This window comes from Panthera leo, chromosome B4 (genome assembly GCF_018350215.1).
Source record: "Panthera leo isolate Ple1 chromosome B4, P.leo_Ple1_pat1.1, whole genome shotgun sequence".
In the NCBI taxonomy this organism is placed as follows: Eukaryota; Metazoa; Chordata; class Mammalia; order Carnivora; family Felidae; genus Panthera; species Panthera leo.
The window spans coordinates 85040863-85185041 of NC_056685.1; the positions used below are offsets into that span (position 1 = coordinate 85040863).

At 36.1% G+C, this 144179-nt stretch overlaps 1 non-coding gene across 1 annotated transcript; it reads right to left on the minus strand.

Annotated features, from left to right (window-relative positions):
* Positions 1-99763: 99763 nt before the first annotated feature.
* LOC122225692 lies at positions 99764-99868 on the minus strand. Its single transcript, XR_006205306.1, has one exon. It is a non-coding gene; the product is annotated as a U6 spliceosomal RNA (small nuclear RNA).
* Positions 99869-144179: the final 44311 nt, after the last annotated feature.

Here is a 144179-nt window from a genome sequence, read left to right on the forward strand (position 1 = left end):
TTAGTCAATTGGGTTTTGTTTTTTTTTTTAATGTTTATTTACTTACTCTGAGAGAGAGAGGAAAAAAAAGCCTGAGTGGGGGAGGGGCAGAGAGAGGGGAAGAGAGAATCCCAAGCAGGCTTTGCATTGACAGCACAGAGCCCAATGTGGGGCTCCATTTCACAAACCCTGAGATTATGACCTGAGTCAAAGCAAAGACTCTGATACTTAACAGACTGAGCCACCCAGGCACCCCATAGTCAATTGGATTTAAACTCATATCCACATACCCATGGGAGTTCAAAGTCATGAAAAATTCTTGCCAACCAAAATAGTTAATCCTAATTATAAAATTTCCAATAAATAACACAAAGGAGACATTTAAAATAACTACCTGTGTCTCATTCCTTAAAACAAAGCAGGAAGGGCAAAAGAAATAAACAACGAAAAAAACAAAAACAAAACCAAAAATTCTTCAAAGGAGATTTTAGAATATTTATAGAATTTAAAAGGGAGGTTTTAATAGGGCATTTATTGCATTATATTCTCTCATATTACTAAAGATTATGACGTTATCTAAAATCATTAACAAAATTTTTTATATCTATTGATATATAATTGACATATAATAAACTGTACATATTTAAAGGATGCTATTTGATAAATTTGGACACTAACACAATGAAGATAATAAATACATCTATTAACTCCCCAAATTTCTTTACATTCATTGGAAATCCCTTTTTCTTGTCCCTCCTCAGCATCACCCCTAGTCAATCACTGATTTGCTTTCATTCACTATAATTTAGTTTCTTTTTTCTAGAATTTTATATAAAAGTATTTTTAGAACAGACCCTCTTTTGTCTGACTTCCTTTATATGGAATAACCTTTTAGGAATGATCAATGATGTTTCAGTTATAACAAAAGTTCATTCTTTATTGTTGAGTAATATTTCATTGCCCAATTATATACCATTTTTTTACACCCACCTGTTGTTGGACGTTTGTGTTGTTTACAGCTTTTGACTACTGTGAGTAATTGTTTTCATTTCTTTGGGTTAAATCCCTTGAGTGATATGGCTGGGTCAGAGAGTAGGTGTATGCTTAACTATTTAAGAAACTACTGGACTATTATTTTTCCAAAGTGGCATACCATTTTTTATGTTTGCCAGCAGTGTATGAGAGTTTCCAATTGCTACGAATTTTCACTAGCTCTTGATATGGTCAGTATTTAATCTTAGCCATTCTATAGATTCTGTAGTATCTCTTTGTGATTTTGAAGTTCATTTCCCTAATAATCATTGATGTTGAACTCTTTGTGCTTGTTTAGCAAATATATATCTTCTCTGGTGGCAGGTGTATTTAAATATCTTACCCCATTTCTAAAGTTAGTTATTCATCTTTTTATTACTGGATGTTAAGAGTTATTTGTATATTCTATGTACACATCCTTCATCAGATATATCTTTCACAAATATTTTCTCCCAATTGTTGACTTGACTTTTTCCTTTTTGTTATTGTGTCTTTTCAGCAGTTTTAAATTTTGACTAAGTCTAATTATTTATTTTTAATATAGTTTTTGCTTTTCCTCTCATATTTTTAAAAATATTTGCTTTATCAAAGGCCAATGATTTTCTCCTATTTTTTTCAAGGTTTTAGGGTTTTAGCTCTTATATTTACATCTATAATACATTATGAGTTACATTTTTGTATATGGTATGAAATTAAGGCTGAGATTTATTTGTTTTTACAAATGACTATCCATATATCCTAGAATCATTTGTTAAAAGTTTACATTTCCTCCACTGAATTGCCTTGTAACTTTTGTCAAAAAATAAAATAATCACATATTTTTAGTTTATTTCTTGATTCTTTATTTAGTTCCATTGATCTTTTAGTCTATCTTTACATCACTATCAAAATATCTTATTTACTGAAGCTTTATAATTCTTGAAACCAGGTAGTATATCTCCCCCAATCTTTAATGTTTTCAAAGTTGTTTGCACTATTCTATTTCCTTTGTATTTTGTATTCTAGTTCCTTTGTATAAATTTTAGAATGAGCTTGTCAATTATTAAAAAAAATAGTCTGCTCAGATTCTGGTTAAGATTATATTGGAGCTATAGATTAATTTAGGGAGTATTGGTAAAGATGTGGAGGAACTAGAATGTTCAAATATTCTAGTGAAAATACAAAATGGGACAGCCACTTTGGAAACAAGTTAGCTGTATTTTATAAAGTTAAACACACTTACTGTATGACTTGGCAATCCAACACTGAGTGTCTATCCAAGAGAAATGGAAGCATATGCACAAACAAATACTTGTACTTGGATGTTCATATCAGCTTTATTCACAAGAGCCATAAAACGGAAACAAGTCCAAACTGCTATCAGCTAGTGAATGCATGTACAAATAATGATATATTCATATAATGAAATACTACCTAGCCACCAAGAACGAACTATTAATATATGCAACAGTATGGATGAATCTCAAAAGGAATATACCAAGTGAAAGAAACCAACATAAAAGACTATGTTTTGTATATTTTTAATTCTGTTCATACAAAATTCTAAACAAGGCAAAACTATACGAAGATAGCTTAGTGGTTGTCACAGGCTGGAATGGCAGTGCGAAAATTTGTTGCAAATGCACATTAAGGAGCTTTTTAGGGTGATAAAAGTATTCCATAACATGATTGTGATGATGGTTACATGACTGTATATATTTGTCAAAATTCCTATAATTGTACACTTATATTTACTAGATTTTGTTATGTATACATTATAACCTAAAATAGCGGACAAAAAAATGCACAGGACTGTAATCATGTTGGAGATCTCTGGATATAATCCAAGTTGAGAAAATTTCATATGATTGTGTTGTTACAGTCTAAGGCGAATTACTTTCTTATGATATGCTTCCTATGTATAGCATATTAGTATTTAACCGAGTCCAGGCACTAAAGAAGAAAATTCACTTACCAGTTAAAATTGCAGGAGATATTTAAGTAGGAAGCAATGGTGCAATCTATGATCTGATACAAATACAATTTTGGAGAATCAGTCCTTTCTGTCACAACCAAATTTTTTTCATTGAAAGCTTATAATTAAAAGATACTCATATTATTATTCCTAAAATAATCGTTATCCCATGACCTTGAGGCTTAAAGACATGACATCTTCAGCTAAAAGTGATCACACCTGATTTGAGTTGATGCGTGTGAAGTCTAACGCCTAAGTATGTTTTCTTTCTACAACTCTGTTCTTCCCTGTTATTATGAAAATGCTCCTCAATTTAAGAATGCTTAACATTTGGAGTGTTGTCATATAGTCTTTATTATGTAGCATCAACATTTGGTAATGATTCCAAAAATACTTTTGAAATGTTTACTTTGAGTTTTGTATTAAATGTTGTGCATCAAGAGACCATATGGTCAGGCATTTTATAACTTTTTTCAACTGGTATTATGGCAAAACCACTACACTGAATGTAACTGAGAATATATTAAGCCTTACTAAAATTTAAATGTTCAAACAAGAGACACATTGAGTAAGTGATGATGCCAGAATACAATAAAAGCCCTTTAATTTACAAGCTACCAGAGGCAAACACACTTTAAAGTTGGTGTAAATCAAGAAAAAAAAATTTGCTTTTTGTGCAAGAGAGATACAATCAAAGGAAACAGAAGTTTTCTTGTTAACTCAAAAGCAAAATTAACATTTAGATTCCCAGTATCCTCTGTAGGTCATAGATGAGAACACTATTTTTTTCCTTTTACTCTCAGTTAATTTCACTTTGCTAAAGATAAGTAGGCAGAGCCTAATTCTAAAGCTGTCTGTGTTCTAGAATCTATTGACATGGCCTAATTCCAATGTGTACCTTTGGGGCCAATGACAACAATTAGTTTCAAGGGACATTGCTAATGAAACACTAATCTAGAGCTGAAACAGCATGGTAACATGGAGAAAATCATATGAAGAAAATGGCAAAAAATAAAAGCAAATCTTTAATCTTATCCTTCTAGTGACAAGAATACAAATGAATAGAGAAAACATTAAACATGAACAGAAGGAGGAAGTATGGAAAATACTATTGCTGTTTCACATCCAGTATCCAAGGAAATTTTGAAAAATTCAGTCTAATACTCATATATTTTCTGAAATCCAAATATGATATATGTAATCTATATAATATCAAATATTATATATGTAAACATTGTGACACACCGATATCAAATACATTTGTCTATATACTTAACAATTATTTCTTGAATCTTTGTAACATACACTGCTTAGTAGAGAGAGATGTATAAGAAGATGTGTTTGGTCCTTAGGAAGTTAAGACAGGGAAGAAATCATGACATCAGATGCAATGGGAGGACAGAAAATGGAGTTCCCAAACTGCCCTGAGTAACCACTTGGATGGCTTGGAAAGCAAAGGTAGACAAAATCAGAAAGGGGATTCTTACTATTTGGCAATGAGGAAGAATGAAATCTGGCCATTTGCAGCAACGTGGATGGAACTGGAGGGTATTATGCTAAGTGAAATACATCAGAGAAAGACAGATACCGTACGTTTTCACTCATAGGTGGATCTTGAGAAACTTAACAGAAGACCATGGGGGAGGAGAAAGGGTAAAAAAAAGTTACAGAGAGGGAGGGAGGCAAATCATAGGAGACTCTTGGATACTGAGAACAAACTGAGGGTTGATGGGGGGTGGGAGAGAGGGGAAAGTAGGTGATGGGCATTGAGGAGGGCACTTGTTGGGATGAGCACTGGGTGTTGTATGGAAACCAATTTGACAATAAATTATAAAAATAGTTACAAAACCTCAAAAAAAGGGGGGGGGGATTGTTGGCACAGGAAACATAAAATTATGAGAGTATAGTCATTGGGTAAAGAGTTTTATAAGACCAAAAACTTTCATATATGGAAGGGTGGTGCAGTGCAAGAAACTGTCATAAGCAAGGCTGGTAAACTAATACAAGTTTGGCGGCTAAGGGCCCATTATGCAAGCCAGGGGGTTTATTAATGGAAAAAAAGAAAGCCATTGCTGAATTTTATAAGAGATCCACCATGATCAGATGTGCATTCATGAAAGATTACTACCTCTCTGACTTACATTGTTTTAGACCTCTTTAAAAGACCGTGGCCATCCCTTTATGAGCTAACCCATCTATCTGGAGACACAGTTAATATTTAGTAGATGCTTATTATGGATAATTTTTTTCTTCCCTGAACTCTGCAGATGGAAGTATTTTTATTGTTTGAATTAAATAGTATAATAATCATTTTCACATATAAAATATTGGAAAGTGGAGGTCATTTTGTATGTCCTCATATCTACAGTAGTAGTTCTCCAATAAATAGTTGACTATCTAAGTTTAACTGAACCAAAGAGTAATGGAGAGCGTGAAGACAGACTTGATACATGAGTTCAGTTCAGGAAACAGAAACAGTGAAACAGAGGGTAGGTGTTGATAAATGACTGTTATTTTGATGAAAAATTTTGATGACAGGTAGGAGTTTTGGCATCTTAAAATTATATCTGCTTTTTGTGCTACATATTGTTATGTTAGATAGCTTAGTTTATGAGAAATGTAATTAATGCTTATACCTACAAAATCCCGTTTCAAAGAATGTCATAATCGTTTTTACATTAACTAAAAGACTCAAGCAAAACCAAAATATTAACTGCTAAGCAGGTTGTTGGATATGCAAAATTCTTTAAGAATTTTAATAGGAAAATATTTTTTTAACCAGGAAAAAATGAATTATGCATCTTATTGAATACTTCCACAAAAATAAAGTACTGTTAACTATTAAATGAAAAAATAATCCATTGAGATGATCAAACAACCAATGAAAAATGAATCATGTTGACAAACTTGTAAGATTAGGTGATAGGTTAAAATAAACCATTGCTTTGTTTTTCCATAGTAAGATTGTAAGAAGAGCTTAACCAAGAATATAGCTATTTGGTAATTCCAAAATTACTATGTGTGTTTTTATTCTAAAAAGTAGATTATTGTAACCTGTTTGTTAAAAGGCTTAATGTAAGAATACTGTTATTCTTCATTTCCGTAATATCTCAGAAAACTTTCTTGAGCAATTACGAGGTGCCGAGGATTTTTTTTTAATTTCAGTATAATTAACACTTGGTTTTATGTTAATTTCAAGTGTACAATATAGTGATCCAACAATTCTATGCACTACTCAGTACTCATCATGATAAGTATGCTTTTATTCTCTTTTGCCTACCTCACCCATCTTCGCACCCACCTCCCCTCTGGTAATCATCAGTTTGTTCTTTGTAGTTAAGAGTCTGTTTCTTGGTTTCTCTCTCTCTCTCCCTCTCTCTCTTCCTTTGCTTACTTATTTTGTTTCTTAAATTCCACACATGAGTAAAATCATATGGTATTTGTCTTTCTCTGACGTACTTTGCTTATAAAGCATTGTACTTTCTAGCTCCATCCACATCATTGCAAATGGCAAGGTTTCACTCTTCTTTATGGCTGAATAATGTTCCATTATTCATCATATATATATATTATATTTATGTTATATACGTATATATGTATATATGTGTGTGTGTATATATATATATACATATATATATATATAATATATATATAATATACACACACACACACACATACATGACACCTCTTCTTTCTCCATTCATCTATTGATGGACACTTGGTGTGCTGAGATTTCTTTAAAAAAGAGCTTTAAAAATGCTTTTCTGGAGTATTCAAAGACTAATGAAAAAAATAACATATTAGCAAAAAATTATATTGTAGAAAATGATATAATACAAGTACAGTATTATAAAGTACTATGAACATAAATGAAAAAAACATTTTTTTTCTGACTAGGTAAAGAAGAATACAAATTGAAGTAGCTCATGAGTCGCACATTGTTGTAGGAAAAGAAAAAATGAATAATAGTTTATTTTTACTATATAGTTAATAGTCTATTTTTGAAAGTTCTTTCATTAGAGTAGAAGCTATCCATTAAATCAAAAATACAGGAAGAGAGATGCTGGCAGTGAAAACTAATTACAACATACTATGAGGCATAAAGTTCAGAGTATAATCAGAGCCTCTCTTCATTTGTACTTACTACTTATTTTCGGAAAATCTACCACTTTCAGAAACTAACAATTCAATAAGCAAGCGCTGAGCTCATCACACTCCAGGCATACCTCCTAGACACTAGGCACCCTTTTCAGAGCTAGTCTAGAAGCTCACAGGTAAGAAGAGTCTTTGCTATTAGGGAGCTGGTGTTTTGGTGAAGGAGACAAACAATACGTGAGATTAAATATTGCCCAGACAAGTGATTGAAAAGGAGGAGTCTGCTGTATGACCACTAGAGCACCTGGACTTGTCCACTAGAGTTTCTTGGATTTAAAAAAAAAAAAAAAAGAGATCTTAAGGGTTTTAAGATATCTTGATAGGTGTAAAAGAAAGGCCATATATTTTTCTGGATATAGGAACTTTCCAGTCACTTTTCAAGAAAACTATACTCTTGTTTTAGGGAAATATACCTTTTATTTATATAACACTTCCCATGTTTCTAGAAAACAAAACAATACTGGAATATAAGTGTTTATCTTAAGAACAACACTATTTTTGCAGGTAAAGTACAATGCTCTGTGTATTTTTCAGCTAAAGCCATGTCTGCAAACCTGTTGCCCTTTTGGAAGTAACGTTTCTTGGTTTTGTAAGAATTTAGAGTTCACTGAACTGTAAACTGATCTTATACTTGTAGCTTTCTGTGTACTGGCTTTCAAATATTTGCGGACAAAGCTGATGAGGGAGAGCAAACACACCACCCCAGAATGTGCCATTTTGGCATGAGGGTTATTTCTAGCCGGAGACAATTGGGGCCCAGCAGATTCATGAAGCATTTTTTCCTCCCCCTTAACAGCCTGGAAGAATTCAGACAGGAGACCTCTACCCAGAAGGCAGCTATTACCAGAGATAATTTATTATATCAGGCTTGTCTGCATGGCATGGAACACATTTGTTTTCTAAACATTTGCTCATCGTACCTTTCTGTGAATTGTTTTCTGCCCCTTTGAAGCTTCAGACCCCTCCTCCACGCTTAGCTCGGGTGTTATATAAGCCTCAATTACCTGACTGTCAGAAAGTCTCCTAGTTTTATGGGCTCTTACACATACAAAATTTGTTTTGCTCTTGCTAATCTGTCTTATATCAATTAATAATTAGACCAGCCAAAAAACCTAGAAGGGAGAAAGGAGTTTTCTGCCCCTACAGTGATACTACAAGAAAAAGCTATAGGTATGTGCTTTATGCCACACAACTCGGACTGTGAATCAGAATTTGACAAGGTTTTTCTAATAACTTATATATGTTCGTATTCAGATGAAGGACTTAGATATGCCATTCTTGGATTATTATTTTCTGAGTGATAAGGCTGTGGTGACCAGCAGACAGTTTCAAATCCTTTGGGAAAGAATATAGGATTTTTTTTTCCAAATGGTGTGGCATTTAGAAACATCCCAAGAAGAGCTTAGTTGGAAACAAAGAGTAAAATATGAGCTATGAGGGGACCCTCTGCTCAACCTGGGACGCTCTGCTCCTCAAGTCAATTTAACTTTTAATTTGAGATCATAGATATGCATGGAGTGCTCTTAGTAGTTTCTCAAAAATTCGTGTGCGTGTGTGTTCATATTTTGAGCAGGAGCTGACATCTTCCCACAAACTAGACGGGGAAATAAGGGATGCTGAGGATAGTCCTGGACCTGTGGACCCTGAGAACAGGCATATTTAGGAGGTGGTTTTACATTACTGTTGGTGCTGTATTTCTGTGTTTTTGTCCTCACACCATCACTGAAATATTAGTAAAATGGTAGCATCATCAGAGTTGTGCTGTGGTGAATTATGAATCAGACCTGCTCCATGCTAAGGATGTGGTGACATTGCCTAAGTTGGTACGGCCATCCTTCCAAGGGCTGAAACAAGTGGCAATCACCAACAGGGGCTGAATGCGCCCTGCACAGTGGTCTCTATATGAGCTATTGTTGCCGACATGAATGCTAATGAATTAATGAATACGCTGAAGTGTAAACTTTGAGGAACCCATTCCTGAGCATGCATAAGACAGCTCCTTGGGGGTACCTGGGGTCTCAGTCAGGTAAGGGTCTGACTTCGGCTCAGGTCACGATCTCATGGTTCACGGGTTTCAGATCCACGTTGGGGTCTGTGCTGACAGCTCAGAGCCTGGAGCCTGCTTCAGATCTTGTGTTTCCCTCTCTCTCTGCCCCTTCCCTGCTTGCTCTCTCTCTCTCTCTCTCTCTCTCAAAAATAAACATTAAAAAAAAGACAGCTCCTTGGGGTACTTTCAGAAATAACTGGAGGACCTTGTGTAAGGGGATTAGATGTCGAATTTAACTGGGATGCTTAATGAGGATACAAATTCATTTTCCCCACTGTCATATGAGGCCAGGATGTATTGGTAACTTGGAAGATAAAGAGTTGGAAGAATTGGGTCAATATTGGGAGAAGTCTAAGAGTCCATATCACCCTGGGTATTGATGCTGAACTTCTCAGTGGCTCTAAAACAAAGCCACAAAAACTATAGAACTGGAGTGAGGGGGCAAATTCCATCTTCTGAAGCTATAGAAAAGGTGACATATTGGGGCACCTGGGTGACTCAGTCAGTTAAGCATCCAACTTCAACTTTGGCTCAGGCAGTGATCTTGCAGCTTGTGGTTTTGAGCCCCACATTGGGCTCTGTGCTGACAGCTCAGAGCCTGGAGCCTGCTTCGGATTCTGTGTCTCCCTCTCTCTCTGCCTCTCCCCTGCTTGTGCTCTCTCTCCCTCTCTCTCTCTTTCTCAAAAGAGAGCTCATGCTCTGCCTCTCTGTCTCTTTCTGTCTCTCTTTGAAAAATAAATAAACATTAAAAAATTTTAAAAAAAGGTGACATATTGCTTATAGGAAGCTACTTTATTCTAATCAAAGTGTGACAAACTATTAAAACTTAAAGGAATAGTTTGTCTTATATTATTCCTGTATTTCCAATGCCTAGCAAAGCATTATATATTGCAGGAATTTGGAAAAAGTTGATAAATAATTTTTCTCAATAGATAACATCTAAATTATTAATTTTAAATGTTTATTGCTAGAGGAATAAATCACAAACTCCAGAATAGAGCCTGGCTCCAATCTACTTAAACAATCTCATCTCCCAATTCTTCTCTACATGCAATCATCATATTAACCCTCAGCCTTTCACCAATGACAACTCACCTAATCCTGTGATCCTCCTTTTTCTCAGCTTGTCCCTTAACTGGGGATGCATTTCTCCCAGTCCCAATGTTCATCTGTATATTTCTGTTTGACCTCAAAGACTACTAACTGCTCATTCTTTTAGTGTGTTAAGTCCCCACAGGCTGAATTAATCATGCCTTCCTTTTCACTCCTATAACACCTTGCATTTTGAGGGAGGTGATAAGTTTTGATAGCTCCTTTGCTATTTCCACTAATTCCCTACAGTTTTTTTTTTCTTAGCATTAGCCAGAGAGAAAGAGAGGTTCCTGAATTTGATGTTTATTTAACGTAAATTAGGTCATATCACGCCATTGCTCAAAATCTTCCCATGGTTTGCCATTACACTTAAAAATCATGTCTTCAACATAGCTTTCTAGGTCCAAACTTCTCTGGCATATGGTTGCCTCTCCAAAGTCATCAGCTTCTCACTCACTCACTTCCTGCCATATTGTTTATTGCTGTTCCTTGAGCATGCCAAATCCATTGTAGCTCAGGGCTTTTTCATTTGCTTTCTCCTCTGCCAGGAAATATCCTTTCCCAACTGTTTTTATGGCTCACTTCTTTATTTTGATCCTGTTTCTACTTAAATGTTGCCTTCTGAGAGTAATGTTTTCTGATTTACCTAATCTAAAATAGCCCCAACTAAATTCTTTATCCCTCCCATCATCTACCCATTAATTAACAAAGATTAATTATTTTATAATGGATACTGTAAATTTCAAAAGTTTCAGCCAAAAGCTGGTATAATTCTATAAAAAAACCAAAAACCCTAAAATGGATTAGAAATAACTTGCTTAGTAATAAAAACATTGAGAGTCATTTGACTCTCTAACCTGTGTGCTGCTATTTTGCTCAACAAAATGTACCTATCTATGATAAAACCTAAATAACATCTTACCTCTTAGAAAAGAGTGGAATGTGTTTCTGTTAGATTAGTAAACACTCATAATTATTGATCTTGAATATTGCAGGACAATTAGTTCAAATCCAGTCTCTCTTCAGTAAAGCAAAGCAGTATGGGATAAAGGTAGACCTAGACATATATATGATTTGATATATGCTATTGGTCTGGATGAGGTTGATTCACTAAGCAGAAATTTTGTTTTGACCAACTAAAACCTGTTTTTCTTTTTACCCTTAAACTGTGTAAGCCATAGCCTTCTAACTTGGGTTTAACTTTGGTTAAAACCTTAGACAGTCTCTGTCCATGACTTTTTTCTTTTTTTCTTAAAAATTTTTTAACGTTTATTTATTTTTGAGACAGAGAGAGACAGAGCATGAATGGGGGGAGGGCCAGAGAGAGAGGGAGACACAGAATCTGAAGCAGTCTCCAGGCTTTGAGCTGTCAGCACAGAGCCCTACATGGGGCTCGAACTCACAGAGTGCGAGATCATGACCTGAGCCGAAGTCAGACATTTAACCGACCGAGACACCCAGGTGCCCTTGTCCATGACTTTTCAACCATGAAATTCCTTTCTGAGCATAATGCTAATTTCAATTTCTTCAGTGCCTCCAGTTAGTCCAAAGTAGCTGGTAGAAGCATATGGTTAGTTTTAGTTGGAACCACAAATTCTTAACTCCCTGACTATGTGAGTTACACATAGATAGGCTTCAAGGAGTTCACCCAGTTCTCATCCCTCCCAAAAGATAATTTTTTTTTATTTTTTTAAGTTTATTTATTTATTTTGAGAGAAACAGAGAGAGTGAACAGGGGAGGGGCAGAGAGAGGAAGAGAGAGAATCCCAAACAGGCTCTGCACTATCTGTGCTGAGCCCAATATGGAGCTTGAACTCACGAACCATGACATCATGACCTGAGCCAAAACCAAGAGTCGGACGCTTAACTGACTGGACCACGCAGGGGCCCTGCAAAAGATAAATTTAAAACTCTATACTACTTTGTAAATTACTTTGTAGTGCAAAATTATGCAAAATTTACAGTGTGAAGTCACTCAAAAACAAGCATGGGGTAGCAAACTATTGTTTACCACAATTATTATTACTGCCATATCATTTAAAATAGACTGCCACTGGGACACCTGGGTGGCTCAGTTGGTTAGGTGTCCAACTCTTGATCTCGACTCAGATCTTGGTCTCAGGGTTATGAGTTCAAACGCAGTGTTGGGCTCTGTGTGGCGCATGATGTCTTAAAAAAAAAAAAAAAAGACTGCCATTCTTCCATTACACATTGGGACAGATGCTTCTGGCTTAATAGATAAAATGTTTTTAATCTTTAGACTAAATTTCAGGCACAGGGTTAAGTCTTACTGAGAAAAAAGAAAAGGAAAATTTAAGTGCAATTTAATGAAGAGAAGTCCATTCACGACTTGCCATTCTTGCAGAATAGTTTTATACTTAGGAAATGTCTAAAATTTGGGGGGCTCCAGGGAGGCAAACTAGGTTAAGCATTCAGCGCAGGTCATGATTTCATGGTTTGTGAGTTTAAGCTCTGCATTGGTCTCCTTGCGGTCAGCACAGAGACTGCTTTAGATCCTCTGTCTCTGTCTCTGTCTCTCTTTGCCTCTCCTCCATCTCAAAAATAAACATTAAAAAAATGGAAAAAAAAGAGTATGTCTAATATTTTTGATTCATTGTAATATCACCTCTCTGCAAGCAATGTTGCCTTTGGACAAAGTTTTCATGCTAGGTAAAGATACTAGAACCAGATATGCACATACATTTCTTAATAAAAGAAAGTGTTTTTTTGTAAACCACAGTTTAATGTTTTTATTTCACAGACAGCATATTATTTACCTTTTCAACTTTAAGTTGATTTTTATTTATATGTTGAAATACAGGAATTAAATGTATGGTTTGGTGAACTTTGACAAATGCATGAGACCATGTAACTACTTCTAAAAGTAAAGAAAATTACCGTATGCACTCTTATAGTCCAGCTGTCTACAACACAAACTTTCTGATTTCTTTCACCAAAGATTATTTTTTTCTTTTCTCGAATTTCATATAAATGGAATCATATACCATGTACTCTTTTGTGCCTGGCTTTCTTTTACTCAGGTATAATGTTTTTTTCATATCCATTCAAGCTATGTGTGACAGTGTTTATTCCTTTGTATTGATAAGTAGTGTAAGAATTCTGCACCACCCCATGTAAATCTATATATTCCCTGTTCCTCTCTTCTAGTCTTTGGCCTAATGTAATTGTACATTTCACTCTTACATATGTTATAAACACAAAATATCTTTCCATTTTTTCCATTAGACATTCGGCTATCTTTTGGACTTATTAAGAATTGCAAAATATCAATTTTTTAAAAATTTATCATTTTTGCCATTTCTAATGTTCATTTTCTGTATAATGTTCAGTTTCTGTTTGATATCATACAACTCCAACCTGAAAAACGTTCATTTTCTTTTTGTTCGTGTATGTTGGCAATGGATTCCCTCAGTTTTTGTTCTTCCTAAAAAGTCTTTACTTATCGCTCATTTTTTAAAAAATATTTTTGCTGAGTAGAGAATTTTTGATTTTGTTTTTCTTTCACCACTTCAAAGATGCCACTACATTGTCTTTTGGCTTGCATAATTTCTTATGAGAAGTCTTTTGTAATTCTTATCTTTGTCCATTGGGTGCAAATTGTCTTTTTTTCTCTCGCTGCTTTCAGGGTTTACTTTTCACCTCTGATTTCCAACAGTTTCAAGATGATGTGTTTAGGTGTGGGGTTTTTTGTTTGTTTGTTTTGTTTTTAGGATTTACCATTCTTAGGTCTCTCTGAGATTTTTGCATATATGATTTTTATTACTTCTGGAAAATTTTCAGCCATTATCTCTTCAAATATTCCACCTTCTCCATCCTGTCTCTAATTGCACGTATGTTATATTGTTTAATAGTGTCTTAACAGAATGTTCTGGTCTCTCTTTTTTCCTGCTAATTTGTTCTTTTTGTATTGCATTGTACATAATTCCTATTGACCATATCAGCATCACTGATTCCTTTCTTAGCTCTGCCATGTCTACTGCTAAGCGCATTAAAGCCGTTCTTCAACTAAGTCAGCATTTTTTCCTTAGCATTTCCAAGTCTTTCATGTCTTTGCTAAAATTTCCCATCTGTTCATGCATGTTGTCTACCTTTTCTACTAGAGCCTTTAACTTTTTCATCATAGTCCTTTTAAATTTCCTGTCTGAGTCTGATTCTGTTGATTATTTGGCCTTTAATAGTAGGCTGTATTTCTCTTTATTGTCCTTTGATTGTCACTTGTTTCTTGCTTTTTGTGTGTGTATGTGTGTTTCATAATTTTTAGAAGAGACTAAGGTAAATAATATTTTTGCCATAAATTGGCAGCCTTGTCTTTCTGTTCTGCCTTCAGTGTGCTGAGTTGAGTTAATCTAGTTAGGAGTTTGGTTGGGCTTGGGTTTTACTGTTTACTTTTGTTTGATGTTTGTCATCACTACAAGCTTCAAATTTTTCTAGTGTTACCTTATATTTAGTGTAGGGCTAGATTGCCAGGGTGTTTTTCTCAATGTTCTGTTCTACCCTCAGCTTTAGGTGCTTCCTCTAAACCTATATGTCAGAGAGAGATTTTCTCCATGCTCTTGTCCATTCTCCAGTGATAAACCACTATTACTTGTTACTCAATGCTTATTTGTCCAGTATGGAGTGGAGTGTAGTCTCTGTTGTCACAACTCAGCCTATTTTAGGTAAGCCTTATATTCCTGGGTATTGGGACAGGACTTTTTCAGTGATTGTACCTCTTGTGCAGTAGTAGAACACCTTGGCTGGTGTTTAGTCTAGGATTGTTTCATTTTGAAGCCCAGAAGTAGAGGGCTTTTTTTTTTCTCTTCCCCCAGCCAAAAAGAATTTTTACTGAATGCTTGGGTAAGAGTTTGCTTCCCTTAAGACTTTTATCTACTAGGACTTTGTGCTTTTCCTATTACCCTCCCTCAGGTCCATACCTAAGGGTGGTTTTCCCCATTCTCCTACTCTGCTCTCCATCTTTTCCATAAGAATTTGGTGAGATCCATTGATAAAAGCTTTCAAATAACTCCGAATTCTCATGCTAAACCATATTTAGCCTTTGACAACTGATTAAACATTTTAGCTAAACATTTCTTACCAGAATACTAGAAGCCCATTTTACTCCTGTTGTCTGCCTTAGGTAAGCCAGTAGTTGCATTTCATTTGTCTTTGGAGGTATCTGTCTGTCTTTACATGTCAGGCTAGTTGGTGACCCTATCTTTTGCTCTCCAATGGGTTTTATAGAGTTATTATTTGTATAAATCGTCTGGTTTTTTTTTTTTTTTTTATGTTATTGGATTAGGAGTAAACTCTCTCCAGCTTAATATACCCTAAACAGAGACTGGAAGACCACCTTCATTTTGAAAGATTTTTTTTTCTGGATAAATAATTCTGAGGTGATAGCTTTTATCTTAAAATTTTTTGTTACTATGTCTTCTATCTTGTATAATTTCTTATGATGAGTCTATGATTATTTTCTGTTGACTTATTTGGAATATATATTTCTTGGTCTCATTGTTTAAAAATTTTTCTCCTTGATGGTTCTTAGTAATTTAATTACAGTATGCTTTCTATGTTTTTCTTTGTTTTTGTGTATTCATCTTCCTGGGTCTGTGGCTTTCATTTTCATAAAATTTGGAAAATTTTTAGCAATTATAATTTCATATTGTTTTTCTGATTTCTCCCTTTTTGATGCTCCAATTACAATGATATTAAGCAGTTTGAGTTTGTCCAGTAAATACCTTAGATTTTATATATTTGTTTAGTTTTTATTTCTCTGTGCTTTGCTTTTTATAATTTCTTTTGCAGTGCCATAATTCTCACTGATTTTTTTCCTTCTATATTGTACAACCTGCTGTTAATCTCATCCAGTGAATTTTAAAATATAGATATGTGCTTTTCATCTCTAGAAATTTGTGCCTTCCATTTCTTTTCTCAATGTTTTCATGTTTTTGTTTGTTACATTCTAGAGAATAATTATCATGTGTGTTCTGAACTCCTTATATTTACTTCTTCATCCATCATTTCTGTGTCTGTTTCTATGGATTGATTTCTCTCCTAGTAAATGCATCAATTTTTCTACTTTGTATATATCTATTATTTTTGGAATGGATGCTGGATATTTTTGATGAAGTACTTAATTTTGGTTTCTTCCTCTTAAAATTATTGTAGTTTTTGCTGGAAAACAATTAAATTATTTGGAGATCAGCTTGATATCTTTTCAAGGCTTATAAATCATCTAAGCATTGTTAAGATAGTTATAGGGTAGCATTAATTCTACATCTAGCTTAGCCCTGCTGTGAAGGCACTATCCTTCTGGAAGTGTCTCCTGAATGCCCTGTTTAACAATGGTTTCTCAACTTTTTATGGCCAGTATTCAAACATTCTCAGACCTATCTTAGCTCCCAGGAGCATTCTTAAAATTTCCTGCCATGTACTGCACAGATATTTGACATATTATTTAGCCACAGACTTAGGAAGTTCCTACACAAATATCTGAAAGTTTTATCACTCCCTCCTCCCACCAGGGGAGTCTCCAAGTTCTGTCTTTTCTTTTGGGGTCTTCTTCCCTATACCACCATTTGAAAAGTTCCTTTAAGCAGGAAACTGTGCCAATTATTAGGTTTATTTCATTTGTTTATCTTCCTTATGGACAACTCCCAACTGTTCAGAGTCTGACAATCATCTTTTCATCTGTTTTGCTGGCTTCTAGTTTTTAAAGATGGAAAAGCAGTGCAGTCTTAGTTAATTATGGCTGCAACAAGTTTTTGAGCAATTTGTTTATGAATTTGGAGCTTTTCTGGGTTTCAGTTAATTTCATTAGCCCATCCTGTAATCTAAGACCTGGGTGATTTACCTTTGTTCCTAAAAGGTCTTTCTATATTTGTGAGATACAACTCCATGCAGATAAAGTGTTCACCCTCATGTATCAAAGCTACTGACAGGCTCTCTGCTCTTTTATGAGAGATCACTTATCTTTGAGAATTTAGTTTATCAAAGTTTCTTTGAATTCACCACTTTTTACTATCCCCGTGGAACAGTATGATTTTTATTTTGACATAATATTTTCTTTTGTTGCCAGGCAGTGAACATCTTTCACATTTATATATGTCCTGACCTGGAGTGGGAATTGTGTACTTTTGATGATATATTTTAGTAAATCTTACTAATACCACTCCTTTTTGACATGCTGTAATAAATTAATTAGTCTCTTTTAAAAATCAGTGAGGCAAGCATTCTGATTTCTTGAAACATAAATCAACCTACAGGCTTTTTATTCAAACAAAATTCTCTATGACATAGGATGAACAGGCTCTCTTTTTGCTCAGTTTTGTGGAACTGCAGCCTTTGGTAAAGGGGCACTTTACAAAGTGAGTACATTTGGGGTTTCCAAATGGCCATAAGGACATGAATTCCATCTCTTTCCTTTATTCTAACATGCCATCCTCTCCTTGGATTTCAGCACAGAGAAAGAAAGTTCCATATATATTGCACATATCCTCTACCTCCCTTGAAACAGGATTTTCCTGTCTCTTCTCTGGTATAGAATTAATGTCTGTTCTTTCTAAATCCATCCCCAAGCTACAGCCTTAACATTTGGGGTGAATGCGACGAAACCGGCTTATTCTAGGAGCCCCTGGGTGGCTCAGTAGACTAAGCATCTGACTTTGCTCAGGTTGTGATCTCACGGTCCACAAGTTCGGGCCCTCCATCAGGCTCTGTGCTGACAGCTCAGGGCCTGGAGCCTGCTTAGGATTTTCTCTCTCTCTCTCTCTGCCCATCCCCCAATCGCACTCTGTCTCTGTCTCTCTCTCAAAAATAAAGAACATTTAAAAAAAAGAAAGAAATTGGCTTATTCTAGGAAACAAATCTATAAAGCTTTCAAAAATACTACCCTGGAAGTGGGAATACCTATGAAAAGCCTTGTTTCGAAAGTAAACTGATGTTTCAGAAGTCAGGATTGTAGATTATAGAACTAAAGTTTTGACAAAATCACAAAGAATGCAGACTTCTTCTATATCATCTAACAATGTGTTTTTCTTTTTCTTCCTCATTCTGAAACTGATCTCTTGCCACTGTCAATCCTTAGTGCTCTTCTATATCATATCACTTGATACAAAGAGGATGATTAATATCGTTGTCCTGTTTTTATTCTCCAGAGTAATATTTATAGAGGTAGTGCCTCTGATGTTCAGAAATGCTCTTCGCTAAATACGTTCCTTAAAAATGGAGGGGAGGCATAGATGAAAGTGAAAAATTGATTTTTCATGGGTCAGCTTCTTAGGAAATCCTTATTTCTCTTGAAGGCATGTAAAAGGTTGAAACAATTTATATAGCCAACAAATAGACTTATTAAAGAGTACTGATAATAGGGGTACAGATGTATAGGAATTATGGACATGATCTTTTTGCTAATTATTAACTACTCCATTAAGCAAATAGTTTTGAAAGCCAATTCTAGAATGCCCAATAGTGTAGCCACTAAACACATGCTGTTATTTAAATCTATATTAATCATAATTAATTAACAATTAAAATTCAGCTCTTTGGTGGCACTAACTGCGTTGGAAGAGGTAGGTATATATGTCTAGTGGCTATCCTACTGGACTGTAAATATAGACTGGCTATCCTATCTAGTGGCTATCCTACTGGACTGTAAATATACAGTATATTTATATATACTGACATATATATGTCAGTAGGTATATATGTCTAGTGGCTATCCTACTGGACTGTAAATATAGAAAGAACATTTCCATCATTGCAGAAAATCCTATTGGATACTGCTGGCCTAAAATGTACTATATTCTGTCCTTGGCAATTGGTTGTATAAATATACAGAATCTCTGCCTTCATGAAGCTAATTTATGTTGCTATTTTCAGACAATAAGCATGCAGATTAACAATATGAACTCATGTAAAGAATAAAATAAAAATCAATGATAAGAATCAAAAATAAACTTCTGTTTCAGGATGGAGCTGACTGTTTTTAGCCAGGATGATTTTGGAAGATTTCTTATAGGATGTGGCATAGACATCAACACCTAAGATAAGAGCATTTGAATCAAAAATAACAGAAAGATACAAGCGTCCTGGGTTTTGTAAGGTTATCTGAGACAGGGGGAAAAATCAAGGACAGTGTGAATGAAGCATGGTGGTCATTTGAGGAAAGTGTTAAGAAATATGGTCAGAGGAGTGGGAAGTACCCAGATCAAATGAAGTCACTATGGTAATAAATATAAGTTGGCTTACTCAGCATCTATTACAACTCACTCTATTTTCATTTCCTATATTATAAAGCTAGTGATAACAGGTTTTTCAGATACCTTCCCTACTAGGTTGCCATAGGTGACCTAAGTTCTCCTAATTAGGTGTGATCTGAAATGAGCAACTGAAGGTGATGGCTACACACTGGAAGACTTTATCTCCAGGCAAGGACAAAAGTAGAAGGCATTTGTTTGCTTGTGTCCACTATTGTAGTACCTAGGACACTCATTCTCTGCTGTCATAGGTATCTGCAGGTCCTGTAACATAGGCAGTCATTTTCCTTGGCTTTTTTTTGGTCCTGGCTGTGCAATATCCCAGACTCGTTCTATGACCTTCCTGGATAATATATTTCAATAATTTTTTACTCAACCATTTGAAATAGATTATGTTGTCTGAAAATAAGGACCAAATATATGTTGTGGCTTTTGAGTTGTAGAGGGAGGATCTTAACAAACCCTCCCCTCAAAAATCAATGATAAAAAGGACAAAAGGTAAAAATTACCAAATCAGAACAAAGGAACATTGCTACTGACCCTACAGAAATGAAAATACTTATAAGGAAATACCATAACACAATATATGCCAATAGGCAATCACGGTGAAATGAGCAAATTCCTAGAAAAATGAAATTATACGTATTGAATCATGAAGAGAGAAAATGTGAATATGTCTGTGACAAAGATATTTATTAGTAAGTAAAAATTTTACTAGGTACAAAAACCTAGGCCTAGGTAGCTCCATTAATGAATTCTATCCAATTTTTAAAGAAGAAACTATCAAGCCTTCATAAACTCTTCCAGAAAATAGTGGAAAAAGGAGCTTTTTCCAGCTTATTTGATGAGGGCAGTCTTTACCAATGAGTTGTGAAGAGCAAAGAAATATGAGAAAGGGACTGATTCAAATAGTTGCCCTCTCAGTGTGATCTCAAGGGTCCCTGGAGTGGTGGTAATGTGTATGTTAGAGTTGGAGTATTATAGTGGCCACACTTATCTCAGGGGTCAGCTGCTTTTCACCCAAGCTTGGATTCTTTTGGACACACATGTGCATCAGTAGATATTCGCATCACAGAAACCAGTGTTATGATGGCTGTTGTTTTGTTTTGTTTTGTTTTGTTTTGTTTTGTTTCCAAACTGCATTAAGGGCCTGAGCACACAAAGATGGGGAAGAGCACCTGTTTCTCTTTCCCAGTTCATTCCTAAGTTAGAGGAATCTGCAACATGTCAAAGTCCTCTAGAGGGTGGTGTTGCTTTAATTCCAAAAACCAAGTCTTGGCAGTCTGGGGTCTGAAATTCCAGTCTTGGGTCTGAAAAACACTGGTGCACCAATTGTCAAGATGAAATTTTCCCAGAAGTTTCCTTGGAAATGGAAATAATTCAACACAATTTTTGAACGTTGTTCTTGGGAAAATTTCTGTAAAAAGAGAATTTCTTTTAAACATGTGAAAAGCTAAATGAAACACATAAGGTTCAAGTGTTCTTTCTTGCCAGTTTGGTTACATCATCTGTCATCCTCACAAAATCAAACTCTCTCCCAGTGATTCCCACCAGATCTTGTTCATTTTCTCCTCTGTCCAGGTAGCAGTTATTCATCCTTCATTTTTCATCTTCATCTTTCATAAATCTATAGGAGATCCTTCTTGACCTTTTCTTCCCTGACCACACCTCCCTTAAACCCCAGTGAATGATGAACACATTCTCATGGAAAACAGAGGGCAGGGCGATGAAAGAAGTATTCCTGGGAAAGACATAAAGTGAAAGAAGAAAACATTTTTGTACATTTTTGATGATTCTCTTATACATTCCAGGAAACAAATTGGAAATGCCTGATACTAATGCTTGAGAGTAAAGTTAAAAATAAGTGATTTTTTTGTGTCCTTCTGGGGTCAAAAGAACAAATATTGCTAGTGTTTTTTTATTTTTCAATATTACATATTATGGTGGTGCTATGTGAGACAATGAAATCATATTTCAGTTCTAGAATCTACCATAATGAATTATACATTTTTTTGGTACATATCATTCCTTTTAATACATATATGCTCAATTGAGTTGACCTAACTTTGAGAGAGTAGAGAAATGACTACCACCTCAGGACATTTTAAAAATTAAAAAAAAAAAAAGTTGAGTTTGAGATAAAACTTACAAGATAGGTAAGATAATTTTAGGTAACAATGAAAGAAGAGTGTCTTGGTTGGAGCAAATAGAGAAAGTGGAAATGTCACATAATAATGATACCTACCATTTATTCAGTGTTTACAATATGTCAGGTAATTTATATACATCATCTCATGCAATTCTCACAATGACCTTAAATCCCCATTCTGTAAATGGGGAAAGTCAGTTTCAGAGATATTCAATAACTTGCTGAAGGTCACACAGTTCCTAGGTAACAGAGGCTGAATTCATTCCTCAGAGCTCTCTGACTCTTAATCACCATATGCAAAACTTACCCACATAGATCTCTTGTTACTGAATCGGAATTTATACTGGAAAGAATTAGATTTGAAGACTAGAAAACTACTCTCGGGAAGCCTATAGGTGAACAACTACATCTGTCAGTAGCTAAGCAGTGTCTTGTTTCAATGACAGACATGATATTTACAGTGAAACTGACCTTTTTTATATGTAAGAGATTCAACACAGTATTCCATTTACTATGATGGGATATGAAATTGACTCATGAGATTTGACCTTCCTAGTACTTCCAAACGAATACTTTTAAAGACCCTGAAATTGACAACAGGCATTTAACAACTTGTGACTTAATGGGATACTGGGAGAAGCATATTTGGAACACAAAAGTTTAGGTAACTTTTTATTATGCTGGATTGTCTCCTGCCTTAGTTCAAGGTTCAGGTACTAGATTTCATTGGGGGAAAAGTGAATTGAGATTACATCAAGATAAAAGTAGCATATAATGAAAATTATGCATGGAATATCTCTATGAAATCAGATTTTCCCCATCACTTAAACTAGAGTTGTATTGGAGGTACAAAGGCTTCTTCTCATAAAATACATAAATTGCAGTCTAGCTAACATAGGCTTGATTATATTTGTGTCAGCTTTGGGTTAATCTGGAAGGCAAAATGTAGGTATGCTCTGTGTAATACTCTGGATTTAATACTGTGATGATTATGGTAGCCTTAAAGTACAGAGACCTCTAACTTAGAAAATGGCAGTTGTGACTCACATTTTCTACACTGGAGACTTCCATTCATCTCATGTACACACATACACACACACACACACTTCTGAATGACCTTTATATTCTGCTATATGCCTGTTGGAATTACTTACTTTTGTCAGCCAAAAGGCAGCACAAACCAACATTCTCAAATTATGCCTTTCTATCACACACAAAGGACCTACAATTTGTATTGTGATCTTTTTGTCTCTTTATAGACACTATGATGAAATTCCATCTATGGTGATGGAATTCATTGTAATATTAGGAAAGGATATTTTCTCTTTTGGAGACAAGTTATAAGTTGACATTTTTGCATTTGACTGGATTTACACATCCAGCTAGGAGGAAAAAAAAGATAGTTATAAATGAAAAGTGGAATATAAGAAGTTCAGAAAAGCTATCCTTGAGTTGACTGTTTCCTAAGAAAGTTAATTTTCTTAGTTTGTTTTTTTTCAATTTAATGGGAAATCTTTCAGTAGCACTCAAACTTTGATAAAGTGGTCATATACATATAAAAAAACTAACGTGCAATATCCAAGGGCTAATTTTTAAACTTATCTGGGCAAAATTTTCTTGAATCAAAGAAAATGATATCATTAAATATAATTTTAAAACTCCTTTATCATGAAAATCAAAACATTGTACCAATTGTAGTTATAATGGTTTCTAGAACAGGAAGATATTTTTCTTGGATATGCACATATTGTATATTGACTGAACCAAAAATGACATTTGTACTTGTGAGCCTATCATTGTATGCAGGTGTTTCTTTTAGAGTAATGGCTTCCTGGTTTAATTCAGTTCATTGCCATTTAAACAGCACAACTTTGGAGAATAAACCAGGTGGTTTGGAGTGATCAAAGAATAGGTACTGTTTGTGATTTCAGGGGATACCCAATCTCTTGTTTCACAATCAAATTCAGTAATTTTTCAGCTTTTGGTATCAGACGCATGTATATGCCAGTCTGGGATTTGATTTTACCTTTTTTATAAGCTATTAATTTAGCCGGTTACTTTTTCATGGAGGCTGGTAGAAGACACAAGACTCCAAGGTCAAAGACAAAAGATTTCATTACTCACAATACTGCAAGCAGCATGTGAGCATCAATAGATGCTTATCAGTTGCCAGGGCTGATGTGGAGTGCTAGGTGTCTGAACTAGAATTATGTTTGAACCTCCTAGCTTCTCTTTTGCTTAGGCTGCCTCCCAGAGAGAATACCAGTCAGGTCCATCAGAGGTTATTAGTAGGAGAAAGATAAACATCATGCCTTGGAATGATCAAGGAATAATTCTGAATTTTCAAGATAGTTGTATATATTTTTTAATTTTTTTAAGTTTATTTATTCTGAGAGACAGAGAGAGTGGAGGAGGGGCAGAGAGAGGGACAGAGAGAATCTCAGGCAGGCTCTGTGCTGTCAGCGCAGAGCCTGATGTGGGACTCGAACTCACGAACCGTGAGATCATGACCTGAGCTGAAACCTAGAGTCAAACGCTTAACCGACTGAGCAACCCAGGCCTCCCTAGATAGTTTTATACATTTATCCTCCCTTTTCCTCTGATCATTACCCAGGAAGGGAGCCAAGAGAAGATCAACTTATCCTGGGATGGTCACATTCAGTGACTAAATTATCTTACTAACAGGTATAGACCCAGAAGAGATAAAGTACATAGAATCAGAAATAGTTTTTAGATGATTTCCAAGAAATCCATTCACCTCTCAGTGATGCCAGCAGCCTAAAAATTATAAGGGGCATGAATTTCCCTCAAATACCATAATACATATGCCTGTTTTTCAGTGGCTTTTAAGGGGCAAACCACTGTCAGACTGTAGATGGTTTGGAAAGCAGAACAGAGAGCACAGTCTAGATTTAAGAATCATATTTGGGTAGCCAGAGTTAACTGATTAGACTGGAACAGCAGCACTATGGCTGGAAAAGGTGTTGATAGTCATGAAGTACCACAGATAGCCTAAAGAGAGGAATCAGAAATCTCATGTAGTCAGTTTGCCAGAAGAAGCCAGGGGCTATTACTCTTGTAGTGTGACCTCCCACTGTGAACCAAAGGCATCAAGTTTTAGCAAGAGTCATGTTTGGCATGAAGTGGTTTCTACACCAGAAACATACAGTTCTTTACTTTATACTCTGTCTACACAAGTAGGTGTGTTGCCATGTTTAGTACGGTGATGAATTTAGGAAGTGATGGTGGCCATCTGAGCAGGCTTGATCAGCAACCTGATTTTAGGTGGTTTTATTGGAGAATGGGCCTTTACAGTAAACATCGACATGAATGATGAAGTCTGTCTGAGTGCCAGCTGAGATTTGTTTCCCTAGTTCATGGCTCCAAAAAGGGGTGTATCTCATCAGCTACTCTGTGGTCTTCCAAGTGGTAGACAAGACACCTGGGATATTGGCAGCACCTTAAGTGTGGATAAAAATGTAAAAAGATTCATGAAGGGTGGTATTGGCCAGGTCTGTGAAGACTGCCTTGAGTTCTGCCCACTGACTGGAGTTAGCCCATCCATTTTTGTTTACAAATAGCTGGCACCGAGATTGAACATCAGTAGTGGTTCAGTGGGCACCACTAAGTTCTAATTTAGCTGATCCATCTGTAAATCTGGCCTTGAAATTTAGGAGAACACCTGTGAATCAAAGACCCCATTGAGCCAGCAGTGATGCTTCATGAAGGCAGTGAACTTAATGGTTCCTTTAAAGGTATAGCTGCCTCCTTTTGATATAAAGGCAACATGATGTTCTGGCCAGTCCAGCTGTGTTCTTGAGTATACCATTTCCATTTGACTAGTGAGGCTTGCTGAATTCTTTCCCTGTTAATGATCCTGGAAATTTTTAAATATGTTTATTGACTATTCCTATTTGTTGTCTATGCATTGTCTGCATTATTTGAGCAATTTTTTTATTCATTTGTTCATACCTGTTTTGCTCTGTTAAAGTTCTTTTTTATGTTATTTTTGCAAACTTTGGTTACTTGTCATTTATGGCATCTTTTACTTTACAAAAGTTTGTAATCATTACATAGTCAAGTCTGTCATGCTCACCTTTGTATCTTCTGGGTTTGGTGCATTACCTCAAAGGTATTCTTCTGCTCCAATATTATTAAAATATTTCTGTATGTGTCCTTCCAAACATAATTGTTGAAGTTTTAAACCATCTAGAATTCCTTTTTATATGTGAGGATTAGTAATCAAACTTTATTTTCTTCTAAATAACTAGTCGACATCCTGACAGCATTCATTTTATGATTCTTCCATTCCCCATTGATTTAAAATGGCTCCTTTTTTTTTCATACAAAAATTCCAAATATGCTAGGATATATATTTCAAACTCTTCATCTCAGTCTAAAATATTATTGTAATGGTGCTGACAGGACAGGAAAATAATTATGTGATATTGTTTTGAAATGAATAGTAATTTTTAGATATTGCCTTATAGCTCATAGTATCTTTATATTTCCCAGATCATGCTTAAATGTGCATTTTTCCCATTTTTAATAATGTTACAAGAAGAATTATTAATAGATTTTACATTATATTTAGGAAAATATAAAATGAAGTTTAGTGTTTATAAGCAACTATTCAATAGCAAAACTAGATTTAATTTTAAAGCTTCCCGATAATTAGGATTGTCTTTTTCAATAAGGAAAACCATTGCTTCATTCTATATTTATATCCACTCCTTTGCCAGAAAACCAAAGATGCGAGGGAGATTAAAGGGATTAAGGTTTACGTCTTCTTTGGGGCAATTTTCTTTATTTTTGTGTCAAGACGAAAGCCTAGTGAAGTCCATGTAACTGACTTCTCAGTCTTATGTGAGGGAAATCTTGAATATTTACTGTCTTTAATTATGGATTACAGAGGTTTCATCGTCACCAAAGAGGTAACGTCTCTAGCTCCTAAATCTTGATGTATGAAATCCCCCTAATAAATCCTACATTAACTGAAACTTTAATATGGAATTCTATTTCAAGCTTCATTACTGCTATTTAGTTCTTGGGTTTAGCCTTCAATCCTGTATATGGAATGTAGTCATTCATAGTTTAATGTTGGATATACTAACCACTCTAGCAAGATGGAGACTTGATTGCTTTTCATTTAAGATAAGTAGGGAATTCATGCCCAGCACTCTTTGCCTAATTATATCATTCAATTTTTACTACACTCCTGTAAATTAGATTGTATTTTGTTCACTTTACTGATGGGAGAAATCATACTCAAAGAGATTAAGTTATCTGCCCAATGCTAAGAGCTAACAAAGAACAAATTTGGAATTTAAAACTTTGTAGGATTCCAAACTCCATGATCTTTCTGCTATATCATCATTCGAATTAAGCTTAAAGAACTAGCTTAAAGCTGTATAATTATAGCCCTAAGCAGTAACCCTGTTGATTCAATGAATGATAGGGGAAAGCTTAGAGGGCCAGGAGACATATTTTGGTTACTTCTGGGCTCCAACAAATATATTAAGAAGAGTTAGAGATTTGTCATTATTCTGTTTTTAAATGTGATGCATGTGTTCAAAATACAAGTTCAGCTCTTACTTAGATCATTTCTCCCCACACCCCTTTTGTCAGGAACAGTTATGTTATTTGCCTGAATATAGCCCCTCTATTTCCCTTTGTATTCTTTACTGAATATGTTAAAAATGTCACAGGAAAGTGTTACTGCCTTCCCTCTTTCTATCTTGTTTCCTTCCATTCAGTTGCTGTAAGTCAGCAATTTCTTTAGTTCTGATTTATACTTTCAGTTCTTTTAGGGGGAAAAAAAAGCTAATGCGGTGACATGTATTTTTCTTGTTTCAAACAGTATCTATTTAAAATATAAATTGTGTCACCCTACTGCTTAAAACCCTCCAGTGGCTTCCCATCACTCTCATGATAAATCCAAACTCCTAATATTATCGTGCAGAATCTAAATGATCTGGCCTTGGCTCGTTCTCTGACTTCATTTTTTAGCATTCTACATCTGCTTGAATATACACACACGGGTCCTTGCTTCATGGTCTTTGAACTTGGAGTGCTCTCTACAGAGTTCACCCTCTTATGTTATTGCTTTTACCTGCTCAAATGTCACCTTTTTAGAGAAGCCATCTCTGGCAACCCCATTATCCCTCATGTCTTCCTCTTACCTTGCTCTGGTTGCTTTCATAGCATTTGCTACTCCCTGATATTATTTTATACACTTATTTGCTCATCAATTATTGTCAGTGCCAGTCACTATAATTTAACCTCTATGAAGCAAGGACATTTTCCTGTTCACCATTCTATTACCTGCACTTGAACATGCCTGCAAATAGTGGGTGCTCAAGAAATATTTAAGTGAATTGATAAATTAATGAATCAATACTTCCTCCATCCCTCTTTTTTTTCTGAGCTTATTTTCCATCCTTTTTACTATGAGTAATGTTTTTTAAAAACTAATTTTTCTAATTCATTATTCTAGTTGTCTGTAGTATTCCCATTGATTTTTGCTATTTCTACTGCCTTTTAAAATTTTGCAATCGCGTTTTCCCTTTCCATGCAATTTTTTCCCTGATGTCATAATTTCCCTTCTTGCGCCTGTCTTCCTCTAGCAATGTCTTGTGTCTTGCTGAATATAAAGATTTTCTAACATCTTACCTTCTATCTTGTAGAAACCTCATTTCAAAGAATGATAGTTTTTCATTCTTCAGACTGATTCCCTTCTTTTGAATTGCTGAAGCATTTTTCATCCCAATGATTTTACTCTCTTTGCACATCTTTACAGAGGTAGATCTGTGCTCAAACGGTATTGTGACTTGAGATGGGGTCTCCACAGAGACTGTATCTATGGTAGTCTGCCAGAGGGAGTTAAAGGGAAAAGGGGAGTTTTTGATTTATTCTAATATTGCTTTGCCAGCTTGGATATCAAGGAATCACATGGGATCAAATATGGAAGGAGGAACTCTTACTTCTGCGGAATTTCTCAGGAAGGAGCAGCACCTCTTTGCTAACGAAAGTCTTGGTAAGTTTGCTGGGGCAGCTGGGCTGTGACACTTTCTCAGTTAAATAGTCACCCTTATAGCAAGACCATTGCCCCATGAATATGCCAAGCATAGAGGAAATGTTTTTTTTTTAAAGTCCTTGTCTTTTATCTATAGTTCTCCCGAGGTTATTGGGAAAATAAAATTGTTCCCCAAATATACAATAACCTACCACGTGGACCATTTTCTCACACGTGCCTGTGCTCTGACTAAACGTACACCACCAGGTCCGTTTCAGATGCTGCAGGAGTTCCTTGCATGTCCTTTTCATTGTCCTGATTGACAGACTAGAATGGACTTCCCTGTATTTTTATCTACCTTTCCCAAACTCAGGGAGAATCTGGAGGAGAGGTGTCACTTAAAGGTTATCGTCAACTCACCATTACTGAAAATTAGTTGCCTTGATCTCTTATAATTTTTAGCGTTACATACATAAAAATACAGAGACTAGTATGATCAGCCCTAGGTACCTGCCTCCCAGTTCACTGATGTATCAGATATACCCTCCTTGGTAATGATATTTTTGTTCACTTATCATATTACAAGACTGACATTTTTATTTATTTTTTGAAAATATTTATTTATTTTGAGAGAGAGAGAGAGAGAGAGAGAGAGAGAGAACATGAGTAGAGGAGGGGCAGAGAGAGAGAGGGAGATAGAGAGTCCCAAGCAGGCTCCATGCTGTCAGCCCAGAGCCCAACGTGGGGCTTAATACCACAAACTACAAGCCCATGACCTGAGCCAAAGCCAGTAGTCGGGTAGTCAACTGCCTGAACCACCCAGGCTCCCTAAGACTGACATTTTTAGGCCTATTTTCATGTACCTTATTTGTAATAAGAATTATAGTTTCATGGATCTCCATTTGTTTTTCACCTTCTATCCTGAACCTCTCAAAATCTCAGAGGCAAGATTTACCTTTGTCAAATGAACAGTCCTGGAAGAAAAGGAAGCAATTACCAGTGAGAAGAGTAAATAAAGAATGAACAATCATTTTTAAAATGCTAGAGGAAACATGTTAACTTGATACATTCCATCTGTTTTCTCTCTTGTCCTATATCCTCGCTGTGCTCTAGAAAGCTGAGGGGAGGGAAAGAGAAGTTCACAGGAGGAAATTTTCCTCAAATTCTACTTTGTTAGTTTAAATCAGCCCAAACCACTTGTGACACAATGGCTAGTAGTCTTAACACAGTATGCAAATCATTTCTTGGCCATTCCCCTGGATTCCCTTACTTTGCTACTCTTTCATCTCCCAGGGCTGCCTGCTTCCAATCTCCTCTCCTTTTAGGTTCTGGCCACACACCCTGTCATGGTAAAACTTATTTCCTGAGTCTTGATCGCTCTGTCTGTCTGAACACTGAGGACATCCTCATAGTCTGGCTCCTGGTGCCAGAGCCGAGCTGCTTCTGTTACATTTTTATTCTGATTCAGGCAGCAGAGTATAGTCATGTAAGGAGATAGACTAAAGAGCCAGAATGTCTGGATTTGAAAGCTGGCTTCATGTTTAGTCAGCTGAGTGTCCTGGGTAAGCAACTTTACTTCTCTAGTTTCCTCAAGGTTTTCTGTAAAATCAGGATGATACTAGTATGGACCTCCTAGGCTTATTTCAAGGAGGAAATAAGTTACTATTGATAAAGTGCCTAGAACAGTAAGTGATGCATGACAGTTGTTATGACCATCTTGTGAGTAAACAAAATAAAATGGCCCATTAGCCCAGGCTGACTCCCTTCTCTCACAGGGTGAGAAGCAAATCAGAGATGTCTTTGTTTCTGTTTTCCAACATAAAGCCCTGGTTCTTCAAGCTAAACTGTTCTCTGCTTTGGATCTATCATCTTCCAGACCAGAATCTTGGGCAACTGCCTCTCCTTTTGGCCCTATATTGTCATGCTTCCAGAAAGCCCCAAATTTGGCACTGAACAGCCATAGAATGAATGTTTGCAGGGTTTAGGCCTCTAATTAACATAAAACTGCTTAAAAACTACAAGGACATTGCATTTAAGGAGATATAAACTTTACAGAGAACATAGAAGCTGGACACTTTGTAGGGCATTTTCCTCGATGGACCTAAAAGGCTGGGCAATAGGACTGCACGTGCACTTGTAAATGAATATGACCTGTTCCCAATGGAAAAGATTAACCCTACTCGGGACGCCTGGGTGGCTCAGTCGGCTAAGTGTCTGACTCTTGATTGGTCTCAGGTCATGATCTCATGGTTCCTGAGTTAGAGCCCTGCATCAGGCTCTGTGCTGGCAGTGAAGAGCCTGCTTGGGATTCCCTCTCTCTGCTCCTCCTCCACTTGTTCTCTCTCTCTCTCTCTCTCTCTCTTTCTCTCACTCACTCACTCAAAATAAATAAATAAACTTAAAAAGATTAACTCTACTCTTTTTTTCATTTTGAGATTTTTTAAATTTGTATGGATTTTTTTGCCTCCTGTGTACAAAGATGTAGCCTGCATTGGTGACAATATATACCTAAGTTTTATTACCTTCTTTTTCTTTTCCCTTTTAATTTTAGTTCCAGTGTAGTTAACACACTGTTATATTTGTTTCAGCAATATGGTGACTCAACAATTCCATATATCACTCAGTGCTCATCAAGGTAAGTGTACTTTTAATCTCCCTCACCCATTTCACCCATCCCCCCACCTACTTCACCTCTGGTAACCAGAGTCTGTTTTGGAGGTTGTTTCTTTCTCTCTTTTTTTCTTTTGTTCATTTGTTTTGTTTCTTAATTTCTGCATATGAATGAAATCATATGGTATTTGCCTTTCTCTGACTAGCTTATTTTGCTTAGCATAATGCTCTCTAGATCCGTCCATGTTGTTGCAAATGGCAAGATTTCATTCTTTTTTATGGCTGAGTAATATTTCATTGTATGTATATACATTGTAAGATATACCATATCTTCTTCTTTATCCATTCATCTAAGGATACACAGGCTGCTTCCATAATTTGGCTATTATAAATAAGGCTACAATAAATATAGGGGTGCATGTGTCCCTTTGAATTAGTGTTTTTGCAGTCTTTGGGTAAATACCCAGTAGTGTGATTATTGGATCATAGGGTAATTCTTTTTTTAATTTTTTGATGAATCTCATACAGCAGCTGCACCAGTTTGCATTCCTACAAATAGTGCACAAGAGTTCCTTTTTCTCCACATCCTGCCAACATTTGTTGTTTCTTGAGAGTTTTATTTTAGCCATTTTGGCAGGTGTGAGGTGATATCTCATTGTGGTTTTGATTTGCATTTTATAAGTGATGTTGAATATCTTTTCATGTGTTTGTTGGCCATCTGTATGTCTTCTTTGGGGAAATGTCTGCTCATGTCTTTGCCCATTTTTTAAATTGGATTATTTTGGGGTTTTTTGGTGTTGAGTTGTAGACCTTCTTTATTTATTTTAGATACTAACCCTTTATCAGATATGTCATTTGCAAATATTTCCTTCCATTCATTAGGTTGTCTTTCAGTTTTGTTTGTTGCTGTGCAGACAGTACAAAAATAGACACAGATCAATGGAACAGAATAGAAAACCCAGAATAAATTCACAGTTATATGGTCAGTTAATATTCAACAAAGGAAGTAAAAATATGTAATGGGAAAAAGACAACCTCTTTAATGAATAATGTTGGGAAAACTGGACAGCAACATGCAAAAGAATGAAACTGGACCACTTTCTTATACTATACACAAAAATAAACTCACAATGGATTGAGGACCTAAATGTGAGACCTAAAACCAGAAAAATCCTAGAAGAGAACACAAGCAGCAATTTCTCTGACCATATCAGCCATAGCAAAATCTTTCTGGATATGTCTCCTGAGACAAGGGAAACAAGAGAAAAAATAAAGTATTGGGACTATATCAAAATTAAAACTTTACTTTTTAGAGACATCTGGGTGATTCAGTTGGTTGGGTGTCTGACTTGGTTTTGGCTCAGGTCATGATCTCACGGTTCTCGGATTCAAGCCCCATGTCAGGCTCTGCACTGATGGTGCAGAACCTGCTTAGGAGTCTCTCTCTCTCTCTCTCTCTCTCTCATTCTCTCCCTCTCTCTCTCTTAAAATGAATAAAGAAGCCTTAAAAAAATCTTTAGGGGTGCCTGGGTAATTCAGTCGGTTAAGTATCCGACTTCAGCTCAGGTCATGATCTCATGGCTCATGAATTTGAGCCCCGCATCGGTTCTGAACAGCTCAGAGCCTGGAACCTGCTTCAGATTCTGTGTCTCTGCCTCTCTCTGCCCCTCCCCTGCTCATGCTCTGTCTGTCTCTCTCTCTCTCTCTCTCTCTCTCTCTCTCTCTCAAAATTAAATAAACATTAAAAAAATTTGATAGATAAAATAATAAAAAACAAAATCTTACTCCTTAATGCCTCAGATTCATCTGCTTTATTGAAGAAAATTACTTTCATGTTCATTTGATTCATCAGTCTCCTATGCTCTTATCAAGTAGAAACCTCCAAAACATTTTCACATTCCCACCTCAATCTCAATTAACCTAATTCTTGAATGAATTTCAACTTCTTCAAATTTAGAATTTCTGAATTGCTGGAATCTTATCCACCCAGATGATCTCATCTGTATTGCTACATTTCTGTTAGGGTCAAGTTGACATTTTATTTTTATTCCAAGTTCAGATATTAACCAAAGATTGAAAATAGCTCCCCATATTTCAAATTAGCTTAATTGACATTTATTTATACCTAATGCTCATTAATTCCTTTAAAACTTCTATCAAATATTTTAATTCTGGAAATTTTTACTCTCACTCATCTTTGATGAGTTTCTATTTCCACTTGAGATAATTTTTGAAATTTTCAGGTTATCTCGAGATACATTGATTTCTGGAAAGAACATCTGTCTTTTGTCATTGGTTTGGAAGGCATTGTACAAATACTGGTTCTGTTTCCATGAAAAGAAAGAGTAAAACATGTGAATCAAAAGATTCAGCATGATTCTTCTGGCTACAGGAGTAGCCAGATATTATGTCTTCTTGGCTACAGGAATGAGAAAGGTAGAAAGAATGAGAAAACCAAATCTGACATTTGAAAAGACCTTGTATCAGAATGAACTTCCAAGTGCAAAGGTAGGCCAACATAAAAAAGTTAGAACAAATTTTTCCAAAATGTAGTAAAGGGATTCATTTGGCCCAGTGGAGCGATAAACATTGGAACTTATCTGTTCACTTGATATCCAAACGAATCAACGATATTCTGTTTTGTGGGTAGTAAGCAGATTTACTAAGTAACGATTCTTACAAATTGTTCGTACAAAATGTAGATATTTTATAAGAATTTATTTGAATCAAAGTAGCTATTTTCTCTTGCGTTATTATCCCTCCCGAACTGGTCCCCAATCCACTTGGCAAATTTTGCCAACATTTGTGGCTTTTACACCTTAGCCACTGGTGTGGCTACTGGTATCTGGTGAATAGAGAACAGGAACACTGCCTAATATCCTACGATGCACAAAACACTCTCCACAACAAAGAATTATCCCACCCAAAGGACCAATGATAGTAAAGTGGAGAAACCCTAAATTAGGTGTGTAAAAATATAGATAACCAAGGAAACAAGGTTTTTCATAACCAAAAACTCATGTCATTTCAAGAAACTTGGAGAAACTTTTCTTACTTTTCAACAACAAAATGAGACAGAAATTTCAAAATGCCTTTCCAGGAAAAGGGCATATGTAGCCACAGTTATGTTTCCCTTTCTCTTACCTCCTTGATTTTCCTGATTTGGGGGGATGGAAACCAGGTGGCTGCTATAATGTGTTTGAAGTGTTTTGTAATCTGTAGAGAGCTATATAGATATAAGGAGCTATTGTAAAGATAAAGAGCCCAGGGCATCCTTGAACAGGGTTCTTTGTTGTCCGATGCTGTTGCTGACTTTGTACAAGCCACTACTCCTAGATATTTTATTTCACCTATAGGTTATTCCCTTTGAGCATAATCTTTATCCTTACCCCTTTTATCTAGTACTGCCTTGTGGTGTTTTTAGCACAAAACATACTGACGTAGTTTTCGTATTAAGCTCTACTTTTCTGAAATGTCAGAGGTTGAGTTTCAAATTCTATACAGATGACTAAAATCCAGTTATTCTCCAATAACAAAAAAAAAATCCTGCAGATGTATTTTCTGGCAGCTGTAGGGTACACGGACATTGTTGCTTCAATCTGATCAAGTCTTTTTGAAGGGCTTTAGTACAACCCAATTGTCTCTGGATGTCTGAATCATGATTTATTACAGTAATATTTCCCATTGCTTACCCTAGGAGCTTTCAGAAATAGCTTTGTTGGTAGTTCCAAATACATTTGGAAGATCAACTAGAGCAAATGTTAGAGGAAATCTCAACCTTTGCTTTACTGATGAGAGAGATCAGAGAATATATTATCATCGCAGCTGGAAACAAACATCCTTACTGTTCAGGAACTGGAGTATTTTTAACATAGAAGGAATGCCTCCTGCAGCCTGTATAAGCAAATAATTATGTAATATTGACCCTAAACCCCTTATATACAAAGAGGGATTTTTCTTCTGTCTACACCTATTTCTTCATATACAGAAGATGACCTTTATCCTTGGCTAGTAGTTGAGTCAAGGCATTAACTCTGTGTTGCTAAATCTGGGAAAGAAATATTTTGTATAAGGTCCAGAATTTGAATAATTGTACTTCCTGGCTCTAGATTTTGACAAGGCATTGTGAATTAGAGATCAAAAACATCAAGGAATAGTTAAGACTGATTTATTTTTATTTTTTTAATATTTATTTATTTTGAGAGAGAGAGGGTGAACAGAGGAGGGGCAGAGAGATAGGGAAAGAGAGAATCCCAAGCAGGTTCTGTGCACTGACAGCCCAGAGCCCAACATGGGGCTCTATCTCATGAACCATGAGATGGAGCCTGAGGTACAGCATGAGTTCATGAACCATGAGATCATGACCGGAGCCAAAATCAAGAGTCGGATACCTAACTGACTAAGCCACCTAGGTGCCCCGAGATTGATTTATTTTTAAGTACTTTCTCCAAAGCATTCTCTGTTGAAAGCGGACTATTTGTCTTTTCCTAAAAGCTAAGGCAGTGTCTCTGGTTTTCCTCTCAAAGAGATATCCCTGACTTTTCACTGAGCCAACTCATGAGGGGTTGCAATAAGGCAGTCTAGATGGTTCTACTATCCCATCTTGCAGAGCTGAGAAAAGCAATTCTTTGTTTTGGAAATTCTTGGTTTCCTTAAGACCCACCATCTGAAGAGGAAATAGATTGATCTGTTTTGGTTTGGTTTTTTTTTCGGTAATAGATGTAGTAAATATAAAATTAATTCAAAATTAGAGAAGATTTCTTTGTTTTATGTGTACCAAACAAATGATTTTAGAGATCCTGTCATTTTAATATATTAATATAAAGCACTGTATCTTAATAATACTGAGAGAAAAGCCCCAGAACAGGTCATAAGATTAACATCGGCTGCCAACCACCATTGTGGGGTATTGGTCTGATATTGGGGAGCCATTTTTTGAGAGGTTTGAAGTGGGTATGGTTTTCTAGGCTAGCCTTGAAACTTAGAGACAGAGTTTAGGGCAGAAATGAAGTGAGGGATAACTGTCAGAAAATGAAGCAAAATGAAATGGAAATTTAAAGTAGCTGATGGGAATGCTGTAGCATAACATGACTTCTGTGCTTTGACAATAGCTAGCACTGGACTAGTGCAAAAGGAGCTAATTTGAGGCCAGTAACCTCCCAGGGCCATGGGTTTTCTCTGATCAATAGTTTGAGTTCCTTATGTTTCTCACTCCTTTTCACTTAAAACAAAATCCGTTCCCCCCACAAATTGATATTCACACGCATGCTTATCTCCTTCCCTAAAATCTCAGAGAAAGTGGTAGCATTCCTCCTTTTCAATGCTAATCTTCCATTTGTACTTTTAATCCCATCCCCTTCAGCCACCTCCAGGGTCTTGTTCTAATTATTCCTTACCTCCTCTATTTTACTTTCATTATCCTTTCTATTGAGATATAATGACATATAGTAAGGCATCAACTTGATCATACCTGTACAAAAGGATATTTCTCATATACATATATATCCATGTATTCAACACATTATATACATAATATATACATACATTATATTTATATATAAATTGTGTGTGTGTGTGTGTGTGTGTGTGTGTAATCAACGTTTCTGGCATTCCAGCATCTTCCTCCTGCCCCAACCAGTACATACTTCCTCCAAAGGTAACTACTGTACTGACTTCTAACATCATAGACTGTTACTTCTTTCTTTTAAATTTCATAATTTAATTTCAGTGGAATCATAGATTATGTACTTTCATGTCTGCCTTCTTTGGTCAACATTATGTCTGCGTGAATCAATTGTATGGGGTGTATATGCGGGGTTCTGCATAACTGCACTGTATGGATATTTTGTGACTTATTTAGCCTGCTGTTCATGGACACTACTGTTGTTTTCAGCATGAGGCTTTTATAAGTAATGTTGTCATGAATATTGTAATGCAGTTATTTTGTGTACGTGAACACAGTCATTCATTCCTTTTGTGAATCTCAGAACAGAATCAAAAGTTCAAAGGTGTATGTGTGTGAGGGGTTTGGGTACATACTACTAAATATTTTTTTAAATTTTTTTTTAGTATTTATTTAGTTTTTTGAGACAGAGAGAGACAGAACATGAATGGGGGAGGGTCAGAGAGAGAGGGAGACACAGAATCGGAAGCAGGCTCCAGGCTCTGAGCTGTCAGCACAGAGCCCGACGCGGGGCTCGAACTCACAGACCGTGAGATCATGACCTGAGCCGAAGTCGGACGCTCAACCGACTGAGCCACCCAGGCGCCCCCTAAATATTTTTTAAAGTGTGTCATGTTTACTACAGTGTGGAAGTCCTAATTGCTCCATTGTTCTCCATCCTTGTCATCTCTTGGTATCATTAATTCTTCATTTCATCCATTCAGGTGAAATACAATGGTATCTCATTGTGGTTTTCATTTGAGTTTCCCTGATGACTTTTTTACATTGAGTATTTTTTTGTAGACTTCACTTTTTTTAAATTTTTGTTTCTCAAGTGACTATGATACGGTTTGGATTTCTATGATCCATTCAAATAATTTTTGCTGTGCTGTGGTTTCCAAAACAAAATAAACACATATTTCTTTTAATATTGTGACCTTTGTGCAGATTTTGTCTCATTTAGTTACCACCTTCTTCTTGAATTTTTTTTCCTTTTTTTCCTAAAGAAATAAATTTTTCTTATAATTCTTCTAGTTCTTCAAATGCTTCTCTTCATTTTCCCTTAGTACTCTGCCTCTTTCTACCCCTTAAAGATTATCCTCAGCACTGGCTGAGCATCTTATCACTATACTATTGCCCTGACTTTCCCAAATCTTAATCTAAAATCCAGACATATTTCCGGTCACCTGGTAGAGATTTCCTGCTCGGGGGATCTCTGCAATACAGTAATTGACAACAGCAATTTCTCAGTGGTGCTATGTGTTTGTAATTACTATACCTGCTACTTAGATTTTCTCTAAGAAATTCATGCCTCACCTCACTGTTTAGCCACACCTCACTGTTTAGCATTTCAGATTTAACTCAAATATTGTCTCTTTTGAGAAGTGTTTCCTAATCCTGTTTTAGTCTTTTCTCCTTTTGTCCTACCATACTTATTCATATTTCAGTTATGTAACTTATTATAGTTATTGAAATTATTAGCTTTATTTTTGCCCTAACAAAACTTTGTGGTAGCAGGGCGCCTGGGTGGCTCAGTCAGTTAAGTGTCTGACTTCAGTTCAGGTCATGATCTCACAGTCAGTGGGTTTGAGCCCCGCGTTAGGCTCTGTGCTGACAGCCCAGTGCCTGGAGCCTGCTTTGGAGTTTGTGTCTCCCTCTCTCTCTGCCCATCTCCCATTTGTGCTGTTTCTCTCTGTCTCAAAAATAAATAAATGTTAAAAAGGATTTTTTTTAAATGAGGTACTTTGCCTTTATTTAGCATGCCTCTTTTTTCCCCTTTTTCAAGCTTTTATTTAAATTTAATTAACATATAGTATAGTATTGGTTGCAGGAGTAAAATTTAGTAATTCATCACTTATATACAACACCAAGTGCTTATCACAAGTACCCTCCTTAATGCCCATCACCCATGTAGCCCATTCCTCTACCCACTTCCCCTCCAGCCACCCTCAGTTTGTTCTCTACCGTTAAGAGTCTTTTATGGTTTGACTTCCTCTCTGTTTTTATTTTGTTTTATTTTTCCTTCCCTTCCCCATGTCCATCTGTGTTGTTTCTTAAATTCCACAAATGAGTGAAATCATATGGTATTTGTCTTTCACTGACTGACTTATTTTACTTAGCACAATACGCTCCAGTTCCAGGTCGTTGCACAGGGCAAGATTTCATTCTTTTTGATGGCTGAATAATATTCCATTGTGTGTATATACCACATCTTCTTTATCCATTCATCTGTAGATATACACGTGGACTTTTTCCCTAACTTGGCTATTGTTGATAGTATTAGCATGCCTCTTTTAGAATAGGATTCAGTCTTTGGATACTGAGTTAGACTATAACTTTCATCCAATTTCTTGGGTGTTAGAACTTTGTTAGTTCATATTTCTTTCTCTAGCACCAAGTTTAGTGCCTTTCATTTGGAAGATAACCAACAACATTTTTTAATAGGTGGCCACTAAGTGGTCTGTGACTAGGGGAAAATATGCAAGATAATATTGTACTACAATATTGTCTGAATTTCACAATACTGGAATACAGAGAAACAAAAGAACAAGTCATAGTGTAGGCATACTTAACATCATTGAATAGGAAGACTTTCTCTCCTGGGGAAAGGTTAGGTAAGCATAGACTAGCCCTACTGAGATCCTTCTGAAGATTCTGGTTTTCAGGTGGGTAACTAACTATCACTTACTGGAAAAGACAGGAACATCTTTTATATATTTGGAGAATCCACACATTTTTAAGTCACTAATTCCAATATGTGGAAACTCCAAGACAAATTCTAAGTTCAGTTTGTCTTTATTTAACATGCTCTTTTTGGAACTGAATTCAAGTATTGGATATGTGATTACACTAGTGATCCCTTTCTAGTGTCAATTTTGTATTTCATTCATAAGACCACAGTAACTAAATAAATGCATTCATCCATACATGAATGAACCAATTAAAGAGTTATTCACTGATTTTAGTAATTTGCAAATGTTTGCTGCTTTATCTTCAAGTTCCATTTTTACTTCCCACTTTAATAACACCTAAACTTTTCTTTCAGAGATATTATCCATAGCATACAAATTTAAAAGCCTTTTGTTGGTGGTAATTTTTTAGGAGTAGTGTACCATATTCCTAATATTTCTAGCTCAAAACTTCATTTTGCAAAGTCAGCAAACATTTCATTTCCTGGATTTCTAACTATTGTCCTCACCTCATTTCCATTCTGGAATTAATAGCTAAACATTTTCTTTCTTTTCCATCATTAGACTTCTTCCTTCTTACGCAGGCTTTGCCACTTTTCTTCTTATTGAAATATTTTGTGGCTGGACATATTCTAGACAGAAAATGCACTAATATATCCCTTCTTTCAATCTGAGTTAAATCGTACTAATTTCCACTTAATTTCACGACAAATTTTCTTCTTTCTTGTCATTATTGTGTCCTATTCGCTTAGCAAACTTATTAGTATATTTAAGATAAATATTTATATTTTAAAACTGCATCTACAGGGAACAAATTATGAAACAATGTAATTTTCATTTTAGCAGATGAATATTTTAATTAAAAATAACTTAGAGAGTTTAAAATGCCAAATATCTTCCAAATCTACAATTTGGAGAATAAGTAATTCATAAAGAAAAATACAAAATTATAATACTAGTGATGTCTGATATCTCTGAAATGAGTAAGATGGTCACGAACTCTTTTAAATGTTCCAAAGGCATTATTTCATTTAGTCTTCAAACCAACTTTACGAAGTTAGTACTTTTGCATTCTAATTTTCCAGATGAGGTTACTGAGGCTTAGAAAAAATAAGGAATGTGTCTGCTATCACATGGCATGTAGGAAGAAAGGCTATAGACCTTTAATCTTGCTTGTGACATGATCCTTGCTCATTTTTCCAGTTAAATAAATGTGAAATTTGCACAGACTGTAGAAGGCCATAGTGATACTGAATGAGAATAGAACTATCACTAACAGTTTTCATTTTATTATTTTCCATTATTTGACTGTCATTTGGAACAGGGATGTCCTAGTATTTTTTAAACTAACTACATTCTCCAGTTTCCTTAGTTTTCCTTAGGAAGAAGTGGACAGTCTATCACATAAAGTGTCAGCAAAATGGCCTCAAGATATGTTCTCATCAAAAGAACAGCCTGACACTTCAATGGGAAAAAAAACAGACCCTTTCTAAAAGACCAGCTGGCAGTGGAATACTTGGACATTTGGAAAACAACTTCAACTGAAAGAAAGGAAATGTTTTCATGCAATATAGAATGACATTTTCACGTTTTTATAAATTTACCCCATAGCACATCTTTTTTAATAAATCTGTATGACTTTATTTACTCAGAAAATATTTCATGCTAAATTTTTTCATTTGGTCCATAATTAACTTTATTTTTAGTCTTCTTCAAAGTTCCTTGGAAGTTCACATTTATATATCCTAACTGTGATGGTCTTCTTCAATCTTTGTTAGCATATTTATACCCAGGATTTTTTTTTTTTTTTGGTTTTAATAAGCTTCAGTTTTTTATTTTCTATTTATTTATTTTTCAATATATGAAATTTATTGTCAAATTGGTTTCCATACAACACCCAGTGCTCATCCCAAAAGGTGCCCTCCTCGATACCCATTACCCACCCTCCGCTCCCTCCCACCCCCCATCAACCCTCAGTTTGTTCTCAGTTTTTAAGAGTCTCTTATGCTTTGGCTCTCTCCCACTCTAACCTCTTTTATTTTTTTCCTTCCCCTCCCCCATGGGTTTCTGTTAAGTTTCTCAGAATCCACCTAAGAGTGAAAACATATGGTATCTGTCTTTCTCTGTATGGCTTATTTCACTTAGCATAACACTCTCCAGTTCCAACCACGTTGCTACCAAGGGCCATATTTCACTCTTTCTCATTGCCACGTAGTACTCCATTGTGTATATAAACCACAATTTCTTTATCCATTCATCACTTGATGGAAATTTAGGCTCTTTCCACAATTTGGCTATTGTTGAGAGTGCTGCTATAAACATTGGGGTACAAGTGTCCCTATGCGTCAGCACTCCTGTATCCCTTGGGTAAATTCCTAGCAGTGCTACTGCTGGGTCATAGGGTAGGTCTATTTTTAATTTTTTGAGGAACCTCCACACTGTTTTCCAGAGTGGCTGTACCACTTTGCATTCCCACCAACAGTGCAAGAGGGTTCCTGTTTCTCCACATCCTCTCCAGCATCTATAGTCTCCTGATTTCTTCATTTTGGCCACTCTGACTGGCGTGAGGTGATATCTGAGTGTGGTTTTGATTTGTATTTCCCTGATGAGGAGCGACGTTGAGCATCTTTTCATGTGCCTGTTGGCCATCCGGATGTCTTCTTTAGAGAAGTGTCTATTCATGTTTTCTGCCCATTTCTTCACTGGGTTATTTGTTTTTCAGGTGTGGAGTTTGGTGAGCTCTTTATAGATTTTGGATACTAGCCCTTTGTCCTATATGTCATTTGCAAATATCTTTTCCCATTCCGTTGGTTGCCTTTTAGTTTTGTTGGTTGTTTCCTTTGCTGTGCAGAAGCTTTTTATCTTCATGAGGTCCCAATAGTTCATTTTTGCTTTTAATTCCCTTGCCTTTGGGGATGTGTCGAGTAAGAGATTGCTACGGCTGAGGTCAGAGAGGTCTTTTCCTGCTTTCTTCTCTAGGGTTTTGATGGTTTCCTGTCTCACATTCAGGTCCTTTATCCATTTTGAGTTTATTTTTGTGAATGGTGTGAGAAAGTGGTCTAGTTTCATCCTTCTGAATGTTGCTGTCCAGCTCTCCCAGCACCATTTGTTAAAGAGACTGTCCTTTTTCCATTGGATATTCTTTCCTGCTTTGTCAAAGATTAATTGACCATACTTTTGTGGGTCTAGTTCTGGGGTTTCTATTCTATTCCATTGGTCTATGTGTCTGTTTTTGTGCCAATACCATGCTGTCTTGATGATTACAGCTTTGTAGTAGAGGCTAAAGTCTGGGATTGTGATGCCTGCTGCTTTGGTCTTCTTCCTCAAAATTACTTTGGCTATTTGGGGCCTTTGATGGTTCCATACAAATGTTAGGATTGCTTGTACTAGCTTCGAGAAGAATGCTGGTGCAATTTTGATTGGGATTGCATTGAATGTGTAGATAGCTTTGGGTAGTATTGACATTTTGACAATATTTATTCTTTCAATCCATGAGCATGGAATGTTTTTCCATTTCTTTATATCTTCTTCAATTTCCTTCATAAGCTTTCTATAGTTTTCAGCATGCAGATCTTTTATATCTTTGGTTAGATTTATTCCTAGGTATTTTATGCTTCTTGGTGCAATTGTGAATGGGATCAGTTTTGTTATTTGTCTTTCTGTTGCTTCATTATTAGTGTATAAGAATGCAACTGTTTTCTGTACATTGATTTTGTATCCTGCAACTTTGCTGAATTCATGTATCAGTTGTAGCAGACTTTTGGTGGAGTCTATCGGGCTTTCCATGTATAATATCATGTCATCTGCAAAAAGTGAAAGCTTAACTTCATCTTTGCCAATTTTGATGCCTTTGATTTCCTTTTGTTGTCTGATTGCTGATGCTAGCACTTCCAACACTATGTTAAACAACAGCGGTGAGAGTTGACATCCCTGTCGTGTTCCTGATCTCAGGGAAAAAGCTCTCAGTTTTTCCCCATTGAGGATGATGTTAGCTGTGGGCTTTTCATAAATGGTTTTTATGATGTTTAAGTATGTTCCTTCTATCCCGACTTTCTGAAGGATTTTTATTAAGAAACGTTGCTGAATTTTGTCAAATACCTTTTCTGCATCAATTGACAGGATCATATGGTTCTTATCTTTTCTTTTATTAATGTGATGTATCACGTTGATTGATTTGCGAATGTTGAACCAGCCCTGCATCCCAGGAATGAATCCCACTTGATCATGGTGAATAATTCTTTTTATATGCTGTTGAATTCAATTTGCTAGTATCTTATTGAGAATTTTTGCATCCATATTCATCAGGGATATTGGGCTGTAGTTCTCTTTTTTTGCTGGGTCTCTGTCTGGTTTAGGAATCAAAGTAATGCTGGCTTCATAGAATGAGTCTGGAAGTTTTCCTTCCCTTTCTATTTCTTGGAATAGCTTGAGAAGGATAGGTATTATCTCTGCTTTAAACGTCTGGTAGAACTCCCCTGGGAAGCCATCTGGTCCTGGACTCTTATTTGTTGGGAGATTTTTGATAACTGATTCAATTTGTTTGCGGGTTATGGGTCTGTTCAAGCTTTCTATTTCCTCCTGATTGAGTTTTGGAAGTTTGTGGGTGTTTAGGAATGTGTCCATTTCTTCCAGGTTGTCCAGTTTGTTGGCATATAATTTTTCATAGTATTCCCTGATAATTGCTTGTATCTCTGAGGGATTGGTTGTAATAATTCCATTTGCATTCATGATTTTATCTATTTGGGTCATCTCCCTTTTCTTTTTGAGAAGCCTGGCTAGAGGTTTGTCAATTTTGTTTATTTTTCAAAAAAACAACTCCTGGTTTCATTGATCTGCTCTACAGTTTTTTTTAGATTCTATATTGTTTATTTCTGCTCTGTTCTTTATTTCTCTTCTTCTACTGGGTTTAGGTTGTCTTTGCTGCTCTGCTTCTACTTCCTTAGGAGTGCCATTAGATTTTGTATTTGGGATTTTTCTTGTTTCTTGAGATAGGCCTGGATTGCAATGTATTTTCCTCTCAGGATTGCCTTCACTGCATCCCAAAGTGTTTGGATTGTTGTATTTTCATTTTCATTTGTTTCCGTGTATTTTTTAATTTCTTCTCTAATTGCCTGGTTGACCCACTCATTCTTTAGTAGGGTGTTCTTAACTTCCATGCTTTTGGAGGTTTTCCAGACTTTTTCCTGTGGTTGATTTCCAGCTTCATAGCATTGTGGTCTGAAAGTATGCATGGTATCATTTCAATTCTTGTATACTTATGAAGGGCTGTTTTGTGACCCAGTATGTGATCTATCTTGGAGAATGTTCCATGTGCACTCGAGAAGAAAGTATATTCTGTTGCTTTGGGATGCAGAGTTCTAAATATATCTGTCAAGTCCATCTGATCCAATGTATCATTCAGGGCCCTTGTTTCTTTATTGACCGTGTGTCTAGATGATCTATCCATTTCTGTGAGTGGAGTGTTAAAGTCCCCTGCAATTACCACATTCTTATCAATAAGGTTGCTTATGTTTATGAGTAATTGTTTTATATATTTGGGGGCTCCTGTATTCGGCGCATAAACATTTATAATTGTTAGCTCTTACTGATGGATAGACCCTGTAATGATTATATAATACCCTTCTTCATCTCTTGTTACAGCCTTTAATTTAAAGTCTAGTTTGTCTGATGTAAGTATGGCTACTCCAGCTTTCTTTTGACTTCCAGTGGCATGATAAATAGTTCTCCATCCCCTCAATCTCAAGCTGAAGGTGTCCTCAGGTCTAAAATGAGTCTCTTGTAGACTGCAAATAGATGGGTCTTGTTTTTTTATCCATTCTGATAGCTTATGTCTTTTAGTTGGCGCATTTAGTCCATTTACATTCAGTGTTATTATAGAAAGATACGGGTTTATAGTCATTGTGATGTCTGTATGTTTTATGCTTGTAGCGATGTCTCTGGTACTTTGTCTCACAGGATCCCCCTTAGGATCTCTTGTAGGGCTGGTTTAGTGGTGACAAATTCCTTCAGTTTTTTTTTTGTTTGTTTGGGAAGACCTTTATCTCTCCTTCTATTCTAAATGACAGATTTGCTGGATAAAGGATTCTCAGCTGCATATTTTTTTCTGTTCATCACATTGAAGATCTCCTGCCATTCCTTTCTGGCCTGCCAAGTTTAAGAAGAGATTGGTCATGAGTCTTATAGGTCTCCCTTTATATGCTAGGGCACGTTTATCCCTTGCTGCTTTCAGAATTTTCTCTTTATCCTTGTATTTTGCCAGTTTCACTATGATATGTCGTGCATAAGATCAATTCAAGTTACGTCTGAAGGGAGTTCTCTGTGCCTCTTGGATTTCAGTGCCTTTTTCCTTCCCCAGTTCAGGGAAGTTCTCAGCTATTATTTCTTCAAGTACACCTTCAGCACCTTTCCCTCTCTCTTCGTCCTCGGGAATACCAATTATGCGTATATTATTTCTCTTTAGTGCATCACTTTGTTCTCTAATTTTCCCCTCATACTCCTGGATTTTTTTTATCTCTCTTTTTCTCAGCTTCCTCTTTTTCCATAATTTGATCTTCTAGTTCACCTATTCTCTCCTCTGCCTCTTCAATCTGAGCCGTGGTCGTTTCCATTTTATTTTGCATCTCGTTTAAAGCGTTTTTCAGCTCCTCCTGACTGTTCCTTAGTCCCTTGATCTCTTCAGCAAGAGATTCTCTGCTGTCCTTTATACTGTTTTCAAGACCAGCGATTAATTTTATGACTATTATTCTAAATTCACTTTCTGTTATATGTTTAAATTCTTTTTGATCAGTTCGTTAGCTGTTGTTATTTCTTGGAGATTCTTCTGAGGGGAATTCTTCCGTTTGGTCATTTTGGATAGTCCCTGGAGTGGTGAGGACCTGCAGGGCACTTCCCCTGTGCTGTGGTGTATAACTGGAGTTCGTGGGCGGGGACGCAGTCCGACCTGATGTCTGCCCCCAGCCCACCGATGGGGCCACAATCAGACTGGTGTGTGCCTTCTCTTCCCCTCTCCTAGGGGCGTGATTCACTGTGGGGTGGCGTGGCCATCTGGGCTACTTGCACACTGCCAGTTTTGTGGTGCTGGGGATCTGGTGTATTAGCTGCAGTGGATAGGCAAGGTGCACGGGGGCAGGAGGGGCAGGCTTAGCTCGCTTCTCCTTCGGTGATCCTTCGGGAGGGGCCTTGTGGTAGCGGGAGTGAGTCAGACCCGCCGGAGGGATGGATCCGTGGAAGCACAGCATTCGGTGTTTGCGCTGTGCAAGCAAGTTCCCTTATAGCCAGGATTTTTAAGAGTGTTTTTTTTTTTTTTTTCAAGTTACAAAATATTTCCAACTATACGATTTCAAGTTGAACTAATCAAATACTGTCTTTTAGAGATGAAAATAGGGTCAGTTTGATTTAACTCCATGGGAATAGGATTAATGAGACTGTGTTTTGAATCTATGTTCCATTTATTAACCTGATCAAGTCAATAATTGGAGAATGGATATGCAGTTTTAGGTAGACTCTAAAAAAGGGTAAAATGGTGAGCAAACTTCACTCTGATATTGTTGCAAAACTCACTTTTGTCCATTATATATAGTCTGGGGAGGCAGGTCTTGATTGGTTATCATGAAGAAATTCATGAGGATGTAGATGCCTAATGGTGGTGATAAGGGAAAGTGGAATATAAAGGTCTTCCTGCCTTTATGTGTACTGATTTCCTCATAAGAAGATCCACTGACTCCCTATCTGCTAAACTCTTACTTCCTATGAGATGCTACCCTGGTAATTGGTTCAGAAATCTCCAATCTATAACTCTTCTGAGGTTTCTGTGATCACGACTCTGGGTCAGGGGGCTAGGGCCTAGGTTATTGTGGAGACCACTGGCAGTGTCTTCATCCGTAGTTCTCTTCTTTTTACCCTTTTTCTTGCAACCTACAGAGTTACCTGTTATTTTTAAAACTACTCTGGAGTTGAAAAAAAATTACATCAGGCAGTCTTCCAAAACATTGCATTTTCTATCACAGCATGAATTTAATGCCTGTTTTTGATATGACAACTACTTCTTAGATCAGTGGATGCTTTACAGTTAGCTGTCCATATGGAAGAGGTCCTCCGGATCAAAGAAAGTACAGTGCCATTTTCAAAAATACTTATTCTATTTTTGGGTTAGTACATGTTGATCTGATAAGCATTTATTTATACTAACTTTGAAGAGCTGAGTTAATTAATAAGATAATTACCAAACTTAGTGCTAAATAGGATTCTGGATGATCATTTTACACCCTCTCCTGAGACCACATTTAACCTCTGTAAGGCAGGCAATTATACTTTCAACTTCTAATTTTACAGCCTCTGTTTAGGATCCAGCATAGGCATTTTTTATGCATTGAAACTATATGACCATCTCAAAGTTGACTGGAGTGGGAAGGGTAGAACATAGAGCTCTTGGTTCTTCTCCTTTGGTAATGACATCCTGTCAAATTTGATCCTGTTTTGTTACAAATATTTTATCCCAATGTGTCCTCCAAACTGTTCATGTTGTCTTGGTTTTGAAGGGAAAAAAAACAACTGAGGCACCTGATGGCTCAGTTGGTTGATTGTCCCACTCTTGATTTCAGCACAGATCATGATGCCAGGATCATGGGATCCAAGCCCTGCATTGGGCTCCTCACTGGCATGGAGCCTGCTTAATATTCTTTCTCTCTCTCTCTCTCTCTCTCTCTCTCTCTCTCTCTCACCCTCTGTCCCTTCCCCTGCTCCCTCTCTCTCTCTCTCTAAAATAAAAAAAGAAAAAGAAAAAAATCTAACATCAGTAGCAATAGTTACTCATGAAACTCAAAATTTTTTGAGCACTTATGTTGTAGCTATAATGCTAGTTGCTAAGAATATTTGTTGAGAAGGATAGACCCAGACTCTAAGTACATAAAACTTAAAGCCTAAAAAACAGTTTTAGAAAGTAAATTCTGGTGCAAAAAATTTAAATAATATACCAAATATAAAAGCATTTTGGATTATTTGCAGTTTTGGAATATATTAATCACTCTACTCATCTCTGAGCATAGATAATGAAAGATTCTTGTTTACCAAACAGCAAACAAACACACAAACCATGATATGTTAGAGTTCTCCAAAAAAACAGCACCAATAGGTTATGTTTATGATGAGACTTATTATGGAAATTGGCTTATGCAATTTATGGAGGTTCCCACAAGCTGTAGAACCAGGAATAATTTACTCTGAGTGGAAAGGCCTAAGGACCGGAGGTGGGGGTGGGGGAGACTTGAACATGTAATTCCTGGTCTGAGACCTAAGGCCTGAGAATGGGGTTGCTGGTGTAAGTCTCAGCGGGTGAAGGCTTGAGAACCAGGATCTCCAATGTCTGAGGTCAGAAGATGATTCACCATTCCTCTGCCTTTTTGTCCTATTTGGGCCCTCATTGGAGCGGATGTTGCCTGCCCACACTGGTGAGGGCCAGATCTTTATTCAGTCTGTGGGCGGATCTTCTTTATTCAGTCTCCTGATTCAGATGCTAATCTCTTCCACAAACACTCTCACAGACATACCCAGAAATAATGTTTCACCAGCTCTCTGGGTGTCCCTTGCCCCAGTCAAAATGGCATGTAAAATTAACCATCACATGATACATAAAATGTATTAAGTGGCAATGTAATGCCATAGCAGGTGTAATTGACAAAAGTCATAGTATCAGTCTTGGTAATGAAGAATCATTAATTCCTGATGCCAAAGTCCTCTCTGGCAAAACAGGTTGTCTGTTACGGCCTTGACTCTGGAGTCAGACTGCTTGACATTGAATTCTAGCTTTACCACTATACTAATTGTGCAAAAGGTGTGTGATGTCATCTTTGTCCCTTGTTTCAGTTTCCTTACTTCTGTAGTGAGGATAATGATAGAATCTATTTCATGGATTGCTGCAAGGATTAAATGAGGTAATGTAAGTAAAATGCGTAGCAAAGTAAACATTTGTGTTTTAGTCATTAGCCATTATAAATACTATTATTCATTTAACAGTTGTTCACTCAATAGAAATTGTCTAGCCAGGTTGTAAGATGTCAAAGATAAGTAAGACCCAGGACCCTGTGTCAGTGAGCTTACTTTCCAGTGAAGACATTCAGTATAAAATCAGCTATAATTCACATTAAATGGATAATAGCGATGTGCCAATCATGCTGTGGAGAAGAAGGAGTAATATCCATGCGGCAGGACAGATAAAAATGTGAACACTAAAGTTAACTCTGTTTATCTGAAACAAGATAGCTTTTTGGTTCTCTTGAAATAGAAGAATTTAATGTTTCAGGGAACTTCAACTTGGGTTTTACATCAGACTGAATGAAATGATGCTGTAAAACCAAGTTTATTGGTATGTAATAGATTAAGAATGGGAGTGGGAGACTTAAAATTTAGCAACACTGTCTCCTCTAGGGACAAGGCTAAAGCATTATGGAGAATACTATGAGACCATGTTTACTGAAGAGTATGTTTTCCAAATAGGTAAAGAATTATTCACCTGAAAATCATAGGCAAGAAATGATTTCAGGAATAGCACTGATGAGAGTGATTTTCCCTCAATGCCAGCATTATCTCAAGTAACTGACAAGTCTAAACACATGTATGCAATAGAAATGGAAAATCACCGATTTTTTTTATACTGAGGTCTTTAGCAGGCAATGAACAGTGTTTAATGCCATATGGAACTAATTTAATATGAATTTTGCAATACTTGAACAAGCATCATCACCAAATCTGCTAAATGGAGTTACTGATTTTGTTTCTTTCTAGCATGATGATTTAGTTGTGCAATGGTACTGTCACCAGATGAGATTAATCACAATAATGATGCGTCTTTTTGCTAAGGACATTATCATAAATCATTTGAATACAGCCCAAGAGAAAAGGTTTCTAGTTAAACTTTCTAAATGTTATAAAATGGTTATAAAGCATGAGCTGTTGGAAATAGGCATTATTTTTATTTCACTTTGGGAGCATACGGCAAAATGATTATTCATTGATGCTGAAGTGATTTAGCAAACACACATACACATGAGGATCTTAAGAGATATTGAAAGTAATGGTATCCTACATTACCGATTTCATGCTGTTCCAGTTGCATTTATATGACCTTAGGTAACTCATTTAAAAACTGGGCCTCAGTTTCCTTATGTGTAAAACAGAAATAATACCCATTTCATAGGATTTTTATGAGGTAACGGGTCTTACAAATGCTCTGTGACCTATAAGTAATGCTTCCGTTTTCTCCTCCCCTTCTTCTCCGTTTTCTTCCTCTTACTCATTCTTTCCTTTCCCTATTATTATTTAGGGATAATATTATTTAGGGATGATAATTTTACCAGAGCAGATATATATAACATTATATATAACGTTGTAGATCTACTTCAGCATCAAAGAGCTAAAACTGCACTCAAGGAAATTATTATTGTGTTAAAGTTTTAGGGTGCAGTTTATTCTATTTTCATATCATAAGATTGTTTATCCTAAAAATCTACATACCAATCCTTACAGTATCGTCTCAAGTTGACCATGTAATCTCTTAGCTGGAGCTTAGCACATGAATTTTAATTTCCTTATCTTTTAATAATAATCAATTTGAAACTATTGTGCATACAATGTGTCTTAAAATATTCAACTGGCACCTAATTGTAATCACACGATACGTAACACCTACTTTCTTCACAGCGGTATTGTGGAAATTAACTTTAAAAAAAAATCACAAAACCCATTTCAAATTCTAAATGCTATTGAAATACTACATCATGAAAAAGCATTGAAAATAATTTTTTTTCAAAATTTCAATTCCAAAATAGTTTAGTTTTCAAGTTTGGATGTTTTTGTTTTTCCCAGTGCTTTTTGTTGAGTATTAATTACTAATGACAGGTATAATGCTTACTGTAGCGCACATAGTGACTCTGGGAACATTGAGGGGAGGATGAGCTTGACCTGGAAAAGCAAAGGGTTCAATTTTTCAATATTCCTCTAAAAACAACATTTTAGGGGCACCTTGGTGGCTCAGTTGGTTAAGCCTCCGACTCCTGGTTTGACTCAGGTCATGATCTCATGGTTTTGTGAGTTCAAGCCTCACGTCGGACTCTGTGCTGACAGCATGGAGCCTGCTTGGGATTCTCTCTTTCTCTCCCTCTCTCTCTGCCCCTTCCCCACTCGTGCTGTGTCTGTCTCTCTCAAATAATAAATGAATAAACTTTTAAAAACCAATATTTTAAAATTCTTTTAATCATACACACCCTCCATCTCATGCCTCTTAATTGAAATAGAAAGAATGAAGGTGATTTCAAGTACTCTCAGAGACATTCTAAATATCCAGTGGTTGCATTTTTAGAAGATAAGACTATGAATTGATTGAGACTGAGTGGTTGATCACACTACAAAATGCCAGAACTGAAGAGTATGGTTTTCTGAGGCTCATTGCCTGTATAGTTAAATAGTGAAGGACAGGCTTAAACGGGAGAAGTTGGGGTTCCTTCAATGGGAAAAAACCTCTTGAGGGGGACTGGATTTGATTATCTATGAGGAAAGGAGAGGGATGCCTGGGTGGCTCAGTTGGTTAAGTGTCCGACTTCTGCTCAGGTCATTATCTCACAGTTGGTGGGTTTGAGCCCCACATTGGGCTCCGTGCTGACAGCTCAGAGCCTGGAGCTTGCTTTGAATTCTGTGTCTCCCTCACTCTCTGCCCCTCCCCTCCCCTCTATCTACATCTTTCAAAAATAAATAAAAATGTTAAAAATATAATTATTAAAAATAATAAAAAGGAAAAGGGGAACACCACTGTGTGCTTTTTCCAGTTGATTTTTTTTTCTTTTTTTTTTTTTTTTTTTTTTTGGAGGGGGGTGGAGAGTGCATGTAAGCAGCAAAGAGGGTCAGAGGGAGAAAGAGAGAGAATCTAAAGCAGGCTCCACACTCAGCATGGAGCCGGAGGCAGGGCTCAATCCCACGACCCTGGGATCATGACTTGAGTTGAAATCAAGAGTTGGGGACTCAACTGACTAGCCACTCAGCGTCTTTCCAGTCGATTATTATTTCTAAGCCTAACTTTTCTCATCTATAAATCTGGTAATCATAATAGTATCTACCAACCTCATACAGTTACTGTAAAGAATATGGAAGCTGAAATACTTAAAGACTGTGGCACAAAAGCGAGGAGAAGCAAAAGGGAACAAAAATAAATGGCTTCATGTGGTTTTCAGAATAAGCTTCTTAGCCCCATCACTACTGTCTTCCCTTCTCTCCTCATCTGTTTCTTCTCTCCTCTCCCCTGTGCTCTTGCTATCTTAGACTTAGGACCATTTTATTTTTTTCTCTCTCACTCTCTCTGACTCTGAACCTTAGATTTTTCTTTCTGAATTCCTATCCACCCATTCTTTCCCTAGCAGTCTCTTTCTTTAAGTTCTCATCTCTCCATTTTTGCTATTCAAAGTTTTTTTTTAAGAAAGTAAAATTCTTTATGATCCTTTTTTTTTTTTTCTGTGACTTGGAATCTGCTGGTCACTGGAGAGGCTGACCTTAGAGTATGAATGTTGTTAGAAGCAGGATCTTCCAGAGAAATGCCTTCAGTGTTGTAAGGGATGCCTTCACTGTTGTGGGTAAAGGGATCACAGTGGAGCCCCAGGGCTGCCCCGAGAGAAAAAGCACTGATTTTGTAGGTTCCTACCATGTGGGACACCTGTGCATTCAAATGTCTTTAGCCTGACCGCATAGGGTGCTGGTTAGTTTAATGCCAGCTATGTTCATTACCGCACTACTCGTTATACTTGGTGAGGAGCCAAAACACAAATGAATTTGTGTCTTTCTCATTTGAGAGTCACAAAGCTGAATTGAAAGATTTTCACAGGCTGGGATCCAGTTATTTGATTGTGTCCCACTCTTTTTTCTCATCACGGTTTCTTTTTTTTAATTTTTAACCAAATAAGTTTAGGTCTTACAATTTATTCTTATTAAATGGCTAGAATTTGTTCCATATGTTCTCTGTGCCAGGTAACAAGTACCTTAACAAGTACTTAAAAGATACCATCATATGTGATCTTTCTACAGTGCTAAAAGGTAGCCTTTTTATTTTACATATAAGGAAACTGGGGCTCAGAGAATTTGTGTCATTTTCTCCAGTTTATACAAGAGATGGTAGCAGAGTAGGGATTTAAACCCAAGTAGTCTGCTTCCAGAGCTCAGATTCTTAATCATTATAGATTGATAGAGGGAATGAGATCTGTGTGGCTACAGCTACTTGGTTCTCTACAGGAAATATAGAGTTGGATCTTCAACAGGATTTCTAGTTAGCTGGAAAATGTAGAGATATCGATATAAAGTACTGAGTAGATCTATGTTGTGAGCCACAAAATGCACATATATTTGCACATATATCTTTTCATTTGTACAAAAATCTGATTTAACTAGATTCTCCCTTTTAATCTTCGTTTTCTTGTCTAAATTGTTCCCAGCATATGTACTTAGTTTCTTGTCAAGATGTGTATACAAATAGCACTTAAATAGCAATCCATTGATGAGAAATACCATTATATTCTGAGCTGTATTAATTTTTAATGAGCCAAATGCAAGCAAGTTCCTAGACATTGCTGAGTCATCTCAAATCCTGAGGTTCACCTTCAAGGATGGCATGGTCTTACTAGGCAGTGAAACCAGTTCTCTGCAGAATGACCACCTTTGAGGGCCAGTGTAAGCCATGACTAATAAAATCATCACAGCAGAAAGTAAGCATTACTTTAAGATAGGAAAGGCCTCTTGTGTGTTTGTTTGGGGGGTTGATTTTAAGTGTTCTGTTTTATTTTCAAGCACAGAGTAGCACATTTTTATTCACATGTTATCTGAGTAGAGAATAGACTGTAAAATCAAAAAGACCTTTGGTCACGTAAAAGATATTCTTGGAGGGAAGCAGAGAATGAAAATCAGTCACAACATCTCTAAATTATAGACAAGAGTCAAGTACCTATATACTTTGTAAGTCATTTTTGTCTGTTTCGTTGTCTGTCTAACCCTCCTGAGGAAATTGGTAGCATTAACAATTTGAAGTTGCTGTTTTATCTATCTTCCATATATGAAAGCAATCTATTTGAATAGTAAAAATATTGGAAAATGGGGCTCCATTTTCTAATAGACTTAGATCTACAGAAGTTAAATCACCCAAGAAATCCTTTGGATGCTGTGAGGACTTTATTTCTTTGGTAAAACTGAATTATCACCATAGGAATTTTAAAAAGAATTAACTGAGAAAACTAATAATAGTTCACATTTTAGAAAAGCAAACATTAAACTTCTCTTTCACATATGCCTTCGTGTATATATTTCACCTCACTGTAAAACCTTCTAAAGTTTTGTAATAAATAATCTATGGTTAATTAATATGGCAGAAACAAGTGGAAAATGTACAATACAGTGAAGTGTTATATAAAAATATGATGTTTTAAAACTACAGATTTATAAACCCAAAGCGAGGTGGATTGGGGATCAAAGCAGGAGAAATTTTAACTCACTGTGCCATGAAAAAATTGTATTATTTTGGGGTACGTCATGGCTACTGATTGTCTCAATGTTTCTCTCTTCCCCTTCTTTCCTTCTCCCTCTCTCTCCCTCTCTCCTCTCCCCCCTTAGTCTCCCTCAATGAGGACATTTATAGATCATAAATGTATGAAAGAATTCATTATGAGAAGCAGAAAGAGAGGGACAGATTTTAAAAGTGTGGCTTCCTGGTTCTTAGGCTTAACTCTTCATTATTCAACTAGCTGTGCTTGCAAAATTGAATGAGAAAATAATTTTACCTGAAACTAATTAATTGCATGTCCTTTAATTTGAATGTTCAAATTATCTAATTCAACAATTGTAATATACATGTAAAAAGGGAGCTTTAGAAAAGACGTCTTTAAAAATCTACTTCACAGTCTTTTCTCTGTTCGTTTCTGATCTGTGCATGAAGAGAAAATGCTATTAATTGAGCCATTTTTGTGACACAAAATAGCTTCCTTTATGCTTACAATGGCAAAGAGAAGATTAACATTGCGTTTGTAAAAGCTACAAGGCTTTTAGAAAATTATTCATTATATAAAGAAGAGTCATTAGTTTTATTTTGTTTATGACAAGTAAAATATTCTGTGGTTGGTATTAAATATAATCTACTTGGATCCTTAGAGTTAGTACTTAAAATATTTGTATCTCTGTTTATTCCTTATTATATTATCTGATTTGAAATACTACATATGAGAATCCTAAGGCACATTGTAATGTTTATAACCCTTCAAACATCAAACTGGATGCATTTTTATCTTGAATATGTGAAATGTCTTCCTCCTTATAAAAGTAACTGGTGTTCCTTGGCTTAGCATTGAAACAACAAATTTAACGGCCAATAGATGGCACTGAAACTATTCAAAAAATACTCTCTACCTTTTCCATTCCACTGAATATGATTATCTCTGAGAGCAAATGACAATTTATATAGTTAAATTAAAAAGAAAGGCATATCCAGAATGTCCATGCTGAAAAAACTGAAATATTTAGTGGTTGCATTCCTGTTGAAAATTTTAGCACCCGAATTTTAGCCTTCTTTCTCTGTGTTGTTCAAAGACATTTCACCACCACCTACTAGGATTTCTGAGGAGGTCTGTAAGCTCACTTGGTATGTGTGATGTCTGTAGAGATTTCATTTTTGGTACTCTTTCCCTGCTTATGTGATCCTGGTGGGGCGAGGATTACTGAGAAATGTAATTAAGTCTTTTCATTACCAGTCCTCACCTGGATTTTTCTAAAGCCAACTTCACAAGTAACCTTTTTATTCTCTGTAGTAAACAAGCCCATAATATGTCCAATGAATCACACAGAGTAAAATAGAAAATGCATGTTAGCACTTCAACACATACTGCAGCAAACAGAGTAATCCATTTATAGGATGGGACTAATTTCCCTCTAAAATTGGCTAACAATGGGCTTGATTATGTAGACTTGGTACAGAAAGATCCCATGTGGAGTTCAAATGGAATGCCATGCACATAAAAGCAAAATAGTACTATATCTGTTTCAAGTAAGATCTGGTGTCTGTGCCCTAACCTTTGCCTTTCTTTCTTTCTTTCTTTCTTTCTTTCTTTCTTTCTTTCTTTCTTTCTTTCTTTCTTTCTTTCTTCCTTTCTTCCTTTCTTCCTTTCTTCCTTTCTTAGTTATTTATTTATTTATTTATTTATTTATTTATTTATTTATTTATTGTTGCAGTTACATTGAGCATCTCACAAAGCTAGGTGATATTTTCAGAAAAATATTATCAGCATGATGTGTCGTCTAACATCATAGCTATTCCATCTTCAGATTATACCCCACCACTTTTTCAAATCCCTGTCTTAAAACAATTGAAGAAGGCATTGCTTTCATCTAGAATAGTGTAAATCAGGGTTTTATGAAAACTCAGCACCAAGTTAAACTTACACATAGCTAGAGAAGGACCACATTTCAACCTACTCACTTATGCATAAAATAATAAAGCATATAAGTTGTGAATGTGTTGATATTTTCTTAATATTATTTATTTTATATGAGACATTGTCATGACGTAAATGCATGCATATATTTATGATTGTATGCACATTTCATGATGACGGCTCTTATGTACATATGAAATAAGGCAATGTATCTGGAGGGTCTAATATCGTGCCTGGTTATTTTTTTGAGTACCTACTAAAATAGGTTGCAAGATAAGTAGCCAAAATAATGTGTTGCCTGTTCAAATACTAAATATGTATTTTTGCCAATAATGTTCATACAACTCTCTGCACCTCACTTTACTGAAACCATTCTTCCTTAATATCTGGCTTTAAGAAATTCTCTACATATTAATTCTCATAGGAATAATCAATGCCCTAGAAATCATTATATAATGTGATCATTTCCCCTAACTTCCTATAACTACACTAGCCCTATGTATTATACAAGGAGTAAGACAAGCTCTGAATTCTTCCCAACAATATTAGATGTATTTTCATGAGCTCTGTGTTACCTGCAAATGAATTAAGGCAATTCCTTAATGTGCCTAAGAATGTTTGAAGTTCATATATAAAGAGAATTGGGAAACACATTAAGGAAGTGTCCACAAGTAATACCTGGAGACTTTTGGAATTCTATAAGGAGAAATTCCTAAGGAGTACTTCATTGTGGCCAGCAGATACTCTTAATACAACAGTGTGACCTTGATGCCTGGGAGTCTAGAATGACAACATTCAACTTAATGTCTGCATTTTAGTTTCAATGACATTTCCTTCCTTCTAAAATGGATAGGTTCTCCTTCCCAGCAAAGAAACAAATAGGCCACAACTACTCTTAGGTAAAAATTAGTTTAAAAACTTAAGCAAATTAGTTAAAATCTTTAGAGCAAAGAGTGTGGAATTGTATTAAAGTTTAACAGTGAATATTCAGCTCTTATGCTACAAGGTTGTCAGATAAGTGTTTGATACAAAAGATTGAAAGAATTAATAGGTGCACTATATAATCCAAACAAGTTTCAACTGTACCAAAATTAGTAACAAGAAGTAACCCAAAGTAAGAGGAAACAGAAAATTTGATCTGGACTATTTAATTCAGTTTACAACAACAAAATAAATGTCGAAATAAAGCTATAAGTTGTCTTCATATCCCCAGAGGGAAAAAAAAAACATGTATATCAGAGATGTTTCCTCTCTGTGTTTTTAGAGACTCAGCCTTGTGACTAATGAGCTCCAAGTTTAGTCAGGTAACCAACAAATTATAGGTGGTGACCTAGGGTAAGTTACCTAACTTCACAAGCCCTCAGCCATTGTATCAGCATAATAACTTTACCTACTTTACAGGGGTGTTTGGAGAATTATATATTTTTTTAATTTTTTTAATGTTTATTTTTGAGAGAGACAGAGAGAGTGTGAGCAGGGGAGGGGCAGAGAGAGAGGGGGACACGGAATCTGAAGCAGGCTCCAGGCTCTGAGCTGTCAGCACAGAGCCCCACGCGGGGCTCGAACCTACAAACCATGAGATCAGGACCTGAGCTGAAGTCAGAGGCTAAACTGACTGAGCCACCCAGGTGCCCCTGGAGAATTATATTTAAAAACACACATACTGAATGTAAAATGGTACCACTGCTCTTGCTTGCCAGTATCTCAGTAGGTTAAACATAATTAGACATGTGACTCAACAATTCGACTGCATTCACTCAAAATAATTGAAAACTTGCATATGAGTGTTCATAGCAGCATTATTCACAGTAGTCAAAAGAATGGAAACTAACCCAAATGTCCATCAACTGATATAGGGGTAAACAAAATGTGGTACATACATACAATGGAATATTATTCAGGCACAAAAAAGGAACAAAGTATTGATAACCTGCTATAACATAGATGAACCTTGTAAACTTGCTAAGTGAAAGAATCCAGACACAAAAGGTCAAAAATTATATGATCTCATATACAGGAAATATCCATAATAGGCAAATACATAGAAACCAAAAACAGATTAGTGGTTGGCAGGGGCTGAGGGCAAGAGGAACTAGGGAGCAGCTGCTAAGGGTCACTGGGTTTCCATGTGTGATCGTGAAAAAGTTCTGGAATTATTTAATGGTGATAGTTGCAAAAACATTGTGAATATTATTCATGCCAGTGAACTGTACATTTTAGAATCGTTAAAATGGTAAATTTTATGTGTATTTTGCTACAATCGTAAAGATATAAAAACAAAAATTAAGTAAAAATGTAGGTGCTAAAAGTTCTGAGCTCTCAACATTGACCAATGGATGTAGTTTTGAACTTGCCAGGATTCTTTATGATACGCTGCATATGCAAATATTAAGAATCACTCAGGGGCACCTGGGTGGTTCAGTTGGTTAAGCTTCCGACTTTGGCTCAGGTCATGATCTCGCGGTTTGTGAGTTCGAGTCCCGCATCGGGCTCTGAGCTGTCAGCACAGCCTGCTTCAGATTCTGTGTCTCCCTCTCTCTTTGTCCCTCCCCTGCTCATACTCTCTCTGTCTCTTTCAAAAACAAATAAACATTAATTTTTTTTAAAGAAGAACCACTCAAAGAAATACTGATAAAAGACTCTAGCTTGGGTAAACTACAATGATGAAATAGCTTCAAATATTATTAATACATAAGGGCTCTTGGGTGGCTCAGTCAGTTAAGTTGTTGGACTCTTGATTTCAGCTCAGGTCATGATCTAATGGTTCACGGGTTTGAACCCCACATCAGGCTCTGTGCTGACAGTGAAGATCCTGCTTGGGATTTTGTTTCCCTCTCTGCCACTTCCCTGCTTGCTCTCTATCTCTCTCTCTCAAAATAAATAAACTTAAAAAACCTTATTAATACATCAACTAAGTAGTGAACGCTGCATTGTACAGAGTTCAAGCTCTAGTCTGGTAGAGGTTTGGTAACTGCTAAAAGTATTGCTAAAAATAATAAGAAACACACTTTGGCAGAAGAGATATTTTATCCATTATGGTTGGTCACATAAAAAGTGGACTGTAAGAATCATACTCAGGATCCAGTTATGTTTTGTTTACCTTAAACAATTACTGTTCCATAGTCTTTTAGAACTAAGGGTAACTTAGAGATAATTTAACCCAACTATTTCAATTTTTAGATGAGAAAACCAAGACAAAGAATGGACAAATAGCCTGCTTAAGATTAGTAAAAGAGGATACGTGACATTTTGATGCTGCTAGCACCTTTTATTGTCAAAAATACTGTCAAATGACAGATAACTTTTTGCCTGTTCCTGATCCCCACCTACTCATTATTCAATCAGGCTTGCAGATAAAGATGCTGATTGAAGACTTCTGTCATACATACATTGCTTGTAAATATATTCCAATAGTTTTACACTTTGATGCCAAAGCACTCATGCCAAAATATTACATTTTGCACTTATAATTAGTAGTAGATTGAATAAGAAATAAGTCTGCCTATTCTCAAATGGCTTTCCCATATTCCAAAAACTGGTGTAAATATAGCCTTATAATTAGAGTATGTTGTTTGCCTTTCTGCCTGGTCCCTGTCCCTTGGAACCCCACCACTATGCCCTGTATTTAAATGGCACACAGTTAAAAAGACTAATCTTCTCAGAGCTATCTCATTTGGAAGAATATTCTTGCTTTACATCATTCCTTAATGGAAAAACTTCTCAGCTAGCATCTCAAGGACATCCGACTCTGGTTTTCACTACCTTGAGGCTATTGATAGAAATGTCTAATAACTGATTATGATCTCTTTCATTGCTGTATATTAATAATTGGATGATTCAAAGAACTGTGGATTCTGTCCCTGTAATTACCTAAGGCAGTGAATTATTTCTGAATATAACAGGTCATGGAGTAGGGGTTTTCCTACACTCCCACCTCTGTTCCTCCTGCTGGCACTCTCCTTGGTGCCTGATATCTTGCCTTGAACATAGCTGTCCCACAGGGAAGGTTTGCACAATATACACTTGAACTCTGGATAAAGAATCTCCTCTGTAAGAATACAGCCTGTGATCATCTCTCTCATCTTAACGTCATCTCCCAATTTCCAGTGAGTATATAGTGCCGCACAGCCTTCTGAGTGTCTTGAAAGATATTCCTATGGGTACAACATTAATAGTAATATGTGACTAATATCCATTTCAACTACTGCCATATTCCTGGTGTTAGGATATCTGAAATCGAAAAAAATTCCTGCTCATCCTTACCTCCTGAGTAAATACTGTATGCCTAATTTGACCTGATGTTTTCACTGTTACCCAGTAGAGGCTAGGCTAAGCATACTTCAGGTATACATTGGTTGACAATTTGGGAATGATTACCAATTACTGCAGGAGACACAGTCAATATTGTCTCGTCTAAATCATTTTCCTTTTAAAGAAAATCTAAACGTTCTGTAATAACAGAATAGAAAAATTTGATTATACCAGGTGATTAGTAGATAAATACTTTCTTGGTTTAACTTTAATACCAAATTTATTGTTAAAGACAGAAAACAGATGAAGAAAGACAAAGAAAATACATATGCATATATCAATCAAATTTTCCCAATCTCTTTGACATATTTTGGCATATATACTTCTGGCTTTCATAAAAACAATCAACTGCAGAAACCATATTTCATAAAGTCTTACCTAGAATGGCTTCATAAAAGTAAATGCATACTGAATTCAAGCTTGAAGAAAATGTAGGCCTGACTTACTGTCTTAGGCCATTGCGGCTGCTATAACAAAATACCACCCACTGCGTGGCTTACAGACCACAAAAATTTATTGCTGACAGTTCTGGAAGCTGGGAAGACCAAGATCAAGGCACTAGCATAGTCACCTTCTCAAGAGTACCCTCTTCCTGCTTCATAACCGTCACCTTCATTCTGTTTCCTCGTAGGGTGGAAGGAGCTAGACGTCTCTATGTAGCCACTTTTTAAAGTAATTAATCCCATTCATGAGGGCTCCACACTCATGGTTTAGGCATCTCCCAAAGGTCCCAACTACTAATATCATCGCATTGGATATTAGTATTTCAACATATGAATTAGGATTTGGGGGACAGGCACAAGCATTCAGACCATAGCACTTACCAAAATTACATAGTGGAACTAGGACTAAAACCCAGGATTTAACCAACCAACACTCTTTATATGTATTTTTGTATTAAGTTAATTATAATACATTAAGGTAAGAATTACCTTTCCTGATTATTAAAATCTCAACTGCCAATCTATATAAGTATATTGTGTTAGGTGTGTGTGTGTGTGTGTGTGTGTGTGTGTGTGTGTGTACACAGACATGCACATGTGTTTGATATCTGTAATGAGAGTGAGGGAAGAGAGAGGTGTGTGAGCAGGTATGAATAAAACCACAGTTTCTGCCCTCAAAACTTTTTTTGTCTTAGAAACAGTTAAGAAAACTTATTTTCACTTCTGTATAAGTGGTTTTGATTAATATTTGTTTAAACACTGAAATAGAGAAACTGTCATTATATGAAAAATTCAGTTGCCTTCAGTGCAACTCAGCAGTTCTTTACCCATACCTAATTGACTTCCTACTTAATTTCCTACCACAGTAAATGCAAATTTCCTCTAATCTTCTCAAATGGCCTGATCTACCTCTGCTTTTCTTCTTCCCTGGCAAACAACCCCTGAGTTGACTTTATTCAGAGTAAGGTCACCAGATAAGAGTTCTCCTAACTATCTTTCCCTTTTACCAACATTGTCTCTGAATTATCACCCATGAGTTTCTACAGTTCTCTGGCCTAAGGAGGGATGTCTTTCCTAAATCAAGCTTTTTCTGTTAATAACAGTCCTGTGCTGATTCTTCTACATTTGCCCCTCCCCATCCCTACATGATTTCTCTGCCTTTCTCTGTTCTGTTCTGAGTTGCAAAAGACCAGCCTTTTCAGACTGCGTCACTCAGCCACTCGTGCCCTGTGGGTTTCTGTGGTGCTTGGACAATGGCAAGTAGAAGGAAATCAGAGGGTGAGAGGAAGAAGATTCGAGATTTCCCCACTACTGTCTTTGGCCCATGCCCTTTTCCTGCTTTACTGCAACAGGGGTTGCATATGGACTGTGGCCCAGAGGGTAACCCCTCTTAACTTGAGCTCTCACTTGGACTTGGCTAAAATGTTCATATTCTCCCCTGTCCCGTCAGACCAAGGGGTCATAAGGCATCTGTGCTGTTACAGGTCCTTGGATGCCTCACCAATCCTTGTTTCTTTAATCTTGTTCACTCCCCTGTAGATAGCCCATCTCTTTCAAGTGAACCCTTTTGGACATGCTATCTGTATCCAACCGGCACCCTGACTGACCCAGTCTTCTCTCATCCTCTCTAGGTCCAAGATGCGATTCTCTTCCTCTTTTTACCTTGCTCACAACTTTATATTTTTTACTTTCCTTGATTTGTAACTATGTTCAAATCTTATCAGTCTTGGGACACTTCCTCTCTCATCTTTCTTATTCTCTCAACCCTTTTTTCAAAGAGTTGTCTATAAACATTAAAATGTGGTATTTGCTTCCATAACTGTTTTAATACAGCTACATCTTATTTTTTATTAATATGTAACAGATAAGAAAACATGTGTAATATACATGCCTAACTTAACGAATTGATGGAGGACAAACCCCCAGTCATCCCTGCTCAGATCAAGACATTGGAACATAGCAGGTCCCCAGAAGCCTCCTACACAGGCCTTCCTAATCATACCCACCCCCTCTTCTTCCATTAACTATCCCGAATCTACTTTAGAGTTTTACTACCTAAGTACACATCAGTAAAAAGATATTCATTTTGTCATTTTTGACTTTTATACAATGAAATCATACAGTACTTTTCTTAGCTATGTTGGCTTCTTTCTTTTAATATGTTTTTAATCCACTAATTTTTTATACATCTTTAGTTTATCATTGCTCTTTAGTATTCTATCATATAGATATACCATAATTTGTTTATTTACTTTACCATTGGTAGACACTTGGGTTGTTTGTAGTTTTGAACTATACACCATGACCCTTCAAGTGCATGTATCCTAATAAGCAGAAGGAAGCCTCTCTATGGGGTTTATGGCTAGGTATGACATAGCCTGTGTCATATGTCTGTCTTTCAGATCTCCTAGGTATGGCCAATTGTTTTCTGAAGCGATCTTCACGGTTTATGCTCTGACAAGCAAGTCGTGAAAATCTCTGTCCTTACCAACACTTAGCATTATTGCACTATTGGATTTTGCCTTCTAATCATTGATGAGTTATGTTTTATGATTGTAGGTTGCATTTATATCCCTGATTGCTAGTGAGATTGAACGTCTTTTGAAGTGTTTTTTTAAAATTTTTGCCCATTTTCCCATTTTGTCTTTTTATTGTTGCATTTTAAGAATTTTTAACATATTCTGAATGAATTTTATTGGTTATTGTATTGTAAATATTTCCTATCTGTAGAATAATTTTTTACTCTTCAAAATCTATTTTTGATGAACATAAGTTCTTAATATAGTCCACTTACCAATCTTTCTATTTTTGCCTAATTCTTTTGCATGTTGCTTAATAAACCACTCCATATCCCCAAAGTCCTAAAGATTGTATTGAGAGACTACTATATAATATTATAGAATATTATTTGGTGTTTTTCACATTTAGGTCCATAATTCACCCGGAATTGAGTGTGTGTGTGTGTGTGTGTGTGTGTGTGTGCGCGCGCGCGTATTAGGTGAGGTAGGGGTTCATTTAATTTTGTGTTTTACTTATCAATATAAAGTTTTTGCAACAATATTTTTTGAAAAGACTATTTCCCTCAGTGTTTCATAGAACTTCCATTGCTAAAAATCAAATTTTAGTATTTGTAGGCCCATTTCTGAGCTTCTGATCTATTCCATTCCTATGTTTATCTGTCTATTCACTAATACTACCTGCTTTTAATTTTGGTGTCTTTTTTTTCTTATTTTTTTAAAATTTTTAAATTTTTTTTTACTGTTTATTTCTGAGAGAGAGACAGAGTATAAGTGGGGGAGGGGCAGAGAGAGAGGGAGATACAGAATCCAAAGCAGGCTCCAGGCTTTGAGCTGTCATCACAGAGCCCAAAAGGGGGCTCGAACTCAGGAACCCAGAGATCATGACCCGAGCTAAAGTTGGATGCTTACCCGCTTAACCGACTGAGCCACCCAGGCGCCCCTCTTGTTTTTGTTTTGTTTAATGCTTCAAGTTTTTGTTTAAATTCTAGTTAGTTAACATAGAGTATAATATTACTTTCACGAGTAGAATTTAGTGATTCGTCACTTACATATAACACCCAGTGCTCATCAAAACAAGTGCCCTCCTTAATGTCTATCACCCATTTAGCCCATGCTCCCACCCACCTCCCCTCCAGCAACCCTCATAATTATGGTATTTTCATAATTTTTCTTGATATTTGTAGAGCAAACATTATAACCTTGATCTTTTTCTTAAAGATATCTTGGATATTTTTTACCCTTTGTATTTTACACAAATTTAATATTTGCTTTCCCATTCCTCAAAAGAAATAAAGTAACTATTTGGTATTTTGATTATAATTGCAGTAAATCTATATATCAATTTGGAAAAAGTTATACAATTCCAATATTAAATTATCTGAGCTACGAATATAAAAATATGAAACACTTTGTGAATTTGTGCATTAGCCTTGCAAAGGATATACTCATCTCCAGACTGTTCTATTGCGGACTTAATTATGAAACGGGAGTGAGTTAGAATTAGAGATGGTAGGGGCGCCTGGGTGGCTCAGTTGGTTAAGCATCTGACTTTAACGCAGATCATGATCTCACAGTCCATGGGTTCAAGCCCCACATCAGGCTCTGTGCTGACAACTCAGAGTCTGAAGCCTGCTTCAGATTCCCTGTCTCTCTCTCTCTCTCTCTCTCTCTCTCTCTGCCCTCCCCCCCAATCATGCTCTGTCTCTCTCTCTCTCTCAAAAAATAAACATTAAAGTGGTGCCTGGGTGGCTCAGTCGGTTGAGCGTCCGACTTTGGCTGAGGTCACGATCTCATGGTCGGTAAGGTCGAGCCCTGCGTGGGACTCTGTGCTGACAGCTCAGAGCCTAGAGTCTACTTCAGATTCTGTGTCTCCTTCTCTCTCTGCCCCTCCCCCGCTCGGACTCTGCCTCTCTTTCTCTCTCAAAGGTAAATAAAAATTTAATAAAATAATAAGCATTAAAAATAAATAAAAATTGGGGCACCTGGGTGACTCTGTTGGTTGAGCATCCGACTTGGCTCAGGTCATGATCTCACAGTTCGTGAGTTCAAGCCCCGCGTCGGGCTCTGTGCTGACAGCTCAGAGCCTGGAGCCTGCTTTGGATTCTGTGTCTCCCTCTCTCTCTCTGCCCCTCCCCCACTCGTTTTCTCTCTCTCTCTCTCTCTTTCAGAAATAAATAAAATATTAAAAAATTAAAAATAAATAAATAAATAAAAATTAAATAAAAGAATTAGAGATGGCAGTCAAAAAGTGAAACACTTGAATTTGAATCTTCGAAGGTGATTGGTGATGAAAACCTCAGGTGTATAACCAGAGAAGTGGGTTGCTGAAGGACAATGGAAGAAATAATCATTAGAGATGAGAGGTCTGTGTAGTTGAGAGTACATGATCCATACTCCAGGAAGCATTTTTGAGTTGTAATAAGGATGATAGAAGCACCTACCACTAAGTATCATTGTAAAGTTTAAAGGAAATAATCCATATAAAACACCAAAAATAGTGTAAGTACTCACTACATATCAGCTACCATTTTTTTTTCAATTTTATTATATTCCTCTTCGTAATTAAGGTGGATTTGTTTCTCAGAAAGCTTCCTGAGTTTGTATGTACTCTTCGCCTTTAGGTTTTTTCCTTTGACCCTGAGCTGGATAGCTATTTGAAAAGGGGCAAATGAGATACATGTATATGAACTATATATTTTAAAATATGTATTTAGGCAATAAAATTAGGGATAGTTTAGGTGTAGCTTCTGAAGTTATGTGTTAAGCAAGTATACGTTTTATGTATGGTCTACTTCAGTTAACCATAAATAAGCGTTCAAAAAGCATTAAACTAAAAACTGTAAAATATGGCATAGTGAATCATTTAATTTTCAATGTATTGCAAAAATACTTCTTTAGATGTAGTGTTCTAAAATAAGCATAATCTGTGCCAACAGGATACTACTAGTTTACTCTCCAAGTGAGTTAGTTCTTTTCAAAGTTATTTTAAAAAAAGACAAAAATCAAAACTTCCAACTCTTCTGAATACCTCAATAAAAAGACTAATAGTAAACAGCTGATGTGATTTCACTTCACAGTAACTCTGCTCTAAACATTCTGATCCCAGGTAAGATTAATGGATAATTCATGCAGTGCACTTGTTATAATGATGATCTAAGAGACAGACATGCTGATTAAATGTGTACCACCATAGCAGCCTACAGCTGCCTTCTAAGCATCCATTTATAGTGTAAATTTAGTGAAGCTTCAGAAAAGCCCCTAAGAATTACATAGAAAGATGGATGTTCTAAGTTACAGCAGTGAAAATAAGAGAAAAATCAGAGGAGGCACGGATATAAAAATATTATCCATAATCTATTGAGAAGAAATACAAGTAGGAAGTTAGATGGGGTCCACCAATTTGAAATCCTTTCGACTGTGCAAATAGCAAAATCTTAGAGTCACGTGTCTCAAACTACCTAAGTGAAACCTCCCAGTCATTCCTGCGATCACCGGGGGAAAAATAACCACTGTGAAAATTGTTAAATCTGGAACCAATTTGTGAAAATTAATGCAAAGATATTAGGATTAAATTCTCTAAGAGGATGCAGGCATGATAATTTTGGTAGTAATAATTTACCAGTGTGCATGCATATTAGCCTAAATTTTCTTTCCCGATCACTTTCAGGAGACTACCTCTGAATCAAATAGCAGCCCTGTCTGAGGCATATGCTAGGACCTTTCCCCGGCAATAGCAAGGAAGGGACTCTGTAAATGTCCTTCTCACCCACACGTACGTTAATATCAGATTGCCAGCTACATTACCCTCAATTCACCATCAAGGGCATGTTTGAGCCTTATTTAAATATGTAATTGCTTTCTTTGTTACTTATTTCTTAAAGCCTTCAGATGGGTGAGTAGCATGTGACTAAGCACCTGACCCTTGTCTGAGTTATCCAGACTTTCTCAGTCCCTTCTGACATTGTTTCTAATTTATTCATTCACTCACCAAATCTTTATTAGGCACCACCAATGTGGTAGGCACTCTGCTGGATGTTATATAGGCTGGTGAATGAAACAGACATTCTCCATGATGTTATAGAATTGAAAGTTTGGGGATAATTATTCAGTTCCTGTAGTTTGCCTCCTGTGTTATCCTCTGCAGTAGTATACCTCATAGCATTTATCACTACTTTGCAAACAAAGGTTCAATAAATGTGTGTTCAATTAAGGGAATGAAAATAAGAAATTGAAAGGGTCTTTGGAGCTCAGAAATTAAAGTTGCTGGAAAAAAGTTTAAATTACTTTTCCGTAGCTAGTGTTTACCCCTTCTTTCTTTCTTTTTTCCTTTACTTCTTCTTCTTCTTCTTTTTTTTTTAATCATTCTCTGAGGCTTGGAAACTGCTGTGACTGCAAGAAAACTCCCAAAGGGATGGTCATCTATTCTGTATTAGGGATGTTAATGCTGCTCTCCATTAGTGTGGAGAACCATGTGCTGACTTTGCTCAGAGAGGGAAAACCAAGCAGAAGTGAGCATGATTAGGAGTTATTAATTTATTATTAGGACAAAATAGTCTCATTATTTTTGCTGCCTGCTGCATGGATCTGATAGCAAGAGTCCAAGACCCTATCATTTATTCTTCCAATAACCCTTCATTTCACTTTGGGTTTGTTCATCTTTTAACATGTATTGATTGCATTTTAAAACAAATTAATTTTGGTTCTGCAGGAAACTTTCATGAATAGAAAAAAAATTGCAGGATAGTGATTTTATCTATGGGGTATATGAAATACTTTGCCTTTGACATAAGCTTATTGACATGGTCCTCTGACTCTAGTACTAGATGTTGCATGCAGGTCTAATAAGTTTTTAAAAGTGAAAAATAATTTATTTATTTATTTTTTTTTTCAACGTTTTTTTATTTATTTTTGGGACAGAGAGAGACAGAGCATGAATGGGGGAGGGGCAGAGAGAGAGGGAGACACAGAATCGGAAACAGGCTCCAGGCTCCGAGCCATCAGCCCAGAGCCTGACGCGGGGCTCGAACTCACGGACCGCGAGATCGTGACCTGGCTGAAGTCGGACGCTTAACCGACTGTGCCACCCAGGCGCCCCAAAGTGAAAAATAATTTAAATGGTTGTCCTCTGTAATTTTCTGTCTGAATATAAACAAACATAAAATTAGCTGACTTCCTCTTATATCTGTTACCTGTTTTGTTTTTAAAAAATCCAGTTTACATCAAATTGAACCAGATGATACAATTACCAAATGAAGATGATGTTTAAAAAAAAAAAAAAACAAAAACAAAAATAAAACAAAACAACAAAAAAAAAAACCAAAGATGTAGGAAGTTAATGGGAAGCTAAGAAAAATGATGATTCTGTACCCAAAGACTTGTCCCTGTGCTTTGTGGCCTATCCCTACATGAACATTCTACATCCTGGGTGGTAACAGATCAAAGTTAGTCCTGAAATTTGAGTCCAGTTCAGTTAAGCTTGGAAAAAAAGACAGCATTCTCTAGAGAATTTGAGAATATAAGGTAGCTTATTGGCTATGTAAAAAATGTCCAAGGAGTGCCAGGGAAAGAGTAGGAATACAGAGAAGCAGAGAAATACAACAAATTAATTTGTGGATGAGAATCTGTGAAAGATTGAGAAATGAAGCAGCTTAGGTTTTTGCAGAACTAAAAATAACTGGGGTGTGAGGCACAAGAGGAATATCGAGCTTCAACTTTCTAAGTAGAAGTCTGACACATATTAGACCCTCTATAAATGTTCATGAATGAATGAATGAATAATGTCAATTCAATTGTAATGTCAACCCAGACAGTGGCAGACCACAACGTTTGACTGGTGGCCCAAATACAATGTAAGATGATGTAAAATGCTAAAGATAGTGTCTGACACGAAAAAAGTCTATGTAAGTGTTGTCTATTGGTATTATATCTACTTTTATTATCATTATTAGTAGTACTAGTATTCTTTCCTTGGTTTGGAAAAAAATAACATTCTCTGATGGAAAATATGGTGTCTTTGAAACAAGTTAGGCTCCATCTTGATGACTGGCTTACAGAAGGAAAACTGGATTACTTTGGAAGTATTAGCTAATTCTCAGGGCCCTTTATTACACAGTAAAAGCACCCTAAATTTCAACACTTAGAAAAACTGCACTTGATTTCTCCACCTATACAATTACCCCTATGAGATATTGGAAAGAGGTATTTTCTAAATGTGTTAATTCCTTCCAATGCCACTTTGAGATCATTTTGAGAAACATAATATATATTATCAATTCAAGTAATATAATACCATCTTATATTTACATATACAAATTAACAATTCATGAAAGCTGTCAAATATCTATATATAACTAAGGTCTTAATTGTCCCTGTTTTAGAGATGTGCAGACTAAGGCTCAGAGAGGTTTCCTGGTTCAAATGACAAGAGTAATAAATCTGGGTGCTGAGACTAAACTCAAGATCCTATGCCACCTAGTCTTTTATTCTGAGTGAGCAGGTGTTTAAGAAAACTTCTCTAGAGAATTTAGTCTCATTTGAGAAATAGTTTTTTTTTTCCTTTTTCTTCTCTAATTCAGCAAGATGAAGGGAAAAAAAGCACAAAAGAATACAACACATTTGATATAAATTAATTCTTTGCAAAATGACTGTCTTAGTCCATTTAGGTTGCTATAACAAAAATACCACAGACTGAATGGCTTATAACAACAGAAATTTATTTCTAGCCCTTCTGGAAAAGTCCAAGAAGATCAAGGTACCAGCAGATTTGGTATCTGGTGATATCATTTCCTGGTTCATAGATGACCATCTTCTCACTATGTCCTCAAGTAGTGGAAGGGGCTAGGGAGCTCTCTGGCATCTCTTTTATAAGAGCATTAAATCCATTTATAAGGGCTCTGACCTCACAAACACTTTTCAATCAGACTGTTTGCTTTCTTATTGTTGAGTTTTAAGTTGTATATTTTGGATAACAGTCTTTTATCAGATGTGTCTTTTACAAATATTTTCTTCCAGAGTGTGTCTGGTATTTTAATTCTCTTGATGCTGTCTTTCACAGGAATGTGTTTACTTTTAATGAAGTCCTACTTATCAATTATTTCTTTCATGTTGTGTCATTGGTATTGTATCTTAAAAGGCACCGCCATACCCTAAGTCATCTAGATTTTCTCCTATGTTATCTTTGGGAGTTTTAGATTTTTATCTTTTACATTTAGGTCTGTGATACAGTTTGACTTAAATTTTGTGAAGGATGTAATATTTGTGTCTAGATTCATTTTTTGCAGGTGGATATTCAGTTGTTCCACCATCATTTGTTGAGAAACTACCTTTGTTCCAATGTATTGCCTTTGCTCCTTTGTCAAAGATCAGTTGACTAAATTTATGGGTGTCTACTTCTGGGCTCTCTGTTCTGTTCCATTTACACATTGTCTATTCTTTTGCCAATACCATACTGTCTTGATTAGTATAGTTTTATAGTAAGTCTTCCAACTTTCTAATTTAATATCGTTTGGCTGTTCTGGGTCTTTCACCTCTCCATTTAAACTTTAGAATTAGTTTGTCAATATCCATAAAATAATTTGATGGGTTTTGATTGGGGTTTTATTGAATCTATAGATCAAGCTGGAAAGAAGTGACATCTTGACAATATTGAGTCTTCCTAGCAATATACATGGACTATCTCTCCATTTGTTTAATTTTTCTTTGACTTTATATATCAATTTTGTAGTATTCCTCACATAGATCTTGTATGTATTTTGTTAGATTTATACCTAAGTTTTTCATTTTTGAGCGTGCTAATGTAAATGGTATTGTGTTTTTAATTTCAAAATGTCACTTGTTCATTGTTGGTATGTGAGAAAGCAATTAATTGACTTTTGTGTATTAACCTTGTATCCTGCAACTTTGCTGTAATTGCTTTTTAGTTCCAGGAGTGTGTTTTTTGTTTGTTTGTTTGTTTGTTTGTTTTGTTTTTGTAGATTTTTTTGAATTTTCTACATAGACAATAATGTCACCTGCAAACAAAGATAGTTTTTATGTCTTCCTTCCAATCTGTATGCCTTTTATTTTATTTCCTTGCCTTATTTCATTAGCAGGATTCTAATACAGTATTGAAAAAGAGTGGTAAGAGGGAACATCCTTGTCTTATATCTGACCTTAGTGGGAAAGCTTTCAGTTCTTCACCACTAAGTATAATGTTAGGTGTAAGCATTTTGTAGATTGTCTTTACAAAGTTGAAAAAGTTACCCTTTGCCAGCTTAGAGCTTTTGAGCACTTACTATGTGTCAGTCACTGAGTTTGGCACTTTATGTGTACTTTTTAACTTCATCCTTATGAATTTGGTAATATTATCTATTTTTTATAGTTATTTAGATATATTCAAACACTTTCCAAAGTGTTTGAGCTGGCAAATTAATCTAGTTAGCTGTCAAACAGTACCTTCTCTGCATCACAGTAGTTACTGTGTCTGTTCTGACCTTATAGTTCTTTATTTTTCCTTGTCCTCCTACTAAAATACTAAAAAAAAAATAATGGGGGCAGAAACTTCTCTGTTTTGCTCACTATTTAATCCTTGGTGTCCAAAATTGTGTTTGGCCCATACATAATTACTGAATGAATATGAATTAGCAAATGCTAATACAATTCAGATATTTAATTCTTGTACCTAAGTTCTTAATTATCATATACCACCTGTATATGAACCATCAAAGAGTTTCACTGAATATCTTCACCCTCTGGTGTCCTTTTTCAGGTTCCTAGAGCTAAAGATATGGAAGAAGGTAGTTGGATCCCTATTATGGAGCCACAATTCTGGGTTTGACAATATAGCATTATACCTAACTATTGGTATCATTGATCAAACCAGAGTATAAGAGTCAAAACACAGAATGAAAACCTGAAATTAAAAAAAATCCCTTTATATATTTACAAACTAGTTTAATTTAAACCAAAGAACAAAGAGACTTTTGCTATTACTCTAAACTTGTTGGCTGCTGTATATCATTATTACTCTCGAGATCTTCCTATTACTTCAAAATTGTGAGCTATATGAAGTTAAAATTAGTAAGGGGATTTGAGTGTCTGTATTTCCCAGCCGGATTTCTTTTAACCTAATAATTTGCATGTACACACTCAGGGTTTTGATTTTGCAATTTTAATGCCAGTTACAAAATGGTCAGGTTACAGCACTAAGTTAATAAGTAGAGACCACAGCAGTGTTACAACAACAGGGCCTTGGTGGCATTCCAAAGAAATCAAAGGCAAAAGTAATAATATTTCATTAGGTTCAAACCGTGTGACTGTTTAGAATGAGTTCATTTTATAGTCCTTGTCTAAGCTCAGTCCAAGTATTTCCCGATTTGTGTGTTCCTGGATCGCACCTTACAATCACAATTCCATGTGTATTCCATGCAGTCACTGTTATATAGCTGCCTTCCAGTGAATACTGTATAGATAAGTTTGTTTAGAGCCAGTTCTATAGCAAAGAGCTTCAAGAAACCATATTAGTTTTGCAAAGTAATACAGGCCCTGAGACACAGACATGGGAGGGGGAAAAAAGCATTAATGAAACTGGAAAGTATGACTCATATTATTTATGTGCTTCCCATACAGTTATCCGTGGAAACATCTTGACAAACTTTAAGTCTCACAGTGTAATTCAAATGTATCTTATTTTTAAAAACTCACTATTTACACAGAGCCAGCCGAAGAAGATGTTTTCTTTGCTTTCCACCATAGTAAATAACAATTACTGAGGACTTATTGGCAAATAAGTGAATAACAACATTATTAGCAATATATTAGCAATAATATTAGCAATATTATTTCTAATTCTTTTGACAAACATGCAAGCCGCAATAATTTTGCCCATTCTTGGGAGGAAGCAAAGGGATTTTCCTAGAGTCATATTACCGTCTAGTAATTTTTTGATGAAGTCTTTTGAGTTTCCTACAACTGAGTATCATGTATGTGCAAATAGTGAAAGTTTGACTTCTTCCTTACCAATTAGTATGCCTTTTATTTCTCTTCTTCTCTCTCTCTCTCTTTTTTTGTCTAATTTGTCTGATTCTAAGCCATATATTCTATTTAACATTCATTTAAAATATGTAGTGAATATTTTATGATTAGGAGAGTGTGTGTGTGTGAATATTTATTTGTTTGCTTGTTTTATTTATTTATTTTTATATAAGGTCTTCTTTTAGGTTACCTGAAAAATCTGCTAACAAATGTCTTTTAATGATGATGAGTTTCATGTCTATCATTTGGGATTCTTTTCTGAAAATAAACATGCGTTCTCTTTTTATCTTTGTTAAACTATATATTTTAGTATACATTTTTCCTTTAGCAGTCAAGTTACAAAAGAATGAAGAAACCAGGGATCATCTTTCATGAAGAAGTAAATACAACTATATCCAATAGACTGGGGAGGGGAGTGTGGATTATTCTGTTGCCAACACAGCCAATTGTTATATTCATTCAGTGTATTTGGTGCCTACTGTGAACTGGACACTATGCCAGGAAAGAATGTTGATAATCTAACATAAACTGTCTCATCAAAAGACCCATATAATCTTATGAAAGTAAAATTTCACACTTTTGGGTAAAATTGGAGAAATATCATTCATTCAGTGTTTAAATAAACACTTATTATTTTGCAAAGCAGTGTAGTAGAATTTTCATAGTCTTTGGAGTTAAACAGACCTAAGATCCAATCACCTGACTCTTTTATGAGGAAAAATTGTTTAACTTAGCCAAGGCCCCAACAATGTCATCTATAAAACAGGAATTATAGAATTTAACTGTTGTGATCATTACACAAGATAGTGTATGTTAAAAAAAATCTGGCATGGGGGCACTTGGGTGGCTCAGTCAGTTAAGAGTCTTTGGCTCAGGCCACGATCTCACAGTTCGTGGATTTGATCCATGTTGGGCTCTGTGCTGACAGCTCAGAGCCTAGAGCCTGCTTTGGGTTCTCTCTCTGCCCCTCCCCAACTCTCACTCTGTCTCTCTCTGTCTCTCAAAAATAAATAAATGTTAAATTTTTTTAATCTGGCACATAGTCAATGCTGTAATTATTGTAATTGAGGTGGAACATGGGTGAATTCTAGTTAAATTTTCTCATTTTTTTTTACAAAGAAAGGTGAGATCCAAAGATAGGTGGTATCTCTAAGTTACAAAGCAAGGCAGAAATAGCATGTTCTAGTGCCCATGACTCCCACTCAATTCTCAGTATTTTGAATTTCAAAAAATCATATGGAACCTCAGCAATTAGACAAAAAAGAGAGAGAAAGAGAGAGAGAAGAAAAGAAAAGAAAAGGCATACTAATTGGTAAGGAAGAAGTCAAACTTTCACTATTTGCAGATACATGATACTCAATTGTAGGAAACTCAAAAGACTTCATCAAAAAATCACTAGACTAATATATGAATTCAGTAAAGTCACAGGATATAAAATCAACATACAGAAATCTGACACATTTCTATACACCAATGATAATAAAGCAGAAAAAGAAATCAAGGAATCGATCCCATTTAGAATTATACCAAAAAACATAAAATATCTAGAAATAAACCTAACCAAACAGGTAAAAAATCTATACTCTAAAACTATAGAACACTTTTGAAAGAAACTGAAGAGGACATAAAGAAGTGGAAAAACATTCCATGCTCCTGGATTGAAAGAACAAACATTGTTAAAATGTCTATACTACCCAAAGCAAGCTACACATTTAATGCAATCCCTATCAAAACACCACCAGCATTCTTCACAGAGCTAGAACAAACAAGCCTAAAATTTGTATGAAACAGAAAAGACCCCGAATAGCCAAAGTAATCCTGAAAAAGGAAACCAAAACTGAAGGCATCATGATGCCAGACTTCAAGCTATATTACAAAGCTGTAGTCATCAAGACAGTGGTATTGGCACAAAAACAGACACATAGGTCAGTGGAACAGAATAGAAAACCCAGAAATGGACCCACAACTTTATGGTCAACTGATCTTCGACAAAGCAGGAAAGAATATCCCCAATGGAAAAAAGACAGTCTCTTCACCAAACGGTGTTGGGAAAAGTGGACAGCAACATGCAGAAAAATGAAACTGGACCACTTTCTTACACTATACACACAAATAAATTTAAGGTGGATGAAAGACCTAAATGTGAGACAGGAAACCCTCAAAATCCTAGAGGAGAACTCAGGCAGCAACCTCTTTTACCTTTGCTGTAGCAACTTCTTACTAGACATGTCTCTGGAGGCAAGGGAAACAAAAGCAAAAATGAACCATTGAGACTTCATCAAGGTAAAAACTTGTGCACAGAGAAGGAAACAATCAACAAAACCAAAAGGCAACCTATGGAATGGGAGAAGATATTTCCAAATGATATATCTGATAAAGACTAGTATCCAAAATCTATAAAGAACTCATAAAATTCAACCCCTAACAATCCAGTGAAGAAATGGGCAAAAGATATGAATAGACATTTTTCCAAAGAAGACATCCAGATGGCTAACTGTCACATGAAAAGATACTCAACATCACTCATCATCAGGAAGTACAAATCAAAACATAAGATACCACCTCACATCTGTCAGAATGGCTAAAATTAACACTACAAGAAACAACAGATGTTGATGAGGATAAGGAGAAATGGGGAACTCTCTTGTACTGTTGGTGGGAATGCAAACTGGTGCCGCCACTCTGGAAAACAGTATGCAGTTTCCTCAAACAGTTAAAAATAGAACTACCCTACAAACCAGCAATTGCACAACTAGGTATTTACTAAAAAATGCAAAAATACAGATACAAAGAGGTGCACACACCCCAGTGTGTATAGCAGCATTATCAACAATAGCCAAAGTATGGAAAAAGCCCAAATGTCCATCAATTGATGAATGGGTAAACATGATGTGGTATATATAATGAAATGTTGCTCAGCCATCAAAAAGAACAAACTCTTTCCATTTGCAGTGATGTGGATGGAGCTACCGTGTATTATGCTAAGCAAAATAAGTCAGAGAAAGACAAATACCATGATTTCACTCATATGTGGAATTTAAGAAACAAAACAGATGAACATATGGAAAGAAGTGAAAAAAAGAGAAGGAGGGAAATAAATCATAAGAGACTCTTAAGGATAGAGGAAAAACTAAGGGTTGATGGAAGGAGGTGGATGGGGGATGGGCTATATGGGTGACCTGTATTAAGGAGGTCACTTGTTGTGGTGAGCACTGGCTGTTATATGTAAGTGATAAATCACTGAATTCTACTCCTGAAATCAATATTGCATTGTGCACTAAGTAACTAGAATTTAAATAAAAATTTGAAAAGAAAAAAAATAAAGCAGTAAGGATATTCAAAAAATAAAAATATAATAAATAAAAAAATCTTGGGCACCTGGGTGACTCAGTGGCTTAAGAGTCTGACTCTTAATTTCAGCTTAGGGTATGATCTCACATTTTGTGAGTTTGAGCCCCATATCAGGCTACACGCTGGGAGTGTGGAACCTGCTTAGGATTCTCTCTCCCTCTCTCTCTGCTTTTTCCCTGCTTATACTTGTACTCTCTCTCAAAAATAAATAAATAAACAAAAAATATTTAAACTAATTAAATAATTAAAAAATCTTATGGAGATAGTATACTTTTAACTAGGACCAGTTTCTGGTTTCTTCCTCCCTCCCTTCCTGTCATCTCCACCTCCCCCCACCCACAATAGCATTACTCAGCAAATTGAACATTAGATCAGAAAATATCAAGCGAATATGAGTGATAGAGTGACTTTTGAATTAGCAAGCTAATGAATGACTCACAGAGCAGTAGCTGGAATTAGCTTGCCTATAAAGTTGGTAACTCCTGCTGTTCTATCTGCCTTCTTGATCTCATATTAACAAGAACAGGCTGGATCAGAGCACCATTAACCACAGAGGTAATTCACAAACTACACATTATCACTTAGATCTTTCTTCTGGTTTGCAATCCAGGAATGGCAGTCAGCTGATGTTAAAAGACCTGATCATTTGGAAATGTCTGCATAACCTCGATCTCTCCTATCTCAGGGAGATATTATCACTCTTTTGTCCCTGAATGCACACTCAATTTCTAAGACAGTTTGACTCCGGGGGATCTGGGGAGGTCATGGCATTGGGGGAGTCATTCTTTTAGAACTAAACCTTCTTATCCCAGACTCCTTGCTTCCATCATTAGGAAGCAGAAATCCTGACACTTCCACAGTGGAGTATATTAGGTGCTGCCTTTTCTGTAGATGGTCTTAAATCCACCTTTTCCTTTTTGGATTTCCTTTTGATCATCCTGATCCATATCTTATTTATTGTAATTATTCATATCAGAGATTCAAGCCAGGCTCATCATGCCATGATACATTTTGTTGCAACATGATGTGATGAAAAGTGATGTTCCAAAATTCTGAATCAATATACTGCATCCAGACTTGATTGTTAAAGTTGAATTAGATACTAAGGCTAATTTTTCATCTGAAATGCTAATATAAATAGAAGTTCCAATGAATATTAATGTTGCCAGATCAGAAAATTGTTTCTGGATATAATATTCCCTTTTGGTATTTATTTATTTATTATGGATATATATCAAGACATAACTAAGATCCATATTTCAGGCATGCCCTAGTCCTTTATTCAGTTTTTTAAAAGAATATGATAAGGGAACATTAATATAGGCTGCTTCATGGTGTTTGTAGTTATTTTGGACAATGAGGTTAATTTTTTAATACACTTGTTAGAAATTTTGGAAAAATACACCCCAATGTTTTAAAGAAAAAATTAGAGAGGAAGAGTATTTTAAGAAGCTTACATTATATTTAGATGAATGGCCTACCATGATCACAAAGCAAAGAGAATTCACTTTAACACTTATCCTAATACTCATATATCAAGTGATTTGGCACCCCACATAAAAACCATAGGCCACCCATCTGCAAAATACATTTCTCCATTTTATCTGGAAGCTCTGTCCCATTATGTCTGATACAGAACTATAAAACTATTTCTTATGGAAACTCTTTAGCCTGAGCTCAATAACACATATAATGTGTGAGAAAGTCACGAGAGAGTAATCCACACTGTATTGTCTGAAGGATAAAAAAAATGTTTTATCTATTGACATAATAGAATGCTGTAATGGAAGTAGCATAGTAAATGGAAAAGAGCCTGGATTTTAAAACTCAACTCTGCCACTAAGAATTTTGTGACTTGGGAAAAAGTACTGAACTCTTCTCAATATCATTTTCCTTACCTTTAAAAATGGAAAAATGAACAATCACTGTTGTCTGCAACTATCTTATACTATATGCTTTTAGGGTTTACCATTAAGGAAAGAAATAAAGTCAATTTCTTAGGACTTGGAGCAGCTAAACTGAGGACTTCAGCAGCCATCCTTTGAATTTGAAATGTAGGAGTCCCACATCCGCCTCTAAATTCATCTCTATGTACAAGCATGATTATAGGGGTCTAGGCAATGCAGCAGAGATCCATGTCCTTACCATGTCACCGGGTTTCATTATTGCCTTTTTCCCCCATTTCCCCCCTCTTATTAGTAGTCTCTCCATTCAAGGATTATTTTATAGAAGGAGGACATTTAAGATAGTTTGTCTCACTGAACAGAGATTTCAGTGGCTACACATGACAACGACTTTATAGAATTAGTTCAGGAAAGTCACTAAACAAACAAACAAAAACAGCAGCAAAAAAAAAAAAAAAAATGCACAGAAAGCCCTGGGGTGATATCTGATTACCAGAGCTGCCAAATCATTTTATTTAAAATGTCCAATTTTCAACAACAACAAAGGAAGACACAAAGTATGGCCTGTACATAGCACAAAAAGCAGTCAAAGAAACAGACATCGGACTTAACTAGAATTATATCTCCCCAAATGTAGAATATCAATAAAGACATAGAGTTTTGTTTTTAAAAGAACCAAATAGAAATTCTAAACAACTGAAATGAAATATTCACTACAGGCATTCAAAATCAGCTTTGAACTGGCAGAAGAAAGGATCAGTAAATTTGAAGATGGATCAATTGCAATCATCCAATCTGGGGAACCAAAAGATTAAAAAATGAAGAAAATTAACAGGACCTCAGAGACCTATGGGACAACATTAGTTGTATCAACAAACACAGAATGGGAGTCTTTGAAGAAGGAAAAGGGAATGGCAAAAATAATATATAAAAGAGTAAGGTCCAAAAACTTCTTTTTTTAATATATTTTTTAATGTTTATTTATTTTTGAGACAGAGACAGAGTGGGAACAGGGGAGGGGCAGAGAGAGACACAGAATCCGAAGCAGGCTCCAGGCTCTGAGCTGTCACCCCAGAGCCTGACGCGGGGCTCGAACTCATGAACCACAAGATCATGACCTGAGCCGAAGTCAGATGCTTAACTGACTGAGCCACCCAGGAGCCCCTAAAAGCTTTTTAAATCTGATGAAAAGTATTAATCTTCAAATCCAAGAAGCTCAACAAACTTCAGTAGCATAATTAGAAACATCATAATCAAACTGTTGAGAGTCTAATCCAAAGAGACTCTTGAAAGCACCAAGACTAAAGCTAATCATTATGTACGATGGAGCCTCCATGACCACTGACTTCACAACAGAAACCATACAGAATGTAAGGCAGCAGGATGACATATTCTAAGTACTGAAAGAAAAAAGGCTGTAAAACAAGGTAGCAAAACTATCTTTCAAAAATGAAGGAGATGTTGGGGCGCCTGGGTGGCTCAGTCGGTTAAGCGCCCGACTTCAGCTCAGGTCACGATCTCGCGGTCCGTGAGTTCGAGCCCCGCGTCGGGCTCTGGGCTGATGGCTCAGAGCCTGGAGCCTGCTTCCGATTCTGTGTCTCCCTCTCTCTCTGCCCCTCCCCCGTTCATGCTCTGTCTCTCTCTGTCTCAAAAATAAATAAACGTTAAAAAAAAATTAAAAAAAAAAATGAAGGAGATGTTAAGATATTCTCAGGACAAAAACTGAGAGCATTCAGCCCTAGCATACCAAGGGGAGTCCTTCAGATTAAAATGAGAGACAGTACTGCGACTCCACACAATGGCACAATTATAACCATAATTTAAAAAAAAATGATATACTTGATGACAGAATGGAGGGCAGAGGGACAATAATGGAGGTATACAGGAACAAACTTTGCATACACTATTGAAATCAAGTTGGTATTCATGTGAACTACATGGTTTTAAAATGTTAATAGGAATCTCTAGGTAAACTATTGTGATAATAACTCATAAAACATAGCAAAATAAACAAGACGTCTGCTCCTAGGGAGATGAAGTAAACACACTTTCTCCTACTGCTTTCAGTAAATTACCAAGAACTTAAACCAAGAACTCTGGACATTATATATAAACCAACATAAGACTCTGAAAAGTGGAAAGAAGGGGGCTGAGTTAGGGATCTTGGCACCCAAGGAGCAATATGGTAGGTAGAGATTCCCTGGATTTTCTTTTAGCCTCGTGTATTGCAGACTTGGAGTTTAACAAGCCAACAGCTTTGAAATGCCAGTGGGTGCAGATTACAAAAGACAACAACAGCAGTAACAAAAGCCTGTTCTCCCTAGCTAGAAGAAAGGGCAGCCTAGAAAGACAGAAAACTTACAGACAATAACTGCTTTACTCCAGCCAAACAGAAAAAAACTACAGAAAAATCTATGGCCACATTCCCACCCACATCAGGAAAAGCTGAATATTGCACTTAGACTTTCACCCTTGTGAGACTATAACAAGGTACCCACCCTACCATCCCAGCTGGGAGTGTATCAGAAAAGTCCAAGGTAAAAGTCAGGACTTCCATTCCCACTAGATGGCAACGAAGTCCATTGTCAGTGAACACATGAAAACATAGGGAGGTTGAACTTTCACAACCACTCAGCATGAACAAAGGCTCCTTCCCACTCCCTACTGGAGTAGTGTCAGAAGAGGCCTACTGGGGAGTCATGACTTTCACGTCAACAGGTGGTAACAAGGCCACCTCCACCATAGCGTCAGTGGTGATCACATGGGGGAGATCCAGCAATAGTGATGACATTCTCTTTGAGTGTCAATGGAAGCTTAGTAGAGAACCTGAACTCCTGTCCCCAGCTGGCAATAATGAAGCAGGCCTCCTGTTTCCCAGAAGGATTTGTGTCATAGAAAGGCAGCTAAAACAGAAGATTTAAATAAGATCCAGAGTCTCATAACATATTATGAAAATGTCCTCATTTATTTTAAAAGTGCTCATGATCAAGAACCAGGAAGATCTCAAACTGAATGAAAAAAGACAACAGATGCCAAAACTAAGAAAGAAAAGAGATGTTAGAATCATCTGACAAGGATTTTAAAGCAGCCATGCTATAAATACTTCAGTAAACAATTACAAACATGCTTTAAACAAATGAAAAGTTAGAAAGTCTCAAGAAAAGAGAGGCACCTGGGTGGCTCAGTTGGTTAAGCATCCAACTTCAGCTCAAGTCATGAATTCATGGTTCGTGGGTTCAAGCCCCATGTCGGGCTCAGTGCTGACAGCTCAGAACATGCAGCCTGCTTCACATTCTGTATCTTCCTCTCTCTTTGTTCCTCCCCTGCTTGCTCTCTCTCTTTCAAATAAAGATTAAAAAACATCTTTTTTAATTAAAAATCAAAATAAAGTCTCAAGAAAAGAACAGAAAGTCTCAGGGCACCTTGGTGCCTAGGTCGGCTGAGCATCCTAATCTTGATTTCAGCTCAGGTCATGATCCCAGGGTCGGCGCATTGAGCCCCACATTGTGCTCCATGCTGATCATGGAGCCTGCTTGGGATTCTCTCTCTCCCTCTCTCTCTGCCCCTCCCTCACTTGCATCTCTCTCTCTCTCTCTTTGTCTCTCTCTCCCTCCCTCCCTGCCCTTCTCCCCACTCCTGCCTTCACTCTCTAAAATAAAATAAAATCAATTTAAAAAAAAGAAAGTCTCAGAAAAGGAAAATAAGATATAAAGAAAGAACCAAATGAGTATTTTATGAAAGAAAAGTACAATAACCATAATTTTAAAAAAATGATATACTTGTTGGCAGAATGGAGGGCAGAGGAAAAAATCAGGAACTAGAGAGGGAACAGAAATTACCCCAGTCTGAAAAAGAGGGGGGGGGGGAGAGACATAAAAAATACTTAACAGAGCTTCAGGGACATGTAGTACTATACCAAAAGGTCTTTATTCATATCCCTGGAGTTCTGGAAGTAGAGGATAAGGAAGGCAGAGTTGAAAAAGTACTCAGAGGTAATGGCTGGAAATTTCCCAAATTTGACCCCCCAAAAATCATAAACAGATAGCCTCAAGATGCTGAGCAACCCCAAACAGGATAAACTTAAACAACTACATGCTAAGACACAGCTTATTAACCTAAAAATATAAAGATAAATAAATTTTAAAGCAGCCAGTGAAAAATGACACCTTACTTACAGAGAATAAATAATTAGGATGACAGCAGAACTCTTATCAGAAATCATGAAGGCCAGAAGTTTTGAGAGAAAAGAACTATCAACCCAGAATCCCATGCCCTTGAAAACATCCTTCAGAAATGAAGAGGAAATCAAGGGGCACTTGGGTGGCTCAGTCAGTTAAGTGTCCAATTTTAGCTCGGTCATATTCTCACGGTCTGTGGGTTCAAGCCCCTCATGGGGCACTGTGCTGACAGCTGAGCCTGGAGCCTGCTTCAGATTCTGTGTTAAATTTAGATTTTATCATAATTAATTTTTTTTGTGTGTGCTTCAAAGGACATCACAAAGAAAATGAAAAGACATGCAGTTTATCTAATTTATAAACCAGTATTGGAATTTTGAACGTTGGAGTGCTTAGGTGGCTCAGTCATTTGAGCATCCAACTTCGGCTTAGGTCAGAATCTCCCAGTTTGTGAGTTCAAGCCCCTCATGGGACTCTGTGCTGACAGTTCAGAGCCTGAAGCCTGCTTTGGATTCTGTGTCCCCCTCTCTCTCTGCCCCTCCTCCACACATGCTCTCTCTTTCACTCTCTCTCTCAAAAATAAATAAACATTAAAAGAATTAAAAAAAGAATTTTGAAAGTTTAGTGTAACTAATGGTTTTATGAGAAAACTATTATTTTAAAAATTAAATGTATGTTTTTAATTCCCATACTGATTACATCAAAAGAATGCAGACATTAATTCATTGACTTTTAACAACAAAAAGTATTAAGAATGTCTGGTTTGTCCAAAGATTCAACTTAATATCATAAACTTAGATGTTTACATAAAAATGTATCTGATCTCTCAAAGAATAAAAATAAAAATAAAAATGTTATTTGGCAAATACTGCAGTTATTTGAATTTGTTAATAATATTTCTGGCTATGAAGTTTTGATTTGTAAATATTTTAATCAACTTTTGTGTAGCCAAAATACATTTCATTTGAGCTTTCTAAATGCCGTGCAATTTCATTTCTAACTTCTTATTTTGACTCCTGGGTTATTATTGTCAGTACTTATATTTATTTTTCTAGATGTTAAAATTGTTTTTGTTTGTTCTCTTTCTCTTTTAGTTATTAATTTCTAGTTACATACAATTGTGATCTGGGACTGTTTTTGTCATGATTAAAATATTTACTTTTCACTTCAAAAAGAAACAAAGAAGATGAAAAGATAGTACAGAGAATGGAAGAACATATTTTCAACACATCTGAAAGGGTCTTATATCTAGAATATATGAAGAACACTACAATAACAAACAACCCAATTAAAATGGGCAAAGGATTTGAATAGATATTTCTCCCCAGAAGATACACAGATGCCCGATATACACATTAAAAGATGCTCAATATCATTACTGTTAAGGAAATGCAGATTGCAACTACAGTGAGATTTCACTTCATACTCACTAGGATTACTGTAATAATAAAAAAAAAGACACACAATTTCAAGTGTTGGCATGGATGTAGAGAAGTTGGAACCCTCATACATTACTGGTGGAGATTTACAATGATGCAGCCACTGTGGGAAACAATTTGACTTAACGTATTAAACATAGAATTACCTTGTAACCTAGTAATTCCACTCATAAGTACACACTCAGAACTGAATACACAGGTTCACACAGAAGTGTGTGCACAGATGTTCTGAGCAGCATTATTCATAATAGTTGAAAGGTGTCATCAACCCCAGTTGTCCTTGACCTGACTAGAAATACAAAAAGCAGCATATCCATACCATGTAATACTATCCAGTTATAAAAAGCAATAAGGTACTGAGACATGCCGCGACATGGATGAATCTTAAAAAAGTATCCTACTTAAAGTAATTCGGACACGAGTATCCACACCCACAGAAAGTAGTTTATTGGTTCCCAGGGACAAGGATAGGAGGATTGACTGCTAATGGGTATCTTTTCAAAGTAATGAAATGGTTAATAGTTGCTATTTTTTCAATGTTTCATTTGAGGTGATGAAAATGTCCCCAAATTAAATAGTAGTGATGATAATGCAACCAAAAAACCCCACTGTATTTCACTCTTCAACTAAAAGAATTAATTTTATAGTACATAAGTTATGTATAGTGTATCTCAATAAAGCTGCTATTTTTTTTTTTAAATCATGGGCACAAATAATGATATCCTGCCAGTCATGACCTTTTATGAAACCACTATGCATGCTCTCGGTATTGGTCACTCAGGAAATACAGTGGATAAGAAACATGAACAGAAATCGATTGAGCTTTTAATAAAACAGCCACTTCTTTTAAGATGAGATTTTAATAAGCTAGAAGTTCCATCTTTGCTTCCCATTAGGACAGTAGTCTTAATTTTGTTATTTGGCCTGCCATGCCAATAGAAGTTGACAGCAGCAATATTCTCAATAAACCTATTAACTGATTCTGCTGGATTTTAGTTAAATGTATTCCTGCGTATAGCTAGTTTCATTTTCCTACTTTGTAAGTAATTATTAATCTCAGGCAGTAATTCTAACAGATATAATTCCTATCTCCATCAATCTGCTTCTGTATCATCCTGTTTATTGACACCTCACAAGAATACCATTGCTTCTTAAGTCGTGCTAAAACTGAACTTTTACTCATAGTTTGTTTTATCAGAAGCTTAGCTGTAGTTTATTTAGGGGGAAATGCAAGATATAAGTCCTACACACTCTATTATTATAAAGCTACTCGGTTTCTATTTTATTTCTACATTAAAATTTAAGTGCTTTAAATCTTAGGAGAAAGGAAAACTATTTCAAACTATATGTGAGGTAAGACTGAGAAACCCAGCTTAAGTAAAACATAATTGTATTTTTCTCCCACCTATAAGAAGCCCCTGACTGGTATAGTGGCCCCATGTTGTACACTTCTAGTTTTTGTTATTCCATCCCTGAAATGGCCCTCATCTTCTCGGTCCAAGAGGGATGCGTGAACTTCAGGCATCGTACAGTATTTCCCTCCCTCCCTATTCCAAGTAGCAGGATAAATAAAAGGGCAAGGGAGATCTATACAACCTCAAGGGAGAGTGAAGTTTACAGCATCCCCCCTCCTCCAGGAAACAGACCAAATCGGAATTCTTATCACTAACAGAAAGAGGAAAAAGGACACTGCCATAAGCTGACAGTCTGTGTCATACATACATTCAGTCCTTTGCTGTTGTTATATGATAACTTTTAAAGTATTGTGCCCATTTACTCAAATTTCTGTCCAAAAAGTGTAGAAAGGAGAGAATATTCAGTTCATAAATACCAGAGCAGATTGCCTTAAATTCAGCTAGTGTCTGCACAGATGTTCTGATCACAGCTAGATCACAAATTCAAAATCACAAGAGAAAGTGCTTTTTACCTGATGCTACCTTCACAATACTGAAATCCTTAATTGTCCTTCATTTTACACATATTTACAATTTCAAGGATCCAAATGCTTTATAAAGGGCAAACCATATTGAAATTTTTATCATCCTCTATAAATAATAATTGAAATAATTTTCCTGGTTATAGATGCATGAGATATATATCCTTGTTCTTAAAAATTAATTTTTAAATGAAAATAGCGTGTCTACTCAAGTTTAAAAATCAAAGATTATTAATATCTTTAAAACACTAATAGTAATATAATATTGATATTAAAAATGGACTTTGGGACTATTCCTTTCTACCTACCTGTATTATTACCCAGGGGCAGCCACTTTCAAATCTTTTAGCTATTTCTTTTAGTATTTGTATCCGTTTATCTTAATAAAATATTTATACTGTTTCTTATTTATAATTTTTCTCATTGTCTACTACCTTCCTCTTCTACTGATTGAGAAGATAGTTCTCTACTATACTTCTCCTCCAACTTCACTTTCCCCATTACCTCAAAATATTTGTATTACTTAGGGTGAGGGATTTTTGTTTGTTTGGGGGTTTTGTTGTTGTTGTTGTTGTTGTTGTTGTTGTTGTTGTTAAAGCAATAGTCAGAGTTTACATTATTTTTTTTTCCTTTTTATTTGTTTTTATTTTTTTTTCAGGAATAGAATTTAGTGATTCATCACTTACATATAACACCCAGTGCTCACCCCAACAAGTGCCCTCCTCAATGCCCATTGCCTATTTGGCCTGTCCCCCCACACAACACCCCTCTGGCAACCTTCAGTTTGTTCTCTGTATTTAAGAGTCTCTATGGTTTGTCTCCCTCTCTGTTTTTATGTTATTTTTGCTTCCCTTCCTTATATTAATATGTTTTGTTTCTTAAATTCCACATATAAGTGAAATCATCTGATATTTGCCTTGACTGACTTATCTTGCTTAGCATAATACACTCTCGTTCCATCCACATTGTTACAAATGACAAGATTTCATTCTTTTTGATCGCTAAGTAATATTCCATTGTATACATATACCATATCTTCTTTATCCATTCCTCCGTTAATGGACTTTTGGGCTCTTTCCATACTTGGCTATTGTTGATAGTGCTGCTATAAACATGGGGGTGCATGTGCCCCTTCACATCAGCACTACTGTATCCTTTAGATAAATACCTAGTAGTGCAATTGCTGGGTCATAGGGTAGTTCTATTTTTAATTTTTTGAGGAACCTCCATACTGTTTTCCAGAGTGGCTGTATACCAGTTTGCATTCCCACCAGCAGTGCCAAAAGTGTTCCTCTTTCTCCACATCTTCACCAGCATCCGTTGTTGCCTGAGTTGTTCATTTTAGCCATTCTGACAAGTGTGAGGTGGTATCTCATTGTAGTTTTGATTTTTATTTTCCTGATGATGAGTGATGTTGAGCATTTTTCATGTGTCTGTCTGCCATCTGAATGTCTTCTTTGAAAAAGTGTCTATCCATGTCTTTTGACCATTTCTTCACTGGATTATTGTTTTTTGGGTGTTGAGTTTGATGAGTTTTTTTACAGATTTTGGATACTAACCCTTTATCTGATATGTTATTTGCAAATATCTTCTCCCATTCTGTCGGCTGTCTTTTAGTTTTGCTTATTGTTTCCTTTGCTGTGCTTCATTATCTTGATGAGGTCCCGACAGTTCATATTTGCTTTTGTTTCCCTTGCCTTCAGACACATGTCAAATAAGAATTCGCTGTGGCCAAGGCCAACAAGGTTGTTGCCTCTTTCCTCCTGTAGGATTTTGATGGCTTCCTTTCTTATGTTTAGGTCTTTCATCCATTTTGAGTTTATTTTTGTGCACGGTGTAAAAAAGTGGTCCAGGTTCATTCTTCTGCATGTTGCTGTCCAATTTTCCCAACATCACTTGCTGAAGAGACTGCCTGTTTTCTATTGAATACTTTTTCCTGCTTTGTCAAAGGTTAGTTGGCCATATGTTTGTGGGTCCATTTCTGGGTTCTCTATTCTGTTCCATTGATCTGAGTGTCTGTTTCTGTGCCAGTACCATACTGTCTTGATGACTACAGCTTTGTAATACAGCTTCAAGTCCAGAATTGTGATGCCTCAAGCTTTGTTTTCTTTTTCAGGATTACTTTGGCTAGTTGGTGTCTTTTGTGGTTCCATACAAATTTTAGGATTGTTCGTTCTAGCTCTGTGAAGAATGCTCCTATTATTTTGATAGGATTGTCAGAGTTTACATTATTAAAGACAATATTAATCTGCTTACTCCTTATATCCCCTTTCTTGTTCAACTTCTTTGTTTCTTCTATAGTTAATCACTTCATTTTCTCATTGGCTTAGTGTTCTATGTAATCGTTAGAATCATTTTATGCTGCAGTAAACTTGTCGAATATCTATCAATAATTTTCTACAAACATTCAGACATATCAAATCATCCATCAGCAGAGCTTACCTCCTGGAGACCTCCCTGCTTTCCTGCTTTCTGCTCAGATTTGCAGAGGTTGCTCCCAGGCTGAGTGACCAGCTGCTTTCAAAAAACATCCTTTGTCTGATTCCCTCTCTTGGATTCTTCTTTCTGGACACCATGCCCTACTTTTTTTTTTTTAAAGCCTCATTTTGCCAAATGAAAACATCCTCTAATGGCTTCCTCAGAAAAGATGCTTGGGTGATTGTGATGGATGTTGTTTTTCTTGAATATCTAAAAATGGTTTTATTTTTCCCTTATATATGATTGACTTTTTGTCTGGATATGGAATTCTAGATAAAAAAAATCTTAGCAGTTTGAAGGCTTTTATTTATAATATTTAGTGGTGGTGATTAAAAGTCTGATGATATCCTCGGTCACCTGGATGGCTCAGTTAATTAAACATCTGACTCTTGATTTCAGCTCAGATCATGATCTCATGGTTTTTGAGATCAAGCCCCTGTCAGGCTTTGCACTGACAGAGTAGTGCCTGCTTTGGATTCCCTCTCTCTCTCTCTCTCTCTCTCTCTCTCCCCCTTGCCCACTTGTACTCTCTCCATATCTCTCTCAAAATAAATAAATAAACTTAAAAAAAAGCAACTCTTGATGACATCCTGAATCCTATATTTTGCTCCTTGATCTGTCCTACACTTTGGAAGCTGTTAGTCACTTCTCTTTATCCCTGTATTTTTCTTGGTGATGTGACTTTGTGGACATCTCTTCGTTCATGTTCCTGGGACCATCAAGATGCCCTTTCAGTTTGACTAATGCTGGACTTTCCTTGATACATTTCTTTGATACCTTTGTCTGTTCTGTTTTTCCTGTTCTTTTTATTGGACTTGGGCCTATTCTTAGATATTGGATCTCCTAGATCAGAATACTCATTTTCCTATCACCTTTGAACTATTTTCCATCTCTTTGTCCTGAGTGATTACCTTGACTATCTTCCCTGTTCTCAGTAACTTACCTCACATCATCCTGTTTCTGTACCTAAATAGTCTTGTCTCTACTTTTGTATAGAGGGTGTATTAGGATACTTCATAGAACAGAACCAATAGTGTATATATGTAGTGTATGTGTGTGTGTGATGTATATATGTATGTATGTGTCCATATATATGAATATAAAAATGTATGTATATAAATTAATTGAGGGAATGAGTCATGTGATTCTCAGGGCTGGTAAGTCTGAAATTCACTGAGCAGGCCAGCAGGTTTGCAGGCTGGAAATTCAGTCAGGATTTGATGTTGTATTTTGAGTCTACAGGCCGTTTGGAGGCAGAAAAAAAACCCTCACTCTATTCTCCTAAGGCCTTCAACTGATTGGATGAGGCCCACCCACATTTTGGAGAGCGATGTGCTTTACCCAAAGGCTAGCGATTAAAATATTAATCATGTTTACCGATGCCTTCATGACCACATCTATTCTGGTGCTTAACCAAAACACCTGGGCATGGGAATGTAGCCAAGTTGGTACATAAAATTAATCATCACAGAGTGTATCAGGAAAACCATCTGAAGAGAGAATTCCTCCCCCTTCTTTTCATTTCAGACGTTATTCCTGCTTTCCAACTGTCAAACCTGTCAGGTTTCTCCAGGGATTTCACAGGACTTTCAGTTCTTCTCTTGTTAGGATCTTATGGATACAAAGGTTTAACTTCTAACTTTAGCTGAGTCATCTACTTTTCTATCTTCCAAAATGCATTTACATTTCTTTTGGTTTTTTTCTCACCTCTTTTACTTAAAGAAAATAATAATGACAAAATAAAATAAATTAAATAAATTAAAACAAACTCTGTTGTTATTACAGCCTGGTTGTAAGAGAAAGAAGAGATTGTCTCATCTCATCACTGTTCCAGGTTCAATTTGAAGGCTTTCTCAGTCTTGCTTTAACAGCTCTCTATTAATCTCTCATATGCAAAGGAAAAAATCTTTTTCAAAGATCTCCATTTCCCCCATGCAAATATTAGTTATAAGAATGCCAAATCAACCTTGTTCTACTTTTTGTAAAGGTTTTCTGATTTCAGCTTAAATAAAGTTCTTTCTCTTTGTGAATATCCCCTTATCTTTTGATATCATCTCAGAAAGATCTTACTTATTTTACTATTCTCATGGAATGATGTTCTAAAAATTTTTAAAGAAGGTCAAACTTTACCACATTATACAAGAGTTCCTCAAAACCACTTTATTTTGGAAATAATTTCAAACTTACAGAAAAGTTACAAAAATAGTATACAAAACAACGTTGTACAATTTCCCCAAATTTACCTATTATTAATATATTGACCCATTTGTTTTATCATTTGCTTTTTTTTCATACAATCTGTTTTTGTTTAAACCTTTTAGAGAAAGTTGCATACATCGTGGCCCTAAATCAATATATTTCCACAGAATAAAGATATTCTCATAACCATAGTAGAATTATCAACTTTAGTCATTTACTATTGATACAATATTTTATTCCAATAATGTCAGTTCTAATGTTTTTTATTCTCCAGTGCCAGCTTTAGTCCAAGATAATGTATTGCATTTAATTGACAGGTCTTTCAGTCTACACAATTCCTCAATCTTTGTCTTTTGTGATGTTCACATTTTTAAAGAACACTTCCTTTATCTTGGTAATAGGATGCTCTAACTTTATTTGTCTAATGTTTCCTCATGATTAGACTTAGGTAAAGCATTTTGACCTGGAAAACTATAAAAGTGATGTTATATCCTTTTCACAGTATCAAATCTGGAAGCCCTGGGTGCTATTAATTTTGATCACCTGTTCAAGATATGATCCAATTTTTGTACTTCATAGTTACTCTTTTTCCCTGTAATGATAAACAATCTGTTGAGAGACACTGAAAGATCATACACAGATCCCACTCTTCATCTAATCCCCTACGCATGTAGGTTTAGCAGCCACTGATATATCTTGGATGAAACAATCCAAACTATGATGGTTTTAAAATAATGGTTTTCCAACTCGAGCACTTCCTCCAGATTTTCAGGTGACACTTCTCAATTTATTTGTTTCATTATTTATCTATTTAATACCCATATGGGTGTATGCATTGCCATTTTCTTCAATAATTTATAATTACTTGTATTCTTGACTTATTTCAGTGCCCAGAGTATCTCAGATTTGACCAGTTGAAGACATTTTGGACTCTTATGTTCTTGTGACATAACCCTATCATATTTTTAGACAGTTTTTTCATATGTAACAATTGATTTCCAGTTCATCTTATTCCTTCTCTGTCCCAGCCCTACAATCTGTTATTTCTCAAGGAGCCCTAGTTCTTTTAAAGAGGAATGTTAATAGGAGCCAAGTTCTGGGCACTAGATGTGCTCTTTGTTCATTAGGGTGTCTTCAGTGGAAGCAGATAGAAGTTATATGAGTGTAATATATTCCCACATAAATACATGTATACATACACACGCATAACCATGCAAAAATGTATGTGTAATTACGCACGCACACACACACACACACACACACACACACACACATAAAGTTTGTTTTTTCCTTATTCATTTGGCACATATCGGTACCTACCATGCACCAGCCATTGATCTAAGCATCAGAGATACAACTATGAACAAAATAATGTTTTTGCTTCATAGAGTTTTTGTTTCGGGGGGTAGAGACAATAAGCACATAAACAAATGAGTACAATATTATATTTAATTGGAAGTCCGATGTAGGGTATGTCCTCCCGAGTTGGTATTTGAAATGTCAACTATGCCTCCACTTTCCTTGATCTGATCTGTGAATCTTGGTGAATCTGGCTTCATATTCAGTACGGTAGAAAGATGGTTACAACATTTTTGATATATATTCTAGAGGAAAATTGTAAACTATTTCTTCTTACTGCTTCCATTAAGGGAGAGAAAGCTTTTCCCAGAATGCTCAGTTAGCCTTACTTTTAATCTGCAATATTTGGGTCACACACCCATTTCTGAACTAATTGTTGGCTGTAATAAAAAGAAAGGAACTACCATGACTGGCTGAGAGAAAAATAATCTGGGATGAAATGGATGTTGACGACTCATAGATTTTCAATGTAAAAATTGTTTTAAGTAAATGTCTTTTTAAATATTTTCTCTATTTTAGAAGTCCCTGGAGGGAGAGAGAAAAAAAAAAGTTTCAGAGAATTCCATTACCCCTCTTTCATGCACAATGAACAAACATCAAATAGCTCTTTTTGAGAAGCTTATTTGTGTCTTATTTTATTACAGTCTTCCTGGATATTTTTTTCCTTCCAATGTCAATTAATTTTAAAGCAATCTAGTCATAAATTTATGGTAAGAAGTCATAGATTCAACTAACTTGTGTAATATATTTCAAATATTAGAAATTATGTGGAAAATACATTCACAGAGGGGAAGTCATTTAATTTCTAACATGTAGACCATAAAGCAAACTAATTAAATTCAGTCTGATAAACCTGAAATATAGCCATTTTATAGTAGGAATGGGTAAATTTTTTTGTATTTGCTGCTAAAGATACTTAATTTCTTTTATGTTTATTTATTTACTAGAGTCCATGTCAATTGAAATAGTTGAAAACTTCATTTGTTTTTCTTGAGCACACTTTTCATAAATAGTAAGGCTGGTTTCTAGGAAGTATTCATTACTAACAATAGTGAGTATTTTTAAGTAACACCACATTGGTTGCATCTAAGTTATATTACACTGCTGTTCATTTGGGGGAAAACAAAGAAAACATTGGTAATGTTGTCTAAAAGCAAACTAATTAATTTCCCACTCTTTATTTTTATTATTATTTTTTTAACGTTTATTTATTTTTGAGACAGAGAGAGACAGAGCATGAATGGGGGGGGTCAGACAGAGAGGGAGACACAGAATCTGAAACAGGCTCCAGGCTGTGAGCTGTCAGCGCAGAGCCAGATGCGGGGCTCCAACTCAGGGACTGTGAGATCGTGACCTGAGCCGAAGTCGGACACTTAACCGACTGAGCCACTCAGGCGCCCCAATTTCTCACTCTTTAAAAGAGAGTGTCTAGTGTAGATATTTAACATGTAACAAAAATATCACTCATCTTTATTTCTGGATTTAATGTGCACCAAATATTCTAGTAGGCTTAATCTAAGTAACATATATATTTAAGATTGTAAGGAAAGGAGGAGGGTAGAAAATAATTCTGACTTTCTGAATATTCTGAATTTTCATCTAATTATTACATGTCTTTTGAATAACATAAATGAGAGCAAGAAATAGCATGTGAGTTCTGAGGAATTGAATCACATTTGGATTTCTTTGTAAAATCAAATGCACAAATTGAAAATCAAGATGAGAATACCATAAGTAAAAAATCTTCAATGCCAGTAATATTCAAGTATCTCTGTTTTAGCTTTTCTTTATTACATATGAACTAGAAGATAAATAATATTAATCTTATCAGAAATTTCTTTCTACATTAGTGCTATGTTCTACCAAGCAGTTATCTTAAAAGGCAATGCTTCTCCCTCAATGATGCTATTCTTTTCCTTATTACTATTTGTAATGCCTCTTTTTAGAACCTTTTTGGTATGCATGAGAACCCAGTCACATCACCTTAGTGTCATATCTTTAATTCCCCCCCCCAATAAATGTTATTTTCCAGCTTGATCACCACGTAGTCACAAATCATTTGATCCCAAATCACTTACTCAATTTGGATCCACATGGTGTTTAGTCATTCAAAAAATAGATGAAATATGTCCTCAGTAGAGGAAAGGTTGCTTATGTTGGTAATTATTTTGAAGAGAAAATATTCTTTTGAATCTAAGAACATTGAAAGTTGTGGGGAGTGAAATCTGGCCATTTGCAGCAATGTGGATGGAACTGGAGGGTATTATGCTAAGTGAAATAAGTCAGTCAGAGAAGGACAGATATACCATATGTTTTCACTCATATGTGGATCTTGAGAAACTTAACAGAAGACCATGGGGGAGGGGAAGGGGAAGAAAAAAGTTACAGAGAGGGAGGGAGGCAAACCTTAAGAGACTCTTAAATACTGAGAACAAATTGAGGGTTAATGGGGGGTGGGGAAGAGGGAAAAGTGGGTGATGGGCATTGAGGAGGACACTTGGGATGAGCACTGGGTGTTGTATGGAAACCCATTTGACAATAAATTATACTAAAAAATAATTATAAATCCAACCATCTCAAAAAAAATAAAATAAAATATTTGGCATTAGCAAGTCTTGAGAGGTCAGAAATTCTTTGTGTTGACCTGCATTCAGTATTCAAACTGAAAACTGCTTGTCATCATAAAACTTTGTTCAGAAGAAAAAAAAAAGAAAGTTGTGGGGAAAAGACTCATTCTCAAGCACTTAAACACTGGCACATATAAAAAAAAATCAATGCTTTAAGTAAATAATTATATCACCTGGAATATTATACATATGTATATTATTCTTAAGGGCATGAATTATGCTGATAAGGAGGATTCAGTATAGTTTTAGTATTTGAAACAAATGCTAAATACATATGACAGGAACAATGCATTTGCAATTCTCCCACTTGATACTGTATTGGGCAGTCTCTCAGCCTTTCCTGGAGCTAAGATCTTTTTTTGACACTTGTTTATATTTGTGGCATGAATAGTTGGAAAGATGTTTTATCTTAGGACTTTTTATTCTGTAATACACTATGCTGTTTCTTGAGAAGATAGTGGAACAAGATGCAGGACCTAGAAAGGAGATGGTGGAACACTGGTTTTTGACCCTAGGTTCCTCACTTACTCCAGTCTGGGTTTAAAGTATAGAAGCCAGAACACTGGATATTCGATTTGTCCAGAGGAAGTTATCTACAGGCTGTGAATTCCATCCTACCCTCATTACAGGACAGTGAAGGCATTTGACATCTATTTCTAAGCCCAGAAAAAAAGTGCTTCAAGAGACCATGTGTCTCTTGGATCTCTAGTAATGTACTCATTAGTGTTGGACTCAAATCTGAAAAATCTAAAGCTTGAGCATTCTAACTGTTCTGAGAGCTGAGCAAGATACTGAAGACGGCCTGCATTCCCAGAGTTTATTGGGATCAAAGGTACATGACCACTTCCTCTGGAATGAAAAGTGGGCCTCTGGAGCAGGCAACAAAAACTGAAACCATCTGAGATCTTGTCCAAGAGGGGCACATGGAGGTGGAGGGAACCCTGGTGGAGAGCAGTTGGGACCATACCACTGGGTGCTGCAGGGCTGGGCATAACATATAAATGGCTAGTTGAAACAGTTAAAGTAATTCATTTCAAGGGATCTGCAAGAGGGACATTCCCAGTATTGCAGGGTGTCTGGGGCATTCCAAAATCACCCCATGAGAAAAACTGTCAGTTTTAAACCCTTGCCAGACCCAGAGAACACCAATGCCAACTCACAACAATCTCCACTGAGAAAGAACTTACCAGCCACTCACCTCTCCTGCCCATCAAACGCAGCCAAATGGTTAGGGAGGTGGGGCAGTGGGGGGGGGGGGTGGGCACCATAGGCAAGAAAACATTGGCAAGACCCCCAGGCCCCTCCTTTCCATTGTAGTTAACCCAAGTGATACAGGAATGTAATAAAAGTGACCAGAAAAAGCCTAGAATTTTGTCTACAATTTATTTAATGGGGACTGGGGAGGGGGGTAGGTACCATGGAACAAGTTTGAATGTGTAGTGGGAAAAACTTTTAAATACTTTTTCTTATTATCTCTGTGTGTCTGGCTTATTCTATACAACTGTTTCAATAGTCTTTTTGTTAGTAAAAGAAGTCTAGTTCTTTTACTCAAATCCAAGTTATTTCCAGAAAAGATAGTAATGTCTGAGCTGGAATCAGTGACAGGAGTGCTAAGCAGCCAAAATAGACAAGAGAAGAAGACAGCTCGTCACAAAGGCCTACCTCATAACTGCGCCCAGTGGCTAACAGTTTACATACATTAGCTGATCCTAGTGGTGTTTTAGGAAAATGGTGCCACGATGCTCATTTTATCACTGAAGAGATCAAGATTCATGAAAGTTAAGTCATATTTTTTAGGTCAGAGAGTTCATTAGTGATAGAGACAGGATTTAATCCAAATCTGTCCAACCTTGTCTTTTCTTCACACTCTCTCAGGGAACCTGTAACTGTTAACCTACAGTCCTACTACCTTACCTATCCCATAGAATCAGACTTCTATTTCTTTCCCCTCCCCTTCACTGTGTGATGTAGCCAGTGCAAGCCGTTCCTTTTAACACTAGGGGAAAGGAGACACACAGGGACATAAACAGTAAAGGGAAGAAGATAGCCATAGAGAGACAGCCCTGCCTGTCCCTCTCTGACCCTGTGTCCAGATTCCTCTCCTTGATGCACTTTACTCTGGACACACTGACCCTTTCCTATGAGTGAGTCAGGCATTGTCCCACTTTGGAGCCTTTGCACTGAGAGCTTTCTCTTCTATCAAGTATCTGTATGGCTAATCCCTTCACTCCCCCAAGGCAACACCTCTTTTAGCTGGGTCCTAATCATCCTACTTAATTATAACCCTGATTCCACACTGCACAGCTCTGATCCCTCTTGCCCCACCTTGGTTTTTTGTTTGTTTGTTTTGTTTTGTTTTGTTTTGTTTTTTCCATAGTGTGTAATACTTTCCAACAGTTATTTATTTGTTATGTTTAATATTTAGTATTTCTTCCCTTCACTATGATGTAAGGTCCATGTGGACCTCTACCTCAAGCCTCTAAAAGATTGCCTGGCATTTGGTAGGCATGTACTATATATTGAGTAAAAAAATTACTGAATCCTGGCTTAGATCCCCTCCAGGAATTATCACATACTGCTTTTGTTTCCTGGCACCTTATTTGTTGGTTTTTGCTCTGCTTTCTTTGCTGGGCTTCCACTAATCATCTTGGAAGGGACCTTGTATCCCATTATGTCTCTCTGGGTTTCAGCTGTAGAGTTTCTTGCTTTTGTCCATCCCAGTACTGACTGAGCTCCTTCCCTCATTCTGATAAGTCTTTGTCAAAGTCAAATGACATGAAGATCTTAATTTTTATAGCACTAACCTTGTCAACATATTTTAAGGTTTACAAATTATAGCCACTGCTTTTGATAGACACATGTAAATTTTATTAAAAAGTCCTGGTTTTCATCATAGTGAATTTGATATGTGAGTAAATTCTAGTATATACTAGGTAAACTCTTTCCAAAATTTTACAAATTGATTTCTCATTCTACTTTGTAATTAAGATATAGGCATGAACCAACATTTGCACATAATATATGGTAGCTGATTTTGCATAAAACTCAGAAATAAATATGTGTATCTGAGATTGGAATAAAATAAATTTAACATTGTCTATGGCTGTGAAATTCATAATCCCTGATTCTACAATGAAAGATTTGTAGAGAAAATTATCTATTCACAACCATTCCCATGTGGATCCATTTAGGGAAACTTTACTTGCAAGAATCTGTAAAAATGCTAATAAACCACATTTCTCACCAGCTTAGGCCTAGCTTTTTATTTGTTTCTGGCTTTGAGATAACTTTGAATAGGCAATATAGTGTCACCATGGGTAATGAATGATGCATGCATGAAATAGTGACCTTAAAACTGCACATTTCTCTTAAAGGAATCAATTTACACACCATTGCTGCTTAAATTTTATGAGCAATTATGTATCATGTCTTTCCTACATAAATGATAGAAAATCTATTTTAATCAACATTAATGTCCATGAAATTGTAACTTTGCTGGTGTCCATTAGCAAGGATGAAATAGATATGTGAAATAGTTTTAAGAAAACAAAGAATTTAAGGGAAAATATAGCAAATGTATAGGAAAATGCAGTTTACTTCGAAAGTTAAATGCTTTGGAAAAAATACAGGAAATCTCAGCAATGTGCTTGGGGCATAATATTGCTAGCAATCCTGGAAAATTCTCCAAGTGTAAGTACATTCAAACATACTGTTGTAAATTAGAAGACTTTCTACTACTTCCCCAATCACAGCATATTATTATATTATGAGTAACTAGCTAGGTAGCTATTTTAGTTCCCTCTTTTTAAATATTTTTTTCTTCTTGTTTTAATCTTACAGAATTATGGTTTGATGCATCATTATTAAATTTTTTGCTCACTCAGAGTAATCTTATAATTCTTAGTGGCAATGCAGTGGGACTGGATAAAATGTAGATAGATTCAGGTTTACACTCTTGATTTGTGCAGGGGCCATGCTAGTCTTCTCTGTGTCGTTCCAATTTTAGTATATGTGCTTCCAAAGCGAGTACACTCTTGATTTGCTACTCCTTCGCAAATATCGTCGACTTCCAACTTCCTTGCCAAAACAAAATAAAACCCAAAACGCTCTGGCCCTGAGTGAACCCAACTATCCACTTTCTTTTACCTGGATTCATATTGCATCTTATGGAATACCTTATGGAAGGTATTCAGTCACAAAACCAGGCTGACTGGTATCACTGTAAGTCACTTCTCACAAAACGCAAATGAGGACCGACCACTACATGAGCATCTATTTCACCCTTCGCCTGTAAGCATGCTTTCCCAAGTTCTCTAGCCACTATTTCATACACTTTAAAATCTCCCTTTATCTCTTTCACCACTACCATCCCTGCACCCTTTAGTCCATGCCTTCGCCTTGTACATCACGTAGGTAGAAGTACTCAAGAAGGAATTCACTTTCCTACCAGGAGGTCTGCAGTTCTTGGCTTAGGCTCTATGTCAAATCCCATTTCTTCACTCCCTAGTTGTGCGACCTAGGCAAATCGCTTATACTTCTTGCACCCATACATAAAGTGGCGATAAGAATACCAATCTTAGAAAGTTATTAGGGAGGTTAATATATTAATCAAATTAATATATATTAAGGTAACATTCATATAACACATACGTACATATAACACATACTTACATATAAACACAATGTACGTATACATTGCCACTCATCAAAAATGATAGTGTATAGCAAAACAGTGTTAGCTATCACCATTGTCGTCCTTTATTATTCCCTCCGTTTGAATGGGAAAAGTGTCCTTTCTTCTGCCAAAGTTCCTCCACCTGTTCTCATCTTCTCAAAAATGTTTATCCTCCCTTTACCTATTATTTTTGGCAGATCATTAATCTTCCTCCTTTTTGTACTTTTCCCATTAGTATTTGAATAGGCTCTACTACAGAGCTCTAAAAAGTATGCTCCCCTAACTCCAAATCTCCAAATTTTACCCTGATTCCCTATGTACTTTTACTGCCAAGATTTTTAGAAGTAGAACAGGCCTGAAACTGTCCCTGGGGTTTGATCAAATGGAGAACACTGTTCCCTCTGCACCTTGTTGGCCCTTGCTGAAACACTCAAAGACTGACCATCCCATCCTCGAAATTCCCTCTTTCCTTGGTTTCCATGACACCATGACGCTTCTGATTTCCTGTATGTCTCTGGCTTCTCCTGCTCAGTCTCACTTCCTGGCTCCCTTCCTGCTTAACCTGTTGGGCTTTCTTTGTTTCTCATTCTAGGAGGTCTCTTCAGGTGAGCTTTATTATCGCCATGGATTAAAAAAAGATCTTTGTGCTCAGGAAGCCCACCCGTATATATTTCCACCAAAGCCCCAGGTTCCATATTTCAACCTTTTCCTCTATAATGTTTCTTTCCTCAGCATATGGCCCTCTAGTCTCTCTTCATCCAGTTTCTAAAAGACAGAAAGTTAGAAATCATTTTCTACATAGCTTTGTCATTACGTCTTCACCCCATCAGTATGAAGCCCTGCTGATTCTAAATCCAAACTTATTTTTAAAATTACTCTCCATTTCTACATTTCTGTTGCCACTCTCAATTAATTTTATGCATTGTTCTCATTTGAACCACACCACAACAAAGCGGGCCTATTTACAGAACACCCAGAATGATCTTTTAATATGCAAAATGGATCTCTTTCTCTGTCTTTTGACATAGAAGCATTGCCAAGAATCTTTGATTTTGCCATCAGAGACCTCAGTCATATGGCTACTGATTCCAGCATCAGTACCATTCACTCCTTGTTCTCCATGATGGCCACACTGTCCTTCCAGTTCCTGAAAGTGCAAGTTGTTTCTACCTCATAAACTTTTCACATGATATTCCCTCTGCCCAGAATGCTTTTCCTCTCACTTTTTACATTGTGAATCTTACTCAGACTTTGTGTCTTAGCTCAAGTGTCACTTCTCTGGATAAGCCTTCTTTGAGTTCCAACTTAGATTTCTCCTGTTATTTTTGTTCTGACAGCATTTATCACAAATTATGGTGTCTCTTAAGCTAGTCTACAATCTCCATAAGGGCAGAGACAAGGCATGCTTTGTTCAACCTCATATTCAGTCCTCTGTAGCCTTTTAATATGGAAATAAATATATACGTACATAAATGGATGAATAAATATGAGTTTATCAGCAAGGTACCTAACCTCTCTGTGTCTCATCTATGAAGTTGGTGTAAGAATTTCTCCCTTACCAGTTTGTTCTACTAACTGATAGAACAAGTGCTTATCGGTTAGCATGAGTTTGTTTCAAAAAAGTATTGCTTCCTGGGGCGCCTGGGTGGCTCAGTCGGTTAGGCGTCCGACTTCGGCTCAGGTCATGATCTTGCGGTCCGTGAGTTCGAGCCCCGCATCGGGCTCTGTGCTGACAGCTCAGAGCCTGGAGCCTGTTTCAGATTCTGTGTCTCCCTCTCTCTCTGACCCTCCCCCATTCATGCTCTGTCTCTCGCTATCTCAAAAATAAATAAACGTTAAAAAAAAATTTTTTTTTTTAAAAAGTATTGCTTCCTCTGCTCCATCCAAGCCAGCAACCTAATATAGTAGAAAAAGCTTTAAAGTTTGATATAATAAATTGTTTTTTCAAATTTTCCAGTTATTATCTGTGTAACTCAGATAAGGTTATTTAACATCTTTGAGCTTGTTCTCTTATCCATAAAACTGATATAATGATACCTATTCCCATAAGATTATGGTTAGGATTATATTAAATTATATGTATAAAGCATCCACCATGCAGGCATTTTATAGAGGTAAATCCCAGTTCCTAAATACCCAAGATACCATATATAGTACAATTTCCCAACATGTTTATCCAAATCACATCTGGTTTTCACACTTTTAAGCTAAAATGTTACTTCGGAGGAAACATAAACGTGAAAAGTTATGTGTCACCTCTCTACCTTCAGAAGGCATATGAAGCACCTGAGGAACTTAATCAAAATGCAGACTCCAGGCCGCCCACTCACTGACATGTTATTCACTAGATCTGGAGTGAACCCAGGAAATTGCATTTTGATAAAGCCAACGGAGTGAATCAGATGTTTCATCAACTTCATTCTGAAGACCAGGTTTTTAATGCATCTAAATCTGAGACAGAAATATTTTCAACCCTCCTAGTGTTTGAGTGAACTATGAGTGACAAATGAGTGTAGGCTTTCTCAAAGGGCCCATTATTTCATTAAGCCTTGAAGGTTTATACATGCTGCTTTATGAAATGAACTCAATGTTGAACTTAGGAGGTATAAAGCAATTCCCTTCCCAAGGGCACTGTTCGTAGACTGTAAGTAGGTCTTCTAAGTTGTACATAAATCTTAACTTCTACATCTGTGCTTACTCTCTTGGAGATCTATCCACCAATGAAAAGAGCGATATTATGGGTTTGCATAAGTTTCAGAAATAATGCATTTCCTAAACAAAGATTTGCTATTTTGATAAACCTGAATTGTAAGCTTATGTTTTATAAAGGACATACATTAGAACAAGCATTGCTATATAGTAGTAATCATGGGATATAAAAAGATCAAGGGCAAACAAAGGAATAGTGATGTAAATAGACATTTCATGTAGTATTTTGAAAAATTTCAAGAAGGTTGCAAACATCTCTTTATAAATCAGTACCAAATACACCACTGTATTTTTCTTTTAAAATGATTTATATTAAATATTTTAAATCTCAGTGGCTTCATATGATAAACCTATTTGGTTGTCTCTTTTTAAAGCCAAAAGTGAAAAAGAAAATTGAATGTTAAGTTACTAAGATACTCAAGACATAAAAGCCTGTAAAAGCTGTAAGAAATATCCCGCAGGTGCCACACGCATGTAACAAACATCCCAGAGATGTTTTGGCTTTTGTATAAATACTGATTTTTGCTTACTCTATAAAATATTTTAAAAGATGATTAAAATACATAACTGTATAATAATTATATTGGTAAATATCAACTAAGTTCATAAGACATGAAAGATGATATTTATATCCTTCCATCTTGCTATATAAGATATGTTTTCCTCCAGATAGGTGAAAATAGTGTTCTGAGTTTTGAATTTATAACTAAGATGACTAAGACACATTTTTGGTTCTTTAAGAGTCAGAATAAACTTTGAACCTTGAGAGTTTTTCTTAGATTTTGCTTCTTGGTACTGACACTGAGGCAAAATTTCTCTTACGTAATTTAGAGGAATTGAAAAATAGGGTGGAAAAGAACCTCTAAAATAAAATAAAAAAAAAAGAACAGACAGAAGTAATTAACAGGGCTAGAAGTTAAAATAGAGGCTATGAAGGTATGGTACTGTTAATCAAGGGTCATGAGGAAACTTCTGGAAGAGTGATGGAAACATTGTTGTGTGCAGGTGTATACATATATAAAATTCATCAAATAACGCTCTTAAAATTTATGTTTTATTCTGTGGACAATATGCCTCAATTTAAGATAGAGTTTTAAATGCATACTTAAACTTCTGAAATTAATCTTATGTATTTCTGATGAAAAAATATTTAAGTTGATTAATTAAAATCTCTTTTATTAAAAAAGATTGAAATCTTTAAAAGAAAATAGAAAGTCCATTCATTTGATATCAAGTTTATATTCTAATCTCTATTTTTCCCATGGGATATTTTAGTGCTTTTGGTTCCAATCATACAAAATACCTTCCTTTGTTTATTAATACACCCATTAAATGATTACTTGGTGCAAGTCTATTATGTGTCCAAAGCTCTTCTATAAATAAGACAAATTCCTGCCTTAAGGGAGCTTATTTCTTTTTGTTTTTAATTTTATTTTTTATTTTTTAAAATTTACATCCAAATTAGTTAGCATATAGTGCAACAATGACTTCAGGAGTAGATTCCTTAGTGCTCCTTACCCATTTAGCCCATTCCCCCTCCCACAATCCCTCCAGTAACCCTCAGTTCTCCATATTTATGAGTCTTTGCTGTTTTGTCCCCTCCCTGTTTTTATAATATTTTTGTTTCCCTTCCCTTAGGTTCATCTGTTTTGCCTCTTAAAGTCCTCATATGAGTGAAGTCATATGATTTTTTTCTTTCTCTGACTGACTAATTTCACTTAGCATAATACCCTTCAGTTCCATCCACATAGTTGCAAATGGCAAGATTTCATTCTTTTTGATTGCTGAGTAATATTCCATTATATATATATACCACATCTTCTTTATCCATCCATCCATCGATGGACATTTGGGCGCTTTCCATACTTTGGCTATTGTTGACAGTGCTGCTGAAAACATGGGGGTGCTTGTGTCCCTTTGAAATAGCACACCTGTATCCAGTGAATAAATGCCTAGTAGTGCAATTGCTGGGTCATAGGGTAATTCTATTTTTAATTTTTTGAGGAACCTCCATACTGTTTTCCAGAGTGGCTGCACCAGCTTGCATTCCCACCAACAATGCAAAAGAGATCCTCTTTCTCCGCATCCTCTCCAACATCTGTCCTTGCCTGAGTTGTTAATGTAGCCATTCTGACAGGTGGAAGGTGATACCTCATTGTGGTTTTGATTTGTATTTCTCTGATGATGAGTGATGTTGAGTGTCATGTGTCAGTTGGCCATCTGGATGTCTTCTTTGGAGAAGTGTCTATTCATGTCTTTCACCCATTTCTTCACTGGATTATTTGTTTTTTAGGAAGGGAGCTTATTTCTAACAGATTTTTAATCTACTAGAAATCCCAGCCACAAATAAACTAATATGAAACAAAGAAGTCTACATGTAAGCTAACATAAAAGTTCATATAAAATAGTGCTATCTAATAATAAAGGTGGGGGGGAAAACAGGGTTATGTGATAGAAAATTATTCCAGGAATACACTTTAAATAGGCTTCTTTGTATACAGGGTAGGTATTTGTATTAATATAAATGTTGAGAAGGGGCCAGACTTGGGGAGGACAAAAAAGAATGTTCCAGCATAAGGGATAGCAGGAAAAAAGACCTTTAAAACAATGAATTTTGTATCTTCAGAAGTACAAAAAGAAGATGGGTGAGGCTCATCTCATCATGTGATGGGAAGAGGAAGAACAGTGGAGTTCAAGTGATATATCAATGGGTAACAAATTTGAAGATAAAAAGTTTTGGAGATCATTATTTTATTTTTCTGTTATGTGCAAAACGTTATTATTATTCTAAGAAGTAAGAAGGAGTTGGAGGGTTTAAAGCAGGGGAGTAATGTGATCTAACTTACACATTTAAAAATCACTTAAATGCTACATGAAGAATATGTTGCAGGAAACACAGGGAACTGCCAGTGTGGAAAAGGGAGAAATCAACAGTAACTATACTTTGTGTACTTCATCAGTATCACACTGCAAAAAGACATTTGCAGACAGGAGGCAGTCAGTTACTCAATACAACATTATCAAAAGTCTGCAATGCGTTAGATTGTGTACTTGAGGAAACAGCATTTATGTTGGAGTCAGAGGTTGGATTCAACGCCTGGTTCTATCACTCCTATGCTTTGTGACCCTGGGAACATTACATAATCTCTGAAAGACTGAGTGTCATCATCTACAAAACAGATACAGACTTGATGAGGATTAAATGGACAGATGTAGCACAATGCCTGGCACATAGTAATTGGTTTGCTAGTTCGGGTGGTAAGATTACTAGCACTCGTACTACTACTACCCCCAATCATTGGTAGTTGGATGTGTTTTCCACTTTTAGGAATGCTTCCTGATGCAAGAAACTCAATGAAATCTTAACCACTCTTCACATTTAGGGTGCATTTAATGTCCTTAGTCCTATAGACACAATTGAGAATCACGACTTGCTGTTCATTTTTATTTTCACTAGGGGTTTAGAAGTTTTTAAAAATAATTGTGACACATTAAGGTGAAGGGAAGAAATCCTTCTGTTTCATATCCACAAATAGAATTGAATTTGACACACCAACTTTCAACATAAATTAGATTTCAATTTTACCCTAAGATTCTTTCTGATTTGGGAGAAATGAAGCATGGGGAAAAAATTAATAATACCACAATGCCATTTTATCATATTTTAATATAGCTCAATAGAACCTGTCCAGAAAAATATAAAATTATTCATATAAAACATAAGGGGGAATATTCCAGAAAAATACCTTTTCTTCTTATTGGTAAAACTATACTATGAAATAAAAACTTGTCTTAGAAGTGTAAACTTTATTGTAGTAGTTTGATTTTGTGTATTAATCTACACATAAAAATAATTATCCTTTCTGGAAGAGAAAAAGATGATTTTATCATATAAACTGATAATTTTTGAAACAATATCCATAAATAAATACCAAGTTTTTAAGACCAAGAAACAGTGTGGTCTTTATGATAGACCTAGTTACAGGCTTTTAGAGAAAGTAACTGAAAACAAAGGAAAGAGTTTTGTTCCCTCTGCCTATCTCTAATTCTATCCCATGTACTGTGCTTGGGGTCATGGGCACCGGGGGGGGGGGTGTCACTGGGCATGCACACTTCATGCCCTGACAGCCATGTTTTCACCTGGGCTGTAGGTAGGGGCAGTGATGACCAGGATTGGGGACAGAGCAATTGTAAAGTGAAGCTGGAACTGTTTGGAACACTAAAGAAAATGAACTTGTCCATATTTGTAATTCTGAAAAGGAATAGGAAAATTTGACTCAAGGGGAACTTTAGCTTTATTGATAACCTAAGAAAAATGCAGCTAGGGGGACACCTGTGTGGCTCAGTCAGTTAAGTGTCTGATTCCCTCCCTCTCTCTGCCCCTCTCCTCCTTGCACTCCCCCTCTCTCTAAATAAAATTTTTTTTAAAAGACGTATTTTTTAAAAAAGAAAAATGCAGCTAGAAGAAGGTATGACAGAAACAATTTGTGGAATTACTAAGAAATATTTTGTCTGAGGCAGTTAGTTAGGTTCCAACAGGATGTGTGGAGGCCATCAAAGAGGAACTCATGGCCAGCTATTAGGAAAGTCAGAGACCTGGCAGTACTCCAAAACAAAACCACAAGAAGCTAGATCAGACCAGACAGGCCCAAGATGGCTGACAAAGTAGCCCAGAAACCCCTGCCAGATAAGGAAGAAAAGGCTTGAAACCCTGTTTCCAAGACAGTCCTGCTGCAAGTAATGAATGTTCCACCCCCTAGTTAACAACTGTCTATAGAAGATAAAAACCCGAGCTCCAGGACATACAGCTCTTTCTCTCTCTCCCTTCAGTTCACCCACTTTTGCATCTTAAGAGTGTACTTTTGCTTTAATAAACTTTCCTGCTTGCATTGCTCATCCTCTATGTTTTGCCTGTCCTTCAGTTCTTTCTCATGAGGAGACTTAGAACCTTTGGCAACATTTTTGGGACAGGCTGTATTGAGGCCTCAGGGCCCAGGGTCTCCGCATTTCACCCAGCACCAATTTGAATGGCCAAGTCCAGACAGGGTTTAACAGCATAGTTCACAGCCAAGAACAAAGGATAGTTCACAGCCAAGAACAAAGGATAGTTCACAGCCAAGAACAAAGGACCCAAAAGTCGGTCGGAAAATTCCTGGTCTTTTCCTGGTTACTCAAGGGTGAAACTCATTCTGAAACTTAAAGAGACTTTGTGATCCAATAGGACTATATGTCACTTTCTGAAGACAGCTAGTAACAGATAGAACTTGGCAAACACTGTATGAAAAACACCTACAAATGTAATTTTCCCAATCAAGCTGTCTGCTAGAATGTACTTGCACTCTATTGTTTCTGTCCTGGTATGTGTAAAAGCTCCTATAGGTAAGAGGCATCTCCAACAGATAAAAAGCAACTATAATTGAGGCACATAGTCCATCTAGGAACAATTCCCAACACAGACCCCCAATATTATCTGCTACCAATTGCAAGGAACTTGAAGATTAAAATATATTTTCCTAGTATCCTTTTATTCTATTAATGAGTTAGAGATAAAATACAAAAGAATTATTGGCTTTATGCTCAAAAGCCATCATTCAGGTTTACTGGAGAAAAGATTCTGAAAGATACATGATCTAGTGGTTTGTGTGCTTCCCCACACAACTAAGTCCCGTGTACCTGAATCTTCTTCAGATTATCTCATAACTCCGTTCCATATTTTATAATTATTAGGATCTAATATATATTCCAAAGTCTACAGATAGACACATCAGTTTGGGTTAGGCAGGTTTTAAAAGATGAATTCTTATGTTAGATAATGAAGGAAGAGAAGTGTGGCTGAAAAGAATTGAAGACTGATGGACAATAGGTAATCTTCTAAGCGTGTGACCAGTGTCAGGGAGGAAGAATTTCCTGTCCCCTTCAAAGGTCCTTCTAGCTGGACTAAGAATCAAACTAACACAAGACAGATTAATAGGAGTAATCAAATTTAAATGTACACATATAGGGAATACATACACATATGAAATTCCAAATACCATAAGATCAAATGAGGTATATATGTCAGTCTGAACTAAGGAGAAGAGAGACTGGGACTTCAAAAGGAGAAAATGAAATTCACAGGAAGCTGAAAAAGAAAAAAGGTAAATGGTAAACAAATGTTTACTGTGTCAATCAGAAACAATGGGACATAGAGGATTTGGATCAAACAGGTCTTGTTGCTAGGGTCTCCCTGTCTATCATACCTAGTTTATTTAAGGTGATAAGGTGGGGAGTTAGTCATTTTCTCTAGGTTTCTCCCATACATACAGGAGGTATACATACTATTAAACTTTGATTTTCTGTTAATCTGTCTCATGTCAATTTGATTCTTAGACAAACTAGATGAATTTTAAAGGATAAGGGATAGTTTTTCCTCCTCAACATCATCATTTTCTAAAGTGGATCATTTCCAATATTTCTGTGCACTTATATTGTAGCTGTTCGAGGTAAAAAAACAAACAAAAAAAAGTAGTTCTTATATATCTATCCAATACTTAAAACAATATCAAATAATTGTTTATTGATGTAGAGAACAAAGGCAAAAGAAATGTAGAAAAAAATTATATTTCCTTACAACTTGCAGCCCATTGACAAGTACTTGAGGCAGCCAGAGTGATCTCCTCCAGGAGTGAAGCTTCCTGGATGTTAATTCTTAACTAGAGGCAAAAGGCAACCTTAGCTTCACCTTAGCCTGACCTCCAGGGTCTGCAAGTCTTCTTTAACTTATAAAAATCCCTTTGGAAGCTTCCTTTATCTCTAATTCCCAAAATATATGTTAGCAATCATCCTCCAAATATATTGCCCACTGATATAACATCTGAAGGGTCTCATGACCAAAGTTTTACTAGTTAGTAGTAAATGACCTTAACTTAAACAGCAGATAGCCCCTCAAGTTCCTGGAAACCTTGTTTCCAAGGTCCTTAGAGACTTGCACTATCCCTAATCCCCTCCCAACTTAAAAGTTTATAATGTCAATCCTCACAACCCCAATGCAGCTCTTTCTGACCCTGGGTCCTGTCCCCATGCTTTAACAAAACCACCTTTTTTGCACCAAAGACATTTCAAGAATTCTTTCTTGGCCATTTGCTCCTGGACCCAAAACACATCACATCATTTACATTTAGTAGTACATGTTGACTAAAAGAAACTAATGAATTATTTTCTTTTGGGTCTTTTGTACAAAAGGAAATTACTATTATAATTGCTATTATATTAGAACATTTCCATTTTATGATACTTCTATGTCTTAAAATCCATTCTCTTAAAATTTCTTAGGCATTCAGGAATAATTTTTGAGACAGAGAGAGACAGAGAGAGACAGAGAAAACTCCAGACATCTTCAGAAGGCCCCTTTTAGGCTTTAGCTAAATATTATCATTGCATTCGTGTTAAGAACCTACTGAGGCTGGTAAAAGAATGATCAGAAAAGATCTGAAAGAACAATCCCTGGATATGTCACAGGGCTTAGAAGAGTTTCTGTTCTCACCAGCCGTAGTGGAAGGCCTCATAGTTACAGGATATTGGAGAGAGTACTCAGAAGAGTTGCCTCAATAGTAGGAAAAATTAGGGTTATATGAAATGTTATTCTGGCCCTGCCTAACAGAGTTTAAAAGCAAGACCCAAAAGGGTTAAATTCTTACATATGGCTGAATCCCAGAAAAATGCTTGCGTTATTTATATGAAATACCTTTATATAATAAGGTAAAATTCACAATGTCTGGCCTCCAGTGAAAAACAGGCATGCAAAATCAAGAAAATGTGGCCAAAATGAGGAGAAACATAATCCTTAAAAATAAACCCAGAAATGGGGCCCTTGGGTGGCTCAGTTGGTTGAGCATCTGACTTTGGCTCAGGTCATGATCTCACGGTTCGTGAGTTCAGGCCCCACATCGGGCTCTGTGCTGACAGCTTGGAGCCTGGAGCCTGGAGCCTGCTTCAGATTCTGTTTCTCCCTCTCTCTCTGCCCCTCCCCTGCTCACTCTCTGTCTCTGTCTCTCTCTCAAAAATAAATAAACATTTAAAAAAAGCTTTAAAGGGGTGCCTGGGTGGCTCAGTGGGTTAAGTATCCAACTTCAGGTCAGGTCAAGATCTCAAAGTCCGTGAGTTTGAGCCCCATGTACTGCTCTGTGCTGTCAGTTCAGAGCTTGAAACCTGCATCGGATTCTGTCTCCCTCTCTCTCTGCCACTCCCCCACTCACACTCTGTCTCTCTCTGTCTCTCAAAAAATGAATAAACGTTAAAATTTTTTTAAATAAGTAAAAAAATAAAAAAAGCTTTAAAAAATAGACCCAGAAATGTCTCAGATGATCAAATTAATGGAAAAGAACAATAAATCAGCTATTAGAATAGGAATCCATAAATGAACATTTTAAGTAGAGAGTAGAAAAGCAAACTTCATCTCCAACAGACCTAGCATACAAAATAAGTTTTAAAAAATCCTTCAGGAACAAATAAAATGATAACAATTAAAAATCTCTACCTACCCAAAGGAATGATGTGCACCAAAAATGGTAACTACATGTGTAAATATTAAAAAAAAATGTTTTTCTTAATATTTACGTCTTTTTTTAAAAAGTAATATAATATATGTAGAAGTAAAATGTATAACGCCTATAACATAAGGGGGAAAACCAGAAGGGGAAAAAATAAGTATAATTGTGATGGTTATTATACTAAAGGTGAAGAATGTAACCTCAATGTGGGCTGTGATAAGGTGGAGCTATTATATACAATAACACTGAAGCAACCACTGAGAGAGCCAATAATCCAACAAAGGAGATAAAATGAACTCATAAGCAATACTCAAATCAAAATAAAGGAAAAAATAAAAAGGGAATAAAAGATAATTGGGAAAAAGTAGCAACATATTAGATTTAAAACCAGTCTTATCAATCCCATTAAATGTAAATGGTCTAAACACACTAATTAATAGAGATTGTCAGGATGGATAAAAAAATGAAGACACCATTATGTACTGCTTAAAAGGAATCTGCCTTAAATATAGATACAAAACTAGCTTATAAGTAAAAGAATGGGTATTAACCCTTTATCAGATATATCATTTGCAAATATCTTCTCTCACCAGTAGGTTGCCTTTTCATATTGTTGATGGATTTCTTCACTGTGCAAATGTGGTTTGTTTTTTGTTTTTTGTTTGGTGTAGTCCCAATAGTTTTGTTTTTGTTGTTTTGCTTTTGCTTCCCTTGCATAACGAGGTTTTTCTAGAAACATATTGCAAAGGCCAATGTCCAAGAGATTATTGCTTATGTTTTCTTTAAGGGGTTTCATGGTTTCAGGCCTCATATTTAGGTCTTTAATCCACTTTGAGTTTATTTTTGTGAATGGTGTAAGAAAGTGGTCCCATATCATTCTTTTGCATGTAACTGTCCAGTTTTCTCAGTACCATGTATTGAACAGATCATCTTTTCTCCATTATACACTCTTGCCTTCTTTGTCATAGATTAATTGACCATGTAGGTGTGAGTTTATTTCTGGGCTCTCTATCCTGTTCCATTAATCTATGTGTATATTTATGTGCCAGTACCATACTATTTTGAATAATATAGCTTAGTATATCTTGAAATCTGGGATTGTGATATTCTAGCTTTGTTATTTCTTGATATTGCTTTGGCTATTCAGGGTCTTATGTGGTTCCATACAAATTTTAGAATTATTTCTTCTAGTTCTGTGAAAAGTACTATTGAGAATTTATGCAACTCAAACCAAAAAACAAATAATCTGATTAAAATGAGCATGGGAACTGAATAGACATTTTTCCAACGAACACATACAGATGGCCAATATACACCTGAAAAGATGCTTAATATCACTAATAATCAGGGAATTGCCAAATCAAGACTACAGTGAGATATCACCTTATACTGTCAGAATGGCTAATATCAAAAACACAAGAAATAACAAGTGTTGGTGAGGATGCACAGAAAAGGGAACCTTCACGCACTGTTGGTGGAAATGTAAATTGGTACAACCACTGTGGAAAACAGTATGGGAGTTCCTCAAAACATTAAAAATAGAAATACCATATGATCCAGTAATTTCACTATAGGGTATTTTGCCAAAGAAAACAAAACCACTAATTTGAAAAGATATATGCACTCCTATGTTTACTGCAGCATTATTTACAGTAGCCAAGATATGGAAGCAACCTAAATATCCATCTATAGAGGAATGGATAAAGAAGATGGGGTACACACACACACACACACACACACACACATATATATATGTATGCACACACACATATACATACACAATGGACTATTAGTGAGTCATGAAAAAGAATGAGATCTTGATGTTTGTGACAGCATAGATGGACCTGGAGGGTATTATAGTAAGTGAAATAAATCAAACAAGGAAAGACAAATATCATATGATTTCACTTATATGTGGACTCTAAAGAACAAAACAAACAGAAACACAAATATAGAGAACAAATAGGTTGTTGTCAGAGGGGAAAGGGTTGAAAGCACAAGTGAAATAGGTGAAAGTAATTAAGAGGTAGACACTTCCAGTTATAAAATGAATAAATCATAGTGAAGAAAAATACAGCACAGGGAATATAGTCAATAATATTGTAATAAGGTATGCTTATTGTGGAGAGCATAGCTTAATGTATAGAATTGTCAAATGACTATTTTGTACACCTGAAACTAATATAACATCATATGCCAATAATACTTCAATTTTTTAAAGATGCAAAGAATGGAAAAATGTATACCATGTTAACATTAATCAAAAGAAATCTGGAGTTTCTATATTACTATTAGACAAAGTATGTTTCAAAATGATCTGTACATCAATTCATCCAGAGGATATAGCAATTCTAAGCATTTATGGACCTAATAAAATACACGGATTAAAAACTTATGGAGGGGCGCCTGGGTGGCTCAGTCGGTTAGGCCTCTGACTTCAGCTCAGGTCACGATCACATGGTCTGTGAGTTCCAGCCCCGCATCGGGCCCTGGGCTGATGGCTCAGAGCCTGGAGCCTGCTTCCGATTCTGTGTCTCCCTCTCTCTCTGCCCCTCCCCCGTTCATGCTCTGTCTCTCTGTCTCAAAAATAAATAAACGTTAAAAAAATTAAAAAAAAAAATAAAAACTTATGGAACTGTAAAGAGAAATACATGTATCTATAATTATGGTACAAAATTTCATAATAATTGATAGGTTAAGTACCCACAAAAAACCAGTAAGAATATAGGAGATTTGAACAGCATTCCAATTATTTTAACCTACTTGACATTTCTTGAATGCTCCATCCAGGAAAAAGTGGGGAAAAAACATTTGTTAGAAGTGTGTTAAGAACATTTGCCAAGTAAGATCAAATGCTGTGCCATAAAAAATACTAAATAAATGTAAAAGTTTTCATAAAAAAATCAAACATATATCTATGACATAGCCATTACACTCCTACATATTTACCCAAGAGAAATGGAAGTGCATTTCCATACAAAGAATTATACGTAAATGTCCATAGATATTTACCTGTTGATAGCCCCAAATTGCAACAACCCAAATATTGTCAACAGGTGAAGAGATAAATAAATTGCAGTATATCCATTCAGTAAAATATTTCTCAGAAATAAAAAGCAATTATTGACACACACGAAAACATAGGTAAATCTCAAAATAATTATGCTGAAGGAAAGAAACCAGACAAAAAGAGTACATATGGTGTGATTACAGTTATATAAATTTCTAGAAAATGCAAACTAATTTACCATAACGGAAAACAAATCAGTGGTTGCTTGGGGAAAAGGATGAAAAGCAGGAGGGAGAAATTATGAAGACACCTGAGAAAACTTTTGGGTGTGATTAATATCCTCATCTTCTTGATTGCGTTATTAATTTAATGGTTGTATATGTACATCAAAACATTGAACTACACACTTGAAATATTGCATGTCAGTTATAACCTCAATAAAACTGTTTTAATAAAATAGTCACACAGTTAACCCTTGAGCATTGTAGGTAGGGTTAGGAGCACTGACACTTCAACACTTAACTGCCAATAACATGAACGTATTTTGTAAGTTATTATATACTGTATTCATACAATAAAGTAAGCTAAAGAAAATGTTATTGAGAAAATAATAGGAGAAAATGCATTTAAAGTACTGTATTGTATTTATCAAGAAAAATTCATGTGTAATTGGACCCACACACTTCAAACTTGTGTTAGTCAAGGGTCAACGGTGTATGACTTCCTCCAAATTACCATTGAGTTATTTGAAATTTACACACAATGCAAAAACCTAAATACTGTGATGAAAAAAAAATGGGCAGTGGGATATACACTTACTTATTTTCTGTAAAGTTGCTCCTTCATTAACTTTTCTAGACGAAACAAAAATAACAGCAGGATTTTATCATGATACCTATAAAATAGTCCTTGGGAATAATTTAGGCTTATAGGAACATGCTTTCATGATTTAAACCTCTAGTGCCATTAAATGCACAGCAGAAGTAATTCATTTAATGATTCCTCAGTGACCTAAAAGAATGAACACACCTGTCAAGGCTTCTAACCATCTTATGCCAGAAGAAAGAAACTGATGGGGGAAAAGCTTTTCCCATTTTATTCTCATTAAACCCCACAAAATTACCAAAACATATCAATCTAGCATAACTTAGATTTACATGAATTACATATGGATTTTAGGACTTGGTTTTCTTTTCATGAATTCCTGTATCAAATTACTTTTGTTTGGGGGTTGGATATAAATTTTGTATTTCTTGTAAGTGATTAAACAGGCTTTCTTTCCTTAGATTATGGACCTCTTATTTTATTTTATTATTTATTTATTTTTTAGAGAGAGAGAGAGAGAGAGACAGAGAGAGACAGAGAGAGAGACAGAGAGAGAGAATCTCTATGCTCAGCACAGAGCCCAACATGGGGCTCGACCCCACAACCCTGGAATCACTACCTGAGCCAAAATCAAGAGTCGGACCCTCAACTGACTGAGCCACTGAGGCGTCCCTGGAACTTTTATTTTGTTAAGGTTGGTAACTCTTCCAGAGTTTTTTCCATGTTTAGTGCTCAAGGTGCCAAGTGCTGGATTCTCTAATGGAAAGATAATTAGAGGAAGTAAACATATCATGATGGCACCAACCAGATTTAAGATAGGTTTAAAATGTTATTCTACCAATATAAGGCAAATATTTTGCTAGTATATTTTGAGATCTGTATCCTATATATAAAGATATTACATTACATAAGAAAAATATGAGTACATAATAGTGATTTAATGAAATCAAACTCATTCATTTTGTGGAATAGATGAATGAAAACATTCTACTAACGTATATTTTCTCCTTCATAGGAAAATTCATATTTATGGGTTAGTGATAGGGGAGAATTGGAGTAGGAGTTAAAGAATTAAATTTTAAACCATGATTCACTGTTTATAAGTTATGTGATTGTCAGGGAGAAAGACCTTCCTCCGCCCTATGGTCCTTCTAGCTGGACTTATAATCAAAATGCCATGACACAGATTAACAGGAGAAAATCAAATGTAATAGGTGTATGTACAGGCAATCCACCCAGACATGAAATTTCAAAGACAATGAGGCAACATAAAGTTTATATGAGTTAAGGAGAGGGGCAGGGTCTGAGGACACAAAAGGGAGGAAGGCCATTAGCGGGAAGACAAAAGGGGATGTTTGGAAACAAGGTTTGCCCTATTATTACAGATATGTTCCTCAGGTAAAGGGAGTCTTTGTTAGCGGCATCTCTTTTGTGGTATAAGCTCTCCTTACCAGCGTAAATTTAGGCAGTTGAGGACCAGGAAGAGAGCTTTTCCTCTGTCTGCTGGGTTTTGATTACATTTAACCAAAATAATATTCATGCCAAAATGGCCTGTCTTTGGCAGGCTGCCCCTGGCCTCTACATGATTAAGTGATGCAATATGCTACTGTCATTTTCTTCAATATTACAATAATTATTTTAAAATTATCTCATAGTATTATATTTTATGCATGTACCATGATTAACTTCACAATTTTCTTAATTTGGTACATGTAAGTGATATTCAAGCTTTATCCTCCATAAATAGAGTTACAAGGAGTAATACCATCATTAGTTTCCATAGTGATCTATAGACAGCAATAGCTTCATGTTGGTAATATTCACACATCAAGATAGGCCACAAATTTCATTTCTATAATGTTTGAGGCTAATGGTCAACCAGAAATCCAAAAGATCCTCAAGATAAAGATTAGAAAAAGCACCTATGACCCAAGACTGCCACACCTATAATTCTGGATTCATTCATTATCTGCCTCTCCAACACCTGCCTTTTGTCCCTTAATGGGCCATAATCTTTCAGGCTTCTGTGCCTTTGGATGTGTGGACTCCACTTTCCTAGAAATCACTTCCTACTCCCCCACTCCATGTGGCAAAATATCACTTACTTTTCAACGTTCAGCTGAAATGTACCTCTTGATTACAGTTTTCCAAACTGATTTAGTTACTTTTTCTGTTCTCAGGCAGTTTTTTTTTTTAATATTTTTATTTATTTTTGAGACAGAGAGAGACAGAGCATGAGCGGGGGAGGGGCAGAGAGAGAGGGAGACATAGAATCCGAAGCAGGCTCCAGGCTCTGAGCCATCAGCACAGAGCCTGATGCGGGGCTCGAACTCACAGACTGTGAGATCGTGACCTGAGCCGAAGTCGGACACTTAACCGACTGAGCCACCCAGGCGCCCCTCTCAGGCAGTTTTTAAACTTTCAGTGTTATAGCATTATATGCTTAGTAAGACCTAGGACCAGAGTTTTCCAAACATCATATATCCAGTTCTGAGACTAGTGCTTGGAGCTGAATAAAATTCAATGAATTTAAATTGAATTCAACTGGTGTAATGAACTGAATGCTTATGTCTCCCTCAAAATTCATTATGTTGAAATCTTAACCCCCAATAGGGTATTGTAAAGTAGGGCCTTAGGGAGGTGATTAAGTCATGAGGGTGGATTCCTCACAAGTGGGATTAGTGCTCTTATAAAAGAATCCCAGAGAGTTCTTTTCACCCTTCCTTCACGTGAAGACACAGTGAGAAGATTGTTGTTTATGATCCAGGAGGTGGTCTCTCACCTAAACTGAATCTGCTGGCTCCTTGATTTTGGGCTCCCCACCCCCAGAGTTGTGAAGGAAATATTTTTGTTTAAGCTACCCAATCTTTGGCATTTTTGTTATAGCACCCAAACAAAACAAAACAAAGGATAAAAGAGATGAGATAGGCAAGAGCTTTTATCTTTGAGTATCTTACAGGATGGAGCGTTCACATTCCCTCCAAAGTAATTCTTAGAGTATATTTGTTTGATTTTCAACATAAAATTCTGCTTTTGCAGAGCCTTAAAAAATGCTGTAGCTTTTTCATCAGTGTTGACCAAATGGTCTAGAACACTTACAGGAAGCTTTCTTCTAACATTGAAACTGGTGGTACAGAAATCTGGGGGTGAAAGTGAGGCTGATGGCGGGGGACAGAGCATAGGAGTGGGAACTGATTGAATATCACATGTGAACTTGCCTCTTCCGATATTCCAGGACAATGTGTGAATCAAAAACTAAGACTATAAGAGTAATAACTAGACTTTAGAGTTTTGAGAGATGAATACTTGGTAGGATTATTAGAACAAGAGATGATAACAGTTATTTATTTCACTTAGCACAGGCATCAATGAAGACAAAATCGGAAATTAAGAGAAAACAAAATCAATATATGAAATTAACAGAAGTAGCCCCACTTACTCTTACACTACAGGAGCATCACCTTACCAGTCTCTGGTCTGATGCGTTGTTCTCAGAGTTAGATACTTTGCTTTAGAAAGAGCAATAAATGGGTGTGCAGTTTAACCCAAACCTTTAGTAAAACAAATTATACGTTTATTTTTGTAATAAACTTAGTATTTTTTTTCTTTTCAGATTTCCTATTTAAGAACCAAGTAGGTTAGGGGCACCTGGGTGGCTCAGACAGTTGAGCGTCTGACTTTGGCTCAGGTCATGATCTCAGGGTTCATGAGTTTAAACCCCACATCTGGCTCTCTCCTGTTAGCATGGAGCCCACTTTGGATCCTGTCTCCCTCTCTCTGCCCATCCCCTGCTCATGCTCATTCACTCTCTCTCAAAAATAAATAAACATTAAAAGAAAAAAGAACCAAGTAGGCTAAAGGTTCTTAATACCTAAATGTAGAAGTCTCAATCTGATCACTACAATGATACCTCAGACAAAGTCTGAGGCAAAGTCTCTGCCAAAGTTGTGGCAGAGCTAAAAATTGATTATGTTCAGCTACGGAAGCCTGAAGAATATTACCAGGAAAAGCCATATATCTAGACAATTCCCAAGAAACTTGAATTTCATAAGAAATAAATTACTACTGAAAAATTTTGGTAACTAATGGTATATGCTAAAATGACCCATTCTATCATATTAACAGCAAACACATAAATTCTATTCATAGGTCAGAAATTATAATGGAAATAATGAAAAGGTTTCTACTGCAGGATCTTACAGTGTGCTATACAAATTTACTACATAGGGGCGCCTAGGTGACTCAGCTGGTTGAGCCTCCGACTTTGGCCCAGGTCATGATCTTGCAGTTCATGAGTTCAAGCCCCGCGATGGGTTCTGTCAGCTGTGCTGACAGCTCAGAGCCTGGAGCCTCTTCGGATTCTGTGTCTCCTTCTCTCTCTGCCCCTACCCCACTTACACTTTGTCTGTCTGTCTGTCTCTCAAAAATAAATAAACATCAAAAGTATTTTTTTAATTTACTAGATAAAATCTCAAGTCTGAGATTTAAATTCTATATCTGTGTTCTAAAAAATATTGAGTCAAAGTTGTATACAATTATGAAAAGTGTTTGGACAAAACCTTAGAAAGGAGTATTGCACATTTATGGAGAAGAAATGGGAGAAGAAATGTTATACTATAAATTATAAATAATTGTGCAGTATAAATTAACTTGATACTATAAAGTTTTTAGTACATTTCTCTATAAATAGACATTTTCTTTATTTTGCATTATATTATTATGTATTATAGAATGCATCACTTTAATACAGAAAGACAAAATATACAGGAAGAAAAAATACAGGAAGAAAAAAAATATATATATATATATTTTTTTTTTTTTGAAAGACAGAGAGAGAGAGAGAGAGAGAGCACATATGCCCTAGCTGGGAAGGAACAGAGGGAGAGGGAGTCAGAGAATCTTAAGTAGGCTCCATGCTCAGGGCAGAGCCCAACACGAGTTCAAACTCACAAACTGTGATATTATGACCTAAGCCGAAATCAAGAGTCAGGCGCTTAACCAACTGAGCCACACAGGCACCCCAAGACAATTTTTAAACGGCTGATCACCCATTAAGGATTAAAGGCTTTCTGTCTATTTGCCCTTCTGGTACCCAGTTCCTGGGGCTTTTTTTGAAGTTTATTTATTTTGAGAGAGACAGAGACAACGTGAGCAGGGGAGGAGGGGAGAGAGAGAGAGAGAGGAGAGAGCATTCCAATCAGGCTCCACACTGTCAGCACAGAGTTGCTGTTGTTGTTTTTTAATCTCAAGGTAACATATCTATAGGTTAAAAACTATCAAATATCTACAATTTTATGTGGTTTAACCTAATAACAATAATCCAATGAGTATAATTGCAAACTAGATATACAAACAAATCTAACTGTAAACACAATAAAAGCTATTTTAGGATATATAGAAAGAAGATGCCCTCCAAGGAGAGCAGACCAAATAAGAATATTGAGGCAGCTAACTTAAATAATTTCAGAAAGCCAAAGTCCACAAAAAAATTGCAGATTGCATTAATATTTATAATATCTTCATGATTATTGAAGTCTTATAGTTGACAATATTTAAAAAAATTGATTATATAGCTGAGTCCATGGCTTACATTTTAAGTAAGGAAGAACCTGCTAAAAATCAATTTTTAGCATTTCTTCTGCTTAGAGACTTAGTCATAAAACTGTCAATATCATCATTAAATCAGCATCAACAGCATGATATATTTGTACTTTATATATTGTGTCATGAAGTGGATTCATTGTAAATTTCTCAGTGACAATGAATTCCAAAGTAACAGATATATTAAACATATTTTTCCTCATGTACTGGAGAACTTATTTGCAAACATAAGTAAGAAAATGGTACATGAACTGTGTTAAAACAATGAGTTATTCATTTTTTAATCCATTGTTTTACAAATCAAGTCATTCACATGAAAGAAAAAATAGAAGTTTAATTCCAAATAATAAAAAATTCACTCTTGGGTATTTATGGCTATATAGCTTTAAATCTCTTTTAAACATAAATAAATAGTTCATCTTTCACCTTTCCTGCTATGATTTGAACTATCAGCAAAGGATCCCACCTAAAATATCCTAGAAAAGATATTTTATTTTCACCATGTAATAGACATTTCAAGTCTTTCCTTTGCCATACCTATGTGAGTGAATTCCATTACCCAGATGCAGGGGAAAAAAGATGTGGGGGAAATGGCATAGTAAGAAGGAGAACTTCTTTTTTTTTATGTTTATTTATTTATTTTGAGAGAGAATGCAAGCAGGGGAGGGGCAGACAGAGGGGGAGAGAGAGAATCCCAAGCAAGCTTCCTGCTGTCAGCACAGAGCCCAACACAGGGCTCAAACTCACAAATTGTTAGATCATGACCTGAGCCAAAACCAAGACTCCAATGCTCAACCAACTAAGCCATCCAGGAACCCCAGGAAGGAGAACTTCTGAAGTCAGATCACTTTCGTAGGGAAAACATTCCTTCATAGAAAATAATAATAGTAAAATAATGGTGATATGTCACATTTATCTAGCACTCAACATTTTCAAAATACTTCCTTGTACTTTATCTTATGTACAGAGGATTTGATATATACTAAATTATCAAGTGTCAAATGTCAATATGGCAAATGACAGATAAGACCTTGTACTGAATGATATACAAAACAAACTAATAGCTAAATAAGTATGTAGGTAGGTCACAGATTAAGTAGATTTCTTTTATAGATTATACTAGCACATAAAAATCTGTTTGCCTATATCATGAATGAACACTCCTTTTATAGGCTATATGCAGTCATAAACAGTTAATGTTCTACATTATGTTTCAACAGTTATGCTCAAGTGAAAGAGTTATTTCCTTCCCCAAAACAGAGATTGCTCGTGGCAGTAATCATATATTAGTCAAAACTATCTATCACAAACACATAGCATAACCCAGTCTTCATAATTAAACATTAAATCTAAAAACGCTGTTTGTGATTGATTGCAAAATATTTTAAGGCACTTTTCGATTCATGAAATTTATCATAAATATCTTAGAAAATGAAAAAAATTGCATTTTGAGAGATTGACTTTGCAAATAAAATTACAGTTTTTACTGTCATAGATGAGAAGTAAAATATTCTTTCACTCGGAAATATAGCACTTATTTCCCAACCTTTTAAAAACATATAAGAATATTACTTTAAGAATTTCCACATTTCATAGATTAAGTATTTTTATGATCACATTTCTGGGGAATTTGATCTGTTACAGATCTTATTTGAGAATTCGAAAACAGACATTAATTTGATAAGTCAAAGGTCTCAATATTATATTTTTCCATGTTGCCCCACTGACCTTTAGAAAAGATATGAAATTTTCTTTCTAATGGCTTATCTCAAAAAGAACATGAACAAAAGACAAAAGGCCTTTGCCCTCTGAATCTCAAGGTGACATTTAAGACTGACATCCAGCTAGCAGAAGAAGATCTCAAAATTTATTCTTGTCCTATGGACAAGCAAATCATTAATATAAGAAGGTATCAGGCCATTAAGTGCTTTAAACATCAACAATAAAACTTTAAAATCAATGCAAACCCTGACAGGAAGCCAATATAAAAACTGGAAGACAAAACTGATGTACTTTGAACAGGTAAGTAGCCTCACACTGTGAATGAACTGAACCTCGGAGATTGATTTATCAAGAAATCGAAACATCAGATGTTGAACCAGTCCAGTCTCAGTGATTATCACATTGTAGTATTTTCAGTACCATTCACGTCTTCGCCCTACTCAAATGATGTCCCAAAGAAGAGAACTAGGTCTTAACAAGAGCATCATCCTACACTGAAACCAATAACTAGACTCAAATTAATAGTAACACCAATCTTTGTACAATACTTTGGATTTCACAGTGTTCTTTTTTAAATGGAATTCTCTGTAATCAAGGAACAAGGAGATTCACAGTCGAAAGAATATATTCACATGCTTATTTTTGTCCTACTATTATTCTAATCATAACCCTAACAATGAAGACAAATATTAAAAAGTGAGAGTTATGGGGTTCTAAAACTTCTGATGTGCAAAATTTATAATTTATGGAGAACAGTTCTAATTTCTTTTCAATATACTTTCGCCATTTGATACCTTACATAAAACATAGTATAATAATAATAACAATAATGCTAATAATAGCTGACACTGGCCACTTTTAAGAGACATTCATGGACTGATTTAATCTACTACTACTATCCTAATTTACAGATGGGGAAGCTAAGGCAGACAACATGAAGTGACTAAGATTTTATAACATAAAAATATTGGGACCAGGGGCACCGAGGTGGCTCCATTGGTTGAGCATTTGACTTTGCCTCAAATCATGATCTCACAGTTCGTGAGTTCATGCCCTGCATCAGGCTCCCTGCTGTCAATGCAGAGCCTGGTTTGGATCTTCTGTCCCCCCACCCCTTTCTCTGTCCCTCCCTTGCTCATATTCTCTCTGTTAAAAATAAATACAAACATTTTTTAAAAATATTCGAACTAGGATTCTGACCCCAGAAACTAATATGCCACATCTGCCGTGTGTATGTGTACACACACACACACACACACACACATATATATATACACACACTAATATATATATGCTATTTTAATACCTATATATACCATATATACTATTTTAAAATTTAATATGTTGGGGTGCCTGGGTGGCTTGGTCACTTAAGCGTCCGACTTCGGCTCAGGTCATGATCTCACGCTCCGTGAGGTCAAGCCCCGCGTCGGGCTCTGTGCTGACAGCTCAGAGCCTGGAGCCTGTTTCAGATTCTGTGTCTCCCTCTCTCTGACCCTCCCCTGTTCATGCTCTGTCTCTCCCTGCCTCAAAAATAAATAAACGTTAAAAAAATAAATAAATAAAATTTAATATCTTTAAATATCTAATATATATACTATTTTAATATGTATCTATTTAATATGTATGCTGTTATTCATATATGTGTTTGTGGGTTTAATTTGAAATGATACAATTGTCACATTGCAAATAGTGAAACAGCAAAGTGAGAAGTAAATCTATTCTCCAAAAAAATCACCTCTTTTTTAGTGAATAAAATCTTCTCATGTCAGTGTTCATACTCAAATGACTATTTCAAACAACAGTGATTGGAAAAGGAATTCTGTGCCTATTATTATTTTTTTCTTTCCTTAAAAGAAACATACAGAGTGTGTGCTTACATTGATTACACAGGGTCAGATAACTGAAAGATGCACAAGACTCCTCAAGGTGTATTCACACAAGCTTTGTTAAAAATAAAGGATATAGTACAATAGAAGAAAGACACTCCAGGCAATCACCAAAGAGTTCCAGGCCCCAGGATTCTTTCTAAGTCACACAGAGTGTGCTTTGTTTTCAGATTATGAACCACCAAGATATGCACAAAGTATCTTGATTTTAAGGGAACCCAAGTAAAAGTTTACAGCAGGGCTCTGCACTGTGTAACCAGTTAAAACAGGTGTAAAACATCAATAGAAACATTTCTAAACTGCATAGACAACCTTGCAGCAGGCGCCTCCAGGGAAGTTTGAACTTTTAACATCAAATCTCAAAGGACTAAGATGTCCCATCCTTACTTTGGCCAAAGATCAATTCCAGATTTTAGGCATCCACAGACATAAGGATAGAGCATTCCTAATTCACCTACAAAATAACCCGATCTTATACAGTGCTCATTATTGAGTGAGGCAATTTATTGAGCAGGTGCTGAGTAAGTACTGGTGGATTCTCTGGACCCTCAGCTAAAATTTGATACTTCTCTCTGTCTTGGTCCCATATACTACTTTAAATGTACCAGCCTTCCCTGGAAGGCATGGTGGCAAAATTAAGAGGTTGATATTTACTTCCAGGGGGAGCCACCACACAGTTTAAAAAATAATAATAATGACAAAGCTAAATGGTGACAAAGAAGACAGAAGTGAAAACATGGCAGAGTATATCCTATTCTGGGGTTGGGAGATGCGATTTTAGTGCTCTCCTTTCTTTGCTTCTTTAGCAGATGCAAACACAAAACTCGGAGATGGGAATATCAATAGGAAGGGACAAAGAATTAGACAATTCATTTGAGCAAGCTGGAAACCAAATATTCACCTATTGCTTAGAAATGGTGATGCAAAATTCGTGTGTTTCCGATTTGACTGGTGTCAACTTGAATTACAAATGGCAGCTCAGGGCATAATTTTTCTTGGGTGAAGAAGAGGAGCTGCAAGTTAGAAATGCTGCACGTTTTTCCTGCACTGTATGTATAAATCATGTGGCAACTGCCACAGTCCCTACATCAAGATGTTGATGATATGTTACAAATTAACTTCTACCTTATTTATTTATTGCTGCTATGGTAACATTATTATGCAACTGATAAAGAACATAGCATTCTTTGTTATTTTAAAACAAATGGTTTACAGTGAAATCCAAAGACACTGAGGCTTCTCCTTTTTATCTTTAGGGCTGGGGGGCTACATAAGTGTCCAAGCCTGTAGGTCAAGTAGGTGGGGACTGATGGAGGTGGCAGAAAAAGGTAGATGGTGTATGTGGAGAGACTAAGGTGGAGTCACATGATCCTTTAAAAAGAGTGAACTATGGAGTCAAACTGTCATCTCTACTGTTGCTTATAATCCAAGATTTGTATCTTTTATGTCATATTGTCTAATGAATGTGTTAAGTATCTTATAGTAAGTTGAAGTGTTAATATCAAGTCTCATACTGACCCAAACAGGTAGGATAGAATCAGCAAATTGTCTTTACTGCCATACAATTTCCATATCCCCATTCATATCAAACCCGAATGTGAAACAGCAGGATATCAAATTACTTTTGCCTTCCCATAGTCACACATGTATACTTGATGAAATAGCTTGAATACTGATAATGCTACAGGGAATGTGCAGAAATGAGACTTCTAAAATAGTGCTTATAATCAGGAGCTAGACCTTTATCATCTGGTCATGCTGATATCATCTTGGTAAGCAAGTGTCCATTTTTTTCCTCTAGAGGAAACTGACTTTTGTCCATTGTTCCAGCTGTTAAGAGTGTGCACATTTCAATTCAAATGCAAATTGTTTCAAAAGTCTTAGACATGCATTTTAATCTAAATTTAATAATGCCTATTAACAGAGAAATAGAACACCAAATATTTATCTTTTATTAAGGATTATCAAGTTTACCAAACTGGATAACAATGTATTTAACATTTTATTGGTTCACTCCTGACTCTTTGACTTTTGAGAAGATAATAACAGTCCTGTACAAAGGCAGTGTTTACCAGCAGGAGAAGCTAATCATTTGTTGACAACTGACAGTATGAACATAGTAGGTATTCATGTTCTCACTGAAGGAAATCAAGATTCTGTGTGACCTCCAAGCTGATTAAAGCACAAACTCATAACTATGATTAAAGACGACTCCCTTATTTAGGAAATGCTCTCTTTGCTCAGTGCAAATTTAGGAGTCTGACATGTAAATGGTAACAAAGGCGAAGAGGAATATTGCTACAGTAGATGCTAACAAGAGCAGGATCTCTGGGCTTGTTGGACTGTAGGTGTTTCAACCAATTCGTTATTTACTTTTGCTCCTCACACGGGCTGCAAGGATTGCCCTAACTTTTATTTGTCTACATTTGATTAGAACCAGCTTGAACACCACATTCCTTTCCAGGAGAAAAGTCAGCACCTAATGCCGGGAGCTAGTATCTCCCAGACAATCATCCAAGTGACTCAAATTAGATGCTCAGTAAGATTCCAACCTCAGGCAATGAGGAGTGTTGGAGTTTGTCAGCTCACGGCTGCTTTACCTGCCTTTGCTCCTTGCTGTCACACACCCCTGTTGTAGAAAACTGGTCCTTGGCCATCTTTCCAAAGATGCTATTTGCACTGCAGTAAATTCTTACTTGCCTCGGTTTCGTTCTAAGGCGTTCTTCTCTGGAGGACAGATTTCCTTTTGTATCCTGTTCAACCCTGACTGATCTCTACCCTGGCCCTTAATGCTCATTCTTTTCAGTGATCACTCCTAGCCATCCTGTTCCCCTGAACTCTCACTGCCCAAGAGATTCTCTGCCTAGAAAAAGTTGGGCTTAAAACAATTTCAACCACTGTTGTTCTTACCCAGGGACACCACCACCCAAGGGCCTGCTGTCTTTCAGTAAATCATTCATAGGACACTTAGTTCTTCTTGATAGCAAGGAAGATCGAGACTTTAACATACAGGAAGCCTAATTTACCAGGGAAGCGAGGGACCTTCTAAGGAGTGGTCCTTTCCTTTCTTCCCATGCCCACCACTGTCCTCAAATAGTCAGACAATAAAGTAACACAAAGTAATATTATAATACTCTGGTGAAAGAAGTACTGTGGACAGTGGTAACACAAGTTAAAAGCCTGGAGATCAGAAGAAGATTGGCAAATTTTGTAATATAAAAGGCCAATGTAGCCAGAGCAAAGTGAGCAAAAAGCATGTTAGGAGGAGAAAATTTTGAAAAAAAAATGAATGAGGCAGGTTTATAGGGCCCAGGAGTCACTGGGAAGCAGTCTGGATTTTAATTAAGTGTTTTGAACAGGGGCTTGATATAATCTCATGTTTTAAGAAGAGCACTTAAGATTGTTATTGTGAAAAAATTCAGACACAAAACTTTGTGGACAAAAATGATGCAATATTTATTTCCCACAGTTGTTTAAGAAATGACTTAACAAATATAGTTGCAGTGTCCTATGTACGTTTCCCTAAGCAGATCTTTCTTCTATCCCATTCTTTGCACACACAGGCAACTGTTCCTCTGAATTTGGGGGTTATAATGTCCATTTCTTTATACTTTAAGGACATATTCAATGTTTAATAACATTATACTGTACTTGCTCATATTTGCTTAACAGTTATCTATGTTGATATGAATTACTCTGGTTCATTCATTTTTGCTGTCACATATTATTCCACAGCTAAATACTATCAATCTTTCTCCCATTAATATTACAATCAGTGATTCTATGAATATTCTTGTACGTCATCTTCTGAACAACATTATGTTTGTGTACATTGAACCATCTTGGCATCCCTTGAATAAATCCCACTCGATCATAGTGTTTGACCCTTTAATGTATTGTTGAATTTGATGAGCTAATATTTTGTTGAGGATTTTTGCATCTATGTTCATCAAGAACATAATTTGGCCTGTAATTTTCTTTTCTTGTAGCGTTCTTCTCTGATTTTGGTAACAGAGAAATGCTGGCCTCATGAAAGGAGTTTGGAAGCATTCCTTCCTTTTCTATTTTTTGGAAGAATTGAGATGGATTCGTACTAGTTCTTTAGATGTTTGGTAGGATTTGCTAGTGAAGCCATCTGGTCCTGGACTTTTGTTTGTTGGGATATTTTTGATTACTGATTCAAGCTCCTTACTAGTAACTGGTCTTCTTACATTTTCTATTTCTTCATGATTCAATCTTGGTAGGTTATCTATTTCTAGGAATATATTCATTTCTTCTAGGTTGTCCAATTTTTTGGTATATAATTGTTCCTACAATTATGTATGTATGTATACAATTACCCCTTAACATGAGCTGAGGAAAATATGACATTACTGCAGTGCAAATAGTCTCTTGTGATCCTTTGTATTTTTGTGGTATCAGTTGTATCATTTACTTTTCATCCTGATTTTATTTAAATGTACTCTCTCTTTCCCTTGATGGGTCTAGCTAAAGGTTTGTCTGTTTTGTTTACCTTTGAAAAAACCAGTTATTTTCATTGACCTTTTCTATTACCTTTTTAGTCTTTATTTCATTTATTTCTACTCTGATCTTTGTTATTTACTCCCCTCTACTAACTCTGGGCTTAGTTCTTCTTTTTCTGGTATGTTTAGGTGTAAAGTTAAGTTGTTTATTTGAAATATTTTGTTTTCTCTTTTTTTTAAACACTTTTATTCATTTTTGAGAGACAGAGAGGGACAAAGCGTGAGCAGGGGAGGTGCAGAGAGAGAGAGAGAGAGAGAGAGAGAGAGAGAGACAGATCCCGAAGCAGGCTCCAGGCTTGAGCTGTCAGCACAGAGCCCGACGCGGGTCTCAAACTCATGAACTGCGAGATCATGAACTGAGCTGAAGTTGGACACTTAACCAACTGAGCCAGCCAGGCACCCCTGAAATATTTTGTTTTCTTAATATAGACATTTGTATTATGAACTTCCCTCTTAGGACTGCTTTTGCTACATCCCTTAAGTTTGGGGACATTGTATTTTCATCTTCATTTGTCCCAAGGCATATTTTTATTTATCTTTTGATTTATTTTTCAACTCACTGGTTGTTTGGTAGCATGTTACTGTGATTTTTTTAGTTTTCTTCTTGTAACTGATTTCTAGAATCCTACCCTTGTCATCAGAAAAGATGCTTGATAGGATTTTAGCCTTTCTACATTTATTAAGACTTGTTTTGTGGCCTAAGATATGATCTATCCTGGAGAATATTTCAAGTGTGCCTGAGAAGAATGTGATTTCTGTTGCTGTTGGATGGAATGTTCTGTAAATGTCTAAGTCCATGTGATCTAAATTCCAATGTTTCCTTATTGATTTTCTGTCTGGAGAATCTACCCATTGTTGAAAGTGGGGCATTAAAGTTCCCCACTATCATTATATCCCTGCCCATTTCTCCTTTTGAGTCTGTTAATATTCTCTTCCATGTTTAAAGACGTTTGTGATTACATTGGGCCCAAGTGGATAATTCAGAATATTTCTCTATTTTAAGGTTAGTTTTTTTTGTTTTGTTTTATTAGCAAAGTTGATTCCATCTACAACTGCGATTCCCCTTTTCCATGTAACCTAACATATTAATATGGCCCAAGAATTACAACATGGACTTTTTGTGGGAGGACATTATTGTGACTACTACATGCACACACGGTAGAGTTTTCTAGAAGTGTGATTGCTTAGGAAATAAGCAATCACGATAGCCATTGCTAAATTGGTCTTAAGTAGCAATGTTGCTTCATATCCTTATCAACAGTACTAGACATTATTACTTGCAAATTTGACATATGTGAAATGGGATCTCATTCTGGTTGTAATTTTCATTTCTCATTACTTGTGAAATTAAGCAGTTTTTCTTAAGTGTGTTGGACATTGGTTTTTTTGCTTCTATGATTTGCCTGGTAATGTCCTTTAGTCATATTTTCCTTCTGAGTAACATTTTTCTTATTGATTTCTAGAAGTTATTTATATGTTCTGAATTTCAGGGAAATAAAACTGCACTAGATTTATCAGTGCTCCCTCAACAAGCTCTAGTCTCCTATGACATGAAATGTACATGATATGAAGATAGGGAATGCTTGCTTTCACTTCCTCCAGAAATACTTTACTCTTGGGGCGCCTGGGTGGCTCAGTCGGTTAAGCGGCCGACTTCGGCTCAGGTCATGATCTCGCGGTCCGTGAGTTCAAGCCCCGCGTCGGGCTCTGTGCTGACAGCTCAGAGCCTGGAGCCTGTTTCGGATTCTGTGTCTCCCTCTCTCTGACCCTCCCCCGTTCATGCTTTGTCTCTCTCTGTCTCAAAAATAAAAACGTTAAAAAAAAAATTAAAAAAAAATATTTTACTCTTCATATACCTTGAGAATCTTATCTGTTTCTTGAGTTAATGGGTCTGACACAGAAAAGATAATAAAACTTCTCTTTTTTCCCTGAGTGAGTCAGATAGTTCTAGCCAGTCTAGATGCCTAGATTAAGCTTCTGGTGTGCCAGGAAGGCTGGAGCGTGATCTCCCCAGGTATTTGTATTTCATGGTAGAATGAGTCCTAAAACTTAGAGACAATGCTAGTGTCTTAAAAGGCAAAAACAGATGGGGTTATCTGACTCCTTGAAATTTTATTTACATACTAAATGGAACAGGAAGAGAAGAGAAAGGGATGACTGTCTCCTTCATCTTTATTAACAGAGAAAAATCATTTTTTCCTTATCTCTCATCGATGGGGTATCTAACTACTGGCATAGAACAACTGACTTAATTCTCATCATGTTGCCCTAGATGTAAGGACTAACAATGAGACTTAATGCCATTATTTTAGTGAGGCATTTAATAAGAACCTGGTCTGTGTACATTCATATACAAGTAATAAATATAAAGATTAAAAAATCAATAAAAATAGTAATTTCACCATAACTGCTTCATGTTAAAGCCAAATAGATATTTAAAAGGAAGGATGCAAGAGACAGGAATTGCAAGATACCTGTCTGTCCTAGTTAACCTACCCTGTTTTCGACAAGTGATTTCTTAGTTGTCCTCACTTGAAGGATAAGTTGTTAGGGGTTTTGGGGTGCCTGAGTGGCTCAGTCGGTTAAGTGTCTGACTTCAACTCAGGTCACGATCTCTCGCTTCGTGGGTTCGAGTCCCGTGTCAGGCTCTGTGCTGACAGCTCAGAGCCTGGAGCCTGCTTCAGATTCTGTGTCTCCCTCTCTCTCTTCCCCTCCCTCCCTCTCTTCCTCTCTCTCTCTCTCTCTCTCTCTCTCTCAAAAATAAATAAATATTAAAAAGATTTTATAAAAAATAAGTTAGAGGTTTTGACATATCGTCATAATTGACTTTCACTGGGACACTGACAGGATACACCAAATTCTTTGCAGCCAGGATTCAGATCTCTACAAAGGAAAAATCATTTGAGGTCGAAACAGTAGAAAGTAGAAGAATGGGTAGAAAATCATTCAGGTAATGAATATGAGGGATATCTATCAGTAAGTAGTGACTATTCATTCATAAAGACAGGAGCATGGGGCATAAATCATAATGTCTCAAATGATTAGATACTTTGGGGGAAAATATTGACCTCCTTTCCCAAGTGAGCAGGAACCAAGCTTTTCAATTTGGCCTTGACTGTCAGGAGCAAAGGCTGGGTGAGATCGTGGGCATGGTAGATTTTTCATAGTAGTCTGCAGGAAATACGAAATGAAGACATCATCCTGAAGGGGACAGAAGGGCAACTCACAGAGAGGGGCCTGTATACTGTAAGTGGTAAGAAGGTTAGAGAACGAAACCTAGATCCCAATTGAAGGGTCTACAGTAGAACCACACAAGATAGAGCACGGCTTTAGGAAGTACAGCCACAGTGTAACAGAAGAAAAAGTAACTTGGAAGTTGGGATTAAGGGGGCCTTTATTGAGCACCTTGTACTGTAAAGTAGCTGTGGACAGAGTTGAAAGAGAGAGGAAAGAGAGAGAGAGAAGGGGGGGGGTAGACAGAGAGAGAGAGAGGGAGAATGAGAGAGGAGGGCAAGACTGATGTCCCAGAGAAACTGGAAAATAATGTGAAGTCAATCATGGGAGGAAAGATAGAGATCCAGTTACTGGAACTATAGAATAAAATGAGAAATTTTTATGTTATTAGGCTAAAGTAAAAGAGTTATTCCTTCTTTTCTCTCTTTTTTCTTTTTGCCTCTCTAAGTACTTATATTAAGCAAGGATAAATAAAGCTAGTCATTTAACTCCACCCGATGACTCTATGACAAATCATTTCTGTTTTTGAGTAGATGTTCCAAAACAAGAGGAATTTCTTTTAATATGGAGTAATTTTGGAGTACTCACTTCCAAAATTATGCAGTCACTCTAATTTTGTAAATTGAGAGAAGTTTCTTAAAGATGAGTATCTCTGATGCATATGCTTGCATAATTTCTAAATAGCACAATCATATTTAGGAAATATGTTTGCCATAAGATCCAGCATGAAAGTATCTTTAATTATCTATCATAGTATGAAAAAAAAAATAAGGGCTACATCCAGATTTTAAGATCCAGAAGTGTTTGTACCAATTTTAATTGCCTTTTACCCTGCAGTAATATGAACTTTGTAAGGATGGTTTACAACCATTTTCAAAATGTTTCCCAATCTTAAGGCAATTTTAAAGTAACTCTCCCTTCTTTTAAGTATGTGCCAAGCTTGAAATTGCAACACCAAACTATCAAAAACAGCCACAAAAAAAAAAAAAAAAACTAACAAAGAGCCAAAAAGCCAAACTAACAAAAGAGTTATGTTTACCATCTAATACTTTTGTTACTAAGAAAGACAAGATGGTGTGTTAAAATCATCTGAGATGAAGCCATTGAGAAAATGATAATTAAATGAAATCATTTGAAATACATCTGGCAGTTCATCAAATATAGTATCCTGCTTTAAGTAAAGGCAAATACATGATGCTCTAGCGTGGTGTTTGAAATGGGGCTACTGCAACTGAGGACTGAATATGAATTTATTTAATTCTAATTTTCTTATCTACATGTCGGATAGCATGGCTGTAGAGAAAGTGAAAGTTGATATGTCAGTGAAGAGAAGAAACGTTCTCTTCATGCTACACTTCACTGAAGAGTTGAGGGGAAATTTTTTAAAAGCATCTTACAACATGTTCAAAATGGAAAATAAACTGAAATTAGTAGAAAGGGTAGTTTAAGTCAACCATCCATCAGTATTTTGCTGTCTACTCACACATACGGGATTATGGGAACATTTTACAGGAATTATGGGTCCAAGAGCAAAAGAGAATATAAAAACTTAGAAAATATGAGATATTAATATCAACACAATTGCACTTATTTGGGGGAAAAGTAAATGGTTTTTGCGAACCACAACCTGATCCGTGCTTTGTTTCGAAACTATTAGGGAAATATGGTTCCATAATGGTTTCAGTCTTCCCAAATTTACAAGTTACCCGTTTAAAACCTTGGAGTCTCCTCTGTACCTCATGTCACTCAAGAGATACAAGAATTTCAACTTTGGGGCACCTGAATGGCTCAGTCAGTTAAGCGTCCTGATCTCAGGTCATGATCTCGATTTCATGAGTTCAAGCACTGCATTGAGCTCTGTGCTGACAGCTCAGAGCCTGGAGCCTGCTTCAGATTCTGTTCCCCAATCTCTTCCTGCCCCTCCCCCACACAGGTTCTGTCTCTCTCTCAAAAATAAATAAAACCTTTTAAAAAAGTAAAAATAAAATGGGGTGCCTGGGTGGCTCAGTCGGTTATGCTTCTGACTCTTGGTTTTGGCTCAGGTCATGATCTCACAGTTCATGAGATCGAGCCCCACAATGGGCTCTGTGCTGAAAGCTCAGAGCTTGGGGCCTGCTGTAGATTCTGTGTCTCCCTCTCTCTCTCTCTGCCCCTCCCCTGCTCACTCTCTCTGTCTCTCTCTATCAAAAATAAATAAAATTAAAAAAGAATTCTTAAAAATTAAAAAAAAAAGAATTTCAACTTTAATCTTACTAGAAATTGATATCTTTATTCAGGTAACAGCCCCTGATTTTTCACTATATGAAGACCTTTGGACAAGGTAGCGATAGGAATTAGGAAAAAAAAAAAAAAAAAAAAAAAAAAAAAGAAACTAAGTAGGAAGACAAAACTATGCAGGTATCAAATGTTTGATAAACTAACAAAAGGCATCAACAGTAAGAGAGTGACCTGCTGAGTACCTGGGAGGATTTCCGAGATGTAAACTGTAGGAAACACTGCTGAGTGCTTGAAAACCAAGAAATGAGGGTGTGACAGCGACCCCTGGGTCTTCTGGAGCCTCAGATGCATGTATTCGTCTGTATGAGTACAAATGCCTGTGGACAGCCCATCCTCTATTATTTCTCTTTCTATAATCTGCCCTTTGCCTAAACCTGAACTGATGAAACCGGATTAGAGCTGATAAGAACTGAAGTGAGAGGAAGTATAGGTTGTCATTGTCCCTTGATGTCCTTGTTCTCCTTGCTTTTGTTTTCCCACTTTCACTCAGCACCAGTAGCCACTGTGTGTTGTGACTGTGACGTGAGTGTGAACCCTCTGCCTGAAGGTCACTGAAACTTGTCGCAGGTCTGAATGGCCTACGTTATTATGAAGTTGAACCACTCAAAATTACCAATATCCAATCATTTTCTTACCTACAAAAGTGGTAATTTCAAATGTTTAACTTATAATATTGGTAGGGAATCTTGATTTTAGTAATAATTATTATAAAAATAAAATTAATGTATACATTATTGTTTCAAATAGTATTTTGAAAGAAAAGCAATTTGTTTCAATTTCACATAACATAGAAAATTTAAATTCTTTCCATTTGCCAATCTTTATTATTAAAATAGGAAATAGTGAGACATGGTCCCAATTTCTTATCTAAGTCTTACTTTGATTTGTGTGTCTCCCTCATTCACAAAATAAAGACTCTGGTTTTATAGTAAACAAAATGGACTACTAGTCTCTTTGGAACTTCAGCTTTCTTAAATGGATCATCTCCTTAATAATCTCTTTTTTAATGCTATCTTATAATGTGAAGTATTAGCAAATATCAGTAAGGTGACTTAATTTAATAACAGAAAATCTTTTAGGCTAAGAAGTAGAGTTAAGAATATGTAATGAAAATTACAGAAAGAATATTTTAATGAGTGGTAATGTGCACTAATATGAAAAGATATTCAAGATATGTTAAAATGACAAAAAGCAAGGCACGGAATACTGTATGATTTTCTGTCTTTTGTGAAAGACAGGAGAAAATGAACATATCTCCATAAAAACAGTAGCAGCATATATAATAAACTAGTAAAAGTGATGAAGAGGATGAAAGCAGGGTGGAAGCAAGAATAGTAACTGTAGGGGCACCTGGGTGGCTCAGTCAGTTAAATGTCCGACTCTTTTTTTTGGTTCAGGTCATGATCTCACGGTTTGTGAGTTTGATACCCACGTCGGGCTCTGCACTGGCAGCAAGGAAGCCTGCTTGGTATTCTTTCTCTCTCCCTGTCTCTGAGCCTTCCCTACTTTCTCCCCAAATAAAGAAATAAATAAACATTAAGAAAGGGAATAATAACTATATATGTCTTTATAAGTTAAAAGTTAAAAGATATCCTTGTAGGTATTTTAATTGGCACCAGCTTATAATTTTAATGTTTTCAATATACAGCTGTTACAGAGATGCCTGGGTTTAGCTATAGCAGCATTTTAGGAAAGAAATTCTCACAATGTTATGTGAAAGATAACTAATATTTAGTACAATGGTTCTCAAGTTTTATTGTGCATAAAATCTCCCAGATGCTTTGCTAAAAATCCATATTCTTGGTGCCTAACCCATATTATAAATTAATAGATTTGAAGTAGAGTTTAAGAATATGCATTTTAATAAACCCTAGGTAATGGTCATCCAAAAATTTATTGACCCTACTTTAAGTAATACTGTTTTATATTAAGGTATCTAATATCTTTACATTTTAATGCTATTGCAACATTAATAGGTTCTCAAATATTAAGAGAATAAATGTCTAAAAATAGTTTTTTCTTAAAAGGAATTGATTTTTTTGATCATGATTTAATTTTGCTCATTAGCTAATTTACAAGTTAATATTTAGAAGTCCAAATCTTTCTTTATATGTGACATTAACTGGTAAGGTTATATAATAAGCCATAAGAAGACAGTAAAGAACATTATAGGTTTATCATTCAAATAATAAAGAAAGGCTCTATAGCAATTACAGAGTAAAATTGAAACTTTTAAAGTGAGTAGTAGACATTGTTAATCTTCATACCTGTTCATCTCCTGAACTTCATTTCAACATTTAGGAAGTTCTCTCAAGTGTTAAGAGGCAGAACCTACCCTTAGATTCAGAAGCTGGATACTCTCTTTTCAAAACATTATTTAGAGCTGCAACCAGACATGTAGAAAGCCTAGAAAAAGCAAAAGTAGGTACAAGTAGGTTAAAAGTAGGTAGCAGAAGGATTGGCTAAATCAAATTTTACACATTAATAAAGACTATGACCATGTTAGTAACATTTGATTTATAAATAAGGGATGGGGAGGCACCTGGGCGGCTCAGTCGGTTAAGTGTCTGACTTTGGCTGAGGTCATCACCTCACAGTTTGTGAGTTCAAAGCCCTGCATCAGGCTCTGTGCTGACAGCTCAGAGCATGGAGCCTGTTTAAGATTTTGTGTCTCCCTCTCTCTCTGCCCCTCCCCTGTTCACATTTGCTCTCCTCTCTCTCTCTCTCTCTCTCTCTCTCTCTCAAAAATAAACATTAAAAAATTAAAAACATAATAAAAATAATAAAAATAAAGGTTGGTAATTTTAACATTCTACTGTTAGAAATACACTGATCTGTGTTAAAGGTGATAAGCAATTTCTAGTAGTTGTTTCCTTGGTGATATGATATCCATTACTGGAACATCTTTTTTTTAATGTTTATTTATGTTTGAGAGACAGAGAGACAGAGCACGAGTGGGGGAGGGGAAGAGAGAGAGGGAGACACAAAATCCAAAGCAGACTCCGAGCTCTGAGCTGCCAGCACAAAGCCTGACATGGGACTTGAACTCATAAACCATGAGATCATGACTTGAGCCGAAGTCAGATGCTTAACCAACTGAATCACTAGGGCGCCCCATTACTGGAACATCTTTTCAGCGTATCATTTCACAAGGTGTAAATATTAAACTATTTCATGCCCATGGTTTGAATATTGACTTAGTTTCTCATTGATATTTACTAAATATTAAGACTGCTTTCATTTATTACTAATCTTCTTTTACAGTAACTTTTAGCTACCAGCAGATAAGGTTTTTTCTTTATACCTTGTCACGAAGTTATTTGCATGAAAATATGTAAATGTGTAATTGGTACTTCTATTTTAACACACTTTGCTTTAGTATTTTTTTTAATTTTTTAAATGTTTTTTTAATTTATTTTTGAGACAGAGAGACAGAGCGTGAGCAGGGGAGGGGCAGAGAGAGAGGGAGACACAGAATCCGAAGCAGGCTCCAGGCTCTGAGCTGTCAGCACAGAGCCCGACGCGTGGCTCAAACTCACAGACCTCGAGATCATGACCTGAGCTGAAGTCAGACACTTAACCGACTGAGCCACCCAGGCGCCCCTGCTTTAGTATTTTTAAGTGAAATAAGCAATAATTTCTCTGTAAAGAGAAATATGCTAAAATGTTTCACAAGTATTTTCATAACATTGTGTTTTATATAGTAGGTTTTCTCAAAAGAGAAATCATTTCCATATATCGCATTTTGAAAATGAATATGTCCAGGTATCCCAGAAAACATGGATTGTAATCATATATAGATTACTGATTTAAAATTGTCCCAGGCTTATAGAAAAAGGAATATTGTTGCAAAGGAATCCAATTCAACAGATTTCCAATGCAGGGCATTATTATTGTCTTCACATGAACTTTTATTGAAGAATTCTCACTGGGAAATAAGTAAACATAAGAGAGCCCAAGCTATGAAAAATCCATTTAGACCACTTTGAATATCATGCTAGATGCTATTAGACATTTATAAAGTGATTCATGTTGACACTCAGGAGTTCCGATTTATTTATTTTATATAATAAAAACACAACTTTCCATGAAAATTTGATGCAATATAAGAATTACTCTGAAAATTCAGTTTCTCTCATTTAAAAAGTTCCAATTGAATTACCACTTCCAGTAGAAATACTCATAAAGTTGTCAGTTTGTGTCAGCAAACTTCATGAGAAAGGCAATGTAAATTTTAAAATAAAGCAAATTTAACCTACTATTTATAGCAACTTTTCTTAAAGTGATATTCTTTTTTAAAAAAATGTTTTTTTAATGTTTATTTGTTTTTGAGAAACAGAAAATGAGTGGGGCAGGGGCAGAGAAAGAGGGAGACACATAATCTGAAGCAGGCTCCAGGCTCCGAGCTGTCAGCACAGAGCCCCACATTTGGCTCGAACCCAAGAACTGCGAGATCATGACCTTAGCTGAAGGTGGATGCTTAACTGACCAAACCACCCAGGTGCCCCGGCACATGTATACTTTTAAATGTGTGTATGTTTTATTGGAAAAGAGTGAATAGATTTTTGGTTTTATGTAATGCAGGCTGTGTAATTTAGACTGCAACTTACATATAACACAATCTTAAAACTATACAAAATATTTCAAATACCTTCTCTAGAATATTAAAGAGCAAACAACAGTACTCTGACAAATAGCAACAGGTTGACAGTTGTCCCCTCAGTAGCGAAATGAAATCAAAAGACTGGAATAATTTATCAATATGCTGAAACTAAACATCTTTTATCTAAAAGAAACTCCTTTCAGTATGGGACCTAAAATAAAGCCATTCTCAAACCAAAAATGAAAGAATTCACCACTAGCAGACTGATGCTAAAGGAAATTCTACCAGATGACAAATGAATAATGCAGGGGGAAAAAAAAAAACACAAAAAAACAAAAACGAAGAGCACGGAAGCTACCACATATGTGGGACAACTAAATTAACATTGGCTTGTAAACTAATAATAAATATAACAACAGTAATAATAATGTTTCATGGCATTTAAAAGTATATAGTGTGGTGTTAGCCTGGGGATACAGAAATAGGTGAGTGGGATAGAGCATCTAGTAACGGACTCAGTGATGTATATATACTTGGCATATGACAGACGTGGTTTTGCACAGAAGCGCAAAAATAAATGGTCTTCAGACAATTAAGTATTCATGTAGAAAAATGAAATAGGGCTCTCCTCCAGACTACCAACATTCACAGAACTAAATATAGAAAAGAAAAATGATAGACAATAGAGATTTTAGGAGATAATAAGGAATATCCTGATAATACTTGGACAGGAAAGTATTTCCAAAACAGGATGGAAAAATAAATAATGATAAAGAAAGGATTTATAAATTCAGCTACATTAAAAGTCAGAATTTCTGGGGTGCCTGGGTGGCTCAGTTGGTTAAGCGTCTGCCTCTTGATTTCTGCTCGGGTCATTTCTCAGGGTTAGTGAGTTTCAGCCCTGCATCAGGCTCTGCATTGACCATGTGTATGGAGGCTGCCTGGAATTCTCTCTCTCTCCTTCTCTTTCTGCCCCTCCCCTGCTCTCTTTCTCTCTTTCTGTCTCTCAAAATAAATAAGTAAACTTTAGAAAAAAAATCTAAAGCAAAAAAAAGTAAGAACTTCTATTAAGGGCACCATTGGGGGTGTAAACATGCAAATCACATAACAGAATACAGTTAACAGCATATACAAAGAGGTTGCTTCCAGTACATATAAAGAATGCCTACAAATCTTAAACAGAAAAAGGCAACCCAAAGGAAAACTAGCAAAGATGAAGAACGGCCACTTCACAAAAGAGAATATGTAATTGGCTGGTCTACACATAAAAAGGTACAACCTCATTATAAATCAGGGAGATTAAAATTAAACTCCTAGTGAATTATCACTATGCAGGCACCAAAATGGAAATAATAAAAATATGACAGAAAGCATTAGAAAGAATGTGGAACAACAGGAATTCGTACGACTCTCCTAGGAAGATAAACTGGTACGATTACTTTGTAAAAAGCACCCTGAAATTATCTAAGGTTGAAAATATACAAAGCCTAAGGCAAGCGAATCTACTCTTATACCTTGAGCCATGGAAATTGCAGGCATATGGACCCCTAGGAAATAAGCATGAGTATGTGGATGGCAGCCTTGTAGGAGTGCCCTAAAAATCCATCAATAGCAAAATAGATAAATATATCTTGATTCATTCATACAACGGAATCAGATAAAATAAAAGGAATGAATGGAACTGAAACATTATTGACAAAATTATAAAAGGAGTACAGAGCAATAGAAGTCAAACACAGAAGAAATACATGTATTTCCTTGTTTTTTTTTTTTTAAGTTTATTTATTTACTTTGAGATAGTGCATGCGTGTGAGCAGGGGAGAGACAGCGAGAGAGGGAGAGACAGAATCCCAAGTGGGCTCCATGCTGACACCACAGATGGTGCAGGGCTCCATCTCATGAACTTTGAGAGCATGACCTGAACAGAAATCAAGAGTCAGATGCTTAACTGACTGAGCCACCCAGGCACCCCAGAAATACATGTATTTCTGCATGATTTAATTTGTATAAAGTTTTAGAATAGCAAAAACTAAGTTACGGTACTTAGGAATGCATTTTGGGGTTTAGAAATATAGAGAAAAACAAGGAAATGATTACATAAAAGTTGAGGAAGGGAGGTGGAGAGTAGAAAAGGGGAACTGGGGAACTTCTGGGAACTCACAATGTTCTCTTGACCTGGGTAGTTTAATTGCTGTTCACTTTTTAATAATTTGAAACTGTGTACATTTATGTTTTATATATTTTTTCTGTGTGTAACTTCATCATATTTTAAAAGAGATAAAAATTTTAATGGAAATAACTAAATTCTGGAAATCAAATGTTTAGACACAAAAGCTGAAATGGTATAAAGATTAAGAAAATAGGAACATGAAAAAATTATATGACATACTTTAAAGGAGGTTGATAGATCTAAAAGTATAAATTAATATAGTACTTGAATTGAATATTTAAAACACTCTTAAGGTCCCATAGGAGAAACAGTAAACAACTTGACAAATCTGGGAAGTAGATTTTTTTATTTTTGTTTTTAAAATCTCAGTCTTCTGACTTATGCTAATACTAACTTTCCTGTAATAAAGCATGTGGGAAAAAGGCCCTGCGCCCCCTACTTCTGAGCACACCCAAGAAAATAAATTTGTCTTCCATTACAGAAAAGAGTGATTAAGAAGTAGAATGAGAGGGGAAAATATAAGGCAGTAACAACTAGAGAAAAAGGGTTTATGGCATTAATATCATTTTTAATGGTAAATGCTAATGAGGCGTAATAAAGAATCATGATTTTATGATTAAATAGTGACTGAAGGGAAAATCTCAGGCCATAAATGTGATGTCAAAAACTGACCAAGAAGGTAAAATACATCAAATAAAACAGGCAGAAAAAAATGCTGTAAGAGAACAATGAAAATCTGTATACCGTATCTCTAAGAGACAGAGATATGGAATTAATACATAGTGTGTGTGTGTAATTTCAATTTCTGTCTATAGCTTCAAGAATGAGAAAATAATTGTAATGTACACAACATTAAATCTTCATTGTAATAAAAAAGTATGAAAGTTGCATGAGGATGAAAAAAGGAATAATATAGTAGAGTGAATTGTAAAGAACTATTAAAACTGAGAACAGGTCCAAAATGGAGTCACTTATGCAAACCCCTGGTCACCCAACTGAAACTTGACTTAATTATGGTTCGGTTCTCCCAGAAATGGAATCTTAAACCAGATAATTAGGAATCACCTGATCAGCACAAGTTAGGTAAGGAAAGTAACCTTGAAATAACCAAGTGCTATTTTGCCTGGTATAACTTCCTTGTCCCTGTTCCCCTCTGCCTGTAAAAGTCTTTCATTAAAAACAAACAACAACAACAACAACAACAACAACAAAACAACAAATATATATATATATAATATTTATTTATTTTTGAGAGAGAGACAGAGCATGAGCGGGGGAGGGACAGAGAGAGAGGGAGACACAGAATCCAAAGCAGGCTCCAGGCTCTGAGCTGTCAGCACAGAGCCAGATGCAGGGCTTGAACTTGCTAGCCATGAAATCATGACCTGAACTGAAGTCGGACACTTAACCAACTGAGCCTCCCAGGTGTCCCTGAAAGTTCATTTTAGACAGCTCCTTGGAGTTCCTTTCTATCTGCAGGATTAGATGCCACTGATTCATGAATTATTAAACAAAGCCAATGAGATCTTTAAAATGTACTCAGTTGAATTTTTTTTTAATGGCCAAAATAAATTTTTTCTTTGTCTTTTAAGGCATCAATATCCACCTGCTCCCACCTCCATGAAAATTCCTTATTTAAGGGGATTCTGCTCCTCGGCTATGCCTCAAATGTACATATTTTCTGTGGTTCCATCCTTGAGCCTCTTCTATTTTTTCTCTGTTTTCCTTGATGTGATTAAAATCATCCTTTCAAGTGATTAAAATCACCTACATATCACTGATTTCCAAACACAGCCCTTATTTCTGTTGTTCTCATTGCCTGCTGGATATTTCAACCCAATCCCTCCATTTTCCATTTCCCCAAAGGAATATATAACTTTTCTGTGCAGAATCACAATTCTGAAATCAGAAATGCTGAATCAGAATTTCTTACACGTATGATTTTGGCAAACAGTATTAACCATGCATATAAGTAATTCACGTAGAAACCTTGAAAAATTCCCTGAGCTCCCTTTTCTCCGTCAGTGACATTTTCAACCTTCTCCTCATATACATGCACAGAGATCATCATCATCATCTTCACCTTTGCCATTCTTACCAACACTCTCCACATAATTCTGTTCTCTATGACACCGCCAAAATTCCCTTCTTAAAAAGCAAGCCTGACTGTATAATATAGTTGCCTGCTTCATGTTCTCTGCTACTCCATAATTCTTCTGCTTGTCACTTAGAGAATTTTTAAGCCAGCATATAACAACCTAGTTTTATATCTAGTTTTCTACTTCGTTTACATGCCCATCTCTACCAGAATGTAAATTCCTTAAGAGTCACTCATGGGCTTCAATCCTCAAAATAATCAATATAAAATACAAGAAATGTATGGACTGGATGCATTCTTTGCATGGTTGCTTGCTGTAGACTGAGCATGCTTTAAAGCAGGAATTATTATTTTTTTAAATAGTTTATTTTTTACTTTACATCCCAGTCAGTTAGCATATAGTGCAACAATGATTTCAGGAGTATATTCCTTAATGCCCGTTGCCCATTTAGCCCATCCCCTTCCCGGAACCCCTCC